The 144179-nt window shown below is 39.5% G+C and overlaps 6 protein-coding genes across 19 annotated transcripts; 3 read left to right on the top strand and 3 right to left on the bottom strand.

The window, feature by feature from the left end:
- The first annotated feature begins 46189 nt into the window (after positions 1 to 46189).
- On the top strand, positions 46190 to 48015 carry trh (thyrotropin-releasing hormone). Of its 2 annotated transcripts, none has more exons than XM_061904268.1 (3): positions 46190 to 46333; positions 46439 to 46652; positions 47237 to 48015. In XM_061904268.1, exons 2-3 carry the CDS (start codon positions 46445 to 46447, stop codon positions 47833 to 47835), a joined length of 807 nt encoding a protein of 268 aa, XP_061760252.1. In that variant the 5' UTR covers positions 46190 to 46333; positions 46439 to 46444; the 3' UTR covers positions 47836 to 48015. The 2 variants fall into 2 exon arrangements, with proteins under 2 accessions (XP_061760252.1, XP_061760253.1); XM_061904269.1 differs by having other exon boundaries at positions 46228 to 46333; positions 46420 to 46652.
- Positions 48016 to 57634: 9619 nt separating this feature from the next.
- On the top strand, positions 57635 to 74270 carry LOC133554942 (rabenosyn-5). Its single transcript, XM_061904266.1, has 12 exons — positions 57635 to 57891; positions 58985 to 59251; positions 63656 to 63790; positions 63866 to 63966; positions 64038 to 64083; positions 64152 to 64313; positions 70757 to 71016; positions 71122 to 71192; positions 71263 to 71349; positions 71418 to 71520; positions 71594 to 71698; positions 71764 to 74270. The coding sequence occupies exons 2-12, from the start codon at positions 59005 to 59007 to the stop codon at positions 72901 to 72903; spliced, it is 2457 nt and encodes an 818-aa protein (XP_061760250.1). The 5' UTR covers positions 57635 to 57891; positions 58985 to 59004; the 3' UTR covers positions 72904 to 74270.
- On the bottom strand, positions 73765 to 82659 carry mrps25 (mitochondrial ribosomal protein S25). The gene is made up of 4 exons (XM_061904267.1): positions 82437 to 82659; positions 82255 to 82361; positions 82069 to 82156; positions 73765 to 74338 (listed from the first exon to the last, which is right to left on the bottom strand). Exons 1-4 carry the CDS (start codon positions 82568 to 82570, stop codon positions 74146 to 74148), a joined length of 522 nt encoding a protein of 173 aa, XP_061760251.1. The 5' UTR covers positions 82571 to 82659; the 3' UTR covers positions 73765 to 74145.
- A 5258-nt stretch (positions 82660 to 87917) lies between these two features.
- Positions 87918 to 114403, bottom strand: nr2c2 (nuclear receptor subfamily 2, group C, member 2). Of its 13 annotated transcripts, XM_061904257.1 has the most exons (17): positions 114179 to 114386; positions 113525 to 113675; positions 110378 to 110482; positions 107790 to 107875; positions 107485 to 107562; positions 107205 to 107405; positions 105999 to 106104; positions 105725 to 105904; positions 96937 to 97090; positions 96759 to 96849; positions 96002 to 96147; positions 94580 to 94745; positions 94269 to 94390; positions 94041 to 94180; positions 93570 to 93707; positions 89644 to 89749; positions 87918 to 89548 (listed from the first exon to the last, which is right to left on the bottom strand). In XM_061904257.1, exons 4-17 carry the CDS (start codon positions 107847 to 107849, stop codon positions 89374 to 89376), a joined length of 1863 nt encoding a protein of 620 aa, XP_061760241.1. In that variant the 5' UTR covers positions 107850 to 107875; positions 110378 to 110482; positions 113525 to 113675; positions 114179 to 114386; the 3' UTR covers positions 87918 to 89373. The 13 variants fall into 13 exon arrangements, 9 of the variants coding, with proteins under 9 accessions (XP_061760241.1, XP_061760243.1, XP_061760240.1 ...); XM_061904259.1 differs by lacking the exon at positions 110378 to 110482 and having other exon boundaries at positions 107790 to 107874; XM_061904256.1 differs by lacking the exons at positions 110378 to 110482; positions 113525 to 113675 and having other exon boundaries at positions 107790 to 107874; positions 114179 to 114385.
- A 7682-nt stretch (positions 114404 to 122085) lies between these two features.
- Positions 122086 to 126016, top strand: b3galt4 (UDP-Gal:betaGlcNAc beta 1,3-galactosyltransferase, polypeptide 4). Its single transcript, XM_061904254.1, has one exon. It carries the CDS (start codon positions 122303 to 122305, stop codon positions 123407 to 123409), a length of 1107 nt encoding a protein of 368 aa, XP_061760238.1. The 5' UTR covers positions 122086 to 122302; the 3' UTR covers positions 123410 to 126016.
- wdr46 (WD repeat domain 46) lies at positions 125570 to 143175 on the bottom strand. Its single transcript, XM_061904252.1, has 14 exons — positions 143028 to 143175; positions 142636 to 142785; positions 137697 to 137780; positions 137508 to 137620; positions 137336 to 137423; positions 137120 to 137181; positions 135403 to 135507; positions 135163 to 135313; positions 130715 to 130950; positions 128786 to 128939; positions 128391 to 128541; positions 126494 to 126684; positions 126302 to 126415; positions 125570 to 126203 (listed from the first exon to the last, which is right to left on the bottom strand). Exons 1-14 carry the CDS (start codon positions 143082 to 143084, stop codon positions 126084 to 126086), a joined length of 1776 nt encoding a protein of 591 aa, XP_061760236.1. The 5' UTR covers positions 143085 to 143175; the 3' UTR covers positions 125570 to 126083.
- Positions 143176 to 144179: the final 1004 nt, after the last annotated feature.

The following is a 144179-nucleotide window of genomic DNA, read 5'->3' as shown; positions in this document are numbered from 1 at the left end:
GTGTTCTGTGGTCTGACGAGTCCCCATTTCAAATTATATTTGGAAACAGAGGACGTGGTGTCCTCCAAAACAAAGAGGAAAATAACCATTGGGATTGTTATAGGTGCAAAGTACAAAAGCCAGCATGTGTGATGGTATGGGGGTGTATTAGTGGCTAAGGCATGGGTAACTTACACATCTGTGAAGGCACCATTAATGCTGAAAGGTACATACAGGTTTTGGAACAGCATATGTTGTCATACAAGCAACGTTATCATGGATGCGCCTGCTTTTTTTCAGCAAGACAAGTGTTACAACAGCGTGGCTTCGTAAAAAAAGAGTGCGGGTATTTTCCTGGCTCGCCTGAACTCCAGACCTGTCTCCCATCGAAAATGTGAGGCGCATTAAGAAGCGTAAAATACGACAGCAGAGACCCCGGACTGTTGAACCACTGAAGCTCTACATAAAACAAGAATGGGAAAGAATTCTACTTTCAAAGCTTCCACAACTAATTAGTTTCCTCAGTTCCCAAACGTTTATTGAGTGTTGTTAAAAGAAAAGGTGATGTAACACAGTGGTGAACATGCCCTTTCCCAACTACTTTGACATGTGTTGCAGCCATGAAATTCGAAGTTAATTATTGTTTGCAAAAAATAAAAAAAAGGTTTATGAGTTTGAACATCAAATATGTTGTCTTTGTAGCATATTCAACTGAATATGGGTTGAAATGTATTTGCAAATCATTGTATTCCGTTTATATTTACATCTAACACAATTTCCCAACTCATATGGAAACGGGGTGCGTAGATTGTGCCACCTTGCTTTCAGTGATTAATTGAAAAACAAAAGGTTAATATATCTTTTGAATAGGAGATGCTGCAAAATAGAACAAGTTTAATCTTTTAATGTGATCAAAATTTAACATTGTCAGATATTTTTTTAGGCAGACAGACTCAAACGCCTGTTGGAATAAAGACATACACTCTAAAGTCTAAACATGCAACGACCACTCAGAAGTTGATAAGGTCAAGTGTTGCTTCACCTTCACAGTGGTCTGCATGCTAATTAGGCCAATTGGCCACATGCTTGGAATTAACATTTACCGGGAAGTAATGTGGCACCATGGGCTGTTGGGTCAAGTTCTATTAAAATATCCTCAGCATTGCTCTAGTGGAGCAATGCTGAGGATAATAGCATGGACTAGTGGCAGATACATTTGATTCATTCACCCCACAGACAACTTGTGTTAAACGTCCTGCTTTGAGTAAAATTTCAACAGCGTCTATTTTACTTGAAGGCTCACAAGTCTTCACTGTGATGAGTCATTTCCTTGGTGTAATGCCGGTGTCAAGCAGAATTGCTTTCAAAGACCTAGTGCATTTTTAAATCACGAAAGCAAATATTCTTCTATTACCTATACAGACAGAAAGGAAGAAAGGTCTGCACACACGCAAGTCTACCACTGCACAAAATTAAACAAGCCCCTGTAAGGTAATAACTTAAAGGGCGGTGACCATAAGGTAGGTTTTTATTGCTCCCCTGATCAAAAAAAAAATTCCTATTTCTGCCTTAGTGTTACGTACAGCGGGGGAAGGAGACGACAACACAACCAGGATCAGGTCAAAAGATTTATTTAAACCTTTGATGAGTGTGTGGGAGGTGTATTGGTGCAAAACAATGTGTAGAATTAACAATGTAAATGTTACTCCGCCTGATTGTAGCTCCCCGCAACCCCAAAGGGAATGAGTGGTAGGAAATGGGTGGATGGATGTTACCAGGGTTTGTAGTAAGTGCGTGTTGGATGAATTCTTCATCAGTCCAGAGGGGCAAGGCAATGAGGTGGTCCGTGGGCAAGCAAGCGGTTGGGGGCCTGAGAGAAACAACGAGGTCCGTGTCCAAGCAGGGGTCGAGAATCGAGGGAGGGAGTCCAAAATCTCAAGAGGAGTTGAGGCACACAGCTCGATCACGGGGAACAGGAAGGAAATTGGGGGAAGCACAAAGGACATTAGACCTGGGAACAAGGAAATACAAGGGGAGCAAAGACGCGGGAGGGAAGCCAGAGACGAGATGTTTACTACGGAGAGTGAATTATGTTCCGGCGTAAGCTCCTCGGGTCCGCTGGTCTTTATACTGCATGTCATGATTAGTCCCAGGTACGCTGATTGGGGTGATGCACCCAGCGTGAGCAGGGGCGTGTCCTAGCATGCTGCTAACGGAGGTCCTGGCAAAATTTGCTGCCGATGAAAAACGGGTTCGAGCCCCCGCCGTGACACTTAGTTTACAAACCCCGTTTCCATATGAGTTGGAAAATTGTGTTAGATGTAAATATAAACCGAATACATTCATCCATCCATCATCTTCCGCTTATCCGAGGTCGGGTCGCGGGGGCAACAGCCTAAGCAGGGAAACCCAGACTCCCCAGCCACTTCGTCTAGCTCTTCCCGGGGGATCCCGAGGCGTTCCCAGGCCAGCCGGGAGACATAGTCTTCCCAACGTGTCCTGGGTCTTCCCCGTGGCCTCCTACCGGTTGGACGTGCCCTAAACACCTCCCTAGGGAGGCGTTCGGGTGGCATCCTGACCAGATGCCCGAACCACCTCATCTGGCTCCTCTCGATGTGAAGGAGCAGCGGCTTTACTTTGAGTTCCTCCTGGATGGCAGAGCTTCTCACCCTATCTCTAAGGGAGAGCCCCGCCACACGGTGGAGGAAACTCATTTCGGCCGCTTGTACCCGTGATCTTATCCTTTCGGTCATGACCCAAAGCTCATGACCATAGGTGAGGATGGGAACGTAGATCGACCGGTAAATTGAGAGCTTTGCCTTCCGGCTCAGCTCCTTCTTCACCACAACGGATCGGTACAACGTCCGCATTACTGAAGACGCCGCACAGATCCGCCTGTCGATCTCACGATCCACTCTTCCCTCACTCGTGAACAAGAATCCTAGGTACTTGAACTCCTCCACTTGGGGCAGGGTCTCCTCCCCAACCCGGAGATGGCATTCCACCCTTTTCCGAATACAGTGATTTGCAAATCATTTTCAACCTATATTCAGTTGAATATGCTACAAAGACAAGATATTTGATGTTCAAACTTATAAACTTTTTTTTTTTTTTTTGCAAATAATTAACTATGAATTTCATGGCTGCAACACGTGCCAAAGTAGTTGGGAAAAGGCATGTTCACCACTGTGTTACATCACATTTTCTTTTACGACACTCAATAAACGTTTGGGAACTGAGGAAACTAATGGTTGAAGCTTTGAAAGTGGAATTCTCTACCATTCTTGCTTGATGTACAGCTTAAGTTGTCGTATTTTACGCTTCATAATGCGCCACACATTTTCAATGGGAGACATGTCTGGACTGCAGGCGGGCCAAGAAAGTACCCGCACTCTTTTACTACGAAGCCACGCTGTTGTAACTCATGGCTTGGCCTTATTTTGCTGAAATAAGCAGGGGCGTCCATGATAACGTTGCTTGGATGACAACATATGTTGCTCCAAAACCTGTATGGACCATTCAGCATTAATGGTGCCTTCACAGATGTGTAAGTTACCCATGCCATGGGAACTAATGCACCCCCATACCATCACAGAAGCTGGCTTTTGAACTTTGCCCCTATAACAATCTGGATGGTTATTTTCCTCTTTGTTCCAGAGGACACCACATCCACAGTTTTCAAATATTATTTGAAATGTGGACTCGTCAGACCACAGAACACTTTTCCACTTTGCATGAGTCCATCTTAGATGAGCTCGGGCCCAGCAAAGCCGGCAGCGTTCCTTTGTGTTGTTGATAAATGGCTTTCGCTTTGCATAGTAGAGTTTTAACTTGCACTTACAGATGTAGTGACCAACTGTAGTTACTGACAGTGGTTTTATGAAGTGTTCCTGAGCCCATGTGGTGATATCCTTTACACACTGATGTCGGTTTTTGATGCAGTACGGCCTGAGGGGTCAAAGGTTCGTAACATCGTCGCTTATGTGCAGTGATTTCTCCAGATTCTCTGAACCTTTTGATGATTCTATGGACCGTAGATGATAACATATCTAAATTCCTTGCAGTAGCTCATTGAGAAATGTTGTTCTAAAACTGTTTGACAATTTGCTTACAAATTGGTGACCCTCGCCCCATCCTTGTTTGTGAATGACTTAGCATTTCATGGAAGCTCTTTTTATACCCAATCATGGCACCCACCTGTTCCCAATTAGCCTGCACACCTGTGGGATGTTCCAAATAAGTGTTTGATGAGCATTCCTAAACTTTATCAGTATTCATTGCCATCTTTCCCAACTTCTTTGTCACGTGTTGCTGGCATTAAATTCTAAAGTTAATGATTATTTGCAAAACAAAAAAAAGTTTATCAGTTTGAAAATCAAATATGTTGTCTTTGTAGCATATTCAACTGAATAAAGGTTGAAAATGATTTGAAAATCATTGTATTCAGTTTATATTTACATCGAAGACAATTTCCCAACTCATATAGAAACAGGGTTTGTAGATATTGTCAGGCTTGCCACTGACTGTTTGTTTGTGTTTTAGATTACCTGTGTGTGTTTAGTATTTCCTGTTTAGTTCCTGTCAGCGCTCTTATTTTGTCTGTTTCCTGTTTTTTTCCTTCTGTGCGCTGTTTTCCCTCAGCTGCGGCTGGTTGGCACCTGGCCACACCTGGTGTCAATTAGCCCACTCCTATTTGAACCTGTTTTGTCCTCCAGTCGAGGGCTGGATTATTGTCATGTCGATGTCACTCTTGTCGTTGCTACCTGTTGTGTCGTGTTTTGTCAATGCAGTGTTGCGGTAGGCTTTAATTAATTGCGTTTTTAGCTTAATGCTTTTTGTTTCCTGCTTCCAAGTTTGTTTTCATAAAATACGACAGCAGAGACCCCGGATTGTTGAACGACTGAAGCTCTGCGTAAAAAAGAATGGGAAAGAATTCCACTTCCAAGCTTCAACAATTAGTTTCCTCAGTTCCCAAACGTTTATTGAGTGTTGTTAAAAGAAAATGTGATGTAACACAGTGGTGAACATGCCCTTTCCCAACTACTTTGGCACGTGTTGCAGTCGTGAAATTCTAAGTTAATTATTATTTGCAAAAAAAATAAAGTTTATGAGTTTGAACATCAAATATCTTGTCTTTGTGGTGCATTAAATTGAATATGGGTTGAAAATGATTTGCAAATCATTGTATTCCGTTTATATTTACATCTAACACAATTTCCCGACTCATATGGAAACAAGGTTTGTAGGTTGCTGAGGAAAATTAGTAGTCAACGATATTAACACTGGTGTTACTTACAAACCTATACAGTTCATGTCATTACATACAGAAAGACGTAAAAGGGTGGGATATAATCCTTAAAACCCATTGGAAAATTAGCCCCCGGAAGCATAAAGAAAAGGTTGCAAAAAGCCCCTTTGAAAATTAATTTCCGAATGGCAAAATACTGTATCACCTTCTGGTGTATTTTCTAAAAGCTGACGTTATTTTTGGTCTGTAGGTGGTGTGAACTGGTTTGAACTGGCTTTTAACCTCTGAGAGTTTGGAATTACAAGGATCAGCATGTCGTATTGATTTGAGATAATCTAATGAGAGAGATTATGGAGGAACAAAAGTCAGACATCTGGCATAAAAGCGATATAATGAGCCTTAGTGTCAATGTGAAAGGATCATTCCTAGCATTGTTAAATTCAGCTTAGTGAAAAGCTAAAAGACTGTATTGGAGAAGCCATGTGCAGTTCGGATACATTGTCGAAGTAATGATGACAACTACAAAAACTTTTTTTTTTTCGTTTTTTTAACAATTCAAGATTCTCATCGCTGAACATGTTACTATTCACTAAATTGGCTGTTTTTAATGGAGTGCACTTGGTCAGCTGGTTTTAGTAATACAGTCCACTCTCCACTCCACAAAAGCTTTGAGCAGGAAGCAAGATAATAGGTGACAGACCAAAGCAGTTACTGTAAAGTCTTGACACATTCCTGTAAATTCATGACACAAATTCTCTCTATTCCATGTGAAATAGGACACATTCCAACTCGGGTTCAGGTCACATTATTAAAGCTCCTATACTGACACGTCTGTCTGGGCATAATGGTGGGAGCAATTAAATGCCACAACCAGTGTTTTAGCCTTGTGGTAACCAACTCTTTTGGCACCTTAGCACTCTGTCACCACTGTGGATGTGCATAATTAAAGAGATGTAATTGCAAACTCTTTATCACGCTTTACAACACGTTTGAAATGAAACAACAATAAATTGTTTTTTATGTTGTGGAAACAGTGTGCAATAAAGTCAAATTTAAGAGCAGACCTAGTGAGTTCCATTGTGGTCTGATGACTAGATACATTAAACAATTCACACTGTTCATGATTTCATCCATCTATTTTCTATATTGCTTGGTCGAACCAGGTTCACGGGTGAGCTGGAGCCTATCCCAGCTGCATATATACACTATATATATAACTATATATATATATATATAATAACAAAACCATAATGATATAAACTAGAGAGTGAAGTGTGACAAAATTCAAAAGAGTGTGTGTGTGAGACTATGTGTGGAGATTAGCTGTCGTGTGTTACCAGGAGTGTTGAGCGAGAAGCGGAAGTCTCGCAGGGAAAAGGCAGGCTCGAATGTCTGTTAGGTAAGCAGAAAGTTGGGGGGGGGGGGGGGGGGGGGTATACCAGGGCGTAGGAGGTCTGTGTCCAAGCGGGAGGTCGAGATCCAAGAGGCATTCTGGGAAGCTGTCATGACTTGTGATCTTGTTCTGTTTAGTTATGTTCTGTTTGTTTTTGCGCACCCTGGTTTCCATGACAATTCATTAATTTCACCTGCCTCATTTGTTTAAACTCACGCACCTGTTGTTAATCATGTCACCATTTAAGCCTGTAGTTGCCAGGTAGTCGACTTGGTGACATTACTCTAATGACATCATTCATCTCTTGCTCTGCCCATGTTGGATCTCTTGTGTTTGTTCAGTCCATGTCATAGTTCTCGTCACCGTAAGTGTTTTTGTTTCATGTTCATAGTTCTGCCTTTGTGTTCGTTTTGTCAACGCGGGAACGAATGTGGTACACGAACGGAAGGTTACCTTCCGGCCCGGGATCGCAGGTTGTGCAGGCTTTTGAAGGCAGGACCTCTGATCAACTTCAGGTGTGCTGATTACCGGTGACTGACTGCAGCTGCTGGCTGCAGCAGAACTGACACGCGCAGGTGCGCTCTTGGAGGCGCAATCACCAGAGCGCACAGATGTCATGACAAAAATCAACCCTGAGGAGTCATGTCAAAAATCAACCCTTTTGCCAATACACCTTTTTCTTTTTGGGTAAGAATTCTGCTGGACTAATTCTTTACCCATCTATTGTGTGATTAATTATCAGTTGAGTTCCCATTTTTTTCCCCTCCAAATGAGTGCTTGCAATGTGAAAGTGTTTTTAGTAAGTTGTAATTTTGGAAACCTTATTGCTTGTTGTACTTTGGTTCTGTTGTGTTGTGTAAATTGGGCTGGAGTTGTAAAATGTGTCACCTTTACACAGACCTTTTCAAGTAGGATTTTTTGCATTTTGAGGAGTAATTTGTTAGATTTTACTTTGAGGCAGCACTCTTTTCAGACGAAAAATGTAAATATTCTGGACAGGGAGGATCGATGATATGAAAGAAGAGTGAGGGAAGCCATTTATGTCAAAGTTGAAAAACCATTCCTGAACCGAGGATGTGGTCTGCAACACCACCTGTCTCCCACATACAACACCGTCCTTTCAACCATTTCTAAAAGACTCTGCAATTCAGCCTCCAACAAATACTAGAAGTTTGAAACATTCTGGTCACAGATGCTACTTAGTGCCATTTGTTTACAACTGAATGGAACGCTGACGTGGATGACTATTTTGGGCGGTTCGTGGTCGATCCACAGCGATCGTTTTGTCAAATAATACCTCAATGCTAACTAGGGGAAATTACACTATGAGAGTAGGATTGTTTGCATCTCAACAGTTGTTTTTCTCACTTTTATAAGTTGAAACCATCCTTTCCCAGGCAGTCCCTCCAGGTATTTATAGCGGAATAAATATTTGGGGTTTTGGTACCAAACTCTAGACTGGATTTGACCAATCTAAATCTATGAGCATGAACTGATGAAGCCTACTTGGACCGGAGGCGAAACGTCTTCTAAGACAAACCAAACAGTCCATTTGCGATCGATTGAACGGCCTGAGATTACAATAACCTGGATGAATGAGAATATCCATAGTTACAAAGCTAACATTAGTGCAAAACAAGACTCAAGGCTCCAAGCACCTACCTAACAGGACCGGGCAGAGGCACAGCAGAGTAGAAAGTGAGGTCCTGGGAGCCCAGCTGATATCATCCTGCTGATTAGCCCCAATTAGGTGCAGCTGCAGGACCTACAAATGGAGTGAGAGAGAGGCGGAGATGGAGAGAGGGAGAGAAGGTGGCTTGAACCCACTACCACAAGTTTCCACAAGGCCTGGGTCGTAACAGGATGTAAAAAGCTACGGAAGAATAATAATAGATTCATTTTGGTGTATAAAAACATATGTGTGAATGCCCTGTGACATTCACACAATGGCATAATTCTTAACAGGCTTCCACAGAGAGAAAAGGGGGAGGGAGGAGTGGGCTATTGATTGTGAGCGTAAACAACTTCCAAAAAGGCTATGGCCACGTTCTCGTCCTTCTCACAAGTGCCAAAACAGCAAAACAGATGCTGTGGGTTAGCAAATAGAACTAAAGCAACATTCTGTGCACAAAATGGTTTTTCAGGAAAAGTTTTAAAGGGGAACAGTTTTCTTTCAAGTAATATAAACATTTATCAGAGATGTTTTCTATTTTGTGGAAGAAGGGACAAGCGGTAGAAATGGATGGATGGATGGATGGATGGATGGATGGATGTAGTTAATCAGAGAACTTTCACCCACTGTCATTAAAAAAGTACTGATTTTGAATAAAGAATCGCTTTGAATTAAGAATCGATTCTGAATCAAATTGTTATCCCCAAGAATCGAATCAACTCAAATCATGCGGTGCCCAAAGATTTACGGCCTTACTGTTTACCAATCACTGCAGATTTTATGAGAACACACTAAACATAATAAAACATCGCTTACTGTACATTGTCTGCTGTGATTAGGATGCTGACTGCTAGGATGTTTATATATTCCCATTCAGATGATAAATGACTGCTCACAAAGAAAAGGGTGATGGAACCAAGCGTCTTTCCGTGCCGTTCTTCCCATTCCCGGGTCTAAATTGGCTGTCAAAGTGTACCAACTTGTCGGAATACGTCCTTAATTTTTTACTATCTAGGTATGCTGCTTTAAATGTTATCTACAATAAAGTTTGACGAGCAAGGAAATGACGAAGCATCTGCTCAGTCGATCATGTCAACATTGGCATGCAAGCTCGTGATCACGGCGCGGCTAGAAATTGTTTGTCTGCTTTAGTACTTATAATTACAATATTACTAATACTTGGTTAATATTCAAGCTACAAAATGTATTTTGAGTATTGTTGGCGCGTTTTGGATGTTTTTTTATTGGCGGAATGGAGGACTTCTCCAATAGGCTCCGGTGCAGCAGACTTTTATTTATGTTTATTTACGAGTTAGAATGCATTAAAAAAAATACATTCATTCTCATGTCTTTAATAACGATTTTAAAAGATAGGCAAATATTTTAAAATAATGCAGTTCCCCTTAGACGCCCTGCATGAGTGCTAAAAATTTTCACAGCAAAGCAACATTTTTACTGTGAGCATAATTTTATCGTGAGCATGAGAAAACGTTCTACTTTTTCATGCGGACAAAAATCCATATCTAAAATTTTTTTCCCCCATGTCCTTTTAGGGGGCTCCATACCAAACACTGCTAATGAAGCAAAAAAAAAAAAAATTAATGTGTCGCTGTTGCTTAGGATAGGAATCATGTGCAACAATTGGCTTTATTGAGAGAGGGCTTTGAATACTGAATCAAGAAGACAAAATGAGATTAAATATAAGATAACACGGAGGAAAAGTGGGGTTCCAAGAGAGGGAAAGGGGAGGAAAATGAGCTTGTTTCCATGGAGAAAGAAGGTGTGACTCCCCTCTCACTTGACTGATTACAGATGGAGAGGACTCTGTGGAGTTCTGCTACAAGTTCATGTTGCCTCAGTGTTGAATGTGCTTAATGCTCTCTCCTCCCTATTACAGCCCATAGCAATCGTACGAACACACACACACACACACACATGCACACACACACATACACACACGCAAACACACACAGAATAACAACTACTCTTTAATTCTCTCCTGCAGATGTCATACTGCTGCCTCCAAACAATGTGAGATTCTGCTGGCCCTGTACTTAAAGTAAAGAAATACCAAGGAAGTGTATGCTGTCAGGAGAGCCTGTTAATGGTGTCTTACATACAAGTACCTCACGTTGCAGAAAACAACTCTCTAGTACAGTGTTTTTCAACCTTTTTTGAGATGAGGCACATTTTTGTCCGTTTGAAAAACTGGAGGCACACCACCAGCAGAAAACGTTAAAAAATGAAACTCCACCAGGTCCTTCTCATGCCTTATTTTGAGTTTGTTGGTGTTTTCCTGTGTGTAGTGCTTTAGTTATTTTCTTTTGCTGTTATTTTGGTGTTTTCCTGTAGCAGTTTTATGTCTTCCTTTGAGCGCTATTCCCCGCACCTGCTTTGCGTTAGCAAGCAAGGCTACTGAAGTTGTTAATATTCTTCTTTGTGGGGACATTGTTTTTTCTTTTTCTTTCCCTTTGTCATGAAAAAGGGAGGTTTTTGTCATGAAAAATTGAGGTTTTGTGGGTGGGTGCACTAATTGTAAGTGTGTCCTGTGTTTTTTATGTTGTTTAAATTAAAAAAAATACATAATTTATTATTTTTTTTTTTTAATTAAAAAATAATTAAAATTAATAAAGAATTATTCTGCGGCCCGGTACCAATCAAACTACGGCCCGGTACCAGGCCGCGGCCTGGTGGTTGGGGATCACTGATTTAAACAACATGAATGTTTCCAAAGTGCTGCACAACAATATTAAAAACAATATTCAAATAGTATCGTTAGCTCCACTAACGACTAAATAAAAAAATAAAACCAATATAGAAACAATATAAAAATAAATATAATTAAAACGTATTTTAAATGGTAAAACTAATTAAAACAATACATTAAAAAAAAAACAGAAAATACAGGCTAGGAGCATAAATGAGAACGTAACGTTGTTGCATGGGAGCAAACAAAACCACCAGGCCGAGTGAGACCAGAGGATTGATAAAATAGCTCTCTGATTAGTGCCCGGGAACAGGTGAGCGTCCCGAACACTAACCAGAAGCAGGTCAGAGTAATCTGCCGTCATGGCAACTGAAACACACACTCAAAGGAGCTGAAAACACAAGTGAATCGAAAACGTAAACAAACTATGATCCGGGCACCGGATCTTCACAGAGTTGCCGTAAGTGGTTTAACAGAACATATTGGTTTTAAAACTGTCCATGGTTTTCACAATTACTAAGTTTATGTAAAAAGAAAAATAAGGCCCTAATAAAATGATTTGGTTTTTACAGCGGTCACTCACCCGATCTCGTCAACACACACGAGTAGGGGATGCATGCACATTCACAAAAGCAGTCCAGAAGAAGCAACAAACAATTTGCAGTCATGTTGTTGTTATGATAGAAAATATCGATTTTGATGGTTAGCACTAGCTATCATTGAATGTATAATTAGCAAAGAACAGCCAAAGCTAATGCATGTGCATGTGTTATTGACGTACGTAGTTACGTCATTATGTCCTAGGAGCCGTAAATGGGCGAGACATATCGTTAGAAAGTTAGCGCCCTCTAGATGTGTGTAAATATCGCCAAGAACCCCATTCACATCATCATTATTGTTTTGAAGTTCAAACTAAGAAACTAGAACTGTATTGTTGTTGACAACCACAACGTAGTCCACCACTACGACTCTCTCTGGCACAATTTACATCTAAATTGCCTTTATAGTTGCAATTTTTGATGGATGTTCCTCACTGCTGAGCCACTTCAGAATCAGAATCAGAATAGTTTTATTGCCATTGTTTGAGAACAGGTTCACAAACTACGATTTTTTCTTGGTACAATCGTGCAACATAAAACACATATAACACAGAATAGGTCATAAATAATAAAAATCTAACTGAGCAATCAGATCTTGTTATTGTTCATGTGTCTGATGGCCGAGGGGAAAATACTGTTTAGGTGGCGGTAGATGTGGGTCAGGATGGACCGTAGTCTCCTGCCTGAGGGGAGAGGGGAGAATAGTTTGTGTCTAGGGTGAGAAGAGTCAGCTGTGATCCGACCCACATGACTTCTGGTCTTGGAGGAGAACAGGTCCTGGAGGGATGGGAGCCTGCAGCCAATAATCTTCTCAGCAGCACGTTCAGCTGCAGACGATGCTTGTCCCGGACTGTGGCACCAGGGAACCACACGGTGATGGAGGAGGTGAGGATGGACTCGATGATTGCTGAGTAGAACTGCACCAGCATCTCGGTCAACACCTTAAGTTTCCTCAGCTGCCGCAGAAAGTACATCCTCTGCTGGGCCTTCATGATGAGAAGCTCATGGTCGGCTCCCACTTGAGATCCTGAGTGATGGTGGTGCCCAGGAAACGGAAGGAGTCCACGATGGAGACGGGGGTGCGAGAGTCCATCAGGGTGGGGCTGTGACTTTCCTGAAGTCCATGATAATCTCCACTGTCTTCTGGCCGTTCAGCTCCAGGTAGTTGAAGCTGCACCAAGACACCAGCCGGTCCACCTCTCTCCTGTAGGCGGACTCATCGCCATCCAAGATGAGCCGGATAAGGGTGTTATCGTCTGCAAACTTGAGCAGCTTTACGGACTGGTGACTGGTGGTGCAGCTGTTTGTATACAGGGAGAAAAGCCAGGGGGAAAGTACACAGCCCTGAGGAGTACCAGTGTTTGTGGTCTGACTGTCCGAGACAATCTTCCCAAGCCGCACGTGCTGACTTCGGTCTGTCAGGAAGTCATTGATCCATCTGCAGAGGGAGTCAGGCATGCTGAGCTGGTAGAGCTTGTCTCGTAGCAGTCCAGGGAGGATGTTGTTGATGGCAGAACTGAAGTCCACAAAAAGGATTCATGGAGATGACACAGGTTGGACTATTGTGACATGTAACAGATATGGATATATGCATACACAGTATATGCCTGACCTCCCAAAAAAGGCAACACACACTAGGGCTGGGCGAGTTTTAAAACATTTTTTATCAAAACCGACAATTAGACTTTCAAACCGAATTACACACCCTGTTTCCATATGAGTTGGGAAATTGTTTTGGATGTAAATATAAACGGAATACAATGATTTGTAAATCATTTTCAACCCATATTCAGTTGAATATGCTACAAAGACAACATATTTAATGTTCAAACTGATGATATTTTTTTTTTGCAAATAATCCTTAAATTTTGAATTTGTTGCCAGCAACACGTGACAAAGAAGTTAGGAAAGGTGGCAATAAATACTGATAAAGTTGAGGAATTCTCTTTAAACACTTATTTGGAACATCCCACAGGTGTGCAGGCTAATTGGGAACAGGTGGGTGCCATGATTGGGTATAAAAACAGCTTCCATGAAATGTTTAGTAAGGATGGGGCGAGGCTCACCAATTTGTAAGCAAATTGTCAAACAGTTTTAGAACTATTGCAAGGAATTTAGGGATTTTACCATCTACGGTCCGTAAAATCATCAAAAAGTTCAGAGAATCTGGAGAAATACCTGCGTGTAGACGATAATATTACGGACCGTTGATCCCTCAGGCGGTACTGCATCAAAAACAGACATACGTGTGTAAAGGATATCACCACATAGGCTCAGGAACACTTCATAAAACCACTGTCAGTAACTACAGTTGGTTGCTACATCTGAAAGTGCAAGTTAAAACTCTGCTAGGCAAAGCGAAACCCGTTTATCAACAACACCAAGGAACGCCGCTGGCTTTGTTGGGCCCGAGATCATCTAAGATGGACTGATGCAAAGTGGAAAAGTGTTCTGTGGTCTGACTAGTCCACATTTTAAATTATATTTGGAAACTGTGGACGTGGTGTCCTCCGGAACAAAGAGGAAAATAACTATCCTGATTGTTATAGGCGCGAAGTTCAAAAGCCAGCATCTGTGATGGTATGGGGGTGTATTAGTGCCCAAGGCATGGGTAACTTACACATCTGTGAAGGCAACTTTAATGCTGAATGGTCCATACAGGTTTTGGAGCAACATATGTTGTAATCCAACATATGTTGTCTTATTTCAGCAAGACAATGCCAAGCCATGTTTTACAACAGTGTGGTTTTGTAGTACAGTAAAAGAATGCGGGTACTTTCCTGGCCCGCCTGCAGTCCAGACCTGTCTCCCATCGAAAATGTGTGGCGCATTATGAAGCGTAAAATATGACAGCGGAGACCCCGGACTGTTGAACGACTAAACCTCTACATAAAACAAGAATGGGAAAGAATTCCACTTTCAAAGCTTCAACAATTAGTTTCCTCATTTCCAAAATGTTTATTGAGTGTTCTTAAATCAAATCAAATCAACTTTGTTTATAAAGCACATTTAAAATTTACCACAGGGGTAGCCAAAGTGCTGTACAATGAGTAGGTTAAAAGGTAATACGAGAACCGAGCAAACACAACATAACACAAACAGAACATGATAAAAAATAAATAAATAAAACATAAATAAAACATAAAAACAGGTTCACAGCAGGTGTATGATAGGGCGCCATTGCAGGATGGATATCACTGAGTGTTAGAAGCCATGGAATAAAAGTATGTTTTTAAGAGAGATCTAAAAACAGGAAGAGAGGAGTCTTGTCTAACACTCAGAGGTAAGTCGTTCCAGAGCTTGGAAGCAGCAGCGGCGAATGCTCTGTCACCTCTAAGCTTCAGCCTTCTGTCAGGGACCGTCTGTAGCAGCTGATGGGCTGATCTTAGGGATTGTTTTCTGCCAAGTACTTCTTGATTGATTAATTGATTGTTTGATTGAAGCAAAGTTTTATTAGAAGATTGCGAGGGAAGAGAATACATAATATGAATTGGTACAGTTTACACCGTACAGTATATATTCCGTACAATTGACCACTAAATGGTAACACCCAAATACATTTTGCAACTGGTTTAAGTGAGGGTCTACGATAATGATAAATGATAAATGTGTTGTACTTGTATAGCGTTTTCTACCTTTAAGGTACTCAAAGCGCTTTGACACTACTTCCACATTCACACACACACATTCACACACTGATGGAGGGAGCTGCCATGCAAGGCGCTAACCAGCACCCATCAGGAGCAAGGGTGAAGTGTCTTGCTCAGGACACAACGGACATGACGAGGTTGGTACTAGGTGGGGATTGAACCAGGGACCCTCGGGTTGCGCACAGCCACTTTTCATGGTACAAATATATACTATCAGCATAATACAGTCATCATACAAGTTATTTCATTCATCAGAAGCAAAGTCACTAATAGACATAATAATGTAGGTCACAACTTTATAAGATACTTACAGCAAGCACTGAACGATTGAAAATCAGGGCAAATGAGAAAAAGTTTATACAATTATTTATTTGGGGAGTGGGCGGTTCTACTTAAAAATTGAGGCCGCTTGAATGTGATTTTTCAGTTCTGTTTTCAAAGAGGCGATAGATGCACTTTTATTACACCTGACTGGAGTGAATTTCATATTGATGTGGCATAGTTGTACTTTTACCAGTAAGTCTAGCCTTGTAGTTGCACTTTGTTTTCTTTTCTACTTTGTTATCGTTCCAGTGGCCTTTTGTCACCGGTAACTTTCAGTTGTACTTCTTATGACTCCTTTTAGTGCGCTTTTTGTTATTTATTAAATTAATTGTTCATTGTTAATCCTGTCTACTCATTCTATGCTTTGGGGTGCAACTTCTGGCTTACCACCACGGAATTGTATTTTATTGCTTTAAACAATCACAATCCGTCTAAAGACTACTAAGGCTATAGATGAGGAGAGTGTACAGCTTTATGTGAAAAGTATCCCACAACTCCAAATGCAGCCCCTTTGACAGGCATGATTTATGATAAAACTGTGGATTCTGACAGTCACATTAAGTGCTGTGAAAGAATTGGGTTGATAGCAAAAGTGCAGTTCATTATTCCACACCTACCACACTTCTGCTTTAACGTGAAGCTTTTGTGAAGACACTTTCGGCGAGAGTCAGACAGAAGTGTGAGGAGGTAGTTGGCTTGTTACGTATGCCAGAAGGATGCCTCAAGTTGTTTTAGACAATAGATAACAACAAAGATGATGAGGCCAATGCACTGCAGTGAAAATTGCTGAAGCTCAGGTGGCGAAAGTGGAAAGCCGAATGAAGCAACACCAAGATGACAAGGAGGCAGACAGTCATCTGGTGATGCAGCACCTTCCTGGACACACTACACTGCAGTTCACAACAATGGCCCCACCCTCAATGCAACAGGTAGCACAACAACCTAATTTTGCCATGTCTAATTCTGCTCTGCCTGTGACAGTTCAATTCAGCTTGGCTCAAGAACATGGCAGTCCACTTGTTGCTCCTGTCCCCCAACAATGGGTGGAACCTCAACTCTACAGGGGAGGAGGAGGAGGAGGAGGATGGTCAAAACAAAGAGGGAAACGATACCCACTAGAAATGTATGATGACACTCAGCATTGCTTGGTTTGTGGAAAGATGGGACATTGAGCACGAAAATGCTCACAGAACTACATTGACAGACAGTATGTTAATAAATGCTTCATGCCACCTGAAGGAACCACATTAGCACAAGGAGCACAACAACTACCTCCCCCAGGGGCAGCACTCGTGCAAAGACTATTGGTTAGTGAAGCAGCTGAAAAGGGTCAATATTATACTGACCATTAGGGTGTCTGAGAAATACTGACAGTATTCTAGTGTTTAGTGTCAACTTTTAGCAGAAAAAAATTGTAGTTTTTCAAATGCAAATTATATTCCAAGACATTGGGTTAGTATAGCAGAGGGAAGGTGGACCTGACAGGTACAGCAAGGGTGCAGATGATATGTTCCTGCTATGATGGCAGTGCAATAAAAAAACATGTTAAATTTGATTTGAGTATAGGAACTGACAGAGATGCAGGAAAACGTGTCGTATCAAGAAAGTTCATAATTAAGTTGAATAGGTGTCGAAAAAATAAATGTGTGTGGGATTCTCTTGGCAAGATTTTTGCTTCTTAAATAAATCCATATTGTACTATAGTAAATACAGTACATCACAGATCTAGGCAGATAAATCAATACATAGAAGATTTTCAAAACAAAATAATGTAATTAAGAAAAACTACTTGTCTGAATGCCTTAACAATCCCATCCACCTCAAAACAATAAGAATGGGAAAGGACTGCTTTTAAGTTAATATTACATTTTTGCAGGTAAAACCAATAACTGGTTCAGAATTGCCAAAATACAATTTTAAAAGTGCTAATTAAAGAAACTTCTGTGCCACCAAAGTTTGATGTAACTGCAGTGCACAAAATGGAATTAGTGAGCGGGAATGATACGCTGAAACAGTGAAGAAAGGCATTATTGCCCAGTGGGTGCATGCAAGTCACTATGTGAAAGCTAGATATCAGATGTGCGGAAGATATTGTGAGCATTGAGTATATTCAGGATATACTATTAATACAGAATTAGTAATTTTACTGTTGATTTAATAGTTGTCTAACCTACTAACTTTAATAGAGTATATAATTTCCAAATGATAGGAAAGCATGTGTTAATCACAAGGATAAGTGTCAAGTCTTAGGTAAGGCGATTTCAAAAATAAATACTAATCAAATATACTACAAAAGAAGGGACTCATAAAAACTGGTGAAAAAAGTTAATACAACTACACAGTGCTACAATAAATACTTTATAACTCAATTGATCATAAATAATAATAATGATATGTATTATTGGTAGGGTATACCAGTACTAATTAAGTACTGCGGTATTAATAAATCACAAATGGTACTATACTTATACCAAAAAATTTCCGGACATGACGGCAGCCGTCGTCACCTCATGACAATGCTGGCTAAACGAGCAGATGCGCATGTTAGGCAATGCACATGCACAGAGTTCTTAGGAGCAGACACATGTGGAGACAAAAGAGGGATAATGGACGAATTTTGACTTAAAAACCAAAGATAAACACTGGTTTAGGACACACACTGCAAGGGAACCTACAGGCTAATTTGACTGTATACTTTATTTATAAAAAAAACTACCAGAGGAGTGGCTGTAAGTCTGTTGTATTGACTATAGTTATGGTTTAATTTATTTCGAATATGTAAACAGATACAATGTGATATATCATATAATAATTACATATGTTTATTTCTCTTTACATGTTCCAAAAGGAGTAGGAAGAAGAAACGCTTATTTATTTAATCTTACCCCTTTTCCAAGCCATAGCAATTACTAACATATTTGTTCACTTCCTTTTCTGATCTTGTAATTGTAACAAAATTTAGACCAGGAGTCAGCAACCTTTTTGAAACCAAGAGCTACTTCTTGGGTAACGATTAATGCGAAGGGCTACCAGTTTGATACACACTTAAATAAATTGCCAAAAATAGCCAATTTGTTCAATTTACCTTTAATAAATAAATCTATATGTATATAAAAATGGGTATTTCTGTCTGTCATTCCGTCGTACATTTTTTTTTCTTTTTACGGAAGGTTTTTTTGTAGAGAATAAATGATGAAAAAAAACACTTAATTGAACGGTTTAAAAGAGGAGAAAATTAAATTTTGAAACATAGTTTATCTTCAATTTCAACTCTTTAAAATACAAAATCCAACCGAAAAAAAAGAATCGAAAAACTAGCTAATTCGAATCTTTTTGAAAAAAATTAAAATAAATAATTTATGGAACATCATTAGTAATTTTTCCTGATTAAGATTAATTTTAGACTTTTGATGACATGTTTTAAATAGGTTAAAATCTAATCTGCACTTTGTTAGAATATATAACAAATTGGACCAAGCTATATTTCTAACAAACACAAAACATTATTTCTTCCAGATTTTCCAGAACAAACATTTTAAAAGAAATTCAAAAGACTTTGAGATAAGATTTAAATTTTATTCTACAGATTTTCTAGATTTGCCAGAATATTTTTATTTTATTTTAATCATAAGTTTGAAGAAATATTTCACAAATACAAAAAAACAGAAGCTAAAATGAAGAATTAAATCAGAATGTATTTATTATTTGTTACAATAATTGAAAAAAAATTATTTGAACATTGATTTAAATTGCCAGGAAAGAAGAGGAAGGAATTTAAAAGGTAAAAAGGTATATTTGTTTAAAAATCCTAAAATCATTTTTAAGGTTGTAATTTTTCTCTAAAATTGTCTTTCTGAAAGTTATAAGAAGCAAAGTGAAAAAAGTAAATGAATTTATTCAAACAAGTGAAGACCAAGTCTTTAAAATGTTTTTTTGGATTTTCAGATTCTATTTGAGTTGTGTCTCTCTTAGAATTAAAAATGTCGAGATTAGTGAGACCAGCTTGCTAGTAAATAAATAAAATGTAAAAAAATAGAGGCAGTGTAAGTGCTGCTATTTGAGCTATTTTTTAGAACAGGCCAGCTGGCTACTCATCTGGTCCTTACGGGCACCACGTTGGTGACCCCTGATTTAGACCAATGAATGCAACATTTTTCTTAATATTAAGCCAGTCATGATTCACATCTGAGATGGATAATATCTAATTTTCAACAAAGTTCAAGATGCTTATCGAGATTCTTCTTCCTTGTACTTTGTTAACACTTGTTTGAACAGCCTCTTGAATTGGATCATATTAATTCATTGTTTGACATCTTTGCATATTCCGTTCTGTAATCTAATTCCATATACTGATAAGGGTTGTACGTGCATATGTGATCAGAAAAGAGACTGACACAACCCAGACAATGAGAAAACTAAAAGAGGTAATACTAAAAGGATGGTCAGAACAAAGACGAACATGTCTAGCTGCAATACAGGACTACTGGAAGTGTAGAACAGAACTAACTGTTGTGAATGGCATCATATTCGAAGGGAGCAAATACATCATTCCACTTGTGATGAGAAAATAAATGTTACAAAAGACACAGGTATTTTGGAGAAGAAAAATGCAAACAGTGAGACGCGAAGTGATGTATTGGCCAGAAGTGAACACAGATATAAGCCATACCACAACTTTGTGTGAGCTGTGTCTCACATTTAGGCTCAAACAGCAGGCAGAACAGCGGACGTTTCACTCTGTTCCCATATATCCATACAACAAAGTTGGAGTTGATTTGTTTGAATGCAATGGGAAAAATGATATTATGGTAACAGACTACTACTCCCAATGGCAACATTACAATCCACTACCAGCAAAGCTGTTATTGCTTTTCTAAAAACAATATTTGCACTGTTTTCTGACAATGGACCACAGTTTTCCAGCTGCGAATTTGAAGAATTTGGTAAAGAGTAAGTTTTTATCCACAAAATGTCAGGCCCAAACTACAACAGGTCAAATAAACTGATTTGACTCATGAAAAAGGCTTATAATGGAAAAGAGCATTTTCAGGAGAGTTTGTTGATCTATAAGAGTCCACCACTGCTAGTTTGCCACGTGCCAGATGTTGATGGGATGTTTCTTTTTTTTTTTTTTTTGTCCTGTCCAGCTTCTCGGGCAAATCATATAGTTGATGTAGATGCCCATATCCACTGTTCAGATTTACTTTACAAAAGAGAAGTGTAGGATACTTCTCTTGTTGCCTTATTTCAATTTGACTTTATTAAATTTATTTATATTATCATTTGGTGCAGCCGGGCTGGAGCAGGAGGGGATAGAAAGAGAAAAAAAGGAAGACAGAGGGGGAAATTGTGGGGACAAGAGGGAGATTAGACAGAGAGACAAAAACAACAACAGCAAACACAACAATAACAACAAAAACAACAACAACAATAGAACATCACCAGCACATACGATATGTACAAATATGATCGGAAAAGTGATAGCAAAGAAGCAGTTAGCGAAATAAACAACAATGTAGAAATGGCAATAAGCATTTTTACACTACAACTGGAGCAATACAAATACCAATAGAAAAAGCGCTATTGATCATGAGCAATACCAATAGTTTACCTCTATTATCAACAATACAGTTGTTCAAATGCAACAATACATATACATAATGATAACTAGAGATTTAAAAAAAAAAAAGGTATACCAAAAAATGGAGGGGAAGAGGGATGTTTCATTCTCACTAACCTGCCTGTGCACGATACCCTACTGAAACCAAAGGGGGTAGTAAAGGTGGCACATGCAAAAGAAAAGTAGAAAGAGAAACAGAAATAATGGCATGACAAAAGAGACAAAATCCTGGCATACTTGCAACCAGGGGACAGAGTTGGCCTCCTGGACTACACGACCAGAATGTGGACACAGCCAGGATTGGTACAACAGGAAGTTGAAGCCAGATCTTACATCATCAGGACAGACCGGGGTAGGCAGCTTTAAAGAGAAATGGCGTGGACGTGCGTCTTTGAGCTAGCAGCTCAGACGACGCCAATCCGCCACCCGAGGTGACAGAGGCGAAAACCGATAACAAGGATTGTCAAAGTTTCCAGAAAACATCTGACTTTGGTAAAACTGAGCCAAATTCACCAGTGGTTAATATCAGACCCAGCAGGATGGTTAAACCACCGGAGAGACTCATAGAGACTTGCTAAAAAAGTATGGACTCCGGGTGGGGAAAAAGAAAAAAAAAATGAAAAAAAGAGGGGTGAACAAGAAACAAATGAACTACGCAATTACGTTCCCCTCTCTTCAAAGGATATGTCTTTGTGTTGATGCAAATACAAGTGTCTGACAAGGGTTTTCTCCCTCTGATCAAAACAGACACACAGCGAATGGAACGAGTCTAAGTTAATGGAATCTGTGGCCGAACATCTTCCACATACTCAACATGGGCCACGGTAACCACTAATGGGATTCCGTCTTCCACATGTAGCTTCACACTGAACCAGGGAGCCAGACAGGGATGCCCTCTCTTTTTAGTCCTGCTTTGCTTTATTCATTGAACCACTCACAATAACAAAAGGAACAATATTAATCCATCCATCTATCCCTTTTCTACAGCTTGTCCCTTGCGGGGTTGCAGGGGGTGCTGGAGCCTAATATGAAAGGAATTCAAAAATGGGTAAAAACATGTACTTATAAAGTTAGCCTATATATCGTTGATTTATTATTTTTATTATTGCACCTACAAAACCCTTACAAGTCATTGCAAAAAGCCTTCTTAGTTATTGAGTTGTTCTATTCTTTTCAGTTGGTAAAAATCTGCATTAGCCCTCCTAACCTACTGTAAGGCTCATGGGACCCTGCAGCCAAGGTGTCATTTTCCTTTGTTATACTTGGCATTATAAAATATGTGGGTAGTAAGCTTATCTCTAGGCTACCAGGGCTCTTTAACTTGAATTACACTCCATTACGCAAAAATAAAATATACTCTCATAGGATGGAAATATCTAACACTTAATGGACAAATCACTGCAGTAAAAATGTAAATTCAACTCAAAATGACTTACTTGTTCACCATGATTCCCACCACAGCCACTGACTACTGGTTCAAATCCCTCAACTCCATAACTATTCAGTTTTATTGGAAAATATACAAAACCCTGAATATCTCTCTCAACATTATAAAATAATACACAACATGGAAACCTAGATACAGCGATCTGTATTCACTACTTTTTGGATACACAGCTACTAACCCTATTCTTCTGATTGAACAACGAATAGCACAACAAATCACAAAATTATAACTGAGACAATCCAAGAACATGTCCATTCCAGATCTCCGTTTTTGCTGTTTTACCTCAATCAATTAAAAAGCTAAATCGTATCAAATGCATTATCGTATTCATGACCCTAACAGCCTGGTGGAAAACTATAAAATTAATCAAATTTTTTTATAAACTTTTTTCCAATACAGCACAACGGTGATTTTCGAATGTACATCTCCATTTATTTTCCACTTTACCACCAAAAGGCAATCATTCACCTTAACCGCCTGTTTGAAAACAATACAGTCATAGCTTTTGAAACCCAAATCCGGAGGTATTAGGTCGAGAGAAGAGAATTACTCCTCTACCAACAAATCCAAACATAATACAATCTAAAACTATTTTTATACTACAAACTTCTTCAGTAATAGCAATTTAGAAATCACGATTAAACTATTTAATCAATATTTTTCGCTTTGTTCATAGTTAACTCAAGATTATATCACGATTAATCGCAGATAAATATTGTTTTTCATCATTAATATGTGTAGGCTAGACAGATCATTTTTAAGTTTTAACACCATGAACGGACGGACAGATAATTAGCTTTAATAAAATGTGTTTTAAACATCATGCTTTTTAAACAGCTCAAAACAAAGAGGACAAACACATCTTAATGAAAAAAAACATACCTGCAGTGCATTGATTGGTGTATTGCCATATTTTGTATTTAGTTGGAACACATAATTTTTATTCCATCTTAAAGAGCACTTCCATTCAAAGGAAGAGCTAAACTTCCATGTTTAGAGACCAGTTTCACACATTAATAACACAAAATGTGGATTGTTGGGATCATGCTTTGATTGTCAAATATGTTAGGTAATGTCATTTGAGATATTTCTACCTGAATAAATACTGATTAGTGACCAAAGGGTGCGTAAACTACCACTTAGCTTATGACGCAACTTCCAGCATTTTTGTGTTCCTACACGTTCATCATGCAAAAATCACAATTCTACATTACATCAACATTGCTAATGGGCTCTTGCATACATGTTTACCACCTATGTTTACATCATCGAGTGGTCTGCTACTTTCTCGGTTCCTTGCTCCCTGTACGTTTATTGTGTATCGTAAATTGTGCATCTCACCTGGATATGAGACATCTCAGTAGGTAATCCGACAAATTGTACACTTTGACAGCTATTTAGGAACCGAAACTGACAAAGACAACACAAAAAGATGCTTGGTACTCCCCAGCTCCCACCCCTTTACTTTGTGAATATTATGAGTCATTGTCCATTTATACGGGACTATATAAACAGCACAGCAGTCGGCATTCTAATGACAGCAGATATTGCACAGTAAGTAATGTTGTATTATGTTTGTTGGCTCTCATAAAGTCTGCAATGAGTGATAAAGAAAAATAAAAAAGCAAACGTGATGCGTTTTTTAAATGAATATGCCGCGTATGCTTAAAGTAAGCAAAATACGTAAATATTAAATGTTATTATAAATGTGCCTGCTACTACATTACATATATAATTACATCATGTATATACAACCTCAATGGCAACAAGGGAAGTATCCCACACTTCTCTTTTATAAAGTAAATCTGTACAGCAAATATGGACATCTACATCTACAATATGATTTGCCTGGGTAGCTGTACAGGACAAAAAACACAAAACTCAATGGACGTGTTTAGATGTTTGTTTTTTTAAAGGACTAAATTGGCGGGATTGCGCGGCTTGCATATGCTCCATTGTAAGGATTCGCATTTATTTGATATTTAGAATGCCAAAAAACCTAAACATTCATCGTCATGTCTCTGGTAATAATTGTGAACGATAGGTAAATTTCCAATAAAGTGAAGTTCCTCTTCAGTCACTGTAGTGTGTGTGTGCGCGCGAGTGTGTGTGTGTGTGTGTGTGTGCGAGTGTGTGTGTGTGTGTGTGTGTGTGTGTGTGTGTGTGTGTGTAGGTGGTAGTCCTGTCTATTGACCTTTTCCCTGGAGACGGAAGCAGAGTCAGTTTGGTGAGTTCAGGCCAAGCTGTCGGCAGAAAACAATACTCTACATTTCTCAATTGCTGCCACTACAGAGAGAGATGCACCTGTATCAGTGCTCAGGGGCGCCGAAAAGGGGGGGGGTAAAGGGGATGGATTCTAGGGGCCCATGATGTAGGGGGGCCCAGAGAGGCCCCTAATGATGATGAAATTATAATACAGAGGGGTCCTGTAAAGATACAGGGGCCCTGTAAAGATTCTTTTCATGGGGCCCAAAATCCCTAGCGGCGCCCCTGTCAGTGCAAATAGCATTGGTTCCATTAAGTTACACTCATTTCAAACAGCTTCTTTCTTCCTGACCATTATTCTCCTTACTGTCTTTCGTAATAAAGTTGTCTTCTATCCTCAACATCCTTCTGAATTTGGTCGGTATTGTATCAAGGAAACAGCCAATGAATCAGTGCTCCCCTGGGATGACGAAACAGTTGTTTACAGTAAGGAGCCACCCTGACAGGCTCATCCGTCCCATCGATCTAATTTTCCACAAGCGGGAATTAATTTGCAGTGTTTGAGGAGTCCTTAAAGGTCAAAAGGTAGACAGGTATTTGAAATCAGTGACTAAACTTTTGTGAAGCCTCAATATAAAGTTCCTTAGCATCGAACAGCACTCAAAGTCAGATGGATAATGAAACCGAATCCTCCATCCTTAGACTGAACCAATTAGTTTGAAGTGTACAGATTTAAAAGGGATGCACGCCATGAAGGAACGAAATATGTTTACGGAAATACATCTCTGCTTTGCCGCTTTAGATTATTATATTGTCGCAAGCAAATTTTTCTTGAAACCGAACACCGGGCATAATAGTGCAGTAACGGTAATGAATGCTAATGGTAACAATTAATAGAGCTTCTGTCTGTTGCATGTCTCCCAGCATCTTCTGTTAAGAGAATTAGTATTTTGGCATAAAGCCTTGTTGCTTTTTAACCTAGTTTAATGGGAAACTACAGCACAGGATACAGTGTGTTGGACATAATTCTGGGATCTCTGGAGCTTAGCCAGAGTGGCCATCGATTTCTTTGTCACTTCTCTTACCTTAAGCCATTACTCATGTAAAATTCAGGACTTAAATGAGAGAAATTACAGGAAAGACATTTTTAAGCGATTACTGCCAGAGATGTAAATCACTCTGTGTTGTAATATTAAAAATATTTTAAAAGTCTTGAGCTTTTGAAATACTTTGAATGACGTCAGACTGGGTTCATTGAAATTGAATGATACCCTGCTTGTCGGGGAGAAATTTTAATCATCATACATCTCTTGCTATTGTAGCGACAAGAGGACCAATTCCCAGTACCTAGGAGTCCATACAGGGAATCCAGGGTACACATTTTGGTACTTTAGGTATGTATTCAAACGTTTTAATAAATACATGTTAATTGGTTAAACAAAGCTAAGTATGTATATATGTTTTGAAACTGAGCTGTGCTAGTCAGTTTGCTAGTTTTTTTAGTACTTCCGAGTAGGGCTGCAACAACTAATCGATTAAATCGAATAAAATCGATTATAAAAATAGTTGGCGATTAATTTAGTCATCGATTCGTTGGATCTATGCTATGCCCATGCGCTGCGGCTACGTCTCATGTAGTGGCAGTGAGCCAGCCAATGATGTGTCATGTGCAGCTCACGTGACCACGCCGTCTCCTTTGCCTGGAAACATTCGAAAAATGGCGGAGGGAAACAGCACGGATAGTTCAACGGAGAAACATCTCGAGGTTATTGCTTCAATGGAGAAAAGTGTACGACCTACTGTAAGTCGTCCAAAGTGTCGAAACACTTTACTTTAAAGACTTCAAAGAAGACAGTTTTCTGCAAAACGTGCAGCATGGACCTCGCGTGGCATGGAATGACAACATTGCTTCGGGAGCACCTTAAGAGGAGCCATGGATAAAGGGAAGAACTCACGGTATGTAACTTTTTTAAGTCCATAGTCCGAGTATATTGATCCGTTGTGTACATCTTTGTGTGTTTTTAATCTTTTGTTAACGAGGAGATTTTTTTTAAGGAAGCGCAGCAGCAACTGTTGTGTATTAACTTTCAGAGTGTTAGGAACTTTTTAGATAGTGCGACGACTTCATTTTCTGTGTTGTTTTGAGTCGCAACAGGCATTCGTAAGTTCAGCTTTTTTGTGTGTAACGTTAACGTTATCCCTTTGTTGCAACGCGGGGCTGATAATGTGTCTCCGGCACATTTGACTCCGTTTTGAGAGCGAAAACGTACGTTTACCAATTTCGAAATAAACGTAACGGACAAAAAATATCTCAGGTTGGTTTCATAATGGATCAATGTAGCCGGGCCCAATGAAGCTATATAAATCTATTTAGACTTGTGTGACGCTTTAGTATAACTGAATGTTATGAAGGTGCTGGAATATTTAATGCTATTATTATTCAGTGGCAGCGTAAAATGAATCCTTTATTATTCACAACAGAAATGTGTACTATATCTGATTCAGTTCTGATCTGATGAGTTACATTTCTGTGTTATTATTGGTGTATGCTGCAACTCCGATGTCAATTTATTTAATTTAGCTGTTTTTTAATGTGGTGTCTTTTCCGTCAGACATTATTAATAAAATCAACTAGGTGTGTATTAAGTTACATGTAACTGATGCTACTATAAACGTTCATAATATGGTTTCTCTCATTTCAGAAAGAAACAAGCCAGCATTAGAGACTTGGTACATAGGAAGGTCTGCACACCACAGCCAGCGGGTGCATTGACTGATGCTATCCTGAATATGTTGGTAACTGACATCAGGCCACTATCAATGGCGGAAGATGAAGGTTTTAGACAAATGATTCACGTCCTCAACCCCGGTTACACTCTTCCCTCGAGGACCCATTTTACCAAAGTGATGGAGGGGAAGTACGAGCAGACATTCCATGCAGTGTAGACTGACATAAACGCCACCCAGAGCAAAATTGCTTTTAACTACTGATGAGTGGACAAGTGTAGCCACGGAAGCCTACCTTGGCAATACATGCCACTACATTGGAGACAAATGGAACATGAAGTCAATCTGCCTTGTGACCATGCCACTAGAGGAAAGACATTCAGCATCCAACATTGCAGAATGGTTGGAATAGGTAATAGCCAGGTTTGAAATTCCCCTAAGCAAAATTATTGTTATTGTGCATGACAATGGTGCACTTTATAAAAAAAAAACATTTTTGTAACACTCGCCTTGTTTTATTTGGCAAGTCGAAAGGACATAGTGCCAGTATGCTGTTTAAAAAAAAAAAAAAGTATTGGAAAGGATAGAAATGTAGTTTGTCTCTTTTATCCGATTATTAATAGATTAATCGAAGTAATAATCAACAGATTAATCGACTATCAAATTATTCGTTAGTTTCAGCCCTACTTCGGAGTCTTATCTTATATTATATATAGCAGACTTTGCATGCAGTTTCAATTCTAAAATTTTAAATGGCAATAGTGTATAGACTACGGTGTGTTTCCTTAGTCATGAAGTAGTCTTTGCTATAAGTTGAATGTGCCAATCTTTCTTTTGTTAAACCCTACAAAGTGTTCAAACTGTATGGATTGCTTTCATTACAGACCAGCTGTTTGATTGTAATGTGTATCTAAGTTGTAGTTTTTAGGAGCAAATTTGTGACTGTTGAAATCGCCATGTATGGAAAATCCAATGTTACTTAGAACCAAGTTAGTGAATTTTGAAAAGTGGAGCATTCCCGTACTTTTGAGCACCTTCTTTTTCCTTGTTTTGCATGGAAAATTGCAACATTACCTTCAAGCAGTTTGGCTGAGTCTGCTCTGATTGCTTGACTGCTTGATACCCAGCCAGGTGCTAGAGCTGTTAAAGCATCTGTACTGGATGTGACGTCACACGCCACAAAGGTATTGAAATATGGCACTTTTTATTTTATTTTATTTTACATGAATCGGTATCCAGTAGTAGTGACAGACTTCGGTTGATTCCTATAAAAGTACAGTATTCGATACCCATCCCTAGTAAGAAGTGCAGTATTATTTTGTGGACGTGAATGTAACGGATGACACAGCTGGTGCAACCTCAATCCCTGACGCTTTATGAGTCGCGTTGGACACCTCGGGCTTTCGACATTTTGCCTTGCCCTCTCGTCTCTTAATCTGTGGACCCTGGTTCAATCATCAAACTTTGTGCATTACACTAATAAAGAGCTGAAGTGTTCACAATAATTCTGCCTTATTGTTATTCTGCCAACTTTACAATATTACAAGGTTGCTAGGTTGATCTTTTTTTATCTTTTTTTTTTTTAGCAAAGATTGTCAGCTCCAGTTTTGACAGTGTTGTAAGTGTTTACTCATCAAAAAGTGAATTATAACAAGAATGATCCATATTTTCATGCTGGCGTATCAGTACTGTAATGTGAAAGACAATAACATGATGTATCGTCGTATATCAGACCTCAAGCATGTCTGAAGCAAGATCATCCAGTCGAAAGTCTTCTTTAGTTATTATCAAGTGTACAAAGTCCAAATATGACACAAAAAAATTATCTTCATTCCTTCAGAGAGAGTCTGTTTAGTATTCTGCCAGGGTTTTGCCTCCTTCATCATTTTTATTTATGTGAATGGGGCTTTTGGCCCTAAGGACACACAGATGGTTCTCTGCAGTTGATGTAATTTTGCTTTCCCAGATAATAGCTTTGTGATTAGGTTCAGACGTCCAGTCTAAGGCTAACACTCTAGTGCACACACCCAGTGAGATTAATCCTTAGGCAGCAGTCAAAACTCTAATGGACTTTTGGAGTGCAAAGTTTAGAAGACATTCTGGGTTCTTTTTGTAAGTGGTATCCACAGCTGCACATTTAGCTTGAACTTTTGATCATTGTGATATGCACACACTTAATTCATCCCAGATATCAAACATGCAGTCTGGTCTCTTGTCAGTCAGATCACTGACCTGCTTGCCCAGCCTTTGATCCCCAGCCAGCAGTGACGGCGCAGATGCGCAATTTCAGTGACAGTTAGGGTGACTCACCAGGCTAAAGTGTATTCTTCAGAGATACTCTAAAAATACATAACAAAACTGCATTTTGGGGAGTATTTCACCCATCATCCACAATCCTTATGTGAGACTAGAAAATGTATTTACTTTTCTGCGTGCTATGTACAGTGAAAAACTGCTAACACAAGTCGCCTAACGATGCAGGTAATGAGGATGTATCTATTCTGCCTATACAGCACTCTACAATACAATACAATCATTAAAAAAAGACAAATATGTTACAAATAACAAATAACTACTGTATTTTTCTGACTATTAAGCCGCTACTTTTTTTTTCTACACTTTGAACCCAGCGGCTTAAAAACACTGTGGCTAATTTTTTGATTTTTGTTCGCTAACAGCTATAATGTTTTGTATTTAACAATTAGTTTTTAACAGACACTGAAAAGGTGTGGTATTGTCTATGCTATGGCGCCATCTTTTGGACAAGTACTTCCAGTTTGGTGCCTTGAACCTAAAGTATATCCCGTTTTTTCTGCTATTCCTCTACAGCATTTCTACTTGAAATTATTCTTCATTCATCACTCCAAGCAATGTTACATTTTATAATATAACTAAAACAATTCATATGGACCCAAGTCGTGCCATATGTAATTTATGTAGGGGTGTTTTCATGCATATTTGTACATGCTATCGAAATGTAATCAAGATAGCGTTGTTAGCATTAGTGAATATGCTAACACATTTAGAATTGTCTGTCTTGGTATGATTAACTTAAAATGGCATTCTTTTTGTATTGTTTCAATTTCGTAAATACACCAAAACGGCATTGTGGAGTTATTGGGTCATTTAAGCTGATCGTAAAGCTAGATTCCGCAGCTTTCCACGATGACTTTTGTCTTGTTTTGTTTTCTAACCCGGTCTGCCTTGTGACAGACACCGTTTGGAAACAGGATGTGTAAATAAACATTTACAAAATCTTTTGTATATTGCTACGGCTAATGGTCTGGTGCAGCGAGTAAATGTAAAAACATGTATTTCTTAAAAAATTTGGTGTGCGCGGCTTAAATACCGGTGCACTTTATAACCCGGAAAGTACGGTACTGTACTACAGTACTAGTGAAGTGAATTGTGAATTATATTTATATAGCGCTTTTTCTCTAGTGACTCAAGGCGCTTTACATAGTGAAACCCAATATCTAATTTTTACATATAAACCAGTGTGGGTGGCACTGGTAGCAGGTGGGTAAAGTGTCTTGCCCAAGGACACAACGGCAGTGACTAGGATGGCGAAAGCAGGGATCGAACCTGCAACCCTCAAGTTGCTGGCACGGACGCTCTACCAACCGAGCTATACCGCCTAGTGTATTTGGAGATAAAACCAGAAGGGGAACTAACATGTACAACAATTAGTTCAATCAGTGCAATTTCTGTGCAAACAAATGCGTGAAGGGAAAGTTGAACGTTTGAGTATAAATATATTTGCAAATAAAAAACGGAAACTCTGATATAATTGCTCCCAATAAAAATATCCCCCTGATCAAAAACTCCCTTGGTGCTCTGGGTGCATCTGTTAAAGGCAGCTTCAGAAACATTGAGGTTGTGTTTGAAAAGTCAATGTGTTTGGAGGGTCACTGTCGTCAACTGACTAAAAACTGTTTTTATCATCTCAGAAATATTTCTAAAGTGAGATATATGTTGTCAGAATTGGATCTCGAAATAATCATTCACGAGTTCACTTCGTCTCACATTGACTATTACAATTCTCTTTTCACTCTCTTCAACAAGTCAACGCTAAAGAGACTTCAGACTGTACAAAATGCAGCTGCCAGACTTTGGACCGGTGCACCCAGAACAGCCCATACCACCCCAGTTTTATCCAGTCTTAATTGGCTTCCAGTTAAATGCCGTATTTAAGATTTTAGTCCTGAGATTGCATGATGGGGCCCCTCACTACATCACTGTGCTATGCACCTACTGCTACTCATTAAGGCCAGGATTTTCTAAAGATCCAAAAACTTGTTTTAAAACCTGTGGAGACCTGGCATTCCAGGCTATAGCTCCCAGACTCTGGAACAATTTGGACCAGTCCCTCCGTGATCATGACTGTGTTGAAACTTTTAAGAAACATTTGAAAACTTCTCCTTTTAGTAAAGCTTTTAGTTAATGCACCTCCATCCATACATTTTCTACCGCTTGTCCCTTTAGTGGGTTGCGGGGGTGCTGGCACCTTTTTAACTATAATTTTTAATCCACTTTTTATCCTTTTTATGATGTTGCCCCTGTTGTTTTAATTGAAATGATTGACTTGTGCCTAACTATTCAGTCCCTCCAGGATTTCGTAGGGTTTTTTTTGTGAATGTTGCGGTCTGAAATACCTTAATTCATAGGCAGCTTTGTCAAAAGTTGGAATGTTTTGTGAAACTTATTTTTTTCCAATAACATTTAATCAACTTGTGATTTCATGAATTTCCATCAATCGTTTAAATGTTCCTAGTAACCTCAACCTCAAAACTTTAATTTCCATTCTATCCTATCCGAACTTAAAATTAGAAAACAAATACTGTATTGATGTTTTACTATTTTTATACTACACAGGCATACAAGTAAACACTACATGGCAATAAAAGCACATACTCAGAATTCATTGTAAATATTACTGTACTTTATTTTTTATAATTAATATTACAGGTAATTGATTATAATTGCAGAAAGAAACATCACCAAAGGATTCCTTATTATCCGCTGTCCGCTCTGCCGTCCACAAGTTGCTGACAAACTCCTGGTTTATATTAGGCTTGTAAAGTATTTTTCCATCTTAAACATTAATTTATGTACCAACACATTTACCCCCGAACACTACAGGTGTAAACTGTTGAGTGCGATCTATAGACGTAATTTTTTGTTGGTCAATAAGAGACGATGAGACATTATCGTTATACATCAACATCTCTAACATGTAAATGCTGCCTTTTTGTTAGTACAGCATTGCAAATGAGAATTGGTTCTTAATCTGCTTTGAACTGCACATATAAACTCATGTAAACTGGGAACTAATGGTTTATAAACTACATTACCTAGAAGTCTTAGCGCTGTGCACTGGAACCGGAAGTATATCTAAGGTGGGCGGGAAGAATTTTGAGGAATAAAGCATTGCTATATTGTTACACATTGCTGTTCCTGCATCGTCCAAGCAAGAAACAAACACGTTTTGATTCCACAATTGATGTGCGTGTTTAAGCGCCACACCGACACAAGTTTTTCCCCTCACTTGTGCATCACAAGCAGGCATGATATTGAGAGATGACAGAGGACAGTGACGTTATGCGTGCAAGCAGACGAGGAAAAATAACTATAAATGAGCTGTATAGTGTAGTCATTGCTCTGGTAATCAGGTCTCTAGCTGAAGGAACGTGGAAGGAAAGAATTAGGAGAAATAAAGCATTGATATATTGTTACACATTGCTGTTCCTGCGTCCTCAAAACAAGAAACTAACATAAGTTGTGATTCCACAATTGTTGTGCATGTTTAAGCACCACTTTGACAAGTTTGGTTGGAGAAAATAAAGCTCTGTGGCCTAAATGTGGAAGGAAGCTGTGGGATTTGGACAAAGTTGTGAGGACACATAATTTGCGGTGATTGGTCACATTTGCATAAATTGAAGTGATTGCAACATTACGAAATCCTGAAAGAACTGACTATTCCATATACCTAAAGAAGGCACTGAGTTTTTCCATCTGCCTTCAGCTTGAGACAGCCTTGCCCTCAAGTAATTTGGTTACTTTCAAATAGTTCGGTGTAGGTGAGGGGGTGGGACAAGTACGTCTTGTATGCTGATCAAGCCTGTCAATTGAACTGATTCCTCATAGATCTCAGTCATAAATAGCGAGTCCCAGTCTGGTCTATAAAGACACAATCAAGCAGTCTTTGTGCATGGACCCCTGATGCTCACCCTCAGACAGGAGGCTTAAAAAAGGTACAAAGACAAGTTAAAACTGCTGTGAGAGTCTCCTGATGGCTTGCCTCTAGGTGGGAAGAAGATCAATCAATGCACCAAGTAGAAAGTGAACAACTGTACATTTAAAGATAACTTTAGTCTAACTTCTGAGATCAAAAAGGAATCACTTTTTTTTTTACATATGAAAATAATGGAAAGCGATATGCGTACATTCTTGTAGAGGTGGGAAAAATGGTTGATTCTGTGATGCATCCAGATTGGAACGTGAACATACGCCAAAATACGGAATATTAATGTTTAATAAAGTAAGAAAGACGGTTCTATTATGCAAAACTAGTGCGGACTTTTGCCGCTGTAAACAGACACAGACAGAGCGCACGGGCAAAGTTCGTCATCAACATCATCACACAATATGGATTTGAATTACACTGTCTCTGTTCTTGCCCAGAAGGCATTACCTTCAGAAACACAATTCTACAGAAGCTTTGGAGTGATAATCCTGCAATAGTGGTTTCTAATCCTGAGGGTGGAGGGTTTTTTTCAAATAGATGAAAAGGCAAAACGATGCATTTTAAAAGCAAAACTCCACAAAGAGGTTTACGTTTTATTCATTATATTTCCAAATGAGATTGTGGACTCTTACACAAACAGACCGAATGGTTTCAATCCAAACTGGCTCCCGATTAGAAAACCATACTTAACATTCTTCATTATTGACGTAAATGAGCTCTTTCAGTTTATGAAATTCAAGGTTATGAAGTGTAAGTGAATGAATTCACAGAAAAATTAAGCAATAAAGATGTGGTATAATTGCAAAAGAGGCTTCAAACTAGTGAAATTACAACGTTTCAGTAATGTTAAAAACACAACTATATATTTTTTCATTAAAAGGTATTAAAATATCCTAATTTATTTCAAATATTTACAATTTGTCTCAATCATTACTACTGTTTTAAATGCATTTCTTTTGATATATTGTTACCTGCCTTAACTAATATGTATTGTTTTATTTAATTATTTTTGCCTATTTCCATGGAACAATAGTAGGATTTGGAGCAAAACAAAATGTACCCATATTAATACAATGCAAGCTGATTGTCAGCCATGTTTATGGACTACCACTTATTTTTACAATTTCAGCAGTGTATGTTTTTCCCCTCACTTGTGCATAACAAGCAGGTATGATATTGAAAGATCACAGAGGACTGTGATGGCATGTGTGCAAGCTGACAAGCAGAAAGAGCGATAAGTGAGCTGTACAGTGTGGTCATTGCTCTGGTAATCAGGTCTCTAGCTGAAGGAACGTTCCGCACCTTGCAGATTATTGAGAGATAATATAATTTCGGTGCAACAGAACTATAGCTAAAGACAGAGAAGATCTCTGAGGATGCACTTATGCACGATGCACTTACGTGATTAAAGTGATGTTTTTTTTCCCTGGTGTGCAATACCGATGTTAGGGTTTTTTTGTTGTAATTTATCTTCTCGCTATACATATTAGTGAGCAATATTTTGTATTTATTACTATTTTTTTGTTTTTCATTACGCTTTACTTCTGTTACTGTATGTTAAAACCTGCATTGCAACTATGCAATTTCCCCATTGTGGGAAAAATAAAAGTAAATCCTATCCTTAATAAACCTAATTTTATTTTTACTTGGTGTGGGTGGAAAGACTGACTACAACCAATTTTAAGTAATGAGAAGGAGAGAAATGTAATAAAAAAAAAACAGTGTTTAACAAAAAACAAATGTACAATGACCTGTGACTTCAAACAAAGATTAAAGGTAAATGCGCTCAAAATTCAACAAATTTTTTTCTTAAGGAATTAGGTTTCATTACGTCTGTGTGCAATATGATCAGTGGGCTACAGTTTTCTTTACAAATCTGTTTTGCTTCTGCCCTAAAAATAATCCACTGAAAATAAAAAAAGTGTTCATTAATATATTAATTATAGATTATATACAATGTGCATTAGGAATGTGCCGATTCAATATCAACGAGAAAAAAACAAAACAAAACAAGTATTGGATGATATCGGCTTGAATCTAAAATATTCGATTTAGGCTCTCTGACACAAGCAGTCCTGCAGCACGTTTACTTGTAAAAAGCTGGACAACTAGTTAAAAAACCTAAATGCACTCCAATAAAAACTTAAATTTGTTTGTTTCTTGTATTTTGTTAAAGTAATTTACAAAAGGTAAACATCGTAAGCTAAAGGCTATTTGAGCGAGTGTCTACACAACAGTGTAGACACAATCGCACACTAGCTGGACATATGTCATAAGTGCCCTAATTGAACAATATTGCATACTATAAACACCACCTTGGTAATACAAACATGTATCAAATAATGATTATACTGTAGTTGAATATCACTTACAGATACAAATTATTCAAGGCAGTAGCATTATAAAAAGTATCCAGTAACAAACGTGTCTGGATCATTCAATTTACTGTGTTGAGCTCAAAGGGGAACTGCACGTTTTTGAAGATTTCCTCTAACGTTCACAGTCATTATGAAAGACATAACAATGGATGTTTTTGGGTTTTTTTGCATTCTAAAGATTAAATAAATGTGATCAAATGTCCACTTGCTGTGGGAGTTTCTCTATTCCGCCAATAAAGCCCTTAAAAACCATAAAAACACCTATATTAAAGGCCTACTGAAATGAGATTTTCTTATTTAAACGGGGATAGCAGGTCCATTCTGTATGTCATACTTCATCATTTCACGATATTGCCATATTTTTGCTGAAAGGATTTAGTAGAAAACATCATACGATAAGGTTCGCAACTGTCGGTGTTAAGAGAAAAGCCTTGCCTCTACCAGAAGTCGCAGACGATGACGTCGCAAGTGTGGGGGCTCCTCACATCCTCATGTTGTTTATAATGGGAGCCTCCAACAAAAAGTGCTGTTCGGACCGACAAAACCACAATTCCCCCATTAATTTGAGCGAGGATGAAAGATTCGTGATTGAGTACATTGATAGCGACTAAAAAGAAAAAAAAATGCAAATGCATTGGAACAGATTCAGATGTTTTTAAACACATTTACTAATATAATTCTGGGAAATCCCTTATCTTTCTATTGTGTTGCTAGTGTATTAGTGAGTTTAATAGAACCTGATAGTCGGAAGGGTGTCTCCACTGGTGTTTTAACGCCAATGTCTCAGGGAAGTCGACGGCAGCTTCATAGACAGGCCAAGCTCAGCTTTTCTCCGGTAAGAAGCGACTTTTTAACCACAATTTTCTCACCGAAACCTGCTGGTTGACATTTGGTCTGGATTCATGTTGGCTTGACCGCGCTCTGATCATAGTAAATTTTCACCTCCGGGAATTTTAAACAAGGCATCACCGTGTGTTTGTGTGGCTAAAGGCTAAAGCTTCCCAACTCCATCTTTCTACTGTGACTTCTCCAATATTAATTGAACAAATTGCAAAAGTTTCAGCAACACAAATCTCCAAAATACTGTGTAATTATGCCGTTAAAGCAGACAACATTTAGATGTGTGTGTGTGCAGCGCTCATACTTCCTAAAAACGCATGACGTCTTGCGTACACATCATCATTACACAACGTTTTCAAGACGAAACTCCCGGGAAATTTAAAATTGTAATATAGTAAACTAAAAAGGCCGTATTGGCATGTGTTGCAATGTTAATATTTCATCATTGATATATAAATTATCAGACTGCGTGGTGGGTAGTAGTGGGTTTCAGTAGGCCTTTAAGGTTTGTTATACATGATGTAAGTATATTTGTAATGTACAAATGGACGCATTTATAATAATATTTAATACTAAAATATTTCTTATAATTTTAAGCATACGCGGCGCATTCAATCCAAAAATACATCAGGAGGTTATCTTTTTTTTCCCTTCTTCATCACTGATTATTACTCATTGCAGACTTCATGAGAGCCAACAAACATAATAAAACATCACTTACTGTACAATGTCTGCTGTCATTAGGATGCTGACTAGTAGGATGTTCTTATATTCCAACTTAATTGAAAAATGTCTCATAATACTCGCAGAGAAACGGGGTAGGGGTGGGTGGGGCGACCAAGCATCTCTTCGTCTTAATCTCGCCATCCCCGGGTCCTAAATGGCTGTCAAATTGTACCGACTTGTCGGAATACATCCCCAGACTTCTTTTGTCCAGGTGAGATGCATAATTTATGATCTCCAATAAACTTACAGAGAATAAGGAAGCGAGGAAACACCTCGACAGTCGATCATGTCAAAATTGGTTAATATTCAAATCGTGAAATGTAAATGGAGTATTGTTGGCAGGTTTGAATGGTTATTTACTGGATTTTTTGTCGAAATAGAGGTGCTCCCATTGGCAACGCTGTTTGCAAACTTTTGTTTATAGGTTAAAATGCAAACTAAAAATTCTACCCGTCTTTCCTAATGATTGTGAACGATAGGCAAAATTCCCCAAAAAGTGCAGTTCCCCTTTAACTTAAAGGCCTACTGAAACCCACTACTACCGACCACGCAGTCTGATAGTTTATATATCAATGATGAAATATTAACATTGCAACACATGCCAATACGGCTGGGTTAGTTTACTAAATTGCAATTTTAAACTTTGCGCGAAGTATCCTGTTGAAAACATCGCGGTATGATGAAGCGTATGATGACGCGTGCGCGTGCGCGTGACGTCAAGGATTGTAGCGGACATTTTGATCGAGCACCGATCACAGCTATATATAAGTTGTCTGCTTTAATCATATAATTACACAGTATTCTGGACATCTGTGTTGCTGAATCTTTTGCAATTTGTTCAATGAATTATGTCGAAGAAGAAAGATGTAGGTGGGAAGCGGAAAATTGCGGCTGCCTTTAGCAACACAAACACAGCCGTTGTTTCCTTGTTTGCATTCCGCTCTTACCGTAGACATGAGCGGAGAGTTTGTGTCGTTCCTCCTGCAGCTGTGGACTCTCTTGCCTCCTCCCACCGGCCGCCAACGACTGTCGGATGCTTACTCCGTGGAGGGAAAAAAAAAAATCTCAGCCTGGCTGCCTTGCCTCGTCGAGAAACGTGGCTTCCCTCGGAGACACTGCCGGTCCCCACACCCGTGGCCACACCCCTCCGACTTTCAGGTACGACTATATAATCTCACTAAAACACTAGTAACACAATAAGAAGGTAAGGGATTTTCCAGAATTATCCTAGTAAATGTGTCTAATTACATCTGAAGCGCACCCACTGCCCTCGTCTTCTTTTTTTCTTCTAGTCCTTCAATGTCACTTTCGTCATCCACGAATCTTTCATCCTCGCTAAAATCAATGGGGAAATCGTCGCTTTCTCGGTCCGAATCGCTCTCGCTGCTGGTGGCCATGATTGTAAACAATGTGAGGAGCTCCACAACCTGTGACGTCCCGCGCACATCGTCAGCTACTTCCGGTACAGGCAAGGCTTTTTTATTAGCGACCAAAAGTTGCGAACTTTATCGTCGATGTTCTCTACTAAATCCTTTTAGCAAAAATATGGCAATATCGCAAAATGATCAAGTATGACACATAGAATGGACCTGCTATCCCCGTTTGAATAAGAAAATCTCATTTCAGTAGGCCTTTAATAAATGAGCCCCCCCCCCCCCCCCCCCAAAAAAAAACATTTCCAGACCACTCCAACTTAATTACAGCCTAAATTAATTACAGATGGTTAATAATAAGTAGGTTAATGTTTTGCCATACTTATTATTGTTCTCTAACTAATTTTACTTGAATAACCTTTTCTAACATTTCAAAAGGCCTGAGCGATATGGCCTAAAACTAAAATCCCTGATTTTTTTACGAAAAATTGGATTTACAATTTTTTCCGTAAGTGTGTGTTAGACAGACACATGTGAGTTTGAGCGCCACTGAGAAACTAATTCCATTGGTGAAAACGACACTGGTTGGCCAAAGTGTGCGGTAAAGTTGCGGGCATTGGACAACACTGTGAGGCTGTGCATAATTTGCAGGTGTTAATTGAATTTGTGTGAATTGGCCTGATCCCAACATAGGAAATTCCTGAAGGAACTGATTGTTTGCACCTAGAGGACCGTTGAGACAAGCCAAAGGTAAAATGAGTCATCTACTGTATAACACGGAACAATGCTAGCAAAGCTCCCTGACAAAAGTATAAATAGCACAAAAAGAAGCGTATGCATCTTGAGTGAATATGCATTGATTGCGATTGTAAACCAGCGCAGGTTTATCACTTCAAATTTCTTTGAGACAACAACTTTCTGCCCTCTAGCTCTGGACAAAGACAAGCCATGTGTAGCAGTACATTGTGTAAGCTGCCATTCATTCCCTACTTCAGTGATCCTGCCAGGGTAGTGTCACTATAGAAGACATCCGTGTCACTTTTTTGTCTTGCCTGTCTACTTGCTCCTTGTTTGTGTGCTTCTTATAGACTGCTGACAACGTTGGAAACTTCTACTTGTCACCTTATGTAGCAACTTTAGGATGCTAGAATTGAACTTTTAACGCATCTCTTTTTGCCAAACTACTTTACCTATCATTCTGACAGAAATAGAGTACTGTTTTGTCTCTGGGACCACATCGACTTGGGTAAGTTACTCACAAAGTGGACATAAGCCTATTCTACACAAAAACCTTTCTATCCAACATGTTTCCATACCTAGTAGGGATTTTATAGTCACAATATTATTTTAATGGGAAACGTCTTTAAAAAAGGCAAGAAGGCAGAACGGGGTTTAAAGTTTTAAAAGACAAGTTTATAAATAAATAATAATGATAGCGATTTGGAGAGTTATTTTAAGCTGTCATTGAATGTAGATTCTATCATAACAACAACAAGACCACAAAATGTTTGTGCGGTCCCTGCACGTACATGTTGACGAGACAGGGTGAGTGAAAGCCGTAAACACCAATTATATTTTCCAGGTCAGGAATTTTTTTTTACTACATACATTTAGTAATTGTGAAAAATATAGACAGTTTTAAAACAATGGTAACATAAGCTAGCCTGTGGTGTTCTTGTTATAGTTTTTACTTTAAAAAATGTAACAGTGAGCAAGTTCCAAACAGCTCCTTTAATGCATCTTAACGCAAAATGAGTTAGAAGCATGAAAAGTATATATTTTTTTGATAGCATCAACTCTAGTAACCGTCTATCAACTAGTAAGCCAGCTAATAACAATTCAAATGTACCTTTCCCTTCAAATTTTTAAGGGTAATAATTGTTTTGTTATAAAGTCATTGTGTAAAGCCGACAAGCCAAATACTGAGAAGCTAAATATTTACGATTCGACATAAAAAAAAATACATATAGTCCTCTTTAGGGATGTAAATTGTTAAGATTTTATCGATACGATATCGTTATCAATATCGGTATTTATCCGTACGATACAGGTATGTAAATTGTGGAAATAAAAATGTGAAAAAATGCATTTTAATTAGCATTTATATTACCACAAGAGGTTGAACACGTCCAACATTATGTGCTGTAACATCTCAGAGCAGGAAGTCTTATCAACACCGTTTTTTTTGTGGGTGTGCATTTTGTAACAATTGGAATTGTTAATTTTGTTTATGTTGCACATGGACATATGTGAGTGATGGACCGGAAACCACAGTGTTAACAGCTACTGATGTTTGTGCATGTGAAGTGTGTATTATATAAATACAAATACACAGTGAGCAAGTCTATTGCTCAGTCGTCCAGTTTGTAGTCAAGAGACAGAATAAACTGAAAGACATTTAAGCAAAATGCCTTTTAATGCCACGCAAACGTGCCGCGATGGAGTGACATCAGACGGCAACCAGAGACCTGTCAGCCACAGTGTATACTATCTTGCTTCAAATAAACTTTATCAATCATTGTATTACCTCAATTGTTCACTTTTTTGAGTGGATTAATGTTGGCCTGTGGATTCATGGATCGCGGTAGTAACTTGTCGTGAGTAAAGTGCGTTCACTCTGTGACTTTGAGGAATTTTTGAGGAGGGACTATTGTTTTGTTACAAACTTTTGTGTGGTATTGCTTCTTATTTGTCATTATTCCAAGCTGATTTTAATATGTAGCAGTGGCAGCTAAACTAAATGTGAGTGTGTCATTATTACGTTGGTGAACTGGAACCAAAAATAACAATAACTAATACTAATATTCTGGACTAATAATGTCATTAGTCCAGAATCTTCACAGTCCTCATGGACCGGCCTAATCAGGAACAGGTACAAAAAATAACGGTACTCGGTATACATCCCTGGCACTCTCACTTCAAGTTCAGCCCTTTCACTCGGGAGATCACTATTGTCAGTGAGCGCTGGTACTAATTTTAATCAATTTCAACACCACAGTTTTAGAGAACTCAACCCCCTGGGTGCGAGATACGAGTGTGGCACTCAGCCCCTGTGATAAATCAACCATGTTCTCCCGTACTCTATGTCTGGTGAGGAATTACTGTACATCAGGGGTGTCAAACTCAAATACAGAGTGGGCCAAAATTTTAAACTGAACAGAGCAGCGGGCCAAGGTTGAACAAATTAACCTTTTAATAGGGACCCAAACAAGTTTTGCATTGAATATTGAACGAGCAAGGCTTGTATAACTTTATAGTGACATGCAAAATCGATTTTCAAATATTGTAGCATCCCGGAAGAGTTAGTGCTGCAAGGGGGTTCTGGGTATTTGTTCTGTTGTGTTTATGTTGGGTTACGGTGCAGATGTTCTCCCTAAATGTGGTTGTCATTCTTGTTTGGTGTGGGTTCACAGTGTGGCGCATATTTGTAACAGTGTTAAAGTTGTTTATACGGCCACCCTCAGTGTGACCTGTATGGTGGTTGACCAAGTATGCCTTGCATTCACTTGTTTGTGTGTTTAGTCCGCATATAGTATGTGACTGGGCCGACACAATGTTTGTATGGAGAAAAAGCGGACGGGACGACAGGTTGTAGAGGACGTTGAATGCAGTGCCTTTAAGGCACGTCCCCAATGATGTTGTTTGGGTGGAAATCAAGAGAAATTTGAGAGAATGGTTGCCCCGGGTGATTTTCGGCAAGGACAATGAAATTCGGGAGTCTCCCGGGAAAATCGGGAGGGTTGGTAAGTATGAGTATTCGCGGTGAGTGCGGTGTTATAATACCGGCGGGCCAGCTCTCATGTTAATTTGATATTGCCTCAAGGGCCAAATTAAATTACACGGTGGGCCAAATTTGGCCCGCGGGCCAGAGTTTGACACCCATGCTGTACATGATATATCAGTACTACGGTGAGGTTATCAGTAGGGATATTAACCGATACGGTACAACTTCCCTTTACCTGGCAGTCGATACGGGTAAGGCTGGGTAGTATACCTGTACTACAAGTTATGCAGGTATATATTTGGGACAAATAGCGATATATAAAACCTTTTGATGCAGCCTTTGATAGTTACTCCTGCTGATTTTGCCCTTTGAGACACTTGTGATTTAGGGCTATATAAATAACATTGATTGATTTACTGACTGATTGCCGTGCTTCATTAAATTTCTTCACTTTGCCAGTCAGAGCACTGGGCAGAAATCACAAAGCGTCAACACCCGCTGCGGGCCTTCGAAATGCTTTGTATTAATAATGATTTGAAGGGTCCGGAGCGCGAGAAGGGCCTGGCACGTCGAGTCGCTACCGCGCATTTCCGACATCATAACACCAGCGGCTCCTCCTCTTTATTAACCAGCTGTAACCCAATCCGGTGAAAAGATTCAAAAGAACAGTTGTCAGAGAAGACAAACTGTCTCTGCTAACTGCTTAAGCTAACAAATATACCTCGCTGACACTTGGCACCAGACACCACCTTTTAAAAGGCACACACACGTTGCTCCTTTATGAACCTTCTCTCAACTGCATATGACATACTGTATATTTGGAGGTCGTTTTTTTTAAGTAATGCCTTATTTACTTATTGCTAGTAATGAATTACATTTATTATAGAGCAATTCCATTAGTAATTGAATTACGGTTTTGGTTAAAGTAACGAGTAACTATAATTAACTACTTTTTGAAAGTCATTTTCAAAACACTTGTAACAGTAATGTGGTGTTGAGTTTAAACTTAACACTTTGCACATTTTGTATGAAATACCGATATATATCGTATATCGCAATTCAGCCTAAAAATACCGGGTTATCGGTTTTGGTCTATATCACCTAGCCCTAGCTACTGGTACTCAACTGTACCAATTTTCTGTACCTTTATTTAGGTTCATGTGGTTAGTGTTTATTTGTTGATTAATAAAATCTATTTTTGTCATTTAATCCTGAGATTAATAGGATGCTCTGCTGTCCAGTGGTTATTTATTTTTTTCTTACACTTCTGAGTCTCATTTGCAAGGATGCATTCATTTCAGTTTGTCCTAGGTGTGTTGCCGTAGTCAAAAAATACACTAATCCATCAATTCAAATGTGCCAGTCTATCTTGTGTTATGCTCTACAAAGTGTTCATACTGTAAGTATTGTACTTGGTACACACAAACTGTTTGATTGCAATGTTATCTTAGTTGTAGTTGTCATTACCAAATTACGAAAACAAATCACTAATGCTAATCAGGAGCATGTATATGGCACAATCTAAATTAGCATCAAGGCAGCGCATTTTACAAAAGTGGATCTTTACATTTGAGCACTTTTTTTCAGACATGCTTGCTTTGTTGACAAGGTCACATTACATTACATTACCTAATTTTACAGTGTGCTGTGCCTGCAACCGGAAGGGACATCACATGCAGCAAAAGTATCACAATATGGCACTGTTTGATTTCATGTGAATCAATTGATATCTATAGAAGTACCAAAATTCGGTACTTATCCCTCTTCATCAGATGTCCTTTTTATAAAATATAATATCTAAAATAGAGATGATGAAACAAAATGTTTCACATCTGTGTTCTATGTTTTGTTGTTGCTCTTTTGTAAAATGATTTCAGTTTGAATAGTTTTTACTCGTTATAATTCCTCTGACAATGTTAAGTTAAATGATATTGTTGCAAATACATCCATCCATCCATCCACCCATCCATCCATTTTCTACCGCTTGTCACCTTCGGGGTCGCGGGGGTGCTGGAGCCTATCGCAGCTGCATTCGGGCGGAAGGCGGGTTACACCCTGGACATGTCGCTACCTCAGCGCAGGGTCAACACAGATAGACAGACAACATTCACACTCACATCCACACACTCGGGACAATTTAGTGTTGCCAATCAGCCTACCCCCAGGTGCATGTCTTTGGAGGTGGGATGAAGCTGGAGTACCCGGATGGAACCCACGCAGTCACGGAAAGAACATGCAAACTCCACCCATTGTTGCAAATATTACATATTAAAGTGCCTATGGTTAAATTTCTCAATATTTACATATTATTAAAAAAGAAACATATTGCTCATCCTCCCACCCCAAAAGTTGTCCAATCTCATGCGACAGTATTTGAGCCTTTTGAATAAAACTCAATGATAAATCCCTTCCATGTTCAACTCAATTAGAGTCCAAAACATCTTGAAGTATTGGCCGTGACAGCACATTGAAACCGTGTCATTACAATAGTAGACAGTCAGTTCACGCCAGATGTTATGCAATACTTCTCTGGTGGTATAATTTATATAGGTTATTTTCTGACTAGCATTGATTGAAATGTTCTGCAATAACCCTACGATTGAATAGTTAATGTCATCAAAATACACAAGAAAGGAGGTGGTTCATTTGCATTTACCATTATGCACCACCATTATATTAGTATTAGGATCACCTCTCACGGGATCACTCAAGTAAATGTGATGCTGACTGCATACAACCTCACCTCTGACCTGTGCCAAGCTGGGAAATAGAACACTCTGTCCTGTCTCAATTTGTGTTCAAGTGTGCACCGTGGGGCCCTCTTCATTCTGTATAAAAACAGACAGCTGTAGTCAGTATAAAGGAACAGTGTGAAAGTAATCACTATGGAGAGGGATGTCTCTTTTGAAATGTCCAGAATGAAATGATTTTGCTTGTGCGGTTATCAAAAAAGAGATAAACTGAAGGATTATCTAAACTGATAATATTGTGACAATAAGTCCATATATTGTAACGTTGCTGGGTGTAAAAATCATTTTTCTCTCTCTTAAAACGTTTCACTGGGATTTTTACAACCATTTGTGGAAAATAAATACTGATAACTGTTGAATGAAGCATTTTTACACTATTTCAAGAGGTGCCCATCAATTAATGTGCAACATGCAGTAAACCTGTCAAATTGTTACACAAAAAAACTTGTTGAATGAGTGACGGTTCATCAAATGACTCATTCATCAGCGCCCACATAGGATGAACGCCATTCAATGACATCAATCAGGAAGAGGGATCCGAAAAGAGGACTCCAACGTGAGCAATGACGACAGAGAGGGGCCGGTATAAAAAAGACAAGATGCAATGTTGTGTGCACAAAGTTGGCGTGCGGGTCAGTTAACACCAACGGTAGGGGCTGGCAGCTTAAAACATTGTTCACTCAGCATCCGTCCACTGAAATAGGAGCATCTGGGAACTGAAGAGGTGAGCATGGCTTTCTTGGTATTTTATATATTTTTTCCCCATTCTTTTTAGAAGTACAACATAAAGCTTATTAAGATTTGCCTCAGTTATCGACGTCTCCCACAGGCTACCATGTGTCACGCAATGAAGTCGACATTTCTTTTCATCCTGCTGGCTTCTGTCTTGGTCTGCAACTTCATGACCGTCTGCAGAGGACAGAGCATCTCTGCTGAGGAGGAGCCCGACCAGAGGACTATGGACGATTTGCTTCACCATAGTGCAGAGAGCCTCCTACTGCGCTCCATACTGAGAAAGATGCAAGGAGAAGACCAGAGAAGTGGTGAGCAAAGCAAAAGCCGGGAATATGAATAGTATTTTTTAAAGTGACTATATTGACTTTGCACTGTAGGAAAATTACCAGGATTTCACAGTGACATACTGTAAACAAAAATAACTGTACCATTACAACAAATGTAATTATTTCACAGCAATTAAATGTTATTTCACATTGAAATACCGTGAACAAAGAGAACTGTAACATTATGGCAGATGACAATACCCTCATATTTCATATTAAATGTTATTTCACTTTGAAATACTGTAACTGTGAAGTAATGCAATTATCTTTGAATTTACAATGTATTTTTTGCAATGTAGTATTTGAGGTACAGTTTTTTTAAAGCATCTTGGGAAAAGTGCTTTAAATTGGCTGCTTTTCAGATTGTCTTATGTCATAAATAGTTTCACAAAATACATATTATTTAACGGATCTGCTATCGTTTCGTTGTGTGGTGTTTCAAAACATTATCTAAACTTAAACAATTTACAATAAAGCTAAATGATCGATTGCGCACATTGACGCGTAGTTATACGCACGGCCATTCTGACTTTTGAGACTAATGCATGTTATTTTTCCTCCTGCAGCGGGACTTATTTCTCAGCCAGAGTGGGTGACAAAGCGGCAACATCCAGGCAAAAGGAACAGCGAGGATTTGGAGAAGGAAGACGCCGGGGATGAAGAGTATTGGTCGGGTGTTGACAAGAGACAACACCCGGGCAAACGCGAGGAGGTCACGCAGTCGCTCATGGAGTTGCAAAAAAGGCAACACCCAGGAAGGCGCTCCACTACGGGACCCCTTTCTGACCATCCCGTCATCGTCTTGGCTGGACTTTCCAAACGACAGCACCCGGGCAAGCGCTACTTGGTGTTGCGCAGCCGGCGGCAGCACCCTGGTAAGCGGCAGGGAGAAGAAGAGGATGATGATGATACGGATGAGGAGGAGGAGGAGGACCTCCCCGAGGTGGACAAGCGCCAGCACCCCGGGAAACGCTTTTGGGATCATTCGGATCCAGATTTGTCCGCCGTCAGTCCGTGTGAAGACGTTTTGGACCTCAACAAATGCGCCAAGACCAATCTGCTGCTCGATTTTTTAGACAAGATCCGAGTGAAGCACGCCGAGGAGAAGAGACAACACCCGGGGAAAAGGTTTGCACCTGAGAGGGATTTAGTGGACGCAGAGTAGAAGTCGTCACATTCATGCTGCAGATCATGTCACCTCATTAATGTGTACCCCAATAATAACCCCAATTAAAAATGAGAACTGATTTTTCTTTTGTGATATTTTTTTATTTTTAATGACGTGTGTTTAATCATGTAATTGTTTTGTAGAACCTAGAAGTGTAAATTAAAGGCCTACTGAAACCCACTATACCCACCACGCAGTCTGATAGTTTATATATCAATGATGAAATATTAACATTGCAACACATGCCAATACGGCCTATTTAGTAGACTAAATTACAATTTTTAATTTCCCGGGAGTTTCGTCTTCGAAACGTCGTGTAATGATGACGTGTACACAAGACGTCACGGGTTTTTAGGAAGTGTGAGCGCTGCACACACACAGCTAAAAGTCGTCTGCTTTAACAGCATAATTATACAGTATTTTGGACATCTGTGTTGCTGAATCTTTTGCAATTTGTTCAATTAATATTGGAGAAGTCACAGTAGAAAGATGAGTTGGGAAGCTTTAGCCTGGAGGTGAAACTTTCCTATGGATCAGAGCGCGGTCAAGCCAACATGGTTCCCGACCACATGTCAACCAGCAGGTTTCGGTGAGAAAATTGTGGTTAAAAAGTCAGTTCTTACCGGAGAAAAGCTGAGCTTGTGCCGTCCATAGCTGCCGTCGACTCTGAGACACTGCGTGTCAAGACACCCGTGGACACACATCTCCGACTATCAGGTACTATTAAACTCACTAAAACACTAGCAACACAATAGAAAGATAAGGGATTTCCCAGAATTAACCTAGTAAATGTGTCTAAAAACATCAAAATCCATCCCAATGCAATCACATTTTTTTTTTGTTTTTTTCTAGTCCGTCGCTATCAATATCCTCAAACACAAATCTTTCATCCTCGCTCAAATTAATGGGAAAATTGTCGTTTTCTCGGTCCGAATAACACTTTTTGTTGAAGGCTCCCATTCAAAAAACAATGTGAATATGTGAGGAGCCATCACACGGGTGACGTCATCGTCTGCGACTTCCGGTAGAGGCAGGGCTTTTCTCTTAGGACCGAAAGTTGCGAACTTTATCGTGGATGTTCTCTACTAAATCCTTTCAGCAAAAATATGGCAATATCGCGAAATGATCAAGTATGACACATAGAATGGACCTGCTATCCCCGTTTAAATAAGAAAATCTCATTTCAGTAGGCCTTTAAAGAGTGAGTGCAGGGTGGATGCGCAATAAAGAAATTGTCATCATTATCAACTTTTAGGTATCAAATGTAGTTCACTATAGGCCACGTGTCTCTGTGAGGCATCACTGTTGGAATAGATCAGGGGTGTCAAACGTACCGCCCGCAAACAGGTTTTCTCCGGCCCGCCGAATGAGTTTGCTAAGTACAAAAATGAGCCGCAATTTTTGAATGTGAGAAGCTGCTGTTCTAAATGTGTCCACTAGATGTTGCAATAGCAACTCCTTGTATCTTTGCAGCTCAGGGGTCACCAACGCGGTGCTAACGGGCACCAGGTAGCCCGTGATGACCAGATGCCCGCTGGCCTGTTCTAAAAATAGCTCAAATAGCAGCACTTACCAGTGAGATGCTTCTATTTTTTACATTTTATTTATTTACTAGCAAGCTGGTCTCGCTTTGCTCGACATTTTTAATTCTAAGAGTGACAAAACTCAAATAGAATTTGAAAATCCCAAAAAATATTTCAAAGACTTGGTCTTCACTTGTTAAAATAAATTATTTTATTTTTTTAACTTTCCTTCCTATAACTTTCAGAACGACAATTTTAGAGAAAAAATACAACCTTAAAAAAATGTTTTGGATTTTTAAACACATATACATTTTTACCTTTTAAATTCCTTCTTCTTCTTTCCTGACAATTTTAATCAATGTTCAAGTATTTTTTTTTATTGTAAAGAATAATAAATACATTTTAATTTAATTCTTCATTTTAACTTCTGTTTTTTCTACAAAGAATATTTGTGAAATATTTCTTCAAACTTATTATAATTACATTTAAAAAAAAATATTCTGGCAAATCTAGAAAATCTGTAGAATCAAATTTAAATCTTATTTCAAAGTCTTTTGAATTTCTTTTAAAATTTTTGTTCTGGAAAATCTAGAAGAAATAATGATTTGTCTTTGTTAGAAATATAGCTTGGTCCAATTCGTTTTACATTCCAACAAAGTCCAGATTGGGTTTTAACGTATTTAAAACATGTCATCAAAATTCTAAAATAGTCTTAATCAGGAAAAAATACTAATGATGTTTCATAAATTCTTTTTAAAATTTTTTCAAAAAGATTCGAATTAGCTAGTTTTTCTCTTCTTTTTTTCGGTTGAATTTCGAATTTTAAAGAGTCAAAATTGAAGATAAACTATGTTTCAAAATTTAATTTTCATTTTTTTTCCTGTTTTCTCCTTTTTTAAACTGTTCAATTAAGTGTTTTTTTTTTTTATCATTTATTCTCTAAAAAAAGCCTTCCGTAAAAGGAAAAAAAATGTACGACGGAATGACAGAAATCACCATTTTTAAATATGTATATATATATATATATATATATATATATATATATATATATATATATATATATATATATATATATATATATATATATATATATATATACATATATTTATTAAAGGTAAATTGAGCAATTTGGCTATTTCTGGAAATGTATTTAACTGGTAACCCTTCGCATTAATCAGTACCCAAGAAGTAGCTCTTGGTTTCACAAAGGTTGGTGACCCCTGCTGTACAGTATTTACACTAAAGTTATGCCAGGGAAAGTCTTTGATTTTGATTTATTGTCCATTTGTAATTGTAAATGCTAATAAATATGATGCAAGTTTAATTGAACTTCATTGCCTACTTCATAAACAAGTGTCCTGTAAAACAATAAACACATTACAATCCATTAAGTGTAGGATTTTAACTGTTCTGCAAATGAGTCAATTATCTATGCCAGGTGTTTATTCTCTGCATGCTTCAGAGAATCATTGAAGCAATTCAATAGACCGAAGTGTCAGCTGGATTGCTTTAATTAGACTCATTCCATCAGAGCCTTGGAAGCTGCTGCACTTGGATCAATATGCAAATCGTCTATTAAACCTGCAGAGACACCAAGAAATGCAACACACACACACACACACACACACACACACACACACACACACTGATGCAGTAATGCACCGCGCACAGATCATCACTACTAGAACGTCTTCCCTATGATGTTTTCTACTAAATGCCAGACCACTGCAGAGAGCAGAGAGCATCATTTAAGGGATTACCTGCTATTGGAAAATGATCATCAACAAAAGCAATCAGCAATAGATAACAGATAAACAAGAGCTATAGATTTACTTATGTATTTTATATATTCACTGTTATCCATAAAATGTGAACCATTTTTTTTACCTACAGCTAATTGTAGTGGTTTTCAAACATTGTTCATCAAGTACAATCTCAGGAAACACTTGGCTCTCCAAGTATCTCCATAATGACCAACATTTAAATACAGTAGCAGTCTAGGCCTAAGTATTCATTTAAAACAAGGCAGTGGTTTTATTTATTAAGTATATTTCATATTTTGGTTGCTGTAACATTAAACACAGTTTGAAAGGTAACAAACCCTATGTTTGAATATTTAATTAAGGGATTCTTTGGCGTACCACTAGATGGAGGCCACGTAACCCTAGTGATACACATTCCACAGTTTGAGAAACAAGGGTTTATAGTCAAGATACAGCTGTTTGTAATTATACATTTGGCCAGCAAGTGGTTCCTTGTACCTTAGCATGCATGAAGCTTTAAGAAATTCTTGAACCAATCGGCTCAAGTGAAAATGGATGGAGGGCAGCATGGTGGAAGAGGGGTTAGTGCGTCTGCCTCACAATAAAAAGGTCCTGAATAGCCCTGGGTTCAATCCCGGGCTCTGGATCTTTCTGTGCGGAGTTTACATGTTCTCCTCGTGACTGCGTGGGTTCTCTCCCGGTACTCCGGCTTCCTCCCACTTCGAAAGACATGCACCTGGGGATAGGTTGATTGGCAACACTAAATTGGCCCGAGTGTGTGAATGTGAGTGTGAATGTTGTCTGTCTATCTGTTGGCCCTGCGATGCGGTGGAGAGTTGTCCAGGGTGTACACTGCCTTCGCCTGATTGTAGCTGAGATAGGCACCAGCGCCCCCAACGGGAATAAGCGGTAGGAAATGGATAGAAGGTTCACTGTGTTGGCCCTACGAAGAAGTGGCGACTTGTTCAGGGTGTACGCTTTCTTCCCATGAATGCAGCTGGGATAGACTGAGCCCCTACGATCCTGAGATGGACAAGCGGTAGAAAATGGATGAATGGAATAACTAAACATTGGCTCTCTGAATCGCTATTAGCTATTGAAGGGGAACTGCTCTTTTTTGGGAATTTTACCTATTATTCATAAACCATGGTGAGAGACAAGAAGACAAAATGTTTTTTCTTTGCATTCTAACATAAAAATTGGCTCATTCTAGGTAGCTAGCAATGCAGCTAATGGGAGCAATCAATTCTTCCTCTAAATCATTTTTAAAAGGCATTCAAAAACCACCACGTATACATCATTGACGTTCCGTAACCTGTATAAAAGCCAAGCTGTAGCATTATTGTGATTGTAAGAGCGAACAATGAGGAACTCTTTTTCTGGCATAGTAACACATTGGCGTACTTTGGTCTTAACCATAAAAGCTAACTACAGATAAGGTTGCTTCTACGTCAGCACAAAATGCGTTTGAGTTTGTAATGCACAACACTGCGATAGGAAACTAGTGTGTACTAACTGAAAAGACATGCACCTGGGAATAGGTTGATTGGCAACACTAAATTGTCCCTAGTGTGTGAATGTGAATGTTGTCTGTCTATCTGTGTTGGCCCTGTGATGAGGTGGCGACTTGTCCAGGGTGTACGCCGTCTTCCGCCCGATTGTAGCTGAGATAGGCTCCAGCGCCCCCTGACACCCCAAGGGAAATAAGTGGTAGAAAATGGATGGATGGATGAAAACCATGACATTATCTTTACATTATCTGTAAAGTATTAGCCCATATTTCATGTTTTGTTATACACAGCTAGCCAGACAGCTTAGGCGATCCATGAAACACACATGACGTGCTGTGTTTATCATATCAATTTAAAGTGTGACTCACTCGATGGACAGTTGTCTGTTTGGTCCAGTTGGCCGAGGAGTGGGTTTATTTGGGGTAAGCACGCCATTTTCCTTTCGGGTTCCAGTACTCTGGAATGCCCTCCCGGTAACAGTTCGAGATGCCACCTCAGTAGAAGCATTTAAGTCTCACCTTAAAACTCATTTGTATGCTCTAACCTTTAAATAGACTACCTTTTTAGACCAGTTGATCTGCCGTTTCTTTTCTTTTCCTCCTATGTCCCTCTCTCCCTTGTAGAGGGGGTCTGGTCCGATCCGGTGGCCATGTACTGCTTGCCTGTGTATCGGCTGGGGACATTTCTGCGCTGCTGATCCGCCTCCGCTTGGGATGGTTTCCTTCCTGCTGGCTCAGCTGTGAACAGGACTCTTGCTGCTGTGTTGGATCCGCTTTGGACTGGACTCTCGCGACTGTGTTGGATCCACTACGGATTGAACTTTCACAGTATCATGTTAGACCCGCTCGACATCCATTTCTTTCCTCCTCTCCAAGGTTCTCATAGTCATCATTGTCACCGACGTCCCACTGGGTGTGAGTTTTCCTTGCCCTTATGTGGGCCTACTGAGGATGTGATAGTGGTTTGTGTTGTGGTTTGTGCAGCCCTTTGAGACACTAGTGATTTAGGGCTATATAAGTAAACATTGATTGATTGATTGATTTATGTCGAAAAAGCTTGTATCCAACTTCCACATTTGCAGCTTTGTGTCAGGCCGACTTTACTCTATTGGCTCCCGTCTTCTCAAACGCTTCACCCACTTCATCATGCTCACTTCTAGAAGCAGCAGTTCATTCTCTGTTCATTAAGCTTGAAAAAGATAAGGTTGTGAATCATCATTAGTGCAAAAATAGTCTTCTTCGATGTTTGTTAACAAGACTGCCACGATTAAAGTTAAAGTTACTAGATGTGGCAAAATTATTCTCTGCATTTGACCCATCACCCTTGATCACCCCCTGAGAGGTGAGGGGAGCAGTGGGCAGCAGCGGTGCCGCGCCCGGGAATCGTTTATGGTGATTTAACCCCCAATTCCAACCCTTAATGCTGAGGGGAGGTAATGGGTATCATTTTTATAGTCTTTGGTATGACTCGGCCGGGATTTGAACTCACGGCCTACCGACCTCAGGACGGACACTCTAACCACTAGGCCACAAACACACACAAGCGTGTAAGAATGCAAATTTGTTGCCAAGAGTCGGACATGCGCTGCTATGGAAACAGAAATCAATGTGCGGAAGAAACCATTGATAAAAATTGTCGAAATGAAATACAATGAATACTGAACATATTACATATTATTATGATTGTGTCTTTTACTACATTTTATATAGACTTGCAGGATGTATATAAAACACTGATGGAGGGTTTTGAAGTGGTTTTAGAGGGCTTTGAACGCTACAACAGTGACTCCCATTAGCTGTATCTTCCAAAAAATTTTATCATCTTTAAAATACTATTTGAAAAAAAGACGAGTGTTCTTGTCTGTCATAATGACTGTCGACGATAGAAACGATAAAAGAGTGCAGTTCCCCTCTAACACAAAAAGCTAATGCGCGTGCACGTGTCAGGGACATATTAGTAGTAGTTTATTTTGAACATGCTGAAAAAATTACATCAAAATCCAAACTATTTACAATTCACAGTTCAAAATGTTCTACAGGGGGTAGGAAGAAGCCAAGCTTATTTAATCCTTCCCCTTCATTACATCACGTACCCGGAATTACTAGATCTGTTCGCTTTCAGTGCTCACAATGCACTGCTGTAAAAAAAAAAAAAAAAACGTACTGGGTGTACATTATAGAAGCCGTAAGTAGGCAAGATAAACTTCAAAAGAGGGTCATTAGAATAATACACAAAGTGTGCTACTCTGAACATACCTAGCCATTATTTATAAGTTCTAATGTGTTGAAATTTTCAGATATTGTGTTTTTAAAAACAATGGAAATTATGTTTTGAGTAAAGAACAACAGCCTTCCAGCTTGTATTCTTAGGTTATTTCAAATAAGAGGAGAAAACTATAATTTACAGGGACATTGATTTTTGAAATAGGTAAAGCGATAACGAATATTAAATACAAATGTATTTCAGTTTTAGGAGTTAAATTGTGGAACAAGCTCAGTGATGAGCTGAAAACATGCACTTCTTTGGTAAACTATAATAACAATTATAAATTATAGTAACAATTACTTTCATCCCGTTCATCATTATTTTGGTCAAAATTGTGCATAGATTAAGATTTACAGCTCATCTTCAAGACACTTTCTGACTGTCTCTTCCTGATGTGTCGTTTTGTAGGCGGTCTTATTTATGTACCTCATTTTCTCCCCCGTCAGCCATGTTGTAGTTTTTAGAGTCTACCCAAAGATATAAGTTAGAACTAAACGCTTCTTTGCATTAGAAATGGCAGAAGTCGAGGATACATGTGCATGTATGAGCCAGGCTGCCCCACAATAAGATTACTGACTTCAGCTTTGGACAGCAGCGGACTCATGCACACATCTTTGGGTAAATCTCTACCATAATTGGAGATAGCTAATGACGTCATCAATAGGAAAAACGTCACTAATTGGGCAAATTTCATTTGGCTTGTTTGAGGGAAGTATGAAGGAAGACAAACGTGCACAGTCTTGTGCACGTCTCAGGAAAAAACTTTGGTGTACTCATCTAAACAAATATCTTTCAAATCACGAGTAGGGGTGACCAAACGGGTTGCCTCTAAGGGCCGATTGGCTGCAGTCCAATTGCAGTCATTTTAAGTGTTTAGCAGCACCCTGAGTTAAGATATAGCCCCATACCACCATATCGAAAGTACTAGTAAGATCATTAAAATCGATCAATGGCATACATCATCAATGATAGTGTGAGCTACAAAGATGTAGACCTGCTCCCAAAATGTATTACATTTTGGAAACAGGTGAAGCAAAACAAGTTGCTTTGGGAATCCCGGTTTAGAGGCTGTCACTTGGCAACTTTAGGTATCACGTCCCTCTACAAATATGAGGCCACTCCAAGATCCTAATGTGCTTGAACATCACATTAGTGGCCTTTGCCGTGTATCTGTAGGCGTTCCAACATGACATTGACACTCAATTACAACCCATCTTCAACATCATCCAAGTTTCTGGGGTACTGTTTATTAGTCCCAGAGTTGCTGTGAATTTTCAAGTCCTAAGAAACAGCCCCAAGGTAAAATGTTTCCATCTCCGTGTTCGACATAGATATACAGGATTTCTCGTCTAACACGGTTAGGCAAGTTAAAGGCCTACTGAAACCCACTACTACCGACCACGCAGTCTGATAGTTTATATATCAATGATGAAATATTAAAATTGCTACACATGCCAATACGGCCTTTTTAGTTTACTAAATTGCAATTTCAAATTTCCCGCGAGTTTCTTGTTGAAAACGTCGCGGAATGATGACGAGTATGCGTGACGTGCTGCACCACTCGCGGCTAAAAGTCATCTGCTTTAACCGCATAATTACGCAGTATTTTGGACATCTGTGTTGCTGAATCTTTTGCAATTTGTTCATTTAATAATGGAGACTATAAAAAAACAATGCTGTTGGTGGAAAGCGGTGGATTGCAGCTGTCTTCAGCACCGAGACACAGCCGATGTTTCTTTGTTTGTTGTTAAGCGGAGCGGTCAAGCGAACATGTTTTCTCTACGTCAACCAGCATGTTTTTAGATGGGGAAACTGTGATATATATCTTACCGGAGAAATCATTGGATTATTCGTTGTACTGCAGCAGCGGCAGCTGTGAGCTTGGCTCCACAGCTTCTCTCTGAGACACTTTGTGTTCACCGCAGCCATCCGACCTCGAGGTATGTCTTTACAATCTTCTACAATCTTTAAAATCTCACTAAAACACTATTAAAACAATAAGCAGATAAGGGATCATCTAAAATTATCCTAGTAAATGTGTCTAATTACATCTGAAACGCTCACACTGCCTCCGCCCGGAGCCGTTGTTTCTTTTTCTTCTAGTCCTTCACTATCAATATCCTAATTCAGAAATCTTTCATCCTCTCTCAAATTAATGGGAAAATTGTCGCTTTCTTGGTCCGAATTGTTCTTACTGCTGGTGGGTCCCATTAATTAATGTGAATATGTGTGGAGCCCTGTAACTCATGACGTCACACACTTCCGGTAGAGGCAGGGCATTTCTCTTAGCACCTAAAGTTGCGAACTTTATCGTGGATGTTCTCTACTAAATCCTTTCAGCAAAAATATGGCAATATCGCGAAATGATCAAGTATGACACATAGAATGGACCTCCTATTCCCGTTTAAATAAGAAAATCTCATATCAATAGGCCTTTAATGCCAAATTACAACCCCCTTTAGATATAATCTAGAATCACATTCTTCCTTCTTCAAAAGCACATAATACTTCCAAAATGATACTTTAAATTTCGAACGTCAATTTAGATGTCAACTTAAATGTAGAGCAAAAATAATCCCTTACTTTGAGCGTCAGTGTCAAGTCAACTTTTCATATTGGAATCTCATTTCAAATGGAATTTAACGCGAAAAAAACATGTTGCCTTTATGCACATGCGTGCGCATGCTCGATAGTCTTAGGTGGCTCATTTCGACTGTTAAACAGTATTAATAGTGGAAGTAGGCGGTTGTTAACGTTACATACAATACGCATAGAACATAATCGCCGTGCAACAAAGTCACAATACATTAAAGTACGAATTTATGTCTTATTTTAACAGCGCTTGTTTTGAAATTGGAGAGTTTAGACCCTCATTGCTTTCCGTACAGCTGCACAATGTCACATGATCAGACAGGTTCGCTACCGCGGATGTTGGTGAGCTGTCAAACTGACTCCAAACAGTGACCAAAGCGGTTATTGTAATGTTAAACTGTAAGTATAATCAGTACGTTATCATCAATAATCCGTGTTTATATTGTTGTGAGAAGGAAACTTAGTTTATTTGCCACGGTGAAAGCGAAAGATAGCAAGACCTGTTGTTAGCCTTTTAAGCTAACGCTGCACCCTTGGAATAGCAGTGCGAACACTTCAACTCCATTTTATTCAAAGACAACTGGAGCTTTTTGATATGCTTAATATATTCTATGAGAATGGAGAGGGTTAAATACATATAATTCATTGTCTCACAGCGGGTGTTCGAACGGCTAACCTTACATGAGCGTCCACCACCGCTCCATTCACTACACCTGTTACTGTTGTGAGCACAATACCAATGTGAGCATTTTGCAAATTTGTATAATGCGCAATCTTTTTGCAAATTGCTTCCAGCTATTTGAATAATGTGTGGTGCACATTTTGCAAATCAATGGGCGCAAATATATGTTTTTGGTGTCAAAATAATTCATTAATGGTAAATGGTAAATGGTTGTACTTGTATAGCGCTTTTCTACCCCTTTTTAAGGATCCCAAAGCGCTTGGACAGTATTTCCACATTCACCCATTCACACACACATTCACACACTAATGGCGGGAGCAGCCATACAAGGCGCTGCCCAGGACCCATCAGGAGCAAGGGTGAAGTGTCTTGCCCAAGGACACAACGGACGTGACGAGGATGGTAGAAGGTGGGGATTGAGCCAGCAACCCTCAGATTGCTGGCACAGCCATTCTCCCAGCTCCGCCACACCGAATACTTATGTAAATCTGTTCATTTGTAGTCGGGACAATATAACTGAGTATTACCCTCAAATCAGTCCAACCCTAACCCTAACCATTATACAGTGTACTCCACAACTAAACTACTGACTATACTACTACCACAACTTGGTTTACTATTTATAAAATATAATAATGTAGGGTTACTGACTAAACCATCCACAAAATCTCGTCTTAAATCTCGTCTTACGATATGCAAAAAGCTTGCGCACAATGGAAATGACGTATAATTTGCAGGGTGCGGCAGATTGGTGAAATGCTTACAATATTACTCCTAACTGCGTTGTCCTTTTTTATCGTTGGTTTGCAGTGTGATGGAGCTATCATGGCATGGTTGGCACTCCCTGTGACACAAGGAGTGGAGAAGGACTGCCTCGTCGCCCTCCTCCTCGCACAACACAGGCCGCCGCCACCATGGCTTCGAGCTACCCAACCCCTTTTGAGGCCACAGGTGAGGTGAAGGAAGGCTTCCTTTGTCCACTGTGTCTGAAGGACCTGCAGTCGTTCTACCAACTTCAAGGCCATTATGAAGAGGAGCATTCTGGGGATGACCGCCACGTCCGAGGGCAACTGAAAAGTAGGTAACAGCTTTTGTGTTGGTAGTTCAAGTTTGAATAGGGCTGCTGATGTTATTGCATCGAGGGACAACATATGATATGCACTGATGATAAATTTCATCCATCCATCCATTTTCTACCGCTTGTCCCTTTTGGGGCCGCGGGGGGTCGCTGGAGCTGTCACGCCAAATTTCTTCCCCCCTACAAAAACCTTTCCCCCGGAAGACATTTGGCGTGACAGCCCCTCTAATGCCTTAAGGACCCCAATGAGGGCGTGATAATACCAAGTTATATGACTCTTAAGAATTACAGCTGCAAAATTAGCGAAGCAAAAATAGCTTGAAAGGTTAGTATGCTGGAATGCTAATATGTTTTCCTCACCGTTATTTTTCACCAATGACAATCAGCCAATTATAATGCTTTTAAAACAGGCAGCTGTGTGGGCTGCTTTACGGTCCTTCCACCCTCATTGGGGTCCTTCAGGCATTAGAGGGGCTGTCACACCAAATGTCTTCCGGGGGGAAGGTGTATGTAGGGGGGAAGAAATTTGGCGTGACAGCGCCTATCTCAGCTGCATTCGGATGGAAGGCGGAGTACACCCTGGACAATTCGCCACCTCATCGCAGGGCCAACACAGATAGACAGACAACACTCACATTCACACACTCGAGACCATTAAGTTTTGCCAATCAACCTATCCCCGGGTGCATGTCTTTGGAGGTGGGAGGAAGCCGGAGTACCCGGAGAGAACCCACAAAGTCACGGGGAAAACATGCAAACTCCACACAGAAAGATCCCAAGCCCGGTGGGACGTCAAATTTGTGCCCAGCGAAATAAGTGCTCAGGGGTGGTGTGCGCATACGCGCACCTGCGCAGTCCAGTGCGCAGTGACCAGCCGTGCAGTTTTTTGGCAGGGCGGCGTCATTGACAAACCAACGTGTGTGTAGCGAGAGAGAGACCATCCTAGTAATGATTTAGCGAGACTCTGAAGATTTGTTTGTTTGTGTGGACTGACAATCGTCATGGAAGAGGACGACTGTGTCAGCAGCAGTGTCAGTGGGAGTGAATCCTGTGGCACCAACAACAACTCAAGGCTAATGAGTATACCTCGTATGCACTCTCACTGAGGCCACAGGGGCAATTATTTGGCAAGCCGTCCCATTCACCCTGTATACAATAGGGTGGGCATATATTTCGCACTTAAGGCGCTAAATATATGCCCCAACACGCTTGGGCACTTATTTCGCAGCGAACACTTATTTTGCTTGACACTGGGATTGAACCCAGGACTACTCAGGACCTTCGTATTGTGAGGCACATGCACTAACCCCTGTACCACCGTGATGATAAATTGTTTATTTTTTATTGAGGATCCCCATTAGCCTACGCACAAACCCACAGGCTAGTCTTACTGGGGTCCTTTTCAAAAGTTCAAAGTATAATAGTAATACACAGCTCCAGTTACAAAAAGTACACAAATCCAATTACAAATGAAAAAAGGAAAAGGAAAAGAAAATTCTCAAAATAATAAAATAAAAAGACAGTAAATGGGTTATACTTGTTTAGTGCTTTTCTACCTACAAGGTACTCAAAGTGCTTCGACACTATTTCCACATTCACCCATTCCCACACACATTCAGACTGATGGCGGGAGCTGCCGTGGAAGGCGCTAACCATGACCCATCAGGAGCAAGGGTGAAGTGTCTTGCTCAAGTACACAACGGACATGACGAGGTTGGTAGAAGCTGGGGATTGAATCAGGAACCCACGGCCAGCCGCGCCAAGCCGTCCCAGTACACAAATACAGTTACAGAACATACGCAGATTCAGTTACAATAAAAGGAAAAGAAAATTCTCAAAATAATGAAACAAAAAAAAAACAGTACACAGATCCAGTAACGAGCATACGCAAATCCAGTTACAATGAAAGAAAGAAAAAAGGGAAAGAGAGGAAAAAAACAAAACAATAACATGAAAGACTAATAACTCTTAACTCTAAAAAGTGACTTTACATGTTTCCTAAATACTTTTTTTTACTGGTAATAGTCCAAATATTTAAATGAAGAGTATTCCATAATGAAATACCTCTGTATACAACAGTGCTTTTCATTGAATTAGTTCTTGGTCGTGGTAATGCAAGGAGAGCTTGAGTTGAAACTCTGGTACTGTAGTGGTGAACATCAGCATTATAACCAATCTTCTTAAAAAGAGCTGTAGGGTACTTTTTATGAGTAATGTTTCGAATAAATAACAATACATTTCTGGATAATCTATGAATAACCTTCAGCCATCCAAGACAAGAATGCATACGGTCCACACTCGATCGATAAGAACAATCAAGTGTAAATCAAGCTTCCCTATTTTGAGCTGTTTGTAATTTTGTAAGCTCAACGTTGGGTGCAGAAGCCCAAATAACTGAACAATAATCCAGATGACACAACACCAAGGTTTGTACTACCTGTCTGCGAATTGCAAGTGTTACATATGTAACACATTTCATAAATGATGATTGCAGTAGCTCATTTTGAATACATATTCTCTGCGATCACACTTACACATATTCATTAAACTAAGACAAACATACCTCAGCCACTTAATTGCATGTACAGAGGTACCTCATTTTAGAGCAGGGGTCCCCAACCTTTTTTGCACCACAGACTGGTTTAATATAAGCATTATTTTCAGGGACCGGCTCTCTACTTGTGCCAAATAAATACAGCAAAAATTAGTGCATGAAAAATACAACTCACTGTAATGCTGAATTAGTGGGTGCCCAGGGCTTATTTCTTTGCAATGAGATCCCCAGCAGGTTACCATCAACCTGCAGATGGAAATCAGCCTTTGGCACATTTATATTGTATATGTTCATTAATGTGCATTGTGTCATGTCACAAAGTTATAACAAATGGCAACTTCCTATGAGGAAAGGTTATTTTGTCAGAAAGAAAGAAATACAAGAGATGAATCAAAGAGGAATGCTTCCACTAGCCAGGGCAGGGAACAGATAGTGAATGGTTGGGTTAGGCAACTTTATTAAGCAGGTAAATCTACTCTTAAAATTTTGGTTACTGTAGTTTTATTGAAAATTGCTTGAATGTTGAAAATGTGAACCCATTGGTCATTTGTTGTTGTTTACGTGCTTGTTTGTATCCATAATTCATTGGTACTTAATTCCCTTACAAAATAACAGAAACAAAGGAAACTTCATTAGTATCCAGTATTTATTTCACAGTCACACTGGTTGAATTGTGTTTGCTAAATAGTATTCTCCATTAATCGCAACCATAAATTCTAAATTGAATGTAATCGTTGTTCAAACAAATCGTTACACCCCTAGTATTATATTTGAAAGGTTTGTGCTCTGTACATGAATGCCATACATGAATATTATTTTTCAACTGAATGTAATTGACAGAAACACCGGGATGGATCTGTGTGGTCTTTACAAGAAGATGATATAACAATTGCACAGCGCCTTGCACTGCAAACATAGTTGACTTGTTCAAGCCTTAAAAAGCAGGTGTTAAGACTTCCCTGAAGAGCTGTAACATGAAGTGGGTGGTGTAGAACCCCTTGTGCTAATAAAAATGGTAATCAAAAATGCATTTTTTCCTCATCAATTACATACAGTACCGATGAATACTGGTATCAATTAGGACTAATAATATTGGTATCAAATAAAATAAATGGTGTAGCAGACTGGAGTGTAACACTTGCTATTCTGCACCATACTGATGCAGAAGAGTTGACATTGCTAGACAAAGAATCACTCTCCAAAGTAAATTATGTAATATATTATTACATTACTTAAAACAGATATTGTACTTGTAGTGTAGTGTTTCATACAATATCTCTTATCTAGACGAGTGTTTTTCTTTTTAAAAGGCATGTCAAAAATGTGCTGTTCAGGGTATGGGGGAAAAGCACCAATTAATTAATTTCAATTCATTTTAATGTGCACCAATGACTTGAGGTGTGAGTGTTTTGAGTTACAAGCTCGGTGGTAATAATGTAAATGATGAAATATCGTATTGGGCCGAATATAGGACCTTCTTTAGAAAAAAGGGTGAAAAATACAATCGACTTATCTTCCAGGTCTAGATATCTTTACATGCAGTCAGAAGTGAAAATAAACTACTTGTCCCCAAGCAAGTCAGAGCTTCTCTCCGTGTCACTCACATACCCAAGTGACCCACAAAACACAGGATGGGACAATTGGCAAACAGTAGAGGAGGATTTATTTATTATCAATGAGTAAGATAACTGTAATCAACAAACAACTGTCAAGCAGCTACGGCGTATGAAACTTTTTTTTTTTTTTTGTAATCTACCAGTTATTTCAAAGATATAACCATGATTTTTTTAAATGGGTCTTGAAAAAGAGATACAAAGGCATACAATCATACATGCCTGCATTTCTATAGGTTTGGTCCAGAAGGCTATTAAAGCCAAAGACAAGCTACTGAAGAGGGATGGAGATGACAGACCAGATGCTGGCAGTTATGAATCTTTCTATTATGGTGGAGTGGACCCATACATGTGGGAGCCTCAGGAGCTTGGTGAGCCTGGAATAAATGTGCTACGATTGAGGAAAAAGTCATATACATGTTTATAACTCTGCTCTTCTTTTGCAGGAGCGACAAAAAGTCACTTGGAATTTTTTAAGAAACACCGTGCTGCCAGGATTGATCATTATGTCATCGAGGTCAACAAGCTCATCATCAGACTGGAAAAGGTGTGCTTGCGTCATTACAATGCAAGTGTTTTTTCTTTTCAATTAGCTGAAAGTAAAACATGTCCTTTCAGCTAACGTCCTTTGACAGGACCAACTCAGACACAGCCAAAATCAGAGGCAAGCTCCTTGTGTACTATAGATACATGTTTCAAAGGTAATATTACTGAACGCATCATCTTTTACAGCCATTGAGAAGTCAGTCGTGTCTTGGGTGAATGACTCCGATGTCCCTTTCTGTCCGGACTGTGGAAACAAGTTCAACATTCGGAACAGAAAACACCACTGTCGTCTCTGTGGCTCCATCATGTGCAAGAAGTGCATGGAGTTTGTGCCCTTACCTCTTGCACGTATGTATGAGCGCCACACTCCAAGACCAACAATTTCTCTCAGAATTATGGAGCCACCATTTGAAATTACACCATATTTTCAAAAGTATACACTTTCAATGGACGGTCCATTTAAAAAGACAGAGTGACACCTGTGTAATGTTAGTTGTGTTGAACTATTTAAACAAAAAGAAGAAAAAGCAGCTCTTTAAAAGCCTACTGAAATGAGATTTTCTTATTTAAACGGGGATAGCCGGTCCATTCTATGTGTCATACTTGATCATTTCGCGATATTGCCATATTTTTGCTGAAAGAATTCAGTAGAGAACATCGACGATAAAGTTCGCAACTTTTGGTCGCTAATAAAAAAGCCTTGCCTTTACCGGAAGTAGCAGACGATGTGCGCGTGACGTCACAGGTTGTAGGGCTCCTCACATTGTTTACAATCATAGCCAGCAGCAGATAGAGCTATTCGGACCGAGAAAGCGACAATTTCCCCGTTAATTTGAGCGAGGATGAAAGATTCATGGATGAGGACATTTAGAGTGATGGACTAGAAAAAAGAAAAAAAGGCGATTGCAGTGGGAGCGATTCAGATATTAGACACATTAACTATGATAATTCTGGAAAATCCCTTATCTGCCTATTGTTTTAGTGAGATTATACAGTACCTAAAACACACCCGTGTAGACACGGGTGTGTTGACGCCAGAGTCTCTAAGGGAAGTCACGCGCTGCACCAGGACAAAGCACCGCTGGTGTCTCCGGTAAGAGCTGACTTATTACCACAATTTTCTCACCGAAAACTGCTGGTTGATATTTGGTCGGGATCCATGTTCGCTTGACCGCTCTGATCCATAGTAAAGCTTCACATTCAGGAATTTTAAACAAGGAAACACTGTGTGTTTGTGTGGCTAAAGGCTAAAAGCTTCCCACCTCCATCTTTCTACTTTGACTTCTCCATTATTATTTGAACAAATTGCAAAAGATTCAGCAACACAGATGTCCAGAATACTGTTTAATTATGCGATTAAAGCAGACTACTGGAAAATAATGTCCGCTACAACCTGAGACGTCAAACACACGCGTCATAATACGAGTCATCATACCGCAACGTTTTCAACATGACACTTCGCGGAAAATTTAAAATGGCAATTTAGTCAACTTAAAAGGCTGTATTGGCATGTGTTGCAATGTTAATATTTCATCATTGATGTACAAACTATCAGACTGCGTGGTCGGTAGTAGTGGGTTTTAGTGGGCCTTTAATTGTCATTTACCATGAATTGATTAACGTGGACCCCGACTTAAACAAGTTGAAAAACTTATTCGGGTGTTACCATTTAGTGGTCAATTGTACGGAATATGTACCGTACTGTGCAATCTACTAATAAAAGTATCAATCAATCAATCAAAGTCATTGCGCAAGTACAATGAAATGTCATCTTCAGCACAAATCTGTCCAAGATTAGACAAACATTGTACAGGGTAACAGAACAGCAACGCTGATGGGTCGCCTCTTTCGGCGCCCAGGAAAAGGTGATAAAAAAGGTGGAAACAGAGATGGTGCAACAAAAAAAAGTCAATCTCAGACTGGGGCCGAGAAAAACTATTTGATAGCTGATAAGCACAAATACACCTCACAGAAACTACAAGAATTTGCAAAAGTAGGGGAGGGCGGCATCCGGCCCGAAGCTGCTAGCCACTAGGGGTGCGGCTCCATTTTCTCTCATACCACGTGGGGTGAGGCGTCAAAGAAGTGGATGGGGGGGCGGGAAGCGTGTGTGCATATGTGTGTGTGAGCCTGCAGCATGTGTCTGTTTCACGACCTTGGTGCTCTCGTACTTGAGGAAAATCCCAAAGGAACTACCTTGCCAAGGCCCTGCGATGAGGTAGCGACTTGTCCAGGGTGTACCCCGCCTTCTGCCCAATTGTAGCTGAGATAGGCACCAGCGCTCCCCGCGACACCAAAGAGAATAAGCGGTAGAAAATGGATGGATGGAACTAGCTTGCCAAATCGCTTGCAGCCAGGGAAACAATCCAGATTAAAATGTCTGTTAGAGCGAGTGAAAACACATTTAAACTTTTCACTCTCTTTCTGGTCCTCAATGTCATCGTTCTTCACTTTACAGTGTACTGTGGGGCAAAAAAGTATTTAGTCAGCCACCAATTGTGCAAGTTCTCCCACTTAAAATGATGACAGAGGTCTGTAATTTTCATCATAGGTACACTTCAACTGTGAGAGACAGAATGTGAAAAAAAATCCAGGAATTCACATTATGGGAATTTTAAAGAATTTATTTGTAAATTATGGTGGAAAATAAGTATTTGGTTGCTTCAAACAAGGAAGAGCTCTGGCTCTCACAGACCTGTAACTTCTTCTTTAAGAAGCTCTTCTGTCCTCCAATCGTTACCTGTATTAATGGAACCTGTTTGAACTCGTTAGCTGTATAAAAGACACCTGTTCACAGCCTCAAACAGTCAGACTCAAAACTCCACAATGGCCAAGACCAAAGAGCTGTCAAAGGACACCAGGAAAAGAATTGTAGACCTGCACCAGACTGGGAAGAGTGAATCTACAATAGGCAAGCAGCTTGGTGTGAAAAAATCAACTGTGGGAGCAATTATCAGAAAATGGAAGACATACAAGACCACTGATAATCTCCCTCGAACTGGGGCTCCAGATAAAATCCTGCAGTGCCAGATGTGTCCCCCTGCTTAAGCCAGTGCATTTCCAGGCCCGTCTGAAGTTTGCCGGAGAGCACATGGATGATACCGCAGAGGATTGGGAGAATGTCATGTGGTCAGATGAAACCAAAATAGAACTTTTTGGTATAAACTCAACTCGTCATGTTTGGAGGAAGAAGAATACTGAGTTGCATTCCAAGAACACCAAACCTACTGTGAAGTATGGGGGTGGAAACATCATGCTTTGGGGCTGTTTTCTGTTAAGTGGACAGGACGACTGATCCGTGTTAAGGAAAGAATGAATGGGGCCATGTATCGTGAGATTTTGAGCCAAAACATTCTTCCATCAGTGAGAGCTTTGAAGATGAAATGTGGCTGGGTCTTCCAGCATTACAATGATCCCAAACACACCGCTCCATAAGAAGCATTTGAAAGTCCTGGAGTGGCCTAGCCAGTCTCCAGACCTCAACCCCATAGAAAATCTGTGGAGGGAGTTGAAAGTCTGTGTTGCTCGGCGACAGCCCCAAAACATCACTGCTCTCAAGAAGATCTGCATAGAGGACTGGGACAAAATCCTATAGTAATCGTTTGACATCTGTTATTGCCAACAAAGGTTATATTACAAAGTATTGAGTTGAATTTTTGTTATGACCAAATACTTATTTTCCACCATAATTTACAAATAAATTCTTTAAAATTCCTACAATGTGAATTCCTGGATTTTTTTTCACATTCTGTCTCTCACAGTTGAAATGTACCTATAATGAAAATTACAGACCTCTGTCATCATTTTAAGTGGGACAACTTGCACAATCGGTGGCTGACTAAAAATGTTTTGCCCCACTGTAAATGGCGTTTCAAATATGTCAAACTTCCGATTTCGTCCAAAATCACAAAAGTCTGATTGCCCAGCCTTTGGCACATTTATATTGTATATGTTCATATATTGCTTTGGGGTTCCTTTGGCGATTTTAATGAATATAGAAACCTTTCTTTATAATCTGGTATGTTTTGAAAAATGTTTTTGCTCCACAGCCACATTTATAATCGTATGGTGGAGGCATTTTCAGATTGCAAATTTCCCCCCAATATTGGAGAAAGACGCATTTGTCCTTCTCCAAAAATATACCACGGAAGTATATGTGCTATTATTTTGAAAGCGTAACACAGCGTCATGTGACATCCTTTACCAATCAGAGGGAGACGGAGTAGAGTGCAGACTCAAGAAGATGACACTAGCAAGAGCTCTGCCATGAATATTGCTTGTTTATAACGTCTTGTTGTTTGTTTATATTCATATTTAGAAATGATGCATGATTTAATTGCTAACTTTGTCAGTGTTCCCAAGTAACATCAACACTAGCTGAAATGTTTTGTCATCCCCTTCCATATAGCAAACGGCCACCACTAAAAAAAGAATGAAGTAGCAGCAGGACTGTTTTATTATAAAAAGAGTAACGTCAGTGTGAGTAATGGTTACATTACAACACAAAGACAACACCAAATTAAAGTCAACCATTTATCAACACGTATACAATTACATTAAATATGTGCAATTACAATTAGTCTTATAGTAGAATGATAGTACATCGATTAATGAGGCTGGTGAAGTAATGACAGGTGGACTGAGAGACCTCAGATGAGGTCATGAATGAGTGAAATATATATTAGCCTGTTGTTACGTTTTAAAAACTATTTTATTTTACCTTAAGAATGACTAATAAAGTCAGGGAAAATATTGGGGTGTCAGATGAAGCTTAAAGGTATAAGGAAATATTTTAAATGATATTATTGATTATAATAAAGGACAGCTGCTGATGACTAATGTCAAGTAGATTTTTTAGAATGCATGTGATTTATTGTGATACCTGTTTAATAGGTTCTACAATACTAGAGGGTTTGGGTTATGTTTTAAATCCGTTAACACCATGCAGGAACATCACAGGCTTTAGGCAGGGAGTCAAAGTCATGGAGAGATGGGAGTAATCAGACAGTGGATATTTTATAAGAGTTCACAAAAAAGTAGGAAATGTTTTTCTTGCCTGTAGTAAGTGCAGTTCAGTGGCAATGTGTGACATAGTGAATTTTGCCACACCTAAAATTCATGGACACTCATGTTTTGTCAAACAAAACATGAAAAGTGAGCCGAAGACTTTCCTTGGCTTCGTTATGATTCAGCACAGAAGGGAATTTTGTGTTTTCTTGTACGGAAAATAACCAGAACAAACTTATACCTCTGAAAAATTAGAGCCCACCTTTATCATTTCTGAAATTGGAAAGGCTATCAAAAAATTTAAAGCGCACGAAAATAGGAATGCTTTCTCCATGACTGCACAAGAATGTCACCCTATAAATGCAGTTGTCCAGGGCTTTGGCAAATCAACCAGCAGGCAACAAGCACTGTCTGTGTATGTGTTTGACCCCCAAGGTTGAACCTGTTCCTACGCCCTGCACCACACCCGGTCCAAAAGTATCATAATTTATCTTCTGAAAATGTGCAGTGTTTTTGTCAAAAATACATTTTTATAAACATTATCAGGCTGTACCCCACCGTTTGCCAAAATGCAGCTGAGATAAGCTCCAGCATCCCTTGCAACCCTGATAGGGACAAGCGGTAGGAAACGGATGGATGATAGATTTACCCTGTCACAACATTAGGTACATCTGCACATACAGATGCAGAGCTGCATAAAATGCATGTCTATGTTATGTACATGCCAAGATTAGATAAAAAAAAAAAAAAAAACATTATCCTACCTTTTCTTCTGTTTTCTCAAACTCATCTGGCCTCATACAATCCCCTCTGGCTGATAGCTTACTTAATGCCCAAATAAGTACATCCACCTCGCTGTGATGTCACAATGTAGCAAGACTGCAAAACCTGATGGGCAGAGGCATCCAAAACCACATTTAAGCTCAGGTCCAAATGCATGAACCTTTTAATTTGATGCTTTAGCATTTTTTACCTGAAGTATCCAACATCGTAACATTTATAAGACACAAATGAAAAAATTCATCAGCGGTTGTCCTTAAACGTTTTTTGTGTTGGTTTAAAGCAAACCAAGTTCGCAATCTTTACAAATACACATAATTTATATCCATACATCCATTTTGTACCGCTTATTCCCTTTATGGTTGCTGGCGCCTATCTCAGCTACAATCGGGCGGAAGGCGGGGTACACCCTGAACAAGTTGCCATCTCATCGCAGGGCCAACACAGATAGACAGACATTATTCACACTCACATTCACACACTAGGGTCCAACCTATCCCCAGGTGCATGTCTTTTGAGGTGTGAGGAAGCCGGAGGACCCGGAGGGAACCCACGCAGTCACGGGGAAAACATGCAAACTCCACAAAGAAAGATCCCGAGCCCGGGATTGAACCCAGGACTACTCAGGACCTTTGTATTGTGAGGCAATAAAGGTTTAATAATTTTGAGTGCAACCGTAAATTACGTACATCTATGTAAGAAAATAAAAACAATAAGAATCTCCCTTTACTCAGCTCAGACTTGATTGATGCTGACATTTAACAAAGTTTGTTGTTGTGCAGGAGTTTAGAACTGCAAACACTTTGTCTTTAATATTTATTTAGCTAACGAGGCCTGTAACTATGTCAATCTAACTTGAGAGCTATAATCTTTAGGGACTTTTTTTTATTGAATCTCATTAAATTATGTATGTATGTGTGCTTTATGGTGTCAGTGCTTAATTTTTTAACATGATTTTGCTTTTATTACATGACTTGTACGCCCTTTCATTCGCTTTCTTACAGAAAAGCTGATTAATGGGACACGAGAGGCTCTAAGCGTCCCCGGGAGACACAGTCAGTCTCAATCGCCCCCTATAGGCGGTGGCAGCAGCATGGGCTCCAGGAGAGGTAGCATAAGCAGCCTGAGCAGCGTTAGCTCCATACTGGAAGAGAAGGATGACGATAAGATCCGCTGCTGCCACCACTGTATGGACAAACTGTTGAAGAGGCAGGAGAAATTGGAAGAGAAAGACTTTGTGCCTGACATAGTCAAACTTTATGAGGTCAGTCTTCATATAACATAGCATGAAGAACATTTAGGCCTGAGGAATTTACTCTTTTGTATTCATCCTGACGCTGTTGTTCACTGACATGTGACTTCCTATCAGAGGCTGAGGATGTGCATGGAGAAGGTGGATGAAAAGGCTCCAGAATATATCAGAATGGCTGAATCGCTCAGGTAACACCCGTTTGGGCTAATGTCGCTGCAATTTCTGGCATAATTTGATGCTGACTGCCTTCTTCCATAGCGCTGGAGAGACCACATACAATCTCGACACAGCAAGTGGACTTAGACTGGAAGTACAGAAATACTACGAACTGATTGATGCGCTGAGGTATCCGTTTTGAATGTCAAAGTTGAACTTGTTTAACATCAACCTTAGCCTTTGCGTTCTTTCCTCAGTAAAAAGATTTTAACTCTGGGAATAAAAGACGAGCCACAGCCGCATCCAAAGGTCCTGCAGCTGCAGAAGATGGTGCGCTACACAGCCACGCTGTTTGTCCAGGTGAAGCTCTCAGAAAAGGACCCATCAATCATTATTAGAAATAATTCAACAACACATTTACTCTTCCTAAAAGGAGAAGCTGTTGGGGCTCATGTCCTTGCCAACTAAGGAGAAATATGAAGAGTTGAAAGAAAAGAGAAAACAGGAGCATGAGAAAATACTCCAACAAGAGAGACTGGTAAAGTGTTGTTTGGTGGACTTTTGCTGGTGACGCCAGTTGTTTATATTTTTTTTGCCTCACAGACAGTTCAGGAGGCCTCAAACAGGAGGCAGGAGTCTGAGAAGAACCGTGTGCCTGCCAGCACCAACGGAGAGCTGCTTCAAGGCCCCAGAGTGCCTCGCATGACTAAAGCTGGAGGCTGGTTGCCCTCTTCGGACTCAGGCCATGCACGCAGTGAGCTGGACGACCCCCTCCTGCAGCAGATTGACAACATTCAGTCCTTTCTTAGGCAGGCCCGTGAAGCCCAGAAAGCAGATGAGGTGGCGATGCTGGAGGAGAACTTGCGTCAGCTGCAGGATGAATATGACCAGCAGCAGACCAGCCTGGCCATCGCGCTCTCTCAGCAGCTGGCTGAAGATGAGAACCTGCAGCAGGGTGAGCTGCACCGTCTGGAGGCTTGGGAGCGAGAGGAGAGGGAGCAGAGAGGCCCCACTGTGGCCTCCATTGCACCTGACATCACATGGGAGAGAACTTTGGATATCAGTCTTCAAGGTAGTTTTCTGGAAGCGGGCAGCAGAGAAGATATTACCCTAGAAGATGAGAGCTCCATTACTGCTTTACCTGTAAACCAGGAAGAATCTCCTCCTCGGCTGAGAAGCTTAAATGAAAAGCAAGAATATGACCCTTTTGACGAAGCGGAGACAGAGGAGAATGCACAGGCCGACCATGTTCCCATCAACCCTTTTGAGGTAGCAGAGGAAGATGCACGGGCTGACCAGGGTACCATCAACCCTTTTGAGGTGGCAGAGGACAATGCACAGGCTGACCAGGGTCCCGGCAACCCTTTTGAGGTAGCGGAAAAGGACGCACAGAGTGACCATGTTCCCGGCAACCCTTTTGAGGTAGCGGAGGAAGAGGCACAGGGTGACCATGTTCCCGGCAACCCTTTTGAGGACGACGAAGATACAGACAACAGCAACCCCTTCATGGAGGCCTCGGACCATTCTAAGCCTGCCTCAACCAACCCTTTTGACTATGATGATGAGGCTCCACCCGATGTGGACATGATAGAGGAAGAGCTGCTGCTGCAGCAGATTGACAACATCAGGGCCTACATTTTCGATGCCAAGCTCAGCGGTCGGCTTGATGAAGTGCAGCTGTTGGCGGAGAACCTAAGAGAGCTACAGCGCACTCTGCAGGAACAGAAGAGAAACAAGCAGTAATGCTGCTCCATTCAAAAGGTCCTCTGGATGACGTTGACATGACTGCACAGGTAAACCACTCCACTGTCCCATCTTCTGTGGATCTCCCTTCATTTCCTCCATCGTATTCAAACCACTCTTAATGACGCAATATTGCACAATTGTGAACATATTCCAACACTATAAAGGAAGGGGATCCTGTATTTCCTTCTGAATAATGAGCAGCCGTTAATGGGTGTTGTCTGCCTCGGCTGGGACACTGGACAGGACAAGCAGTCGAAAAAAGATGAATAGAATGTGGGGGAATTCAAGACACGTTATGCAAAATGATAATTCATCTTACTACTGTCCTGTACCTTGATAGTAGGCTTTAAACATGCATTTAACGTTGTCTGTTTTAATGATCAATTTTGACACATTTTAAACATTTACCATGCGATTATCACTATATTTTGGCTGTTTTGTCACTTTTGTGTATCTGTCTGCAAGCAAACATTTGGAGTGCAGAATTGAGGACAATTGGAAAACTACAAGGTCTGTCAGCCTGTGAGGAAGCATCCACCAGCATGTAACAGCAGTGTAATATGCATCGAACAAAAATGTAAATGTAAAAACATTGTGGAGGTTTATCAGGCGAATGAGAAAACGCTCTATGCTAATATTTGTATTGTTTCAAACACCACTATTGCTTTTTTTACATTAATCCTGAAGATGTTAGATGAGCAGTATGCAACATTCAGTGTTCTTGTTCTGTGCTTTTTCAAGAGACCTGTGTGTCAAGCATCTGTCCAGTGGTTACTTCCCTCCAGCTCACCGTGGCTGCACATTGCACATGCTTGCTGCTTCTCCAATGCATGAACAGTGAATGAATGCCAGCCAGTATTATCACTAAACGTTTTATATCTGTCAATAACTTGCAGAGAACTTCTTCTTGGGCTGTCAGTCACTAGAAGCGCTGAACATTTTCGAGAAATTAACATCTAAGCACAAATAAACAAGTAAAATTGTTTTTCCTTTTTTTTTTTTTTACATGTAAAATTAATTTACTGTGAATTCTATTTCAAATTAAAAATGTTTTTCCACAGGTACACAGTATATTTTAATGATGCATACTTTGCTGTATGAAAGCAAGATTTGTCAGGTGTTTACATGTTGGATTCTTTATCACCAACAAACTCCAAAGTGTGATTTCAATTGTCAAATCCTCTAATTGGAGGATCCTATTATAAAAGGGCCAGTCTCTTAATGACAATTCTTTTCTTCTCAGCTCTCCTGTTCCGCTTTCATCTGGGCACGATACTTGCCCGTCATCTCTTTAGGCAGCGGCGTGGTGCCAGGACAGGGCACTTGGCCCGCCACCTCACAGATACACTCTCTCAGACAGTACTTCTTTGGTCCAAAGTTAGCAGGGTTGGATGCCTGCATCTTGTCTTGTGCCTCTGCCTTTAGTATGGTCCTGGGGGAATAAAAGTGGAGAATACATGTGATAATGATACTACTGATCTTGTATTGTGCAGGAGGGCTTGATTTGGGGATTACTGACGACACACAAAAGGTTTCCCACACATTCATTTCTTTGTGGCGACACACACATTAATTTGATCATAAACGTTCATGCAGAGACTCTAATTTTGAAACGTTTTAAATGGTCCACTTTCAAATGTTCTTATGTTTTGATTGTTAGCTTTCTATTTGTGCAGTTTTTCAACACTTTAAATAAGATATTTGAAGCATTGTCTCAGATTTTCCGATTTCAATATCGTGGAAATGACAGCTTCATTTAGTAAACACTTACTGACTGCTAATAGAAGTTACTACAATGGCCAACCTGCAAACATTAACGTAAGGGGTCCCTCTTATGCTGACATCGGCACTTATTTCGTAGTTCTTGTACCAAAAAAGACGGGTAAATGCTGAGTGGTCTATAATTCCTTACACCAATTTCAGATTTTTTTTCTGGGTTGTATGTGTCATAGAGCTGTGAGATTATAAAAAGAATAACGCTAAAAACTGTGATAGAGATCTAATTTGTCGATTTTTTAATTTGATACATTTAAAAACATGTATAAAACTGATGAAACGGTGAGTGAACAAAGTCATGTCACTTTTTGACTGTCAACATACAAGTATTCCTTAGAACACTGCATTAAATATTTTTAAAAGTTTTTAGTTTCTGCATACAACACCCATGTATGTTCATTGTCTTTGGCCGCCTCATCATCGTCCACCAGTTTCAGGCATTTCACACTGTCACCAATAAAACTTTTTGCAGGCACAGTAATACCACGCAAGCGGTGCTTGTTATTGGCACACTGACTGCATCAGCTGAAACACACAAAGTTGCTTTCTGCAAGCAAGCAGTTTCCTGTAACCACTTCTGATTGGCCACCAGGGCAAGGACGACAGGCTTCTGATTCCTCGGGGAGAAAAAAAAACTCAGCTTTTTGCGGTTAGGTTACTGTAGTAATTAGGCCCAGGTGATATAAAAAAATAAGATTTATGATTGTTCAACTTTTTAAAGAAACCAATGAATACAAATGACAAATTATTTGAAACAAGTTTTTATTTTATGTCATTGTGAACTTATATTTTGAAATGACACTGCGATTGACTTTTGGCAAAATTCTAAATTTGAATAATGTTCTTTTTTGGCCAGATATAAATTGTACTTTTAAGGGAATAATTTTCAAGAAACAAAATTAAGAACTTCCTCTCGGAGGTAATACATTTGTCTTAAACAAATTACTTATGTTACTAAAAATGTAGCATTGTATGTTGCATACAAGTAAATAATCTCCATCATTGAGATTAATAAAGTGCAAACTTAAAACTATCCGAAACAAAATACTACTATAAATAAAAATGCAGTAATGTACATTGCAAGCAAATCATGTAAAACATTGAGGACTATAGTTTTAGTAAATGGATAAACACAGGCTTTTTCTTTGTACGCGCTGTATATATTTTTTTTCTGCAATAATTTGTAAGTCAATATATAGTGGAGCAAAATGTGTTATCGACCAAGTTCTATATCGATACAATCCATCACAGTCGTATGTTTTATATATATATATATATATATATATATATATATATATATATATATATAGATGTATATATATATATATATATTGTGTATTGGCCACCAAACCTTTTTAAGTACCAGTATAATGGAAAAACAAGTTGACCTTATATGTTGAATTGTGTTTCATTGTATCCCTTCAAGCATACCTAATTGCGTTTCTAATCCGCAAAGTTTGACCACGTTTACACTGCAGGCCAAAGTGGCCTGAATCGGAATTTTGACTGTTTATGTTTACACTGCAAGTAAAATATAATTTATAGCTGACTCCAGGGTGAATGCACACGGGCCCCAATGTGGCCTCGACGTCACTTGCACGCACACTTCAATAAAGTGAAAAAGGAAGTTGACCAGGAGAAAGTCACTACTACTACAAAATAAGTCGCAACAATTTAAAAATGACTTTTTAGGTAAAACAAAGTAATATAATGTATGCATGGATGTATATAGTGTAATATATTTGGAATACATATTTTAATGAATTAAATAGAGGATGCACGGACATCAGCGTGGATATACGTATACTTTATTTTTCAATTCACTTGCAAGCGAATGCGCCACTGTCAAATCCGGTCTTTCACCAATCACGATTTCTTCAGAATCCAAGTATATAGTATATATAAATAAACATTATATTCATATATTATATATAACCTATTATTTGTGCACTATTGACTAGTGAAGCACTGAAAATGTGGTCACATTTTGTGTTTGATGTTCACCGAAACCGGATGTTGTGATGAAATATGCGCTGGCGACCGCATCTTTTCCCGCGCACAAGAGTGACGTAGCTCGCACAAAACTGATGAAAAGTCACATTCAGGCCGCATTGTGTTCAGACTGAATTCACATTTGTAAAGATCAGATTCCAATCGAATTCAGGACTACCTTCTAATAAGGCCCGAATCTCAGGCCAAAAGATAAGATTTGAAGCTATTTGGAGCGTTTGGAATGGCAAAAAAATCAGATCTATGTCATTTGAGGGCGAGAAAGATTTGATTTGGTGTGCAGTGTAAACAGGGTCCACGTGACAATACCATCGAAATATTGCTATGGCAATATCGGTACATTTGATGTCTGATGAACTCGTCTGCACTCTGCCCATGTCATCAGATCAGTCATATGGGAAATACGCAAACATTGGAAAGAGATGTTTCTGTCTATAATTCACAATAATTATGTAAGACAAGAACACATATGTTTTCCTTTTTTTTATGCATTCTAAATTGTAAATAAATGTAAAAATTTTATTAAATTCTAACAATTGAGTCAACGGGGGCTCCTCTATTCCACTAACAACACCCCTTGATCTGAATATTAACCAAATATTGTAATTATAAGAGGTACTATATATTAGTGACACATTGATCAGAGGTAACGAGGCCCCTGCTGCTGCCTTGAGTCAGTCGGTCTCCTGCTGCTGCTGCTGTGCAGATCACATCTCAGCTGTTTAAATCTAACTTTTATATTACAGATCAAGCCTCTCTTATTTGGAGGATTTAGCGATGAATCAAGAATTTATTCATCTGTGACATTCAACTTATACATGGAGATGGAAAAAAAAGACACAACAAGACCGAAGAGCAGCGTCTGCATCAACTTTTTGTTAACTATTTGTGTGGATTGTGATTGTTCATCTAAATGAGAAAAATGAACATTTTTTCAGTTATCATTCCAGTGAGAGCAGACATTATACAGTAAGTGATTATTTTATTATGTTCGTAGTCTGTATTTATTGTTTAGCACTTAGCAATACTACTACATCATGCTAAAGATCTTCCCTGAAGCTGGCTGGATGTGTTTGTCACACAGCTTCAAAAACTTGTAGCTCACCGTCTTTATATTCAGGCTCAAAAATATAATGTTCTGGACCATAATTTTCTCCAAAGTAATCGCTGTTGGTTCCCACAAAATCTGCATGATTTGCATTATTGTTAGGGAACTGTGGTCCCCACCAGTACGTCACTGATTACGGAGCGCTCATGCTCATTATCTCTCAAAATGGCTCGGGGATCTCTGAGATTTATACTAATTTGGTCATATCTATTTACTCGCAAACTTTGAAAGTTGTGTTATAAATCAGCAGTGGTGTGCAGTCAGAGCAAGCAAGGCCTTTTCTGCAGGCCTAACATAACCAAGAAATCATGATCATATTAAATATAAAAGTTTTTTTTTTTTTTTTTATTTACTTTCCCTAATATCTGCAAGTATTCGTACTCCTTCCATGTCATATTACGCTCCTTCCAGTGCTGTTGTTTCTAGTGTATAGAGTTTTTATCCAATCAGAATTCAGCTAGCTTATGTTGCCATGCTGTACCAAATCTGCCACAGAACTTCAGATTCAGCAGTGCAGGGATCTGTGCGCTGTAAGTGAACGGGGACATACAGTTGCGATAGCCAAACAGATCACGAGTTGTTGTCAGTAAGGCCTTCTAGATGTCCTAAGGCAGATATATATTGTGATGTTATGAGCTAGGTAACACAAGAACTCCATTACCCAGCATGCAAAGTAGCCCCGTTTAGGTTGTTGAATATAGACAGTGGGATGTTTTGATGAGCACGCTGTGGAGTAAACTAAAAACGCAGCCAACACCCCTTGTCTGCATCTTTTATGATTAGACTAGACAATATATATAATTTGCAAGGCCATTTTCAAGAAGAATATTTAAAGAGTAACTACATTCTGTGAAACGATGTCGGCCAACCCCGGAAGCTCAAATGGGTTCTACAAGTTTTGAGTTCAGATATTTTATTTCTTTACTTTTTCACATTTAATATGTTTTTTGCAATTTTAATTTTGACAGTACCACATAAGATGTTTTAGTTGCTGATGCGGGTTTATTGATTTTAAATGCGCCAGGAAATAACCCGTTTTTGTACACTGTTGGTGGTGGACAAATGCCCAGTAAATGTGTTTCTGTATAGTTTTTTCAGCAACGGTCATGTGGTGACACCAATGATGGTATTTTGAGATGTAATCATTGGACACAGGACATCACTGAAGGCCGAGGTGGGAAACGGACGGCCCTCTACTGGCCGCTTCAATTTTGAGACTTTTGTTAGTAGATTGCACAGTACAGTACATATTCCGTGCAATTGACCACTAAATGGCAACACCCGAATAAGTTTTTCAACTTGTTTAAGTCGGGGTCAACGTTAATCAATTCATGGTAAATCTATAAGGGCAACTTGTTTCAGCGTTCCTGTTCTGTAACCCTATACACCAGGGGTAGGGAACATATGGCTCTAGAGCCAGATGTGGCTCTTTTGATGACTGCACCTAGCTCGGAGATAAATGTTAGCTGACATTCCTTAACACGTTAAGTAATGAATAATTCCGCTGATAATCAGCGTCAACAATAACGTTCAAAATATAAGACATTCTCATGCATTTTGATCCATCCATCCGGTTTCTGAAGCACCTGTTCAAGAAGTCATATAAATGGTAAGAAGTATTTTATCTATTGTTGGTTAGCTTCAGAACAACAATGTTATTAAAAAGAATAAGAGACTTATACTCTAAAAATGTTGGTCTTACTTAAAAATGCACACATTTAGTTGTATTCAGTCTTAAAGGGGAACATTATCACCAGACCTATGTAAGCGTCAATATATACCTTGATGTTGCAGAAAAAAAACCTTTTTTTTTTTTTCCAACCGATTTCCGAACTCTAAATGGGTGAATTTTGGCGCAATAAACGCCTTTCTGTTTATCACTCTTTTGGAGCGATGACGTCACCTAGGTAGTCAATCGGCCATTTTGTCAAACACTCTATACACATCGAGTCAAATCAGCTCTGTTATTTTCCATTTTTTCGACTGTTTTCCGTGCCTCGTCGGTGTGTTGTCGGAGGGTGTAACAACACGATCAGGGACGGATTCAAGTTGATTTACGTAGAATGTGCATCGATTAGCACGGCATGCTAATCGATGCTAACATGCTATTTACCGGCGATGCTAAGGCAGACATGGCACAGAGATGTATGGGTAACCTGCAGATGCATTTCCAATGATAAGGTCAAAGAAATCACAAAGGTGAGTTTTGTTGATGTTGTTGACTTATGTGCTAATCAGACATATTTGGTCGTGGCATGAATGCCAGCTAATCGATGCTAACATGCTATTTAGGCTAGCTGTATGTACATTTGAAACTATATTTACATCCAGCGTTTCCTTCCACCCACATTTAATGCCAACAAACACTTACCAATCGATGGATTTAAGTTGATCCAGTGTCACAAGATGCAAAACTTCCGATCGTTGGTCTGCACATTTTACCGGCGATGCTAAGGCAAACATGGTCGAATAGCGTCAATAGCTATTTGCTCAATAGCTTCAGTTTCTTCTTCAATTGCGTTTTCGCTATCTGCCTCCATACTCCAACCATCCGTTTCAATACATTAGTAATCTGTTGAATCGCTTAAACCGCTAAAATCCGTGTCTGAATCCGAGCTAATGTCGCTATATCTTGCAGTGGCAACCGCCACGTTGTTTGTATTGGCATCACTATGTGACGTCACAGGAAAATGGAGACTGTCTTCGCAGATAGCGAAAATAAGGCACGTTAAAGCTTTTTTTAGGGATATTCCGGGACGGGTAAAATTTTGAAAAAAACTTTTAAAAAAAATAATCCACTGGGAACTGATTTTTATTGGTTTTAACCCTTTTGAAATTGTGATAATGTTCCCCTTTAAAAAAATATTATATGTCTCTCACGGAAATACTTTTTAAGATATTTGGCTTGTATGGCTCTTTCAGCCAAAAAGGTTCCCGACCCCTGCTGTACACTGTTTGTCTAATCTTGAACGGGTTAGTGCTGAAAACAACGTTTCGTTGTACTTGTGCAATGACAATAAAGACCTACCTACCTACCTTTTTCCATTATACTGGTACTTTAAAGGCCTACTGAAACCCACCACTACCGACCACGCAGTCTGATAGCTTATATATCAATGATGAAATATTAACATTGCAACACATGCCAATAAGGCCGGTTTAGTTTACTAAATTGCAATTTTAAATTTCCCGCGGAGTTTCTTTTTGAAAACGTTGCGGAATGATGACGCGTGACGTCACAGACTGTCAGGAAATATTAGCGCAGCACCATTTGCAGCTAAAAGTCGTGTCTTTTCATCGCGCAATTAAACAGTATTCTGGACATTTGTGTTGCTGAATCTTTAGCAATTTGTTCAATTAATAATGGAGAAGTCAAAGTAGAAAGATGGAGTTGGGAATTTTTTGCCTTTAGCCACACAAACACACTGTGATTTCTTGTTTAAAATTCCCGGAGGTGTAGCTTTACTATGGATCAGAGCAGTCAAGCAAACATGGTTCCCGACCACTTGTCAACCGGCAGGTTTTGGTGATAAAATTGCGTTAAAAAGTTGCCTCTTACCGGAGATCTGTGGAGTTTGCGCCGTCCTTGTATCTGCCATGACTTCCCTCAGACAATGGCCTCCTCAAGACACCCGTGGACACACCCCTCCGACTATCAGGTGCTAGTTAATCTCACTAAAACGCTAGCAACACAATAGAAAGATAAGTGATTTCCCAGAATTATCCTAGTAAATGTGTCTAAAAACATCTGGATGCAATCGCCTTTTTTTTTTTTTACTTTATTATTTTTTCTAGCCTTTCGCTATCAATATCATCATCCACAAATCTTTGATCTTCGCTCAAATTAATGGGGAAATTGTCGTTTTCTCGGTCCGAATAGCTCTTGCTGCTGGAGGCTCCCATTATAAACAATGTGAGGACGTGAGGAGCCCTCACCCTTGTGACATCGTCGTCTGTGACTTCCGGTAAAGGCAAGGCTTTTTTATCAGCACCAAAAGTTGCGAACTTTATTGTCGATGTTCTCTACTAAATCCTTTCAGCAAAAATATGGCAATATCGCGAAATGATCAAGTTTGACGCATAGAATGGACCGGCTATCCCCGTTTAAATAAGAAAATCTCATTTCAGTGGGCCTTTAAAATCAGATCACACCTTTGATGCTATGGGTAAATATAAGCAGTAGCCATATTAAGGTTTGCCTTCCATCTGGGAACATGACAGTTGCCATACTGTACTCCTGTGAGAAACATTTAACAGGCTCCACTTACTCTGATTTACCCAGAATCTTCTTTAAGTGATGTGCAATTTCTTTGTGGTCCTTTCCTTCAACATCCACCAAGACTTGCTCACCATCATCTAGGGAAAATAAATCCTGTCAGCTCGTCTAGGACGTAGGAAGACACACTTACTTCAAAAGACTACAGTTACTTATTCAGGCATGAAGCAAAACTGACCCAGGTAAAATTTCAAGAACGGTGAAGGCGTCATGTTTTTGAACAACATTATTTGGACCCAGGGGTTTTGGTACTGAATTTGAGGAATATTGAAGAAAACAAATTTCCTGCAAAACAATAAAAAAAGAGTGTTGTTTTGAAGAGATGAACAACTGTACAGGTTAGTTTGCGTTAGCACTGACCTTGCTCCGTCGCCGAGCATTCCGCTTGTGTTGTAGTTGACGGTCATGATTTTCACTCGGTTTTTAAAGATAATATCGCCCTTCCGAAGATACTCCAGCGTTCTTCGGACCGGGAACCTCCCTTTCATCGGCATTTTAGGATATTTACGTGAACAAACAAATTATTATTTGAAGCGTGTGCAGTTTGAGTCGCGTACACTCGACGCCTTCTGATGATGTCAAACTACCGGGTGGGAGTTGTAGTTCTTTTGTCACCACCTGGCGCTGTTTTGTACGGTTTCTGTATTGTATTATTATTTATTGATTGTATGTAAATGTTGCATCTTATGAATAAAACTTTATAAAACAAAAAAGGAAGAGAGAAAAATTAAAAATGTGTCTCAGGTTCAAGCTCTGTCCAAAAATAATTAATGTACCAGAAAAGCGGTGCTGCTTACAGTAAAAATGGTTATTTACCATAAAAAAAACATAAAAAGATTCTGAAAATGATCAATAAACACTTTAATATAATGTATGGCATCCTGTAAACTACATATTTACCACATTTTACATCTATTACCGCCTGTATGTATGCCAGTGCTTCTTAACCTTGTTGGAGGTACCGAACCCCACCAGTTTCATATGCGCATTCACCGAACCCTTCTTTAGTGAAAAACACAATTTAAATGTTTGTTTTTTTTCAAATACAACTCAGAGTTACCGGTATATGTTTTTGGTAACACATTAGTATAGGGAACATATTCTAAGTAACAAAGACTTAATTTAGAGTTTTTGGACACCAGGGGAACATATTCTAAGTAGAGCTGCAACTAACAACTAATTTGATAATCGATTAATCCGTTGATTATTACTTCGATTAATCGATTAGTAATCAGATAAAAGAGACAAACTACATTTCTATCCTTTCCAGTATTTTATTGAAAAACAGCATACTGGCACCTTACTTATTTTTATTATTGTTTCTCAGCTGTTTGTAAATGTTGCAGTTCATTAATAAAGGTTTCTTTAAAAAAATATATATATATTTTTTAACTAAATACAAAAAGTAGCCGCAGCACATGCGCAAAGCATAGATCCAACGAATCGATGACTAAATTAATCGCCAACTATTTTCATAATCGATTTTAATCCATTTAATCGATTAGTTGTTGCAGCCCTAATTCTAAGTAACAAAGACTTAATTTAGAGTTATTTGGTTAGGGTTAGAGCCAGGGTTAGAGAGTTAGGGTTATAATAAGGCCATGCCGAATAAGGCATTAATACGTACTTAATGACTAGTTGAGAGCCAATATGTAACTAATTTGCACATTGATAAGCAACTAATTAATGGTGAATATGTTCCCCATACTAAAGTGTTACCATGTTTTTTTACTGGTGTTCAAAAATGAAACGTGCATGAACATCACCTTGTTCAAACAACAAAACCAACAGTGCATAAACTCACAACAAATTACTTCTGCTGTTGCCGTATCCGTAATACGCCAACAGGGAGAAGTTTTTATTTACACGATGAGTCGGGTGTGTCTTGACCTACGCCGAACCCTTGAGCCCGACTCACCGAACCCCTAGGGTTCGATCGAACCCAGGTTAAGAACCACTGATGTATGCAAACATGTAGCTTTTTCTCTACTTTTCTCTGTTTGACATACTTCCTTAGTGTGGTTGTTTGTCGTTATTTTTTCTTTTCAATTTCTCTTTTTGCTCTTTTTACCTTGTGCATACTGTAGTACATACTGTAAGTAAAGCTAACGTGAATCAGAACATCAAAAAATACATCACTCAAAAAATATTGAAATTCAAATTTAATTTATTTTACTGGTGTTGGGATGTCGCATGGCTGCAGTTGTGTGTCCCCGAGTATGCAAGAATCAAGGAGAGTTGAGTGAAGGTAAGAGGAATTTAATACACAAAAGAAAATAACAAAAGCAAACATAAAGCAGTCGTGCAAAGTAACGTTCTCAACATGATATTAACTTCGAGCACTGAGGAGTGCTCGAGTGAAACATAAATAGACCTATGTTGATTTACAGCAGCTGAGGACCGCTGCCAATCAACGGCGAGTGTGACAAAAACAGTGCTCAGCGGAGTAAACAGGAAGTATAAAAAAATAAGAGCACTGAACAGGAAATAAAGTACAAAACATGAAAAACTATCAGAAATTAAGTGACAGATTGTCACAGGACCTCCCCCTCAAGGAACAGATACCAGATGTTCCCTGGAAAAGAAAAATGGAAAAAAGTCCACAATGTAAGGGAGGGTGGAGGGAGGATTTGGTGGAGGGTCGCCAAACCTCGTGACCCCGCAGCCAGCGAGGGAAAGTCAGGTGGCGACGGCGCGTAGAGCCCCGCTGGAACTGGCGAGGCGGGCGGCCAGGGAACGGCCACATCACTGGCCGAAAAAGATGAGAGTGCGTCCCGCGAGGAGAACGCCCAGGGCACGGCCACATACGCGGCCGACGTGGAGGCGGGCGCGCTGAAGCAGGCCGGGAAGGAGCAGGCGTCATCGGCGGCGTGAAAACCGCAGGGTTCATCGGCGGCGTGAAAAGGGCAGATGAAGACGCCGGGTGAGGAGAAGCAAATGCCGGCCGAGGAGCAGCATATGCCGGCATTGGAGCAGGCGGCGACGATGACGACGACAATGATGATGGCGGTGTCATGCGAAGTCCCACCGGTGATGAAGATGTCTCCGTGGGACAAGATGATGGCGTGGATGACAGCGGCGTGGAAACAGCAGGCGTCATCGGCGGCGTGGATGATGACAGCGGCGTGTGCACGGCTGCACTGCCGCGAGTAGTGGCAGGCGTCATCGGCGGCGTGGAAGCGACAAATGAAGATGCCGGGCGAGGAGCAGCAGATGCCGGCCGAGGAGTAGCACATCCCGGCGGCGACGAAGATTGGCGCGGTGCTGCTACTGGCGGCGTTGGATCCGTGCGTAATGCCCGCGTTGGAGCTCGGCGTGGAGCCGGCGTTGGAGCTAGGCGTGGAGCCGGCGTTGGAGCTAGGCGTGGAGCCGGTGTTGGAGCTCGGCGTGGAGCCGGTGTTGGAGCTCGGCGTGGAGCCGGTGTTGGAGCTCGGCGTGGAGCCGGCGTTGGAGCTGTGCGAAAGCCCGCCAGGCACGTAGATGTCTCCATGGAAGGAGACGCTTGCGAAGATGACAGCGGTGTGTGCCTGGCTGCACCGCGGCGTATTGTGGGCCCCCCTCCACTAGGCGGCTGCCAGACGCCGTCCACACTTGCGGGAAGACGTGCCTGCTCGTCGGAGTCCCCAGGTGCGAAAACCAGGGACGGGCGGGAGGGGGCCAGGAGGAGGGACGAAGACACGTCCCGCGCCGAGTCCCAGCAGGAGGACAAAAGCGACCTCACTGTGGGCTCCACTGGAGCTCTCGGCGAACCAAAAAAGAGAGCGGGAGCTGGCAAAAAGAGCAGCCGGGGAGCAGCCGCTGGAAGCTGCGTAGGAGCAGGGAGAAGCAGCTCAGCAGACGACGGGAAGGATGGCGGCGGCGGACGTGCCGGTCGGAGAGCCGCAGTCGGCGACGAAGCCGCAGGAGCCGCGAGACGTGAAGGAGGAGGCGGGCGCACCGGTCGGTGAGCCGTAGCCGGCAGCGTTGCCGAGAGGAAGGATGGCGGCGGAGGACGCGCCGGTCGGTGAGCCGTAGCCGGTAGCGTTGCCGCGGGAGCCGCGAGGCATGCAGGAAGTGGCGGACGTGCTGGTCGGAGAGCCGTAGCCAGCCGTCGAACCGAGAGGAAAGATGGCGGCGGGGGACGCGCCGGTCGGAGAGCCGAAGCCGGTGACGTTGCCGCGGGGAGAGGGTCCGCGTCTGTAGAATGGGACCGCACAAACCTGGCCTTCAAGTCCTCCAGGAAATGTGCGGTCCAGAACATCGGCTGAAGATTGCCGACAGGGATTCTCGCGAGGTCACAATTTTCTGGCTCGAAGTTACTGTTGGGATGTCGCATGGCTGCAGTTGTGTGTCCCCGAGTATGCAAGAATCCAGGAGAGTTGAGTGAAGGTAAGAGGAATTTAATACACATAAGAAAATAACAAAAGCAAACATAAAGCAGTTGTGCAAAGTAACGTTCTCAACATGATATTAACTTCGAGCACTGAGGAGTGCTTGAGTGAAACATAAATAGACCTATGTTGATTGACAGCAGCTGAGGACCGCTGCCAATCAACGGCGAGTGTTACAAAAACAGTGCTCAGCGGAGTAAACAGGAAGTATAAAAAAATAAGAGCACTGAACAGGAAATAAAGTACAAAACACGAAAAACTATCAGAAATTAAGTGACAGATTGTCACAACTGGAGGCAAAATCAAAAGGTAGATGCATTGGTTTCTGCAATAAAAGTGTAGTCATCCATAAGCGCTGATCTCGTGCGTGCTTCGGGCCCCAACATGCCAGCACCAGCGGACAATGGCGAGCACCCACGTGGGATTGATGGCAACTTTCATTCTTTAAAATTATTTTTGAAATATCAATCTTGTTGTAGTTAATGTTGTGGCGAGTTTGGTTAGTTTTCCAAAATAAAAAAGCCCAAAATCATATGGTATACCAACTTCGCTGAACGTCTTTTTTTTTTTTTAAATACACACACCCACTGGCAGAAATGTAGATCGGCGCCTATGTAGTCATTCATCCGTAAATTGTCTACCGCTTATCCCTCTCGGGGTCGCAAAGGGTGCAGGAGCCTATCCAAGCTGCACTCGGGCGGAAAGCGGTGTACACCCTGAACAAGTAGCCAGCTCATCACAGGGCCAACACAGATAGACAACATTCACACTCACACACTATTACCTATTAACGTGGACCCCGACTTAAACAAGTTGAAAAACTTATTCGGGTGTTACCATTTAGTGGTCAATTGTACGGAATATGTACTGAACTGTACAATCTACTAATAAAACTATCAATCAATCAACCACTAGGTCAAATTGTTACCAATCAACCTATCCCCAGGTGCATGTCTTTGGAGGTGGGAGGAAGCCAGAGTTCCCAGAGGGAACTCACTTAATCCGGGGGGGGGAATGGAATTCAAACTCCACACAGAAAGACCCTGAGCCTGGGAATCGAACCCGGGCCTTCTTATCGTGAGACACACACACTCTAACCCCTGTTTCACCGTGCTATTCTTGGTGTAATTATGTATGTGAGAATTGACGATGTGACTGGCAAATTTGTTGTATAATGTTTTATTTCTTTTCATATGCGTGGCTTTGACAAAGCCAGCCTCAGCGACTGGAATGTTAACAAAGGACTGCAGTTAATCGACTAAATTACATTTCCATCAGTGAGGTAGAAATGCAAGGTTGCAATCAACTTGGGTCAAACAATGACTCAAATGTACCATTTTGAACTAATATGTGAGCTAAAGTTGGGAACATTCATTGTTGAAAGTGTTAACCTTGGTCAAACCACGGAGATGAAAAAAAAATGTTTTCAGATATGTTACAAAGTGGAGGACAGCCACAACATTTAAATCAATCAATTTTTCCAAACAGCATTTAATAAAATGCAATAAGCCACTTCTTCATGCATGGCAATGCACTATAAAATTGTTGATTAGTAGGGCAGACCACAACAACATTATAAAACAGCTTAAAAACAACATGCACTCATATTAATGACATTACATGTACAAAAGTAAGTTTCAACCTAGGACTTTACAAAGTCTTAATGGGTTTTAAACCCAAATTAAAATGAACATGTTCTGCATTTAGAAACGTTTTAACGTGTCATTCATGGATACATTTTCTAAATCATTATCCAAGCAGGAAAACTGCTGCATAAAGTCCTCCAGATACTTTCCTCTTTTTACTTTCCTTTCGAAATCCGGGAAACCTGCCCAATTCTGTTTTAAGTACACTTTGTATGCAACAAGCAACATTGTTCAGAACATAGTATAGCTTTTAGAAAACATAAAAAAACACAAAGTTCAGTTTAATAAAGATTGATGTTCAAACGCCACTGAAGTTGACTGATGTGCACATTAGTTCAAATTCAAGCACAAACACAGTACCATAGCTATACATAAATAACATGTTTTCAAACAAATATATGTATGTAATACTTGGTAAATGAAAACTATAAATGCTTTTGATAAATAAATATACAAAGTTGAGACACTCAAGAGAGACACTGATGGGCTAAGAAATAAACAAATGATTGTCATAAAGGGAAAAGTGATGAGGTGATTGCACAGGATATATTATCCATATTCAAGGTAGGCCACCAATAAAAAGTTTACATGAACATAAAAAAACATAAAAACATTTTAAAAAAAACACTAGTACTTAGCAATAAAAAATACAAATAGACAATCTAATCTGCTCATTTGGTTGTGTGTAAGAAAGCTAGAACTTAAATACTGAATAAATACATGAACTAATAGTGTAAATGAGCTATCACTAAATCACTTTTCACATTAAAAGACTGAGGTCTGCTGCTGTTACATTGAGTAGATTTTGAGTACCTGATGGATGATCTCTTTCCAGTTGTTAGTTCCATGTATTCCAAAATAAGAAAACCCATTAGTAAAGGCATTGCAATGCATATATCTATTCATTATTACCTTACATTACAGAAAAAAGCACAGGACCAGGTATTGCATACCAGTTTGTGCCGCACCAATGATAAAGTACATTTAAAATGCAGGGACAGGGGACATTTAAATATATTTCATAAAGCTCATTTTGAATGAGCCATGTATATTATCATCCTGAATGCATAATACAACAAGAGCAATTTGAAAGGTTGGGGTTTAACATGGAATTAGCTTGTATGTCTACAAATACAGAGGGATTTGTGAGTAATGAGCACAGAAAACAAGAGGTCAATGCAGGATGCTCATAAGGGCTTTGACAAAAACAAACCCTAAAAGGACAAAGAGTACCTGAAGAGGACATTTCTGGTTTAGTTTTTCCCAAGAAAGAGACGTCAGTCACGCTGTGGGGTCAGCATCCTGGCTGTTGTATTCAGCTATTTCCATCTTGAGGATGTAGGGAATGATGCTGTCAATGGAAACATTACCGATCAACCCAGTGAAGAAAAGCTCCTCTGTGATGTTTGAGTTCATGAGGCGCAGCGCTGGCAGACGGGTCAGAACACGAGTCAACCTGGAGTTGCACACGGAGAGCAGTTTTTGCATTTTGAAATACTAAAAACAAAGCTGACTTTTGTGAACTCTGAAAGGTATAAATGTTGTCCATGCCTGTAGGTGTCCTCTGGATATGTCTTCAGCACATAGTCCTGCAGCTCCATCATGGCTTTCTCTTGAAACTTTTCCACCTGCCCGCCGCAGTCCATACCTGGATGATCTGATGAAACATAAATATTGATTAGGTTTGGTTATTGTGCACAAATAAGTTGATGCAAATGTGTTACTTTTGAAACGATGCACTATAAATACCAACAGCTTCTTTCAGGTACGTCAACTATTTTTTAAAGTTTTTTAGTTTTGAACTTGATGGTTTACACTTTCTGAAGTGACATTTAGGATTACGTGTTATGTGCTCAGTTAGCTCACCTTGGTTAATCTTGATATTTTCACTCAACTAGGATTGCTGAGTTTTGATTACAGCCATCACACTGTATAATGCATATGTTCCTTCTTGACTGCACTTAAATGTAAAATATATGTAGAATATATTTATATTATTCAGGTTAAAGTGGGCATGGTGATAGTGTGTGGAGGCATTAAACAATATTTGACCAGCAGCGGACAGGAGGAAGCAGGCATGCAGTGGGGAAGAAGTACCAATTTTAATCTTGGAAAAAAACATTTTAAAAAAATGGTTACATTTAAAAGTGGACACCATGACCTGTTTACAAATGCAGATAAGTTTCATCTTCACATTTCATCCAAAATATAGAGAAAAATGGTTAACAAAAGGGTACTACTTTCTATTGCAGATGCTGAGACGCCACCTGATGACAACCTGTGAATTGAGTGTTTTTGAAACACCTTGGAGTCTTAAATTTAACTTCAAAAATGAGTTTTAATATATTTTATTATTTAGTATGTTTAAAATATCTGAATTAATCTTCCAATCAATTCCATTAACTCAAACAAGATACAGTGAATCAGTATATTCAACCATTTATATAAATGATTATTTAAAAAAGACATTGGTTGTCTGTGCTTCATCAGGTGTAGGAGAAACCCTTAACGATATAACGAGAGGAATGCAGGTTGGACTGTTGATTGGACATGACAAACGGGACATTTCCTGTCAAAGTTTTTGATAGAAGAGACAATCATTTTTTACAACCTACGACCTGTGCCCAAAGTTTTGCAATGATGATGGGAGTAATTTACAGCTTAAACCTTTAGCACCCATGAATAACATGTCTGACTTTTTGCAAAGGGTGCTCAAAGGAAATAAACCAGAAGAGACCTCTGCACAAATACAAGGGCTCAGAAATTAACTTTAGTGAAATTGCTTGCAACCTTGAAGCTAATAAGGCCCACTAATAAAGTACATAGTTGTTTCTGCAGCCATTTCTTGTTAAGGTTGACTCATTGTTTGGAATGTGGGTTGAGTTAAAACAAGGAAATAGTTTAATGTTTATTTGCAGATTGCACTTATAAATGTGCTGTAATCTCTACATTTACAGCTCTTAAGAAGTCAGTGTCACAAGTTTTTCATTTTAAGCCAGAGGTTTGTGTGCAGTGAGTGGGACTACAATTACATCATTTTGTACTTGAAAATATACAGACGGTTATGCATCAATTGGCATCTTTATTTCTCTGCGTGGTATGACAGGTATGCATGCTTCAAATTCAGGAATACAGGAAGTAATTGAGTTATTTTACATTGGTAAATTTGCGCAGTTAATAAAGACACTGGAAAAAGTAGTACAACATTTATGGAAAACAAACTAAATTTCTGTTTGTATCACTGTTTTGCAAGAACTAAAAATAAAAAACAATAGAAAATTATTGAAAATGTCTTATAAGTTAAATGGGAAAAATTATAAATAATGTAATTTGAGCTGCAAGAAACCATTGTGATTGGTAAACTTGGTAGCATCATTCAAAATGAAACAGACATTCAAATAAAAAACAATTTTACATTTTCATTTTCTCAAGTTGATAGGAAAAGCTACGTCAAAAATAGTTGTTTTATTTTGAAATCGAAATTTCTAATGATGTATTAAGTTGGGTAACCGTTCTATCGGTAACGTAAGATTATGATTTATCTTAATTTAGCGTAATGAGTTAATCCACAAAGCGATTGAACGTTGAAACTCAGTAACTAATCGAGGAATGTTGCTCTAACTACAATACCATTTAATTTTACTCAACCCCATGAGACTGAACTTACTATTAAAATCAAAGCAAAGCCATCACACCAGTGACAATGATGAAGTTGAATTGTAATTTAAAAGGAGCTGGAGAGCCTATATCTATGAGTTGAACGGACTAATGATAGAATGTTTTACAGTGCGCCCATGTTTAAATGGTGCCCAAACCCGTACTTAAATAAAGAAAAAAATAACTGTTTCCGCCCGATTGAAGCTGAGATAGGCGCCAGCACCCCCCGCGACCCCAAAAAGGGAATAAGCGGTAGAAAATGGATGGATGGATAACTGTTTTATCAAAACCAGTTTTTATGTTATTTTCACAAAATTTGATAAAATATGCAATTTGAACACTTACACGATACTAATTTAATACACTTCCCTAATGGAAATACAATTACTAACGAATACATTCACTACTATTGAATGAAATCCACAACACATAATCATCACAGTAAAACCAGCAACGATACAGAGCACCAAATGGGTGAGAGTTTACAGTGGTGTAGCACGAGAAGTATTATGTAAGGTTCTGAGCGGTAACGAGGGCAGTAATGTTTGCATGCTGGGTTGGAACCAGGAGTGAAGAACAATTTTACAAAGCATGTTGGTAGGGTTGAAAGTATGGAATCCACACACTGTGAGAACTATAGGTATTTTTTGGATGCCAACAAAGGCTGACTTGTGCCCTCCTACTTCCTTGATATTCTGCCGACTTTACAGGACTGTAGGTTCATTTAGGGTTGACACTCACTCTCATCTGTGAACTGAAAAACTAAGGTCAAGCGTAACTCATTACCACAGGTGACTCCACCTTAGCTAAACCAATTTAGCTAAACTTAGCACCAAAATAAGGCACTGATAGCTACATAGTTTACAATGGTACTAAGTTTCGGTACATATCCCTAAAATTTATGTTGTTATTTTGATAAAATCTGAGACATTTTACTATAACAGCTTAAATGATAACTATAAAAACTAGAGATGTCCGATAATGGCTTTTTTGCTGATATCCGATATTGTCAAAGTCTTAATTACCGATACCGATATCAACCGATACCGCTATATATTCAGCCATGGGATTAACAAATTGTTATGTTTAATTTTGTTGTGATGCCCCGCTGGATGCATTAAACAATGTAACAAGGTTTTCCAAAATAAATCAACTCAAGTTATGGAAAAAAAGGCCAACATGGCACTGCCATATTTATTATTGAAGTCACAAAGTGCATTATTTTTTTTAACATGTCTCAAAACAGCAGCTTGGAATTTGGGACATGCGCTCCCTGAGAGAGCATGAGGAGATCGAGGTGGGCTGGGCTGGGTTGAGGTGTGTGTGTGTGTGGGGGTAGCAGCGGGGGGTGTATATTGTCCGTCCTGGAAGAGTTAGTGCTGCAAGGGGGTTCTGGGTATTTGTTCTGTTGTGTTTATGTTGTGTTACTGTGTGGATGTTCTCCCGAAATGTGTTTGTCATTCTTGTTTGGTGTGGGTTCACAGTGTGGCGCATATTTGTAACAGTGTTAAAGTTGTTTATACGGCCACTCTCAGTGTGACCTGTATGGCTGTTGATCAATTATGCCTTGCATTCACTTGTGTGTGTGAAAAGCCGCAGATATCATGTGACTGGGCAGGCGCGCAAAGGCAGTGCCTTTAAGGTTTATTGCCGCTCTGTTCTTCTCCCTACGTCCGTGTACACAACGGCGTTTTAAAAAGTCATACATTTTACTTTTTTAAAAACCGATACCGATAATTTCTGATCTTACATTTTAAAGCATTTATCGGTAGATAATATCGGCAGGCCAATATTATCGGACATATCTAATAAAAACTCACCTGGACTGAACAACACAATGGCCTTCAAGTAAGCATACTCATAGCTGTCTGTCTCCAATCTTGTCATGCTGTTGCAGAACTCCTGGAACTTCCAGATGTGCTCCATCACCTGCTTTACTCTGTCCCCTGACATCTTGTCTGCAAAACAATGATTGAATGAACTTCTTCCGCTTTACTCAGGCCACACAAGAGAGAGAATATAACATACTCTTGTTTGATAATCAACTTTTTAAACTGACATTAGAATGTGAAATCTTTGTCCATCATCTAGGACACTGCAATGAAATGCATTTATTAGAAATGATTGAAGGTTGTTACAACCAATGTTCTTTGTTCTTAACCAGAGATTTTCTGTATCTTCTTCCATAATCAAAGATCTGTGAATTGGGCAGAGTTTGGAAGGAAGCAACTACAAATTAAATGTTTTGTGTGTGTGTCCTACTGTGAGATGAAGAGGTCGGTGGTCCATACCATCCTGGAGGCTGCAATGCAGGTGGTTGACAATGGCAGCCAGGATGGTGGATAGGCTCATCACATGAGCACACTGAGCGAGACCCAGAGTGAAGAGCTCATTCCAGCAGGCTCGCACCAAACTGGTGTTTGCTTCCTGGCTAAGACAGACATGAAAATGGAATAGAGCGTGATGATTATTACTATTATGCTGGTTTTGCCCTAATTGTGCACAGAGAACATCCTCACCCAAGAGCTGTGAAGGCTGGGATGGAGCGCGCCCAGTGCATGGAGAGGAAGAGAAGCCTGGAGGCAGATTCACAGATATAGTGTACATTCAGGTATTCAGGCATGGGGCTAGGCATGGTAAGCTAGAGGGAAGATAAGACAAGACAACAGTATCCACATTACACCAAGGAGACATACAAGAGCATTTTCAATCAATCGATCAAAATGGATTCATACAGCCCTTAATCACAAGTATCTCAAGGTGCTTCACACACTCACAATGACATCTCTTAATCTCAACCCACATCCATAGAAATAATGTTGGGATTTACCACCTTGAAGCCGACATGGCCATCTGTAAGCAGCGGCCCTTCAATCTCAATGATTGTGGTCTCCTGGTCTCGGCCGATGAGTTGAAAGGCTGTCCCGCTAAGACACTTGTCAGCCATGACTCCAACATCAGGTGGATTGAGCACTTTGGCCAGGGTGTCAAAGGCACTGTGAACAAGATTATTATTTGATGATTACAAACGTTTATAATATTTACATCAGAGAAGACCACACATTGGTACACTAAGTGCCTGATGTACTAAGATACAAATACAGCACGGTAATCAGCGTGAGCAATCTATAAAATAGTGTGTACTATCATGGGCGTGTTGCGTGCGATTGACTTAAGACGGCGTACAATTGTAAAGTGGTGCAGACCGCATTTTCTAAATTAGTATTTTGCTTTTATTATACGGGGCCTCACCACAAAGACACTCTCATTTACTGCACATTCATGTTATCATCACCTGTGGCATTTTGCTATGTTGTTATACATAAATGCCATTTTTATGGGCATTTTAGCAGCAGTCCTGCAGTGCATGTACATTGGCACCATTTTTTTTGTCGTTTGTTTTTAACGCTGAATGTGCATAGGAGGGAGGATGCACTTAAGTTTTTTTCATAAAAGAAATGTTTCATTAATATATATTCTATATGAAAAAAACAAACATTAAAAAGTACTAAAGGACACCAAAGTACATCAGTTGAATTGAGTTTTAATCAGGCCCTTAACTCCTCTAGCAGTTCTTAAGTTATAAACAATGATGAGCCAAAGTGACAATATGTCTAATATTTTTTATTCCTACCATCCAAAATGTTGACACACACGTAGGACAGAGGATCGTTTGTCCTTTGCAGCGAGAGCACTGATCTTGTAGCCGTGTGTAGAACTATCGGTTTGCACGTCATGCTGACACATGCTAAATAAAAGGCAAAATAGGGCCTGCAAAACGGCGAGGACTGTTGATAAATCACATTGCACATGCTAATTATATTTGCTTCCCATATTGTGGGCGTTTTGATTATCAGCATATATTCTGCATATTAATGAAAACAGACGCAAAGTGGATTGCGCGCCTTATTCTGCTCAGTTAAGAGACGCAATCCCCTTTGCACACGTTTAGTAGATCAGCTTTGCGTGTGCTATCAAGTTTGCACGTGTTTTAATACACACAAACCTTTAGTAAGTCTGGCCCAAAATTGTAATATGGTAAATGGTCTATATTTATAAAGCCCTTAACTGTATCTCCACAAAACCCAAAGCGCTTTACATATATGTCACATTCACCCATTCACACACATATTTACCAGTTGAAACTGTCTGATTTTGTACTACATCAAAATAAAATATTGTGTGGGCCCTCTTGGGGAGGTTTCCAATCATAAATCTCCCTGCATCTGTGTGCATTGCTGACAGGACTGACCGTGTTATTTCTGTAGTGCTATTCTCTACATATTGGCAGTCTGATGAATCTCCATTTTTCAAATTCTGCTTCAATGAGTCACTCAGGTTGGCCAGTGATGTCACCACATTTGCTAGCGTCCCCAAATCACCATGGCTGGACTCCATCTGATAAACAAAAAACAGGAAGTGCAGTTTATTTTGTAGCGAATGCTATGCAGACTGGCCTGGTCTGAAGAAGGAAATACAATTTATGTATGAACTTAAACTGGTCTGAAAAAGGAAGTACAATTTATGTATGAATTTAAGATCCAGTGTGCTTCCAGTTCAACGATGGCTCACCAAGTCACCTGACCAACTCTCGCCCGGGACTCAAAACTCTGAACTTAAATGCCAAGACAAGACAATGTATCTTGATTTAGTTTACAAATAACCTGCAGAGATGCTTACTTCATTTATATGCCGGAATCTTTTCATGAGAATTAATGAATTATTCTCGTATTAAAAAAAAAGTGTATAATTATCTAAATGCCATGACCCACACAACATAGCATTTGCATAAATAGTTTAATACCATTAATCCAGCACATTAACAAAACTAAGAATCCAGCACATTAACAAACTTCAGCTGGGATAGGCTCCAGACTCGGAGAAGGACAAGCGGTAGAAAATGGATGGATAGATCAACAAACAACAAAACCTCCACTTTGATAGAGGAAGAATCTGTAGTACATATTTTATATCCTAGATTAACAAATGACAAAAAACGAGAGCGGTACCTTTGAGTCAGTCGCCAACAACAGCGTTCCATCAGTGTCTATGACAGGCTGTTGGATATTAACCAGCATCCCGTGGTCCAGCGGGCTTGAGCTGCATGACATGTGGTGTTTTTGTAACATCAGAAAATACGGATAAAAATATGGTACCCACTGTGAGGTCATGTACCAACTAACCAACCTGGAGCCATTTGACACTGTTTCCGAGATAAATGTTGGTGTGGCAATGAGCGGACTGTTGATATCCTTACGGATGTAGATCTTCTGTGTGGAGGCAGCACAGTTGACATGTTTCTCTCTTGGCACGTCAACTGGTTTTCTTTCACTTTGAACAGCTAAGAACAAAAAACAGTTTTGTTTTATTTTAACATTTAGTTTTAGAATTTACTTTTTGCACAGTCTTTACATAGAAGGAAGGCCATGAACTAGAAGTGTAGAATCTATTAAAATAGTCTGTTAAACAGATAATTATTTTACCAGAGGTTGGCAGAATCAGACAAAGTGATCTGGCACCAAAAAAATATTTTTTGACTAAAAATGCTAAAAGCAATTATTTTAAAAAGGTGATGTTAAAGGATAACTGCACTTTTTTATTTGGCCTATCATTCAGAATCCTTATGTAAGAAAAGCACACATACGTTTTTATTTTTTTATGCATTCTAAATATTATATAAATGTGAATGTGTCAAAAGTCTGCTTACAATGGAACCTACAGGAGTTGCTCAATTTCTACCCATAAAAGCTCTTCAAAAACATCCAATCACCTCCATAAAGGTTATATATACATGATGTAAGTATATATGTAATGTACAAACCCGGTTTCCATGAGTTGGGAAATTGTGTTAGATGTAAATATAAACAGAATACAATGATTTGCAAATCCTTTTCAACCCATATTCAGTTGAATGCACTACAAAGACAAGATATTTGATGTTCAAACTCATAAACTTTATTAACTTAGAATTTCATGGCTGCAACACGTGGCAAAGTAGTTGGGAAAGAGCATGTTCACCACTGTGTTACATCACCTTTTCTTTTAACAACACACAATAAACGTTTGGGAACTGAGGAAACTAATTGTTGAAGATTTGAAATTGGAATTCTTTCCCACTCTTGTTTTATGTAGAACTTCCGTCGTTCAACAGTCCGGGGTCTCCGCTGTCGTATTTTACGCTTCATAATGCGCCACACATTTTCGATGGGAGACATGTCTGGACTGAAGGCGGGCTAGGAAAGTACCCGCACTCTTTTACTACGAAGCCACGCAGTTGTAACACGTGGCTTGGCATTGTCTTGCTGATATAAGCAGGGGCGTCCATGATAACGTTGCTTGGATGACAACATATGTTGCTCCAAAACCTGTATTGACCTTTCAGCATAAATGGTGCCTTCACAGATGTGTAAGTTACCCATGCCTTGGGCACTAATACACCCCCATACCATCACAGATGCTGGCTTTTGAACTTTGCGCCTATAACAATCCGAATGGTTATTTTACTCTTTGTTCTGGAGGACACCACGTCCTCTGTTTCCAAATATAATTTGAAATGTGGACTCGTCAGACCACAGAACACTTTTCCACTTTGCATCAGTCCATCTTAGATGAGCTCGGGACCAGCGAAGCCGGCGGCGTTTCAGGGTGTTGTTGATAAATGGGTTTGGCTTTGCATAGTAGAGTTTTAACTTGCACTTACAGATGTAGCGACCAACTGTAGTTACTGACAGTGGTTTTCTGAAATGTTCCTGAGCCCATGTGGTGATATCGTTTTACACACCGATGTCGGTTTTTGATGCAGTACCGCCTGTTGGACCAAAGGTCCGTAATATCATCACTTACATGCAGTGATTTCTCGAGATTCTCTGAACCTTTTGATGATTTTACGGACCGTAGATGGTAAAATCCCTAAATTCCTTGCAATAGCTCGTTGAGAAATGTTGTTCTAAAACTGTTCGACAATTTGCTTACAAAGTGGTGACCCTCGCCCCATCCTTGATTGTGAATTACTTAGCATTTCATGGAAGCTAATTTTATACCCAATCATAGTACCCAACTGTTCCCAATTAGCCTGCACACCTGTGGGATGTTCCATATAAGTGTTTGATGAGCATTCCTCAACTTTATCAGTACTTATTGCCACCTTTCCCAACTTCTTTGTCACGTGTTGCTGGCATCAAATTCTAAAGTTAATGATTATTTGCAAAAAAAAAAATGTTTATCAGTTAGAACATCAAATATGTTGTCTTTGTAGCATATTCAACTGAATATGGGTTGAAAATGATTTACAAATCATTGTATTCCGTTTATATTCACATCTAACACAATTTACCAACTCATATGGAAACAGAGTTTGTAGTAACGGGCACATTTATAATAATATTTAAAAGGGAACTGCACTTTTTTTTTTTTTAATTTTGCCATTTTTCACAATCTTTATGAGGGACAAAAAGATCAAAGTTTTTCGTTACTTCCAAAAACGCATCATGACGTTTGCTTCTTTCCCCCAACATCATTGATTACTGTTCACTGCAGACTTCATTAGAGCCAACAAACATAATAAAACATCACTTACTACACAAAGTCTGCAGTCATTAGAATGCAGACTGCTTGGATGTTCATATAATCCCATTGATAGAATCTTGTTACGGTCCCATTTAGATGAGGAATGACTCTCAGTACAAATCTCAATAAACCCACTCACTCACTACCACTTGCTCTCACCCACTACGAGTAAAAAGAGGTAGAGCTTTGTAATCTTCCCCAGGAATTGGGGCACCACTTGCTACGTCACTGCATAGTTTACATTTGGACATGTAAATGACTACATAGTTACGTTTGCACATACGTCCCCCCTAGAGTTTTACAGACACCGATATTATGGTACCAAAATGTATATCGTCATGTATTTCTTTTTGATACTTTCCAAATTAAAGGGGACCACAAAAAAATCATTATTGGCTTCATTTTAATGGAACATTTATGACAAAACTTATGATTAAATAAATACTTCTTATTGCATCCAAAGAACAATATTAGAATTAAATTTAAAATGTGCATTAAACACATGGGCTTTTCTTATTGCACTCGACTAACAGTTTACAATTATTTCACATATCAGATAAAGCCTGCCATAATATAGAATTAGATCAGAATAGAATAGCAAACTTTATTAACATTGTATTAAATGAGTTATGGTTGCCAATATTGACCTGTGCTTTAACACAAATGCAACTTAACTCAAGCGTATTTAAAGAAGCGGTGTTGTGCACTGCAGAGGGCGTATGATCTGACGTAAACACGCTGTGGAGTATCCAAACAGTCCATGCAAAACATGAGCTTTGACTACTAAACAGGGCAAAATGCCGTAAAAACAATAAACCTAATGAGACTTTGAGTCAGTAAACACTGAAAACAAGGCTAAAAATACACAGTTAAGACAAATAGCATGTAAAACACACATTCTTAAAGATAAAACACAAATGAAAAAGTGTGAATGTTTAACAACATGCAGTCTATTCACTTGCATTATTTTACATTAAATGTGCAGTTTAGACTGCTCTAATAGTTTTCAACAAACCTACCATTTGTATGTGTGCCTTGTAACTACTGTGTATGTGCACGGGGGAAGCTGTTAACTATATGATCTGCCACGCTTTAAACTCCTTGTGGAGGTCTGAATGTTTGTTTTCTAAATGTTTACCTAAATTTGAAGCAATTTTGAAGCAATGGGGGTAATGCTGTATTGACACATTTGGTGAGGCATGTTTCAAAGCAGCGCTCTAAGCGCGGCATTACTGTGTTTATAGCGTCATCTTTATTGACAGTTCCTAAGCTCAGATACCTTCATATTGTATTTCAAAAACCCTTTTTATTAACCAATAGAATTGCTGTTATTTTGTCATTATTCTTTTTGACAATTATTGTGATTGTATGCACTCAGTGTGTGCGTTTTGACACATGAATGCGCCGCACCTCGGCTCAGCAACGTCAGCGCCGTACGGCAGCACATGTGAATGAAAAATAACTGGGTGTTTTCCAAAGGCAGTAGTAACTTTTTTAATTCATTAGTACCACAGTAATTTGTTAGTAGCCATGTACTGTACAACCCTACAGTTCCACCATTACACAACGAACCCGACAGTAATGGAGTTAATGGCTGAGATTAGAGCGGAAACGTTTGCTCCAGTAACTCGAGTAATTCGATTACAAAATATATTCAAGGAATCTTCACTGACTCAAGGTGTCATTAGGTTGTATTTTTTTATGGCATTTTGCCCTGTTTAGTAGTCAAAGCTCATGTTTTCCATGGACTGTTTAGATATTCCACAGCGTGTTTACATCAGATCATACGCCCTCTGCAGTGCACAACACCACTTCTTTAAATACGCTTGAGTTAAGTCAACTTTTTCGCCAACATAACTCACAATGGCAGACGCTGCAGAAGGCAGTGGACAAAACCCATAGCAAAACAGAAGGAATTAAGAAACACCAAAAGTTGTCTAAAGTGTGGGAACACTTCAAACTAAAATCGAAGGAAAACGCAGTCGTATGCAAACATTGCAAAGTGGAGCTCGCATACCACAATAGCACAAGTTTGATGCTGCAGCACCTGTCGGAAAGAATCCAATTGAGGGCTGTCCAGAGGCGAGGTAAGTCATCTATTATCAAATGTAAATGCAAAAGTTGTGTTAGTAAAATAAATGTTATTCATTATGCTAACCCTTTCATTGGTAACCATGTGAAAGTAGTCGAGCAAAGTTATTCGGGTTATTCAAGTCATGCAACCACATGATATTTGGATAGCTTGCACTTGCACCCACTATAGTCTCTATAGCATAGACGCTGATCTACATTTCTGCCAGTGGGTGCTCGGACGGGCGGTAAGTTTGAGAGCCCCTAGCATGGACGAATAGAACAGACAAGTCATTGTTTTGTCTGTTCGCGGAAAACAAACATCCTAATCTACGATTTGACTTCCTTCGAATGGCCTTGACGCTGTGGAAACAGGACCAGGCTGTTCTGAAAATCACCCCCGAGGACACTTCAATGATGGGCGCTTTTGACCTGCCTTCGTCCTCAACGACACCTGGAGTCGAACTTTTGCAGGTCCGCCTCAGTCTAAAAAAACATTACATCATCACACCCAAGACAATATGGCACACACGCTCAAACCCCCCACCCCCGTCTTTTTATATTGTTAATGTATTGTTGGCGGGTTGAAAAGAGATCAGCTGATTTGCGTGGAGAAACCAAAATTCAAACAGCACCGTATAATAATCATCAAAAACGCATGATAGACAAAAACTTTTCTATGCGGTCACACAACACAGCCCATAGGGCTGTGAACGTACCTGTTTCAATTAGCACGCACAAATTGGCACAATCAACCACGGACACATTTCAGCTGTGCGTGTCAGCTTTCAATAATGAAAACAGGCGTTTAGGAAATAAAAGACAATTAGGCCAAACGTGATAATTGAGGGCACACCCAACATGTATAATTCAAACTTAATAAGCAAAAATATGGCTTCGGCCTGGCTGCACCAAATAATAATATAAATCCATTTAATAAAGTCAAAATACAAATAAGGCAACAAGAGAAGTATCTCACACTTCTCTTTTGTAAAGTAAATTTGTATGGGCATCTACATCAACAATATGATTTTCCTGAGAAGCTGGACAGGACCAAAAATGTAGCAATGGACACTATTACTTGATTAATCGATCGGGATATTTGATAGAATACTCGATTACTAAAATATTCGATAGCTGCAGCTCTAGCAGAGATGGGTTTTTTTTACATTCATCATGCTTCGGTTGATAAATAAACAAAGAATTAGACGGAGAAGAAGCTGCCATCTGGAACTGTTGTCTCTTAATGTAACATTAATGTTTTCACATTCGCAAGCTATAAAGTTTTAGTATTTTAATATTATTATTTAGTATTTTAGCCTAACATTAGGTAACATTTACAACTGTTGTGTCTTAACGTAACGTTAATGTTTTCACATTCGCAAGCTTTAAAGTTGTAGTATTTTTGTAATATTATTTAGTATTTTAGCCTAACGTTAGATAGTGTGGCTAGCTGGCCAACATTACAAACTAACGTTCCAAACTAACTTGTAATATATAACTTATGCAGAAATTGTGCATTTTTCTCTTGCCTCACATGAGCAAGTCAGCTCACTGACTTGCTCACTCTGAAGGGCTAGAATCATACCCTCTACCCTTCATTATGTCCACTACCGCTACAAGCAAAGAGTCATTGGGACACCACGACGTTAACGGGAACACGCAAAATGTAGAGATAGGGCTAAAAATAGGTGAGGGGGTGTATAGCGATTGGGCCTAAATACTCGCGAAAAAAAAGGGAGGGTAGAAAAGCCTCTTTTCATGTCGTTCTTGCCATTTTCGGGTCTACAGTTTTATATATATATACATATACATATATATATATATATATATATATATATATATATATATATATATATATACACACAGTGGGGAAAAACAGTATTTAGTCAGCCACCTATCGTGCAAGTTCTCCTACTTAAAATGATGACAGAGGTCTGTAATTTTCATCATAGGTACACTTCAAATGTGTGAGACAGGATGTGAAAACATTTTTTAGGAATTCACATTGTAGGAATTTTAAAGAATTTATTTGTAAATTATGGTGGAAAATAAGTATTTGGTCAATAACAAAAATTAAACTCAATACTTTGCAATATAACCTTTGTTGGCAATAACAGAGGTCAAACGATTACTATAGGTCTTTACCAGGTTTGCACACACAAAAGCTGGTATTTTGGCCCAATTCTCTATGCTGATCTCGAGAGCAGTGATGTTTTGGGGCTGTCCCCGAGCAACACGGACTTTCAACTCCCTCCACAGATTTTCTATGGGGTTGAGGTCTGGAGACTGGCTAGGCCACTCCAGGACTTTCAAATGCTTCTTACGGAGCCACTCCTTCGTTGCCCCGGCGGTGTGTTTGGGATCATTGTCATGCTGGAAGACCCAGCCACGTTTCATCTTCAAAGCGCTCACTGATGGAAGGACGTTATGGCTCAAATTCTCACGATACATGGCCCCATTCATTCTTTCCTTAACACGGATCAGTCGTCCTGTCCCTTTAGCAGAAAAACAGCCCCAAAGCATGATGCTTCCACCCACATGCTTCACAGTAGGTGTGGTGTTCTTGGTATTCTTCTTCCTCCAAATACGACGAGTTGAAAGTTCTATTTTGGTTTCATCTGACCACATGACATTCTTCCAATCCTCTGCTGTATCATCCATATGTTCTCTGGCAAACTTCAGACAGGCCTGGATATGCCCTGGCTTAAGCAGGGAGACACGTCTGGCACTGCAGGATTTGATTCCCTGTCGGCGTAGTGTATTACTGATGGTAACCTTTGTTACTTTGGTCCCAGCTCTCTGCAAGTCATCCACCAGGTCCCCCTGTGTGGTTCTGGGGTTTTTGTTCACCGTTCTCATGATCATTTTGACCCCACAGGATGAGATCTTGCGTGGAGCCCCAGATCGAGGGAGATTACCAGTGGTCTTGTATGTCTTCCATTTTCTGAAAATTGCATCCACAGTTGATTTTTTTACACCATGCTGCTTGCCTATTGTAGATTCACTCTTTCCAGTCTGGTGCAGGTCTAAAATTATTTTCCTGGTGTCATTCGACAGCTCTTTGGTCTTGGAGTCTGACTGTTTGAGGCTGTGGACAGGTGTCTTTTATACAAATAACGAGTTCAAACAGGTTCCATTAATACAGGTAACGAGTGGAGGACAGAAGAGCTTCTTAAAGAAGAAGATACAGGTCTGTGAGAGCCAGATATCTTCCTTGTTTGAAGGGACCAAATACTTATTTCCTCCAAAATTTACAAATAAATTATTTAAAATTCCTACAATATGAATTCCTGGATTTTTTTTTCACATTCTGTCTCTCAGTTAAACCTACTCAGTGGCCTAGTGGTTAGAGCGTCCGCCCTGAGATCGGTAGGTCGTGAGTTCAAATCCCGGCCGAGTCGTACCAAAGACTATAAAAAGGGGACCAGTTACCTCCCTGCTTGGCACTCAGCATCAAGGTTTGGAATTGCATACAATGATTCCCGGGCGCGGCACCGCTGCTGCCCACTGCTCTCCTCACCTCCCAGGGGGTGATCAAGGTTGATGGGTTAAATGCAGAGAATAATTTTGCCACATCTATCTAGTATGTGTGTGACAATCATTGGTACTTTAACTTTTTTTTTGTTTTAACTTTTAACTTTAAGTGTACCTATGATGAAAATTACAGACCTCTGTCATCATTTTAAGTGGGAGAACTTGCACAATCGGTGGCTGACTAAATACTTTTTTGCCCCACTGTATATATATATATATATATATATATATATATATATATATATATATATATATATATACAAATATTGTACACACACACACATATACATATATCCATCCATCCATCCATTTTCTTTTTATACACACACAATATATATATATATATATATATATATATATATATATATATATATATATATATATATATATATATATATATATCATTAATACTTTGTTAATGTTCAGGTCAAAAAATGTAAATGGAGTATTTTGGGCGCTTTTTGGATGGTTATTTATTGGGTTTTATGGGCAGAATAGAGGACCTACCAGTGGCTTTGTTTTAAGCAGACTTTTATTTACATTTATTTAAGACTTAAAATGCATTAAATAATAGATATATCTGTTGTCATGTTTTCATAAGGATTTTAAACAATTTGCAAAATTCCAAAAAAGAGTGGTGTTTCACTTTAAATTAAAAGTACTATAGTGGAAAGTACTGCTGTAACTTAGGAAGTTTGTATGTTTTATTGGAAACATGAACATTTGGGAGGATATTGCTTCCCTCTTTTAATAATACTGATCTAAACAAACCTGACTTGCATTTTGAGAGTGGCGGACTCACACTCAGTCTTCATCCCCATGTCCAGGCATTTCTTTAACCGGCAGAACTGGCAGCGGTTGCGATGGTGCTTGTTGATGACGCAGTCCTGCTTACTGCGGCAACTGTACGTAAGGTTTTTCCTCACACTCCGCTTGAAGAAACCTTTACACCCCTCACAACTCATCGCTCCATAGTGACGGCCTAAAGTGTGAGATTCACTTAAGAGTTTGCAACCTATGTTTAAACATGGAATTTTGATATTAGGAATACAGATAATAAAAAGTCATTAGTGCACCTGAAGCCTTGTCTCCACACACCACACAGTATTCCGCTGTCTGTGGCCGACCCAAATCGCCAGACTGCCCAAGTAAGTGCTCCATTGACAATGGATCTGTGACAATCTGAGGGGAAACAAATACTGGTAATAATGTTTTTACATTCACACTTTATCATGATACAATGACTAAATTAGGGAGTTTTTTAAAGACATTTTTTTTAAACAATCACTGTAAAATTTACATAATCACAGTGGTTGTTGAATATTTCTTTGCTTGATGATTGAAGCATTGGTAGTTGAAAAAATGTTAATGACTCAGTAATACAAATGTTTTTAACATTACACATCAAAACTAAGAATCAAATTCTTGACATTGACATAAACATTGAGATAAGGGATGCAACAATTTGTTGACCAATCTGCATATTTGTCGCCAACAAATCAATTTGTCAATAATAGTCAGTTCATTTATCGCTTCTGTTTTTCCAGACGGAAACGTACATGTGCAAGTTAGCATGATCAGTGACCAGCAACAACAGGAAGAGCAAAATGGCTTTGGCCACTGGCAACAACACTGTGATGGAAAACATCAAAAGTATTAGAACATTTTACCGTAACTACATGAAAGCAAACCTTGCTTTTTATGGTGATACATCTGATGGCGGAGCCATATCGGACATCTCGAGGATGCTGTCTCCAACTCTCCTCAGTAAGATAATTAGATTGTCACCTGGCTAGCCAGCTAAACTGTGTCTCTATACCTGTGTGCAGCTTTCTAAACACAAAATGACCATCACAGGATGCACTTTTCATTTTGAGGAAGCAAAATAGCTTTGGTGTTGTTTTTAGGCTGTTTTACTGTCCTTTGTTCCCATAAAAATTGGAAATTTGCCTGTCCGTGCTTTAAAATGAACAAAAGTATATTAATTATTATTTTTGTAACAATGGGGAGAATAGTTAAAATATAACGAAGCAATAATATAATGGGCTGCTTGCATTGCAGCAGGTGCATAATAAACAATTCTGAAGTAGTTATAATTTGTTTACCGCTAGCACCTGCATAAAAATATATCAAACTGAATTAAAAAGCTAAAGGGTAAATTAGAACCAATTAAATAGTGTACACATCATAATCCAATTAGTAATCGCTAAGATAGTCGATGAGTCATCGAAATAGACCTGATATTATTTTAATGAGAGACCATTTTATGATGGAAACATCACCTGTATTCTTCCTGACATCAAGCTGTCTGCAGACGTAAAGATGAGCTGCTTGGTGTTGTGGTTATCCGGAGAGGTCAGAATAACCTTGCCTGCTCCGGAGGTATCAGCTGTGGTAAAAATGAACCGCTGGTTGGCAGCACTAGAAGGGTTCATGGCTGTCACAACCTGAATCTTTTGACCTGTTTGATGGTCAGTTACAATCTGAGAAAAGAGGGCAAGGCACTGGAGTAAACAATGCTGAAGAAGGATACTGAAAAAATATATTACCGTGTGACATTACTTGAATCTGCTGTGGCGTTGCTGAAGCCTCACTGGAAATAACTTGACAGCACTGACGTGACTGACTCTGAGTCAGAGTCTGTTGGGCACAAGTACACCTATGGTGTGAAAGACACGTAAACACACTTGATTTTAATCAAGAAGTACAAATCACAAGTAATTTCATGCATTTTCTAGAAGCAGCCTGTACAACAACATGAGCTTGTCTCAATGAAACAGCACTGAAGTTTAAATAAAAAAAGACAATACAACTACAATTAAAAATATATACTGTAATAAATAATCCATATTAGAAGCCATTCTCACCTCTGGCTTGTGCTTAAAGTCAGTTTTCTGCTGAGCAAGCAGATCCAGGCTGGGCGTCATAATGATGTAAGGTCATTAGTGAGGACTGTTAAGAACAATGCAAGGTGCATAAGTAATCCCCAACATAGGTGCATTGTAACAAAGAGACGAGACAATAATGGCACAGATCATGGAAGTTATTTCTGTATTATTGAAATGGTAAACTGTGTTAACAACAAACCATTTTCCCAAAAGTACATTAAAATTGGATACATGATAAACAAGGTCCGTCTTTAAAAAAATAGAACAATGCCTATCCAGGACAATAAACAGATTTATATTCTATAGTTTAACTATGAAGTGTTTATTTTTCTGAGAATAATGATGATTTGAATTCACAGCTAATAAACATCCAAATTCAGTACTTCATAAAATTGTCAAATAATTCAAAATAACTACTACTGGTTCATACTGTTATCAGCAAATTAATGGCAAAACGTCCTGAGATTTTAAATGTTCTCTTAGTTTCAAATGAACTAGTGAAATAAAATAACTTTTGCACATTATTCTAATTTACTGAGATGCACATGTGTAATGGAGGCCAGTCACTGTCTGTGCAATTGTATGTTGGTTTTAGCCTCATGAGTGAGCTGCCTTATTAGAGCTGTTTGCAACTTGCTCAAGGTTAAATTTTCCAAACCAAAAAATGGAATAAGAACCCCACCGGCTAGCTTATTATACCCTTAGCAAAGTAAAATTATACATACATACATACATACATACATATCTATATACATATATACATATATATATATATATATATATATATATATATATATTTGAATGTCAATATTTCGCATAATCACGCATTATATTAAATTTAAAAATTGTTTGTAAGTTCGAATAAAAAGGCTGGCATTCATGGCTATCACTGACGGCTGTGCTGTTTAATAGACTATGCATTCACTGTTAACCAACATTATTAGCTGAACTTTGCCAAACTGCTATCATTAGCTGACAAAAAACGTAACTAATGTTGGAGAGTGTCTTATGTGGGGCGTAGTTTACGTACTTGAAGCCTGCTTACAACACTTTGGAAAGTTAGCGCACACGAGTTAGCCACTTAAAGTTGCTATCAGCACCTTTAAGAGTTTGCTCTAGATCTTTGGTGTCAAACTCTGGCCCGCGGGCCACATCTGGCCCGCCATGTAATTTATTTTGGCCCTTGAGACAATATTAAACTAACATTAGAGCTGGCCCGCCGGTATTATACAGCGGCGGTGCATTCACCGCTAATTCTAATACTTGCCAACCCTCACGATTTTCTCAGGAGACTCCCGAATTTCAGTGCCCCCCGCAACGATTAATCGAATAAAAAAAACGATTAATTGATTAGGAAAAATCTTCAATTTATAATTTGTTGCTTTGATTTATCGTTTAATGAGTGTAATTAATAAAACTTGATCAAATCCTGAACTTTAAAGAAGCAGACATCATCCGGCCACTGCAACAGCACACATGAGAGCAGTCTTGTGGGTGCTGTGGTCTGTGTTGCAGCGAACAGCAAAGAGGGTTTTTTTTTTTTCAATTTCTATTTATATTGTGCATATGTTAAAAGTGTTATTACAATATTGGTAATAAGTATTTTTTAGAAAAAATGAGTGAAATGTTATGGGAAGCAGAAAATAAAACACGCATCGCGGCTATAAATTGTTGTTTATCCGAACTCGATTAATCAAACAAACCAATCGATAGATTATTGGATTACTAAAAGAATTGAAAGCTGCTTGTGTCTACTGAATTCTATGAGCTACTCTAAGTTAGAGCTGCAAGAATTATTTTAAATTAATTATTAACTCTGTAAGAAAAAAGCTTTGGTTCATATTATGTTGCTTTGATTAATCGTTTACTCAAAAAACAATAATTAGGTAAAATCAATGGTGTTATGAAATATTGACCTATTTGAGGCTCCAATAACTTAAATAATAAATAATATATATTCCACTTTGAAATATTTTTAGGGGAAGACCTTGCATATGTGTGTTTGTGTCACATAAAACAGGGTTTTCTTTGACAAAATGGGCATAAAACAGGTGTGTTTGTTTTTTACTTTAAATCGATAGATAAACAAGTTGATCGAGAGAATTAGGTGTTAAATAAAATAATAATAAAGAATAATAATATATGACTATTTCAGGCATGTGATTTGGACTTAATGAAAAAGAAAGAAACTAAGCCGGGGGTCTGGTGGCCACAGGTCCCCAGCCAGGCGGGTGTACAACGGATGTTTTGGTGTTTGAAGAATTGAAAAATGATCAACAGAGTTTACATATTTACATGGCCTTTTAATCCAAATGAATCACTATGTCTGTTTGAGTCACAATGTTATTTAGTCACTACAGCAGTAATTACAACTTGTGTTCACATCCACACGAACCATATGGGTTAGCCTAGTCTATGAAGTATTTACAACCTTACTAGTGTTCACTTCACAGCCACAGATGCTTCATCCAGTTTTTACATTTTACATCATTAACATGTTACTTTGGTTCATTCACACATTACTTTGGCATTTTTGCATTTAAGTATCTGACATGAGCCTTCGTAACAAATTTCCAAGCAGCTGGCATTTTCCTTTCGGTTTCCACTTTAGAGGATTTTGCCTTGGATTTTATAGCCAATTTCTGTCTCTTCGACTCCCTCTTCACTTCTAACTACGCCATATGCAAAAATCATAATGCGTACAAACAATGTTTATTCTATTAGCTAACTTCCTTTATCTGCATAGACATTTGTGATTTATAGCATGAAATACCAAATATATTGTCGTCATGTTGTTTATGTTTCAAAATTATTCAACTATTCAATGTCAAAATATAATATTTTGGGGTCGCGGGGGGGGCTGGAGCCTATCTCAGCTGCATGTGGGCGGAAGGCGGGGTAGACCCTGGACAAGTCGTCACCTCATCACAGGGCCATCACAGATAGACAACATTCACACTCATATTCACACACTGGAGCCAATTTAGTGTTGCCAGTCGTTGTCAAAGGTTTACATACACTTGTAAAGAACATAATCATGGCTGTCTTGAGTTTCCAATAATTTTTACAACTCTTATTTTTTGTGATAGAGTGATTGGAGCACATACTTACTTGTTTGTAACAAAAAAACATTCATGAAGTTTGGTTCTTTTAGGAATTTATTATGGGTTCTATTGGCAGCAAAACAGGCCCAGAGCATAATACTACCATCACTATGCTTGACTGTAGGGTAGGGGTGGTGTTCCTGGGATTAAAGGCCACACCTTTTCTCCTCCAAAAATATTGCTGGGTATTGTGGCCAAACAGCTCAATTTTTGTTCCATCTGAAAAAGAACTTTCCTCCATGAGGTCTTATCTTTGTCCATGTGATGTCAGATGAAACAAAAATTTAGCTGTTTGGCTCCAATACCCAGTAATATGTTTGTAGGAGTAAATGTGAGGCCTTTAATCCCAAAAACACCTTCAAGCATGGTGGTGGAAGTATTAGGATCTGGGCCTGTTTTGCTGCCAATGGGTAGAAAATGGATTGATGGATAGATGGAACTGGTGCTTCACAGAGAGTAAATGGGACAATCAAAAAGGAGGATACCATATTTCCTTGAATAACCGCCGGGGCGCTAATTAATTTAAAACCTCTTCTCACTCCTGCGCTTATTCAAGGCATGCGGTAAAAGTAAGCAGGCGCTAATAATTTTAAAACCTCTTCTCACGCCTGCGCTTACCAATGGCATGCAGTAAAAAAATTGAGTGTGATATAAAAAAAAATAAAAATGTTTATTAATTCTTCTGCGGCTGCGACCCGGTGGTTGGGGACCACTGCTCTACAACATGTCATCGCGCCCATCTTTACTACATGCTATCTGCGTGTCGGTCGGATGCATGCCTATCGCTGTTTTTCATACGAGAATTCAATGCATACTTGGTCAACAGCCATACCTTTTACACTGATGGTTGTGATATAAAACAACTTGTCTTTAACACTCTTACTAATATGCGCCACACTCTGTGAACCCACACCAAACACATTTCTGGAGAAAATTGGCTCTGTAACACATTATAAACGCAACATAAGAATTACCCAGAATTCCAATGAAACCATGACTCTTGGCTATATTATACACGCACTTCCAACCCCGCCCACCTCAAACGACGCGGGCGGGGGGGTGGTTGGTGCTAGCGGGGTGTATAATATAGCCAAGAGTCATAGATGCATTGGAATTCTGGGTAATTCTTATGTTGCTTTTATAATGTGTTGCAGAGCCAATGTTCTCCAGAAATGTGTTTGGTGTGGGTTCACAGAGTGTGGCGCATATTAGTAAGCGTGTTAAAGACATGTTGTTTTATATCACAACCATCAATGTGATCTGTATGGCTGTGGAACCAGACCCCTGGTTTACACATAGTAAAATAAAATAAAAACTCCTTCGCCATTTTGGAAATGATGACAGGGGAAGCGTCACTTGTGACTTCACGACTTTGACCCGGCGGTAAAAGTAAGCATGCGCTAATAAATTTGGGGAGCGAGTTCGACCCGGCAGTAGTTCAAGGCAGGCACATATTACATGCCCGGCGGCTATTCAAGGAAATACGGTAACCTCCAAATTCTTCAGGACAACCTAAAATGATCAGCTTGAAGGTTGGGTCTTGGGCACATTTGGGTGTTCCAACAGGACAATGACCCCAAACACACGTCAAAAATGGTAGAGGAATGGCTAAATTAGGCTATAATTAAGGTTTTAAAATGGCATTCCCAAAGTCCTGACTTAAACACGTGGCCAATGCTGAAGAAACAAACCCAAGTCAGAAAACCAACAAATTTAGCTGAACTGCACCAATTTTGTCAAGAGTAGTGGTCAAAAATTCAACCAGAAGCTTGTGGATGACAACCAAAAGCGCCTCATTGCAGTGAAACTTGCCAAGGGACACGTAACCAAGTATCAACATTGCTGTATGTATACTTTTGACTCAGCAGATTTGGTCACATTTTCAGTAGACCCATAATAAATTCATAAAAGAACCAAACTTCATGAATGTACTTTTGTGACAAACAAGTAAGTGCTCCAATCACTCTATCACAAAAAAACAAGTGTTGTAGAAATTATTGGAAACTCAGGACAGCCATGACATTATGTTCTTTATATGTGTATGTAAATTTTTAACTACGACTGTAGATATACATATACATATATATGTATGTATGTATATATATGTGTATACACATGTGTATATATGTATATATATTATGTATATGTGTATACTGTACGTATGTGTATATATGTATATACTGTACGTATGTGTATATATGTATATACTGTATATATATATATATATATATATATATATATATGTATATATATATAAATAAGCGGTAGAAAATGGATGGATGGATGCTGTATATGTATGTATATTTATGTATATATATACAGTATATATATGTATGTGTATATATATGTATATGGAAGCAGCTATATGTATACATGTATCTACTGTACATATAAATATGTATGTATATACTGTACATATATGTATATGTATATATATATATATATATATATATATATATATATATATATATGTGTGTGTGTGTGTGTGTGTGTGTGGCCCCCAGTGGAAAAAGTTTAGACACCTCTGATTTAAAGGTGTGGGCAGAAGCCCAAATAGATGAAGAATAAACAATACCGCTTGTATTTGAATTTAAGGAACCAGCAATAGACACAGTATTCAGGTGACGCAATAAAGTATACAGTACAAAGAAATGTAATAAGTCAGCATCAAAAGCCAAACGAATAGGGGCGGGGCTTCGAGCTGCACACTGCTGCGTGGTTGGTGCAGCAGTTGTCCATCAAAACTTTCTTTCCGACCACACTGCGAATCACAAAAAAAATGGCGAATTTGGCAATCAGCCAACAACACAGGAAGCGAATCTGTGTGATGAGTGGGCTACATGCATACCGGTTTTTTTTTTCTCTCATTCCGATACGTAAATGATTACTGACATTGTAATGGCGGTATAGCGAACCGCTGTTTAAATTTAAAAAAGCCCAGAGACATTCCCGCAACATACCTGTGCCCGGAAAGGTAAAAAGGTCGAGTTCGTTGTCAACCGTTAGCTGTGCACGTTAGCATAACACAAGCAGAGCTGAGCACCAGACATTCGAGTGACTACCTGACACTGCGTGACGTGACGTGACGTGACGTGATGCACTACGTTGGCTTAGTGCATAAAAGAAGTATCTTCCCAAGATTATGTGCGTGCTAGCAGAGATGCCAGAAAAAGAAGACCAGCACCGGCTGGCTAACGATTAGCTTCTCTCTTTTATCACTCACTATATGTTTTTAATGCTGTTCAACTCCGGGCAAACACTTACCTCCAAGAGTGGACGAACAAAGAATTGAAGTTCTCTGCTGTTTTATTAAATAAATGTTTTGTTTTCCCGCTGTTAAAGGTCATAGTTCGTGACCCCGCACCATCAGCCCGTTGTTGGTTGGATGCTTGTTTTTTTTTTTTTCCTTTTTTCTTCCTCTGTAGCGTCCTCGCGCGCCTCCCACTCACGCGAGCGAACAGACAGCCATGACGTCACCATGTCTACTCCTTGTTGCAGCAAGTGTTATATACATACATCATCTGCAAGTACATTTTCAGCAAGACAGGAGAAATAGAACGTCTTGGAAAATGTTGTATTTAAAACATATGCTTGCCTGCACGTGACTACAATGTTTTTGCATCTCAAAATAGGAACATTTAGCACAATATACAACCAGTATGAGCCAGCTGAGTCTAAGAAACAGTACAAACAAATGGTTTTACAAGATATGAAGCAGAGTGCATAGAACTACCGCGTCTGCTATTATTTATTCTTGATATCCTTTGTGCAATATTTTCAGTGGGTTATTATTATATACTATGTATTTTATATGATGCAATGTTTCTCTAAGTATTTATTTTTATTATATGCTATTCCAGTGTTACGATGGCTCTATTTAGTGGTACACCAACGAATCACTTAATCAAATATTGTTTTATTTTCAGGCTTCACGGTGGAAGAGGGGTTAGTGCGTCTGCCTCACAATACAAAGGTCCTGCAGTCCTGGGTTCAATCCCTTTCTGTGTGGAGTTTGCATGTTCTCCCCGTGAATGCGTGGGCTTCCTCCAACTTCCAAAGACATGCACCTGGGGATAGGTTGATTGGCAACATTAACTTGGCCCTAGTGTGTGAATGTGAGTGTGAATGTTGTCTATCTGTGTTGGCCTTGCGATGAGGTGGCGACTTGTCCAGGGTGTACACCGCCTTCCGCCAAATTTTCGCCCCCGCGATCCCAAAAGGGAATAAGCGGTAGCAAAATGGATGGATGGATGTTTTATTTTCCTTCATTCAAATACTTTCAAATTGTTCAAATTGTGTGTAATGTTACAGTACCCGAATATATTACATGTACTTGCATATAGTGCAAAGACGAGTGAAAAGACTCCAAGTAGTGTTCTCACGAGCAACTTTTCTTCAAAATACACCACGTGGTACTGTAGATAAAAATGTTACCAAGTTTGAAGGAAACCAATATCAATGCATTCAAATGAAACCTCTTATTAAAACATGTTCATGTATGACATTCTGACAATAAAATTGCATTTTTTTTCAAGTTAATTTAAACTACACAATCAAAAATAACCTTTGATTAATCCATCCTATTCAAACGGGTGATGAATCTGATTTAAGAAATTAATAATTTGACAACATTAATTTTACTGTTTGGGAAGGTTGTCACCTACACCCAAACCATTTGAATGTCAATTGATTCCTCAGTTTAGTGACTGATACATTAGTGTTGTATATACATATGTATAATTTAATCTACAAACCCTGTTTCCATTTGAGTTGGGAAATTGTGTTAGATGTAAATATAAATGGAATACAATGATTTGCAAATCCTTTTCAACCCATATTCAATTAAGGACCAATGATTGTCACACACACACTAGGTGTGGTGAAATTTGTCGTCTGCATTTGTCCCCTTGTTCACCCCCTGGGAAGTGAGGGGAGCAGTGGGCAGCTGCGGTGCCAAGCCCGGGAATCAATTATGGTGATTTAACCCCCAATTCCAACCCTTGATACTGAGTGCCAAGCAGGGAGGTATTGGGTCCCATTTTTTTTATAGTCTTTGGTATGACTCGGCCGGGGTTTGAACTCACAACCTACCGATCTCAGGGCGGACACTCTAACCACTAGGCCACTGAGTAGGTAGGTTCTCGGAGTTCAATTGCAAGAATACAAGGGATTTCAACATCTACGGTCTCTAAATTTCTTGCAATTGCACTTTGAGAAACATTGTTCTTAAACTGTTTGACTATTTGCTCACGCAGTTGAGGACAAAGGGGTGTACCTCGCCCCATCCTTTCTTGTGAAAGACTGAGCATTTTTTGGGAAGCTGTTTTTATACCCAATCATGGCGCCCACCTGTTCCCAATTAGCCTGCACACCTGTGGGATGTTCCAAATATGTGTTTGATGAGCATTCCTCAACTTCATCAGTATGTATTGCCACTTCTTTGTCACGTGTTGCTGGCATCAAATTCTAAAGTTGATGATTATTTGCAAAAAAACAAATGTTTATCGGTTTGAACATCAAATATGTTGTCTTTGTAGCATATTCAACAAATATGGGTTGAATATGATTTGCAAATCATTGTATTCTGTTAATATTTACATCCAACATAATTTCCCAACTCATATGGAAACAGGGTTTGTAGCGACGCACAGGCAGATGGTATTGAAAGCATGCACTTCTGAATGCACGTGCACCGTTTGTATAACATGCTCACGAATCAGGATGCGCGCTCTCAAATCTGAGACGGCAGAGGTGTTGCAAAAGTCAATTGTAAAAAAAGACAGCAAATAAAGAGTTCCTGCTTCTCACAGATCATAGATACACACACATGCACTTCTGAATATGCGCACACAGGTTGTATTACACACCCATGAATCTGGCTGCGTTCGCTCAAATCTTAAACGGTGAGAAGTGTCGTAAAAGTCCCACATCTCTGGCCCCCTCCAAGGTTTCTTATTAGCATCTCATTGGGTTGAGTTTTTTCTTGCCCTGATGTGGGTTTTGAGTCGAGGATGTTGTGGCTTGTGCAGCCTTTTGAGACACTTGTGATTTAGGACTATATAAGTAAACATTGATTGATTGATCATTGATTGATTGATCATTGATTGACTGATTAAGGACACAGACAACTTAAAACACATGTACATGGCTCTGAATACACACACTCGGATTGATATACAGACACTCATGTTAGTACACGCCCGCAAACATAAATATTACAGATTATATTATCAAACATCTCTGACATAATCATGTCAAGGTTATAATTAATCTATATTATGTGATCGGCAGCTTGTGAGTTCAAACCGAGTCATACCAACGACTATAAAAATGGGACCCATTACCTCCCTGCTTGGCACTCAGCATTATGGGTTGGAGGTTAAATCACCAAAAATTATTCCCGAGCGTGGCCACCGCTGCCACCCACTGCTCCCCTCACCTCCCAGGGGGTGATCAAGGGTGATGGGTCAAATGCAGAGAATAATTTCGCCGCACCTCGTGTGTGTGTGACAATCATTGGTACTTTAACTTTATTATACTGCTATTCAAACACGGAAGTAGCTCCACCTCTATGTTTGCCTGCACGCTCTCGCAACAAGAAGAACACTTGTCGCAGTGATGGTTACCTTGTGAGGCGTTGAACCATCCATCCATCCATTTTTTTTACCAGAACCATGGTTCGATAATTTCTCGAAGTTGCATGCACGCTTCGGCACAAGGTACCACCTGCTGGTCAAATGTATAATTAAAAAGAGGTCCATCTTAACCAGGGGTCTCAGACACACGGCCCGCAGGCCAATTGCGGCCCGCAAGACATTATTTTGCAGCCCTAACCTAATATGAAAGTTTAATGTTAGTGTGGCCCGCAAGTTTTATAGGAATGGCGCCTGACAGCATTGTGTGCGGAGCTGAAGGAGTCTGCCAATCACAGTGTGGTATACGGCTCTCGAGGGACGAATATTAACGTCACTTGCGTGATGCAAGCAAAGAAAGTTTGCCGCTTTTCCACTAGACTCGAACACGCTCTTCCTCCCTCGCTCGCCCGGCTGCTCGCTCTCTCTCTCTCACTGTGTGTGTGTGTCTCCGTCTCGTTTCCTCCGCCGCCGCCGCTGTAACAGTCCAGGCCGGGGAGACGAGCGGTCCGATAGCTTCCAAAGCACTCCGCAGAAGAACCTAGCGACAATACAAAACTGTGGTGCTCTGAACCCCAGCGCTGATACTCCGACAGAGAGTCACTGGGCGAATCAGACGTGTAACACATTAGTCGTAATGTTAGCCCGTTTGGGGGTAATTGTGCTACCGTAACTGTAAACTCCATAGCGTGCCCATGACCACATTCTAGCAGCCGACATGGCAACATACGACCTTCACCGGGGCTACCGCGCATGCTCTTCACTACTGTTGCATGCTGGGTAGTGTAGTTCTTATGTTCCCTCGCTCATAACATCACAGTATGTGTATACATTGTTGCGGACTGGGGAAATCGAATTATTATTGTTATTACTTACGACGGGGGGCTTCACGGTGGCAGAGGGGTTAGTGCGTCTGCCTCACAATACGAAGTTCCTGCAGTCCTGGGTTCAAATCCAGGCTCGGGATCTTTCTGTGTGGAGTTTGCATGTTCTCCCCGTGAATGCGTGGGTTCCCTCCGGGTACCCCGGCTTCCTCCCACTTCCAAAGACATGCACCTGGGGATAGGTTGATTGGCAACACTAAATTGGCCCTAGTGTGTGAATGTGAGTGTGAATGTTGTCTGTCTATCTGTGTTGGCCCTGCAATGAGGTGGCGACTTGTCCAGGGTGTACCCTGCCTTCCGCCCGATTGTAGCTGAGATAGGCGCCAGCGCCCCCCGCGACCCCGAAAGGGAATAAGCGGTAGAAAATGGATGGATGGATTACTTACGACGGATTTATTTACTTAATTCTCATCTTGTTCATTTATATTTAGATTTTATTTTGTGTTCAATAAAAATAAAGACATTTAAAAATATTTTTTTAAGAAATATTTTCTTGCGGCATAGCCTCACCCAGACTCTGCATCCAGTGGCTCCCAGGTAAATTGAGTTTGAGACCACTGATCTCAACCATAAACCAGTAATTCTCAAACTGTGGTATGTGTGATTTTTTCCCCCCACACTACTTCTCCATCATCCAGGTAATATTTTCTGATGGCGGCTTAAATGAGAATAAATACAGCATGTGTTATTAAACGTAATATGTGCAGTGATAAGCACAGTCTGGAACTGATGTTCCCCATAATAGATTCCATGTCATGTGGCATAAACGTCCAAGGCAAACTCCAATACCACAAAGGAATGTGGTGGCCGAGCGATAAAGTCAGCCATTTATATTGCTGGCAGAGCGGTTTACGGATTGGATTATGTTTGCCATCAAGGTTGATATCATGCTTCATTATTCTTTGGTTCTACTGGTATTTAGAAAACTATTTGTATTATCAATCCAGATTACAAACTGTTTGCAACTCTCAAAATACATTTTTAATGAAGCTTAGACGGTTTATGGAAAGTATTTACAGTGCTTCACTTTATCCACATTTTGTTATGTTACAGCCATATCCACAATGGAATACATTCCCTTTTCTCCTCAGGATTTTATAGACAATGCCTCATAATGACAATGTTCAAATGTTTTGTAGTATATTTTTTTGCAGACACATGTACAGTGGGGCAAAAAAGTATTTAGTCAGCCACCGATTGTGCAAGTTCTCCCACTTAAAATGATGACAGAGGTCTGTAATTTTCATCATAGGTACAATTCAATTGTGAGAGACAGAATGTGAAAACAAAATCCAGAAACTCATATTGTATGAATTTTAAAGAATTTATTTGTAAATTATGGTGGAAAATAAGTATTTGGTCAACCATTCAAAGCTCTCACTGATGGAAGGAGGTTTTGGCTCAAAATCTCACGATATATGGCCCCATTCATTCTTTCCTTAACACGGATCAATCGTCCTGTCCCCTTAGCAGAAAAACAGCCCCAAAGCATGATGTTTCCACCCCCATGCTTCACAGTAGGTATGGTGTTTTTGGGATGCAACTCAGTATTCTTCTTCCTCCAAACACGATGAGTTGAGTTTATACCAATAAGTTCTATTTTGGTTTCATCTGACCACATGACATTCTCCCAATCCTCTGCTGTATCATCCATGTATCCATTTTGGTATAAACTCAACTTGTCGTGTTTGGAGGAAGAAGAATACTGAGTTGCATCCCAAGAACACCACACCTAATGTGAAGCATGGAGGTGCTTTGGGGCTGTTTTTCTGCTAAGGGGACAGGATGATTGATCTGTGTTAAGGAAAGAATGATTGGGGCCATGTGAGATTTTGAGCCAAAACCTCCTTCCATCAGTGAGAGCTTTGAATGGTTGACCAAATACTTATTTTCCACCATAATTTACAAATAAATTCTTTAAAATTCCTACAATGTGAATTCCTGGATTTTTTTTTCACATTCTGTCTCTCACAGTTGAAGTGTACCTATGATGAAAATTACAGACCTCTGTCATCATTTTAAGTGGGAGAACTTGCACAATCGGTGGCTGACTAAATACTTTTTTGGCAGGTTTACCCATTCCTTCTTTACAACACCTCCCAAGCTTCATCATGTTGGATGAGAGGTGTATTTTTTCATCCAAAATGTCTCTGTACATTGCTGCATTCATATTTCCCTCTTTCCTGAACAGTCTCCCAGTTTCTGCCGCTGAAAAACACCCCCAAAGCATGATGCTACCACCATTCTTCACTGTAAGGATGATATCGGCCTGGTGATGAGCAGTGCCTGGTTTCTTCCGAACATGATGCCTAGCATTCACGCCAAATAGTTTATTATTTGTCTCATCAGACCAGAGAATTTTGTTTGTGATGGTCTGATTGTTTTTCAGGTGCATTTTAGCAAATGTTTTACTAAAAAAAGGCTTCCATCTGGCCACTATATCATACAGGCCTGATTAATGGTTTGCTGCAGAGATGGTTGTCCTCTAAGAAGGTTCTCCTCTATCCACAGGGGAATGCTAGCTCTGATAGTGACCATCGGGTTCTTAGTCACCTCCCTGATTAGACTAGGATAAATGCAGCAATGCAGAGACATCCTGGATGAAAACCGCAACGTTTCCCGTTTGATCTGATGGAGCTTGAGAGAAGAAAGGGCAGAGATGAATGTACGAAACCGCCCAAAAATATAGGTGTGTCAAGCTTGAACTGGGAGACAGGTCAGGAAAGAGGGAAATATGAATGCAGCAATGTACAGAGACATTCTGGATAAAAAACACCACTTCTCATCCAACATGATGAAGCTTGGGAGGTGTTGTAAATAAGGAATGGGTGAACCTGCCCATAGATTGGTGTGCCAAGCTTGTGTCATTGTATTAAAAAATACTTGAGGCTGTAACTGCTGCCAAATGTGCATCAAAGTATTAAGCAAAGGCTGTGAATACTCATGTACATGCTATTTTTCAAACTGTTCTTATTTTTAATACATTTCCCCCCCAAAAAACAAAACCTTTTTGTCATTATGGGGTACCCCATAATGACAAAAATTCAACACACAATACATATTGTGTGTTGAATTTTGAAGACAAAAATGGCTTCATTCCATTTTGGAATAAGGCTGTAACATAACATGTGGAACAAGTGAAGCACTGTGAATACTTTCCAGATGCAAAGATTGCGTTGTCGAATTCAAAATACCGGATTTCCTTGAATTGCCGCAGGGCATATAGTATGCGCCTGCCTTGAATTACTGCCGGGTCAAACTCGCTTCCCAAAATAATTAGCGCATGCTTAGTATTACCGCCTGGTCAAACTTGTGACATTTCCCCTGTCATCATTTTTAAAATGGAAGAGGCTGAATACCGGTAATTTGAAATCACATAAAGGGAAGAAGATTAAGAGCTATTCAGAAAGACTTAAGGTCCAAGCTTACATCACACTCCAATTTTTACTCCATGCCTTTGGTAAGTGCCGGAGTGAGAAGAGGTTTTAAAATAATTAGCGCATGCTTACTTTTACTGCATGCCTTTGGTAGTAAGCGCAAGAGTGAGAAGAGGTTTTAAATTAATAAGCGCCCGGGCGGCAATTCAAGGAAATACGGTATCAGAAACAGCGTCTCAAAGCTGTCACGTGGTATGGCTCTGTCAGCGAGGCTCCTCCCCTACATGAAGCATGCCTTGTTACGCGCTTCGCGGAAATGCGCCCTCCATTACGCGACACTCGCTCCTTGCAACGGTACATCTCGTCACATCCGCCATGCGCGCTGCCGGGTAGCCCACTTTAGCGAGGAGGGGCATCCGATGACAACCCCGGCATTGTTTCCAGGGGAGACTGAGGAGAGCCGCCATAGGCGTCGAGACACGACACCGAGCAACGATGGTCGCCAGGGGGCTCTGGGTATGTATGCCCCGGTTTGGCAAACGAGGGGGGCGCTCTGGTTTTTTGTCGGTCTTTTGTGCTGCGACCATGAGCGCCGCTTTCCTCGCTTTTATCATCATAGACGTCATCGAGTCTTGGATCACGTCCATGGGTATGAACACAATGCTGGAGCCGAATGCCGGCATCTCACCCCTGCAGAGCGCCCCTCCCACCAGAGCAGAGGAGTTCCTGCTCATGCCCAGTCCTCTGGTCTGCCAGCGCGCCAAGCCATACCTCATCACCATGGTAACCTCCGCCCCTGCGAACCAGAGGGCACGCCAAGCCATAAGGGACACATGGGGCGGGGAGACCAATGTGGGGGGCCTGAGAGTCATGACCTTCTTCATGCTTGGTGTAACATCTGACCCAGGACTGGCCAAGCTGCTAATAGAGGAGGCCAGGGAGCGAGGAGACCTGGTTCAGGGGCGATTCAAGGACACCTACTCCAATCTGACCCTGAAGACCGTATCCATGTTGAGCTGGGTCCGCCGCTTTTGCGCCCAAGCTCATTTTCTGGCCAAAGTGGACGACGACGTCCTGTTCAATCCCAGCGCGCTGCTGCGCCTCCTGAGCAAGAGCCACAGCCCCTACCAACAAGTGGACTTGTACCTCGGTAGGGCGCATCTCCACGTGGCTCCGAACCGCAACCCGTCCAGCAAGCATTACCTCCCTAAAGGGGCATACCCGCACTCAGTTTTTCCAGACTATTGCAGCGGGACGGCCTATGTCCTCTCCCGCTCTGCATTGCTCAAAATATCATTGGCTGCCACCGCGTCACCTCTGACGACACCTCTTCCCCCTGAAGATGCGTTTGTGGGTCTCTGTGCCCGTGCAGCAGGGATACTGCCCACACACTGCCCACTCTTCTCTGGTGGTCCCAGCGTGCCCTATGGACGTTGCTGTTATCAGGCCATGGTTTCTGTGCACCACGTCCCTCCCAGAGATATGCTGCACTTCTGGGCTGACAGCCACTCTTCACCGCCATGCTCTTGGCTGAGCATGCGAGCGTCACTGTGCCTGTGCAAAGTCAGGGCCCTGCTGGGCTCGGCTCTCGGTCTTGCGTGAGTTTGACTCACTACCAGAGTACTAACAGAACACACTATTCAGAAGGTGAAAAGGATGTCTATTTTTTTTAAGAAAAAAGCTTTTACTCACACACGTCACTTTGTAGAAAAGGAACACACTACTGGAAGCTTGGAAATGCAATTCCAGCATCCTTCACCATTGCGCCGGCACCCAATATTTCTGCATGTTTTAATCCAAGCAGCCATTGAAATGTGAATACTTATGACTGGATAGCAATGATTACCTTGTAGTATCTTGACATTCTAACAAGTGCAGGGGTCATCGACCTGTAAATCCTTGGGACCTTACTGGTAGATCCTGAAAATATTAGGAAAAATAAATGCATTATGACATCAGTTTTCCCCTCCAGGAGAGTGAGTAACAGACCTACCAGCAGGCATGCATTTTAACCCCGGAACACGCCAACCCTGAGCACATACTTGTTGACCTATTGTGGATACAAAATGTAGCACTGACGTGGAGAGGCACTGATTAATTTAATTTTAAAAAAGGGTCCGTTTTTATTGTCAGAATATCATACAATATATATATGTTTTTATTTTTATGTTTTACTTCAATGCATGTAATTTATTTACCCAAAATGTGGAAATAGTTTTATCTATAGTCGCATCTGGGTGTATTTTGTAGTAGTCTTTGCACTGACATATGTATTGATCTGATCACTGACTGTATGGCCATCCGCAGTTAAGGTAAAGGCAAGTACAATCTAAACAAATTGCTTGATTTATCTGCAAATATACATGATTATTGCAATCATTTTGTGTGCATAATCACAAGTTGAAATGTTAATTTTGACAAGTTCTATTACATGCATACATACGGTATGTTAGGGGACCACTGAACTAGAGCGAAAATTTGTGCAACTTTCGACAAATGACAAGTACAGGAAAATACAATTGATATATCACATAATAGTTGCACCAGCAAAATTCAAAAGCACACAATATTAAGATATTTGGCTTAGTATGCTGCACAATATAATTATGACTACATTATTTACACCCCTGTAGGCTGCATGCCTTCACATTTGTAACGCATGTACTATAACAGTATTCTTTTAAAGCACTTGTAGTCAATGAGTTTTTCAATAACTATGTTTCTTGGAAAAACAACATGTGTACATACAGTACATGTATCTACTGTGATTAAATGTTTTGAGTGCAAGTTGTATTAATTACAAGAAAATATTGTACTTTTCATCAAATGGAAAGTTCAGAGCAAATCTGTCACTTCAGAGGCAGTAATATAACCTTAAAAGGTATGCATCAACACTTTACCCTATTGTGTTCATAATGTGTTTTATGGCAAGAATAAACTGAAGGTCAGCATTGTGTTGACGCAAGATTAACAAATGTAATTTAACCTCAGCTGCTTTGCTACATAACAAATAGAGCAGAGCAGTGTGTTTGGACTCAGGAAACATGGAATGCCATCAGTCAATAAAAGTTTTAGCTTTTCTTGTTTCCCTGCTTTGCTTCAACATGCACACGTTTTAATGATGACTCAAGTTCTCAAAATAGACCGTGTAATAATTAAACACAACCAACGAATGTCAGGGAACAGGCCTGACAAAGTCCTCATAAGATAACAAAAAGTGTGGCTGGTCTTTGACTTCCTTATTTCACAACACATTTATTTTTGCATGCTTGGTGGTTAGTGTGTCTGCCTCACAATACGAAGGTCCTGGGTTTATCCTGCGCTCAGGATCTTTTTGTTTGGAGTTTGCATGTCCTCCCCGTGACTCCATGGATTCCCTCCGGGTATTCTGGCTTCCTCCCACTTCCAAAGACATGCACCTGGGGATGGGTTGATTGGCAATACGAAATTGGCCCTAGTGTGTTAATGTGATTGTGAATGTTGTCTATCTGTGTTGGCCCTGTGATGAGGTGAAGACTTATCCAGGGTGTACACTGCCTTCTGCACGATTGTAGATGAAATAAGCTCCAGCGCCCCCTGCAACTCCGAAGGGAATAAGCGGTAGAAATGGATGGATGGGTATATACTGTACTTCAATAATTTATAACAAGTGCTTCTAAGCTTGTTAGAAAGAACTGCAACTACAATAACAATCACCTTGACAGATGCATGAAACTTTAAAATATTGCGACTTTGTACTGGCAGAATGTTATTTCAATTCCATTGTGGGTTCATAAACAGAGTTTAATAGGCAATGATCTGACATAACAAATAATGGTCATTTCAAGTAATTGGTTTTACTGTATAACTTTAACTGTCAAACTCTCTATTAGATGTTAAATTATTAGCCATTGTTAAACACGTCTGTACACTGCCTTGCAGCAATCTGACTACAACTTTGCAAGCCAAACCTATTTATTTTTTCCCTGTATCCAAGAGTTTTGACATTGTGTTGATTTGATCTTATCTGACCCATAAAGTCAGTTTGCCTATAAAAACAGTCATGGTTAAAAGCATGTGCTAGTTGACAGCTGCCTGTGCGGACAGGAAGTGCTTTAGGCAAAAGTTGCCCCAACATAGCACTCAACATTGATTACAGATGAACACCACTTACATAATTAATTATCTTTATATGTTGTGGCAGCATGACTTGTTTGGTTCTCACACAGGGGGTTGTTTTGTGAAAAGGTCCTTCGCACAGGATGTGAAGAGTTTTGGCATCAGGGTACGTCCTTTTCTATTTCCTGAATCTGTCCAAAGCTGATTTTTGGCTGAATAATTCTGACTTCCTTTTTTCCTCTGCTTTTCTTTCCTTCTGCATCTTCATTTTGTCTTCCATACTTTGGGCTATCAGAATCTGAAAGTTGTGAATAATTTGACAATGTTAACTCTCAGTGGATACAATTACAAAGACACAAAATGTAACTGCCCACTGGATTTAATGTGCTTATTCACCCTCTTATCGCCGTCAGCCACCTGCTGCTTCCGCTTTTCCACATTGCCAGTTGAGCTGCGACCTTTTTTCTTGTACTTTGGGACAAATCTTTGTTTAGCAAGAGGATCATAGCCCTGGGGAAGAAAACAACAACAGTTAGTGTCGCAGCGTAATGTACAGTAACTTAAATATTTGAGCCTCCTATGACTGACCAGGGCTTCCACTCGGTCTTGGTGCCGCTGCTGGAAGGTGGCAAAGTCAACCTTCCCCAAATCTCTGGGGTCGAGACTGATTAGATCAGGCTGTATCTTTTCTAGAAGGGCCTTGACCTCCCATTCCTGCCTCTGTTTAGCACTGCGGTATGGATTGGAATCTAGGCCGTCAAAGTTTGGCTCTCCCGCTCCTTGAAATGAACAAGGAATGAATGTATTGTTATGTTCGGACACTTTATAGTTACAGCAAATATTTGTTTCGCATCAGTCACATTCTAAATGTATACAGCCCAAATTTAAGTCAAATATGACTTACACCCCTGCCAAATTATAAACTAAATATATAATTTTATTTACAAAACCTTTCATTTCATACAAAATCGGCATATGAGAAGTTTGGTTCCAATATTATGAAGGCTTCGTATTATAATTGTATTTATTATATTTAAAACACTTCCTTGTTGTCTACATCAATGGTTCTCAAATGGGGGTACGCGTACCCCTGGGGGTACTTGAAGGTATGCCAAGGGGTATGTGAGATTTTTTTTAAATATTGTAAAAATAGCAAAAATCCTTTACAAATATATTTATTGAAAAATACTTCAACAAAATATGAATGTAAAAACTGTAAAAAAAAAATACAAATGTGCAATATTTTAATTTTCCTGAAGGAACTCTCCTGAAGGAATCAATAAAGTACTATCTATTCAGTGTTGACAGCTACATTTTTTGTGGACATGTTCCATAAATATTGATGTTAAAGATTTCTTCTTTTGTGAAGAAATGTTTAGAATTAAGTTCATGAATCCAGATGGATCTCTATTACAATCCCCAAAAAGGGCACTTTAAGTTGATGATTACTTCTATGTGTAGAAATCTTTATTTTTATAATTGAATCACTTGTTTATTTTTCAACAAGTTTTTAGTTATTTTTCTATCTTTTTTTCCAAATAGTTCAAGAAAGACCACTACAAATGAGCAATATTTTGCACTGTTATACAATTTAATAAATCAGAAACTGATGACATAGTGCTGTATTTGACTTTATCTCTTTTTTTCAATCAAAAATGCTTTGCTCTGATTAGGGGGTACTTGAATTAAAAAAATGTTCACAGGGTGTACATCACTGACAAAAGGTTGAGAACCACTGGTCTACATAACATGTACTGGTATTTTTTTGGTAAAAAGTTTGCAAAGATCATGTTTAACAGACCCGTTTTCAAGCTGCTTTCTGACCGCCTCTTGAAGATGCGGTCTTGTTTACGTGCCTTCACTTCTGCAGCGTCGTCTCCCCACCATCTTTGATGTAATTTTTAGCGCTTTTGTAGCGAGTCTACTGACATAAGTTTGAACAATGTGCTATTTTGTATTAGAAATGGCAACAGCGGAGGATGCATGTCCATTTACGACCAAGTCTGCCCCACAACAAGGGGATAGTGAAAAAGAAGATGCTTATTGACTACAGCACTGAGTAGAAGGGTGGACTTGCACAAGGCCGTCTGGGTACATTTATACCACATAGATAAGAGATAATCCGGTGACATTTTTCCTAACCGGTGACCTCTGCAGATCCCAAAGACAAAACAGCAAGTACCAATAGGTAAGACAAGTTGGTATTGTGTAATAGTGCCCCTTTATGGGAAAAATGGCACTTATGTTTGGTTTGTTTTATATTTAAAATATTATATTCAGTGTATATGCCACTTTAAATTAATCTAAATCATTCTACTACAAATATTTGGATATGAATCTAAAGACAGAGTATGACCAATATTGGAAATGTTGTCACTATTTTGAATCATTTGTTTCTAAAATATTTATCTGGTAATAATGTGCTTTCACTGAAAATTAGAAACACCATGGGCTTAATTTTTAGTTTAAAAACACAACATCAGACCTGGTACAAGCATGCTTGTGAAGCCTTGTCCATGTCCGACTCCCAGCACATCCTCAAAGGGACAAAAGTGCATCCCCCATGCTGCTGCCCGTACTCTGTGAGCCATGTAGGGTTTAGTCACCGTCTCAGAGCTCCACACGTCCCTGTATACCTGGGGGGGCAGGGTACATGTTTTAGGATTAACTGATATAATGATGACATATACTTCTCAAACACTGAAAGTATTAAAATACAAAAATAAATATTTATATATAAACTGGATTTATTAGTGAATACACTGGTGCTGCTAGTGGAAATAAAAGCATTGTTTATCCAAGACAAATCCTATTCTCAAATATGACAAGCATTACTTCATGAACACCAGATGATTGCTCATGCAACATGGTGGGACAGACCTGGACAACGTCGCCCGTGGCTGCAGCTAACAGCCCCCGCTGGCTAATTGACAAAGAAGAAGCTCCAGCAGGCAGGAAGTAGGATTTGACTGGTTGGAATTTTCTGATGTCGAATACTTTTAGCTTTTTGTCCATGCCTGATGTAACCATATAGCTGCCAAAAGAGATCACATGACAATGGTGTACTCTGGTGGACATGGAGGAAACAGTACATCATGGCAAACAGACAAAATACAGACAAAATACATGTTGAATATAATCCTCTATATTGGTTAAAGTTAAAGTGGACAGATTTATTAATTTCACTCAAAGCAAGTATTTGCATCTGACAAAAAAAAACTCCCAAAAAATATGAACGCTGGCTTTCTGTGTTACAAATGCCATGTTTGTTATAAACTGCGTTGAGGTGGCGACTTGTCCTAGGTGTACCCCGCCTTACGCCCGATTGTAGCAGAGATAGGCACCAGCGCCCCCTGCGATCCCAAACGGAATAAGCGGTAGGAAATGGATGAATGGATGTTTGTTATAACATAAATTGTTTGAAAAAAATGCTGGCTAACGTGGCTTCTGCTGGTTAAACATTGTCGTGACATGCATCTGCTACCTCTATTGCCCCAACTATTCCCAGTGTGCCGAGTCACAATACTACTTAGGCACTGGAGGACCTGGGCCTACACGCAAAAGCCTCATGTGCTGTTTGCGTGCAAATTAGGGGACGGCGTGGCGAAGTTGGTAGAGTGGCTGTGCCAGCAATCTGAGGGTTACTGGTTCAATCCCCACCTTCTACCATCCTAGTCACGTCCGTTGTGTCCTTAGGCAAGACACTTCATTCTTGCTCCTAATGGATCTTGGTGAGAGCCTTGCATGGCAGCTCCCGCCGTCAGTGTGTAAATGTGTGTGTGAATGGGCGAATGTGGAAATACTGTCAAAGCACGTTGGGCTCCTTAAAAAGGGGTAGAAAAGCACTATACAAGTACAACCCACTTACCAAATTTTGTGTTTTTTCTCAAGTAAATGTTAGGTGATTTTAAACATACAGAAACTATATGTATAACAGCTTTATGGACAAATATTGTTTTTTATGATTTTATTATTTGTTTTTTTCCCATATTGACAAATGAGGCTCTGCCTCATCTGCCTACCCTGACCCAATGTCCTTGACTGTTATTAAATAGCATTATTTTATTTTAATAGGATTCAATTAGTCAGACCATCTCTTTAATTCATTAATGTCTTCTGTTATTATTCGTATTAGCTTCTCTCCTGAACGAATGGCCGGCCTGTCGTCTGCAAATAAAATTAACTTTTAAGTCCTTTTTAACTTTACAAATGTTAATATAGAGCAGTGGTCACCAACCTTTTTCGAGTCAAAGATCCCTGTTCTCAGCCTAAAACCAAAGAAGTATCTATCCCTACGTCAATTATGTTTTATATGTGTGTGATATATGTATATATATATATATATTTTTTTTTTAAGACAAAGCGGGATGAGAGGCTGAAGAGAGAGAGCCAGAGGCGGGCAAGCATGTATAGGTGTTAAAATGCTTGCCTGATTGCGGGTCCGTTGGTCACTTCCCGGGTGGCGCTGTCACATACATATGTCATATTAATAATAATTTTTTTCTAATATTTTCACTATCAACTGATAGGGTCCCGAAGATCGACTGGTAGATCGCAATCAACAGGTTGGCGACCCCTGATATAGAGATTGAACAAATTTGGTTCCAGTATTGATCCCTGGGCAACACCACAACTTGCAAGATAATTAATTTAGTATATAACATAATGGAAGTTAGCTAAACAGGTTTGAGGAATGTTTTTGTTATTTTTCTCAAGCGTATCTCTGAGGGCCTCATCACACATTAAAAACCATTGGTGTAATTGATTATCATACTCATGAAAAAGAAAAAATCCATGTTTTTGACTTACGTTCCTGTCTTGTCCACGGCGACAGATCGCACTCCTCCCTGGTGACAGAGCATTTTGACAATGGCTTCTTTTTGATTGGGCGACCATAGGGTGACTGTGCCGTTGGGGTGGCCAAGGTGGATAATGGCATTGTGGGGGTTCTGGCACATCACATCAAGGCGGCCCGTCTTGGTGCCAATGGATGCCACCTCTTTACCCACTGACACGTCAAGGTATTGCAGGAAACTTGTGGCACTCTGAACACACCAACAAATTAACCACAACAAATCACAGCAGAAAGTTTCATAATACACACACAAGGAAAAACGAAGTCGGACACCAAGGGCTGGACAATCAAATTTTGGCTTGTTACGATCATAAAAACATATTATACTAGGGATTCCCCCGCAACCCCCAAAAAGGACAAGCGGTAGAAAATGGATGGATGTCACGGTACGAACATTTCTTAACTTGATTATTGTGAACAAAATGATCACAATTAATTTTATCGCGGTAATTTTAAATGCGCTCAACATTTTCAAAAACTACTTACATCAAAATCTTTTAACCAGGTTTTATTTTAAAACACAAACAACATATTCAAAATGTATATATGTACTGTACCTCAAGTAGAAGGTTGAATGTGCATATGAAAGGAACACTAGCAAAATAAACAAAGTAATATATGGCAGAGACAAAATAATACGATAAATAAAGAAAAAAAAAAGTGAAAATTTCACAAAATGGCCCCTTATGGACATAAGATGTAATTGCACATGTAGTCCACATACTGTATATCAGGGGTCGGCAACCTTTACCACTCTTAGAGCCATTTTGACCCGTTTCACAAAATAAAGAAAATAAGTGGAGGGTGGTTGGGGGGTGGTAGTAGCAGGGTGTATAATATAGCCTGGAAGAGTCAGGGTTGCATGGGATTTTGGGTATTTGTTATGTTGTGTTACAGTGCGGATGTTTTCCCGAAATGTGTTTGTCATTCTTGTTTGGTGTGGGTTCACAGTGTGGCGCATATTAGTAAGAGTGTTAAAGTTGTTTATATCACAACCCTCAGTGTAACCTGTATGGCTGTTGAACAAGTATGCCTTGCAATCGCTTGAGGATTGTAATGGAGGTTTCACACAATACGTGACCGGCAGGCACGCACATAGAGTTGTGTAACAGTGGGCACTACTACATGTATAAGAAGATGATATGGGTATTGCCATCACGGCCCGCCCTCAATGTTTCTGACCGAGTGAAAATCGCAGTAAGCATACCTCAGACAATTTTAGGGAAAGGCACTGAGGTTGGAAATCTCCCAGTAAATTAGGGAAGGTCGGCAAGTTAACAGCTGAGCCACACCAGAGTTATCAAAGAGCCGCATGCGGCTCCGGAACCACGGGTTGCCGACCCCTGCTGTATGTAAATAGTGTTCATATATGAGGTCTAGTCTTACACATAGGACTGCACGATTATGGGCAAAATAATAATTATGATGATTTTTTTATCAATATTGAAATCACGATTATTATTCAGGATTATTCATTATGTTTGGTAAAACAGTGTTGAAATGTGATCTCGCAACGCCATCGTGTAATTTGTAATATATAATAAAAATGCTTTAGATAAATGTTATCTAGATATTTAAAGACGCATATTTGTGTTTTTGTTAATAGTATTAGCTTTGTTTTTGTATCTCTATTTTAAAATTTTCACAGAGTGGTATTTTTTAAGTTATGTACATACATTTACATGTAGTAATGTGTGTACACGTACATGCTGTATAGGGACAAATCCGTTGAGAGTTGGAGGAGAAATCTGTCGTATATGTATTATTTATACACCATATAACAATAACAAAATGCTATGTCACATGAATGGATATTAAAGTAATTACATTATGGAATGAAAAAACACAAGTAATGTAAAAACATGTTTTTGATATAAATATAAAACAACGCAGTTTGGCTTATGAAGATAAATTCAAATAAACAAGCTTTGTTCTTCTCCAATAACCATGTACCTCAGTGCAACAGTTTGGCCAAAAAAAATAAACAGGAGTGATACCTCTCACATCTAATACACAATCTTTGTGCCTCACCGACAACTTAACCTGCGTCCATTTCTGTATCTCAGTCTACAAACAAAATACTTTATAAACAAGTTGTGGCAACATTACCGAAAAATCTCCTGCTGCATGGTAATTCTCAGACTCAGCAGCTGACTGAAAGACACTAGTTGCACGTTCAAAAAAACCCCTGCAACATCAAATATGTTTCTCGTCCAACAGTGATGTGCACTTAAACACACACCGAGACTCCACAGAAGTAGAAGTGGTTGAAATGAAGTGAAACGAAGCGATCGGCTCCGTTAACTCGGAGGGAACATTTTTAAACCAATATCTGTGTAGTCGCCGCCAAGTTTTCTCAAGCCTGACAGCTCTAGTGCACAAGCGCAGGCGCTGCGGCGCTTCAGTTTTCAGGAAGTAAGCAGTGTTGCCTAAAATGCGGTAATTACAAATTTAAACGGTATAACTAACCGTCTGGAATTTTGCACCTGTTTATCATTATACCCTTTATAGTTACATCCATATATTATACTATACATCATGGTATAAAAAGCGATTATTGGGCCATTGGGCCGCACAATGTGCATGCAATTTCTTGATCTTCTAACAGTGAAACGGATGAGTGAGTGTACACACAAAAACAAGACTACCGGTACTTCTACTTCTACTACTAGTTTGGGATTTCACCAAGGTTGCTACTTTTTGCCACAGCGCGCTAGTATGCCTAATTAATAGTCACTAAGCTCACCAAAAAAAGTAAGGCATTTCCACGTTATCGTAACCACTGGAGTCACAGAATTGGTCAATTATACTGAATCCGTTGTTAAATGCAGAACACAATGGAAACAGACACAAATGTGAGTGAAATGCTGTCATTTAGAAGAGAAGTAACATGTGTTTGCGAAAAAAAATTGTCCGGGACCACTCATTCATCCCCGCAACATTTCCGAAACTAAACAATGTCGAGATGGCCATTCGAAACACCGACTGAAATACAAAGCTAAAGTTAGCAAGAACAATCCATATAACCACAACACATCTCATCTGCTTTTCAATCAATCAATCAATCAATGTTTATTTATATAGCCCTAAATCACAAGTGCCTCAAAGGGCTGCACAAACCACAACGACATCCTCGGTAGGGCCCACATAAGGGCAAGGAAAAACTCACCCCAGTGGGACGTCGACAATGATGACTATGAGAAACCTTGGAGAGGGGTAAAAAAGCGCTATACAAGTACAACCCATTTACCAACTACCAGGGGCGACCGAAAGACAGTGGACTCATGTGAGAGTGAGTAAGTGAGAGGGTGACTGACAGTTGATCAGCCGGTTGCTTGTAGCTCCCGAAAATATTCGGAAAAATAAATGCATTATTACATTGGTGCCCTTCTCTCCCGTAGAGTGACATTTTAACCCCGGAACACACCAGCATGGTTCAGCGTTCTCTAAGCATCCTCCCACTCGTTCCCACAAACCCGTAATTGCTCCCGCCCATATAAACTAGCAAACGCCACACAAGCTGCACCGTAAAGCTGCGTTATTGTGCACATTTGAACAAATTATTGGGTTACGGCGAGAGATTTAGCATTAAAAACACTTCCATTCTTTCCTCAACCGCCATCGTTTGCCTGCAACGTGAAGTTAATAATAAAAAATAGATTTATGTACGTTGCTCACAGAGCATACCAGTATGCTCGCCAGCGGCGCAAAGCTCCGAAGTTATGACTAGCTCTCACAGACACTCATAAATAATGTATGTAATAATGTTTTATGTGACATACACATGTCCTATATACACTGTGAGTGTATATAGTGTGAGTGTGTTCCTTGGAGTATGTGCCTTTTGGGCCTACTTTTAATTTTTTCACTTGTTTGCACTTTATGATCACACTCTGTAATGGCATACTTATTCTTAGTTAGCTCTTTGTCTTTTGTAAATTGTATTTTATAACTGATTAATAATTATTAATGTGAATGTGTGTGTGTGAATGGGTAAATGTGGAAGTAGTGTCAAAGCGCTTTGAGTACCTTGAAGGTAGAAAAGCGCTATACAAGTACAACCCATTTTTTTTTTTTTTTTTTTTTTTATTTGTTAAGGTTAATTTCGAAACGAAAGCCCAGTTGACAGAAAGTCTGTTTAAAATACAAAGGGGAATAAAAATATGTTTTACATACCATAGTAAATAACCGTGATTAATAATCATGATTTCAATATTGATAAAAAATTATTGTGATTATTATTTTGGCCATAACCATGCAGCCCTAGCTTCAGGGAAAACTAATGGGCTTAACCAAAGTCTAAATTAAACTATGAATTAATTGAGAGTTCCCTCTGACTACTTGTGTCTTTATAGTATACATTCAAGTAGTCATGGTAATTTGTATGACATCATGAACTTACAGCTGTAGCAAGCAGGAAGTGGTAGGGCAGAAACTGCATACGAAGGACGTCGTTGAATTTGCGGATGCAGTGAAGCTCTATTCCATTTGAGTCATAGATGTACAGCCACTTTTTCTGAGCCACTGCAAACATGTTCTCAGCGTGAAGCCATCTGAAATGAGCACATTTGTAGCAATTACTGTTATTAAATATAGAAATTTCACGTAATATGTGTTTAACAAAAATCTGAGGAAGCCTTACTTAACATCGTTGATAGACTCCATCACGTTTATCTCACACATTAGCTGTTTGGATTGCCAGTCGACACATGCGACATGGCCTCTCCTCCCACCGAGAAGCAGGTGACTGATCAAAACATTAATGCGCACAAATGAACCAACAACAGACAAAAATATTCTTCTGTACATTTAAGCTTAAAATGTTTTGGAACACAGCCAAAGTAATTTTTTATTTGCTGAATGTGTTTGTGTTACTGGAAATTACACAATAATGCAACAAAAGTCTTAACGAGATAGACAATTGTTTTACATGTTCAGTATCTTTCATAAATTAGCTGTAGTTGAAGTACTTTGTAGTTTATTCGAACATGCTTACAAAATTACGTCAAAACTGTTTGCAGTTCAACATGTCCAAAAGAGAGTAAAAAGAAGCAACGTTGCTGGCACAGCAGCTCTACCATCTGTGGCGCACCACACCGCCAACAGACATCAGGCCCCAATCGAAACCCAAGAATGGAGTCAAAACATTAGCATATTACAATATTTATTTTATGTCTCTCTTGACACACCGTTTTATGGTATTTTTACACTTTCCTGTGTGATTTCCAGCTGAAAGCCACACAATTACTAAATTAAAAATGTTCCCTTCACACAAAACTGTGCAAATGTGAATAATTTTAGCCTTAACTGTATGTATGTTGATCTAACAAAACAGTATATGTTTAATACTATTGCTTTGCTTATAAATACTTAGCCACACGTTTTGCTTTGTGCCTGGAAAGCTTGACGCCATTCCAGCTGACTGACACAGCTGACACATTTGATTGATCGGTCAATCATTAGGCACATACAGTCACCAAGCATGGATGGTATCTGCACAAAAGTGAGCCGTGTATACTATTATACTCCCAGTTATGTCCCTTTGCCTTGTGCTGTTCGTTTAAAATGGACCTACTAATTGTTTACTCTTTTTTTCCCTATTAATGTTACAATGTCAGATACTTGTGATCAATGATGCAAACGCGTTAAATGATGAGGTTCATGCATTTGAAATTGAGCCCTGCCAACAGTTTTGGACTGCTCTGTACGCCATGTATTCTTTTTCTTTTCTTTTTTTTTTAAAGTGGAGTCACATTGACGTCAATGCTTGCTGGACTTACATGTGCATGCATTGTGTAGGGTTGCCCCTTCGATGATCACAGCTCTGCTTTGGAAGTTATATTGCTGTGAGCAGCTGCAGTCTACAATTATTGCGATTTTAGCCCCCGGGTGTGAGGGAACGTTAACGTTGCATAGTGTTCCTAAAGAGGCAAGCACTAAGCAGAAGTAGATAAACTTTACACCTGCATTGGGAAAACCAGGAGGTGAGGCTACGCAGTGGTGGCCAGCACTTCTGAAATCCTCAGGAATGTGACCAATCAGAGCGAAGTGGACACAGCAATGGCGTGGTTTAGTTTATTATTGTTCTTCGGTCAATGGTCTGGTCCGATACACTGACCGTTTTCGCGGGATGCAGAAAATACAAAAAAGGTATGCAGATCTACAAAGCATTTTGTGCTGGTAATCATGCATAGCTGTGCCATAGGAGTCAACATATTAAATCCAAAAAATTAATATTAGTATAATAGATCCTCTAAAACCTGATAATAATAATAATAATATTAATAATAATAACAATAATCTTGATACAATCAAGGATATTCAAGCTAGAACAAAGCCAAAAGAAATTGAGAACTGACCGTCCGGTCTTGCTGTAATCTAGTCTGTATGGTCCAAACTGGGATAGGTTCAGGTTGAAATACTGGAAACAAAGTAGAGGACAATTGACAAAATTCCGAATCACTACCATGGTGAATAATAAATGATATATAGCACAAATATAAAGATTGTTTAAAAAATGTAAGGGTCACAAAAGAATAAACACTGTCTGGCACGACAAAAAGGACAATCCCCACCTTGGCCCCAGACGTTATATCCACAGCCTCTGCAATATCTTGCTGTGAGATTGTACAGGTGTCCTCATCTTTGTCACCTTCTAAAAACCTGATATTGTGGACAAATTGTGGCAGGTTGAAAACAAAGCCACAACAGTGAGACATGAAATGCTGTGGCTTTCAATGTTTTTACCCTGCTTCCTCTGGGAGAAGAAGATCAAACCGAGCTGCTTGTTTTTGGGCCAGTTGTGAAGTTTTATCTGAGTGATCAATCGCAGCTTTCAGTTTAAAAAAACTCCTAGCGATCTACAGAAAAAAACAAAGTGACAACAGACAACATCTAAACCAGCATATTCAAAAGAAATGTTAACAGATTCCTCACCTTCTCTGTTGATTTCTCTTGCCGTGCAAACTTCTTCATTGAGGCCTCCGGAAAAGGAGCGCGTCCTGGGAAAGGATCCCGTTTCTGAGACAGAGCGTGAACAACTGAATAAGACAAACAAGTGAGCTGAATCCCAGGTGCCCTCCTTACTATTTTACTTAGCCGCTCAGTAGGGTTGCATGATTTTGAGGAAAAAACTAACTTTTTTTTGTTTCCAAAATTGCAATTGCAATAAGATTTGTGATTTTTATAGGTTATACATTGAAATGTATAAAACTGCGAAATAACAAGTGAAGGAAACAAACAAACAAAAATAAAATGGACTCGTTTCTGTAAGCAAATCCATCCATCCATCCATTTTCTTTATCCAAAATAGATATTTAACATCTTAAAGTGCATTTTTCCCAGTTGGAAGAATAATGTCAGACGTCTTTTTCTTTATTGCTATCACATGATCAGGACGGCATTTTCGCTTGTTTGCCCATCCGATTTGAAGCTTAAGTAGTCCCACAACGGGAACTTTGGCATTGTAGTCTTATGTTTTTCCTCCTAATTTTTGTGTATCTTTGTGGCACTTCTCACTGGCGAGTTTCGAGGTCTTCTGTACTGATATTGTGTTGGCGGCAGTGGCCCGCTTTCGCTTTGTATCTGGTATGTATGAATACATTTTTACCTGTTTTTGTGACTTTTTTGAAAACACATTGTTCATAAATAAGGTCGTTTTCATTCAAGCACGACAAGATGACAGTTGCATATCTCCCTTGCTTTGCTCACCCAACCATAAACTGAGTGTAAACACTAAGCAGACAACCTTTATTGTTTTTAATGTCAGTTGCTGTATACACTTGAAAAAAGGTTTGGCATGAGAAGCTGCCCTAACATTTTTAAATAAATAATAGAAATGATTATGTTTTGTTTTATAGTTCTACTGCTATGAATTAGGGTTGTCCCAATACCAATATTTTGGTACCAGTGCCAAAATATATTTCAATACTTTCCTAAATAAAGGGGACCACACAAAATTGCATTCTTGGCTTTATTTTAACAAAAAATCTTACGTCACATTAAACACATATTTCTTATTGCAATCCAAAAACAATTTTTTCCTTAAAAAAATAGTGAACATACAAGACAACTTGTTTTTTATTATTGATTAAGCAAAGAAATGTTTCTAATTTGGGTGCTGACATATGCAGTAACATATTGTGTCATTTCCCATTTTATTATTTGTCAAAATTATTAAGGACAAGTGGTACAATATGTATTATTGATCTACTTGTTCATTTACTTTTAATATCTGGTTATTTTCTGTTTCAACATGTTCCATCTACACTTGTGTTAAAATGTAATAATCACTTATTCTTCTGTTGTTTGATACTTAGTTTTGGATGATACCACAAATTTGGGTATCAATCCGATACCAAGTCGATTGAGGATCATACATCCATCCATCCATTTTCTACCGCTTATTTCCTTTTGGGGTCGCGGGGGGCGCTGGCGCCTATCTCAGCTACATTAGTACATTGGTCATAAATTAAGTCCTCGTGTGTCCCAGGGACATATCTCATGAGTTTATAAACATAATTTCATTTTTTTTCAAACGAAAAAGGTTTTCAGTTTATAAAAACTATTTATATAACCATTGTAGTAGAAAAGAATAGAATAGAATAAAATACAGTTTTATTGTCATTATTGCAGTGAACAGGTTGAAAGAACAAAGAAATTGGAGCAGATCCCTTAAGGTGCATATACAGTATGGTAATATAAATAGTAAAAAAAAAAGGATAGAAATGAGAGATGTATCTATGTATATGTGTATATATATATATATATATATATATATATATATATATATATATATATATATATATACACACACAGATGCATATATGCATGCATATGAATATATATACACACATACATATAACATTATTGCACATTATGTATCGACTATCGACTAGTATCGACTAAATAAGCTCTTGTAGTTGGTATCATTACAGTGGATGTCAGGTTTAGATCCACCTGTGGTGTTGATTACATTGTGAAGCGCCAGCTTGTTAGCGGTGACGCCGGTGAGCCATTGTATCCTCCTACGGTGTGTAGTGAAACATGTATAGCTATTCCTCGTCCTGCAGGGATGATCCCAGTAAGAAACATACTTTATTTGTTGCCATGGAGGCAAGGATTAGTGACCTAGAAGAAGCTAAAACACTACTGACAGTGGATGGACGTTAGCCGCTAGTTAGATAGCCATGTTTAAAGCACCTCAGTGCGTTTCAGTGGTATAACTTCACCTTTATTGTAAAATGTTTAAGCCAAAATGTGTCCGTTCTCCCTTTTCTGTCTACACACTGTCTGCCTGTAAGGACTCTGCAATTGTACATTGCCGAACATGCTACTCTGCTCGTAAAACTAGCAATGTCAGGGCGTGACGAGAGCGCGGAGTCATGCCCGTTAAAAAAAGAGAACCGGTACCTTTTAGAAGCGATATAGTACCGTTTATGATTCATTAGTATCGCGGTACTTTACTAGAACCGGTATACCGTACAACCCAACTGTGGTTACACTACTACCACAGAGAAATTAGCGTGTGTATGTAAGTTATAGTATGATTTCACTAGTAAACATCTCATATAGCTGTACTGTGGCAATTAGCGTCACTTCACCCGTTAAACACTCCTTTGGGGGGGGGGGTTAAAATGATCCTAGTATAGTAGTGCAAGTGTTTGTGACATTTCAGGATCTTTTGAGAGAGACTTATCCTGGATGTTAGACGTTTACGTTATTGTTCCATTCACTTTGACCGATATGTTTACAAACACTTCGCTCCTCGATGGCTCCACATCAGGGTCTCAAAAACTTTATACATTTACATCCACCGGCTTCAAGTATTGATCGTCCTGGAGCCCTAAATTGCTAAACCAACCATCTTATACAGGTAATTCGTCTTTGCGATGGGCTTCCAATAAGTTTTCTCCGCTGCTATGCTAAGCTGTAACAACACGCCGCTGCGCACGCACGCACAACACACTAGGTTGTGCATGAGTAATTCTGACCGGGCAGCTCAGGTAGCCTACTTTAGTACCATTAGGTAGGTATGTTATAGCATCCTCAAAAATCTAAACATTCAAAAGCAAGACTGAAGTGTGTGCATGGAAGTATAAAAAAGCATAGTGATACTTGAACATAACGTGTATCCAATAAGCATTTGCATACATGGATGTAGAGCTGGGCGATATTTCGATATATACACGATAGATCGTGGGTTTGTCTCTGTGCGATATAGAAAATGACTATATCGTGATATTCGAGTATATTTTCTCATGCAGTTGCTTTTAGCTGCGGGCATTACATTACAGGCTCTTCTCGCTCTTTCCCCCCTCTCCTTTTAAACAGTGTGGTGCATATTAGTAACAGTGTTAAAGTTGTATATACGGCCACCCTAAAAAAATCAGACGTAACAACAGGTTGTAGGGGACGTTAAAGGCCTACTGAAATGAGATTTTCTTATTTAAACGGGGATAGCAGGTCCATTCTATGTGTCATACTTGATTATTTCGCGATATTGCCATATTTTTGCTGAAAGGATTTCAGGAGAACATCGACGATAAAGTTTGCAACTTTTGGTGCTGATAAAAAAGCCTCGCCTTTACCGGAAGTCGCAGACGATGTCGTCACAAGGGTGAGGGCTCCTCACGTGCTCACATTGTTTTTAATGGGAGCCTCCAGCAGCAAGAGCTATTCAGGCCGAGAAAACGTCAATTTCCCCATTAATTTGAGCGAGGATGAAAGATTTGTGGATGATAATATTGATAGCGAAGGACTAGAAAAACAAAATTAAAATTAAATAAAATAAAAAACGACGGCTGCGGGCGGCGGCAGTGTGAGTGTTTCAGATGCAATTAGACACATTTACTAGGATAATTCTGGAAGATCCCTTATCTGCTTATTGTTTTAATAGTGTTTTAGTGAGATTGTAAAGACATACCTCGAGGTCGGATGGCTGCGGTGAACAAGCAGTGTCTCAGAGAGAAGCCGAGGAGCCAAGCTCACAGCTGCCTTTCAAACAGCTACTGCAGGACGACGAATAATCCAATGATGTCTCCGGTAAGATATATATATATATATCACAATTTTCCCATCCAAAAACAAGCTGGTTGACGTAGAGAAACATGTTCGCTTGACCGCTCTGTGTTAAAGCTTCACAAAAAAAGAAACCCCGGCTGTGTCTCGGTGCTAAACACAGCTGCAATACACCGCTTTCCATCAACAGCATTGTTCTTTAGTCTCCATTATTAATTGAACAAATTGCAAAAGATTCAGCATCACAGATGTCCAAATTACTGTGTAATTATGCGATGAAAAGAGACGACTTTTAGCTGTAACTGGTGCTGAGCTAACATTTTCTGACAGTGCGTGATGTCACGCGCATGCGTCATCATTCCGCAACGTTTTTGACAAGAAACTCGAGGGAAATTTAAATTGCAATTTAGTCAACTAAACTGGCCGTATTGGCTCGTGTTGCAATGTTAATATTTCATCATTGATGTATAAACTATCAGACTGAGTGGTCGGTAGTAGTGGGTTTCAGTAGGCCTTTAAAGACAGTCCTTTTAAGGCACGCCCCCAACATTGTTTTATGGGTGAAATTCGGGAGAAATTCTGGAGAATCGGGAGGGTTGGCAAGTATGGTGGCGATTTGTCCAGGGTGTACACCGTCTTTCGCCGAATGCAGCTGGGATAGGCTCCAGCACCCCCGTGACCCCGAACGGGTCAAGCGGTAGAAAATGGTTGGATGGATATACAAACATCATGTAGATATCCAAAATCTACATGAGGCTTCGGCGTTTAAAAATGTAGTATGGCAATCTGCTATGTTCGTATTAAGAGCATCCGGTAAACATTTCCACAGCATTTATATACATTGTAACAGCCTTACTTCGGATTTCTTTTTTTTCCTCCATTCTTTGGGATCTTCTTTCTTCCTCTTCGTTGCGGACATGGTTTTACAATTCTGCTGCGGTTTGTCGACAGCCTTTTTTCCACCTTTGTCGTCATCTTTCTGCTGTCGCCAATAACGGACTGGAGGCTGTCAAGGAGAAGCAATCCAAAGTAAGATTAGCAGTGGAGATTTTAAATACAAAAACACGGAATTTAAAAGTTGGCGCGTTAGGTATTGTGTGGTAAGAGTCTGGCAACCGCGGCCCTGTTAACACGCGTTAAATTTTCTTGTGACACTGTCTCTTACTTCAAAACTATTTATATCTCCATTGACAATTACAAATGTATTGAACAGTTATCACAGTGGTATTTTATTTTAAACATAACTACCTTTTTGTTTTTCTCCACGTGTGTTTTTTTTGCCGTCTCTTCGCCGACCGCCGCCATCTTTTCTGTGTACGTTTTTTGCTAGAGGTAACTTCCGGTTCCGGATTGTAGGATGAGCGATACTGCCATTTTGGGTAGGGATTCGATATCAGGTAAATGCGTAACCAAGTCTTATACCAATACTTGTAACTTAAAGATTTTCAAGATTGTTGAAAGGTTTTTTAATTTTGCCATTAATAAAATAGTAAAACAGAGGACAAATATTTCAAGACAAATAAATATTTTTATATGTATTTTAAATGTTTTCACAATGGCTTCACGGTGGCAGAGGGGTTAGTGCGTCTGCCTCACAATACGAAGTTCCTGCAGTCCTTGGTTCAAATCCAGGCTCGGGATCTTTCTGTGGGGAATTTTCATGTTCTCCCCGTGAATGCGTGGGTTCCCTCCGGGTACTCCGGCTTCCTCCCACTTCCAAAGACATGCACCTGGGGATAGGTTGATTGGCAACACTAAATTGGACCTAGTGTGTGAATGTGAGTGTGAATGTTGTCTGTCTATCTGTGTTGGCCCTGCGATGAGGTGGCGACTTGTTCAGGGTGTACCCCGCCTTCCGCCCGATTGTAGCTGAGATAGGCGCCAGCGCCCCCCGTGACCCCAAAAGGGAATAAGCGGTAGAAATGGATGGACGGATGTTTTAACAATTTTGTGAACAATTGAAAAATATTTACATTATCAACATAATTTCCTCCTTTTCCCAATGCAATACATACAATTATTTGAACAAAAAAAATGTCAATAGTGCGAAATCAGTAAACAAATGACAGCATACTTGCAAACATTGAGACCTCCGGTTTCGGGGGGAGGAGGTGGGGGCGTGGTAGGAGGTGGGGCGGACGCGTGGTTGGGGGCGGGGCGCGGTTAAGAGGGATGGTGTATAATTCACCAACTCGAGTATTTCATATATATATATATATATATATATATATATATATATATATATATATATATATATATATATATATATATATATATATATATGTAGGTGTGGGAAAAATCACAAGACTACTTCGTCTCTACAGAACTGTTTCATGAGGGGTTCCCTCAATCATCAGGAGATTTTAATGGAAGCATTCACATACAATGGTTTATATAGGG

This window comes from Nerophis ophidion, linkage group LG06, assembly GCF_033978795.1.
Source record: "Nerophis ophidion isolate RoL-2023_Sa linkage group LG06, RoL_Noph_v1.0, whole genome shotgun sequence".
Taxonomy (NCBI): domain Eukaryota; kingdom Metazoa; phylum Chordata; class Actinopteri; order Syngnathiformes; family Syngnathidae; genus Nerophis; species Nerophis ophidion.
This window is presented reverse-complemented; position numbering and strand designations above follow the sequence as displayed.

Bases quoted from the DNA above. Each gene is read 5' to 3' on its own strand.
- trh (XM_061904268.1), top strand. From the start codon at position 46,445: ATGTGTCACGCAATGAAGTCGACATTTCTTTTCATCCTGCTGGCTTCT. The intron at 46,653-47,236 runs GTGAGCAAAGCA...TTCCTCCTGCAG, and splicing joins AGGAGAAGACCAGAGAAGTG to CGGGACTTATTTCTCAGCCA.
- LOC133554942 (XM_061904266.1), top strand. From the start codon at position 59,005: ATGGTTGGCACTCCCTGTGACACAAGGAGTGGAGAAGGACTGCCTCGT. The intron at 71,521-71,593 runs GTGAAGCTCTCA...TCTTCCTAAAAG, and splicing joins CAGCCACGCTGTTTGTCCAG to GAGAAGCTGTTGGGGCTCAT. The intron at 71,699-71,763 runs GTAAAGTGTTGT...TTTGCCTCACAG, and splicing joins TACTCCAACAAGAGAGACTG to ACAGTTCAGGAGGCCTCAAA.
- mrps25 (XM_061904267.1), bottom strand. From the start codon at position 82,570: ATGCCGATGAAAGGGAGGTTCCCGGTCCGAAGAACGCTGGAGTATCTT. The intron at 82,362-82,436 runs GTCAGTGCTAAC...ATTGTTTTGCAG, and splicing joins ATGCTCGGCGACGGAGCAAG to GAAATTTGTTTTCTTCAATA. The intron at 74,339-82,068 runs GTAAGTGGAGCC...TTATTCCCCCAG, and splicing joins AAGATTCTGGGTAAATCAGA to GACCATACTAAAGGCAGAGG.
- nr2c2 (XM_061904257.1), bottom strand. From the start codon at position 107,849: ATGACGCCCAGCCTGGATCTGCTTGCTCAGCAGAAAACTGACTTTAAG. The intron at 107,406-107,484 runs GTAATGTCACAC...CTCTTTTCTCAG, and splicing joins CAACGCCACAGCAGATTCAA to ATTGTAACTGACCATCAAAC. The intron at 94,181-94,268 runs GTGAGGATGTTC...TGTCTGTCTTAG, and splicing joins CCAGCCTTCACAGCTCTTGG to CCAGGAAGCAAACACCAGTT.
- b3galt4 (XM_061904254.1), top strand. From the start codon at position 122,303: ATGGTCGCCAGGGGGCTCTGGGTATGTATGCCCCGGTTTGGCAAACGA.
- wdr46 (XM_061904252.1), bottom strand. From the start codon at position 143,084: ATGGCGGCGGTCGGCGAAGAGACGGCAAAAAAAACACACGTGGAGAAA. The intron at 137,621-137,696 runs GTGAGGAATCTG...TTTTTTCTGTAG, and splicing joins AAGAGAAATCAACAGAGAAG to ATCGCTAGGAGTTTTTTTAA. The intron at 135,314-135,402 runs GTAAGGCTTCCT...TGCTCATTTCAG, and splicing joins GAGTCTATCAACGATGTTAA to ATGGCTTCACGCTGAGAACA.